General features: G+C 46.6%; 1 protein-coding gene across 2 annotated transcripts; it reads left to right on the forward strand.

The window, feature by feature from the left end:
• The first annotated feature begins 629 nt into the window (after positions 1–629).
• On the forward strand, positions 630–91,757 carry LOC138583272 (zinc finger protein 282-like). Of its 2 annotated transcripts, none has more exons than XM_069655365.1 (7): positions 630–1,141; positions 4,740–4,866; positions 33,985–34,095; positions 36,649–36,744; positions 41,345–41,455; positions 47,729–47,827; positions 88,918–91,757. In XM_069655365.1, the coding sequence occupies exons 1-7, from the start codon at positions 1,118–1,120 to the stop codon at positions 89,691–89,693; spliced, it is 1,344 nt and encodes a 447-aa protein (XP_069511466.1). In that variant the 5' UTR covers positions 630–1,117; the 3' UTR covers positions 89,694–91,757. The 2 variants fall into 2 exon arrangements, with proteins under 2 accessions (XP_069511466.1, XP_069511467.1); XM_069655366.1 differs by having other exon boundaries at positions 983–1,141; positions 4,746–4,866; positions 88,918–89,844.
• Positions 91,758–144,179: the final 52,422 nt, after the last annotated feature.

A 144,179-nucleotide genomic window follows, 5' to 3' on the forward strand; every position in this document is an offset into this window, starting at 1 on the left:
GATATGATATGGCAGTTATGGCACGCATATACACAGGTGTTTCAACAGCGAACATTCTTTGGTTTGTTCTTCTTCCCATCCACCCACCCTTCTTGCTTGTTTTTCTTTCAGCTACAAGTTGAGGTTCTGATCAGGAATGTGGCTGACAGTTACAAGATGTGGAGTGTGTGATACAAGGGCTTCGCTGGATCGTTTATCATCTGATCTGTGCAATGGACGTCTGGTTCAAGACAGCTACAGAGAGAGAGAGGAGTTGGGTTTAGAGTAATGGACTTATATATGGAAGGGTCCCTGCTCATTGGTCTCCTGCAAGGCATGACCTGTTCCTCCATGATGGATTGGGGAGTCCCCTTACATTGACCTCTATTTAGTTCTGTTTTTTTTTTACAACTTTTTTTGTTTGTAAAAGTTTTTCTTTGCTGCTGTGGTTTCAGAGTGAATATTGTAATGCATAATACTCGCCTCCTTGTCTTTAATAGAATCTAAACCCCCATCTCATGCTAGTGTGGGGGATTAGCCAGTGTAGTGCCTTGACAGCACTTTCAAGAGTTTGTCCTACTTTTGTGTTAGTTGCAGTGTCGCCCTACCCTCAATGCGCCCATCTAGCGATGTGTGTGCAACAAACAAGCATCAGTCGAGAAAGGAAAAAAGTCCCCGACACAAGCAGCTCCCTCTCTCTCTATGAAGAGACATTAGCGGCTGAGATCCCAGGGATACAAAGGGACCTATAAGCAGCTAGGAATGGAAAGATGTCCAGCATACAAACACGACTCCCTACGCTCCCCACGTGTAGCGTGAGGAGAAATGCGAAGTTAATCCCTCGCATGCGCGCAGTGCAGCAGCACACGCCCTTTGGCACCAGTCGGCGCCATTGGGGCGAGTAGCATCTCGCCTGCGCGCAGGCTTTGTTTTGCCTGAGCATGTCTGGGGGTGTCTCGGGTTCGGAGCGCGCGCATTTGCTACGTATGTGGTTGCAGCGCGAGGGAGGAAGCTGCTCGTCCGTCCGGGGGATCCTCGCAGTCACCTTCACAATACTTACTGAGCAAAACCTGTATTTCCTACAGCACCGCCCTAAGAGATCATTTGGGACGTATCCCTTCAAGGTCGGCGAAGAGAAATGTCCCAGAAGGATTTGGATGAGGTGAGTCGTGCAAAGGAAATGCTTTGGGGGTGTATGTGCACACTTCGCACAGCAGGCTTTACGCGGAATATGCACCGCCTAACATCAGTCTATTATGTAAGAGAGGCGGGAGAGTTGGGCCATAAGAGAAACCTTTATTTCGGCGACAGTTGGCTTGAGTTAATATGAACTCCAGCAGTGCTCTGCCCAACCCGGCACACCACCGGTTTATTAGTCCACCTGTGTCGTGTTTATCTAAACTGCATACTATTTTATTTATTTATGCTGTCAATTGTATAGCGCACCAAAAGTCATCATAGGGTCCATACCTGTGCTTTTTTATGGGGAACATTTCTACCTTTATTTTCTGATGGGAGATACTATCTCTTCCTTGTAGGAGCATTCCCATATTTACTGAAGGGGAATCCGCTCGGGTGGCTTCATATGTAGTATTTTTGTTTGTGTGGTGAGGTCTACACATTTTCCTCATAATTGCCTATATTTGTGTTCTCTTTGTCTGCTTGGGTGTCTGTGCGTTGCCTGTCAATGCACTGGTGTTTGTGTTTGTTCACATGCACTATGCACAGTTTGTATTTTATTTATTTGAAGAGCAGGGTTGTCCATTTAGAACAGAGACGGCTTAACATGGCAGAGGCATTCCCACCAAGGGTGCCTGTACACTAACACAAATGGAAAGTGGTGAGACAGTTTATGAGGGTGTAAAAAAGTGAGAAATGTACCAGGGACAAAACAAAACAAACATAATTGTCAAGACTTGAGGTCCACGTAGATGGATATACCTCCGTCCCTAAATACCAGTCAGGGAGATCTAAAATCACTTGCTGACCGGTTATTGGGGCCACAGGTGGCAGGAACAAGAACACCGGTCTCCAGGTGGCTGCAAGGGAAAACATGCAGGTTAGGCAAACCCCTGAATACAAACCCTCCGCATGGGAACAGAATAAGTGAACTGACACCTACCAGTCGTGAGGCCTGGAGAGGGATACAAGGGAGAAGATGGAACAAGAGTGCTGCGTGTCCCCCCCCAATGTTTTCCGGTGTGGTTGAGGGGAAGGAATGGATCCCAGTGTATTCTCCCCAGTAGAGAAAGTGATATGGCTTGTTCCCTCCAGCTGGGCAAAGTGGTAGATGTAGGTCCACTGGTGACGCTCCAAGTGTTAGTCAACCGTTACTGGGTAGCCACAGTGGGTCAGAGACAGTGTGAGACAGTCCCAACCAGTTGACAAGGTCTTGATGTGGTTTTCAACGTAAATCAAAGAAGAAACAGTCCATGAACAAGAGTCTGTGACCAGTACCTGAGCTAGCAAAATAAAACAAAAAGTTGAGGCCAAGGAAAAAGCAGAGGCAGTCCGTAAAGTCAAAAGGCCGTGGTCAGAGCGGTTCAGGTAGTCAATCAAAAGGACGCCGAAACAAAGGGACAAATCAGAAAACAATCCGTGAAATAGGCATAGGTTGAATCCAGGAAAAACGAACATATCCGAACTTGCAAAGCTGCCTGCCTGTAACAACACAGCTGAGAAGCACCGTTCTTTTCCCTCAGCGTTCCTTTAAGCGGTCATGGGCGCGATCACGTGAGCAGGTTCACTGCGCCTCACAGGAACACGTGATCGGGACCGCCACGTAATCTGCGTGGTTCATGGGGTTATGCTACCATTCCATCTCCATGGCAACTACCAGCGCAGCGGCAGCCATCGCCGCCATGAGCCCCTTGTTCCGTTTGATGCAGTGTTTTTTCTCATGGATGGCGCCTCACGGCGGCATGCCGATTGCGCATTCTGCTGCTGCCGGGTGGGACCACCCTGGAGCCTGGGCGTGCGTGTGCCTCGAGATGGTGAAGGCATGTCGTGTGAGTGCTTTAGGGATGTTGGCATGACAATAATCTATTTAAAAAATTGTATTACTTTTGTTTGTTCGAATCCGAAATGACAGAGGGCGAAGAAACCAAAGTTATTTGTTCGCAAACTTTCGGTTTTCCTTCCCCCGGCCATTTCGGATAACGCTCTTCCCTTCCCACCCCTATACTTAACCTGCGGCAGCACACTGCCCTGTGTGCCGCAAACTCTCGATGTCCCTGTGACGCCTGTTCCCTTTCACTTCTGGGATCGGGAAGTGGCGCCGCAGGTGCCTTTCCTTATTAAAAAAAACAAATCTTTAAAGCTGTCGGGTACGAGGGCCACCCCTGCAACCTTTGCTGATATTGTAGTGAATAAAGGTGCGGGGGACACCCCACAATCTCGCTCTCCTTGTTCACTATATTGCAGTTCGAATGGAAGATTTGATCGTAATGTTCATATACGATCAAATCTCCCATTCAAACATTTTGTTTCGGTCAAATTGGATAAACCGAAAAAAACAGGACTCTTACAAAGCTAACATTAATCTAAGGTGCAAGTGCTTTGCACTAATGAGAAGTATTATTTAAATATACAAAGTTACATTATTATGCGTCACTGGAGGCGGTGGTGGGGTTAGGTAGGGAGGATGGGGGTAGAGGGCAGGAAGTTTAAGCCACTCTTTGAAGAGATCCATATCGACACTTGGTTGGCTTTCATTGTTATGGGCAGCGGATTCCAGTGGAGTGGGGCGTGTAGGTAGGAGTGGAAGCGAGAGGGGCACAAGAGGTTGGGGTGTATGGGACAGTGTGGTTGAGTTCACATAACAATCGTAGAGAACAAGCTGGTGAATAAACTGAGATACAATCAGACGGGAACTGAGGAGCAAGACAATTGATAGCTTTGTAGACAAGGAGAAGGGACTTGAAATGAGAGCGATTGTACATGGAGAGCCAATGAGAATGTTGCCAGTCGGTAGAAGGGGGGGGGGGATTTAGGTAGGTTGTCGAGAGTGTCGGTAGCAAGAAAGAGTAGATGGGAAGGCCATGGAGTAGGCTTGGTAGTCAAGACTGTTATCAGCTTTCTCAAAACTTGTTTAACCCTAAGAATACCTACAGAACGAGAGTTGTTAGTTTCACCAATTCTCGCCAGATGGACAGATCCCATGGCAGTTATATTGCCAGCATATGCATATCTTTATAAATTGCTTATCAATGCACACACGAAAGAAGAAAGCAGATAGATTGTACGGACCAGCAATCTTCGACTCTCCAGATGTTTTGAATGACAACTCTCATCAGCTGTAGACAGCTTACTACATGGTGAGGGCTCATGGGAGATGTAGGGAAGAATATCTGGAGAGTTGCAGATTGCAGACCCGCTAAATTAGAGTGTAATAACGGAAATAATTATCTGTTTTAAATATCTATATTAACAGTCAGTTACTGAAATAAATAGGCCTGGGCACCAAATGAAAGTGGCCCACATTCGTAAATCACTAGAGTAACAAATTGCAGTACCTAACATAGCAGTGTATTGTTGAAACCATTTAAACTAAACGGTGCACTTTAAAAGCAGGGCCAGTAACATTGGCTAGAACTACCAGCTGCACCAATTCATGAAGTTATCCAGAAGGCCCACAGAAACTGGCACGCTGTCTTGTTTGGAATTGTCCTATTGCCCTAGGGGCCAATCTTAGCACGTAGCCAGATTACATTTCATTGAGTGGAGCTGCTTAGTAATTGGTGTACCATTTTCTATTTAAGACACAGGTTACGTTCATCGATGCTTCTGCCTATTTCTCAGAAGAGGAGTGGAAACTTTTACAAGAATGGCAAAAGGAACTTTACAGGAATGTGATGAAGGAAATTCACCATGCTCTGATGTCACTAGGTAAAGGCATGCAGTCTATCATTAACCACGTTGTTTTTATAGCCTGGGATGTCTTGTTTGTCGATTCATGATTTTGTTTCAGACTGGGTTTTTATTTGTTTGTGTTACATTTATTATAGTGAACCATACCACATGAAGTCTAGTTAGTTCTCTGTACCTGTACTAACATACATTGATTGCTTGACTAACAATACTTAAGAATAAGCTCTGGCCCCTCTTAAACTTCAGCCGGACCACCTGAAAATCCAGAAGCAGCTCAAGATCTTTTTCTCTTTCTCACTCTTTATTTTTTTTCTCACCCCCCCACCCCCCGCTGCACTGACTGGTTGCCTAGCTACCCTCAGAATTTCACTGGGTACTAGGCTAAGGTGACCAGACATTCTGTTTTTTCCGGGGAAATTGCCCGGGGTCTCTGGATTTTTTTACATTTTAAAATCCCTGTCTGGGATTTGAAAGGTGGGTGGCTACAGTCCTGCTTTTTGACGGAACCCGATTAAGATATCGGGCCCGGTGCAACTCTTCCTGCGCGAGATTGAAAACTTTCCTTTTCAACTAACGCTCTCTACAGACATAACTCTCTGAATAGTATTTGCCCCGCTTCTGACTCTCTTTCTCACGTTGGTCAGCTGTCCAGTCTTTTTTGTTGCTGTTTGCTGTGTTTGTGTGCCCGATGCCTGCGGGCTTTGTCGCTCTACAAATAAATAAGAGTACATATATTTTTCTCCGTGAAGGCTTTTGAAAACGTACTTCCATATGCATCAGTGTTGTTCTTTGTTCTTTCTACCCCACCACCCTTACTCGCTCTTTCACTAAGCCCTTTGCTGTCTTGACCTGTTCTTTATCCTGCCACTCCAGTCCTCTGCGTACCTTCTTGTTTCTCTTTCCCTGTGTGCTGTATTCAGTTGTCCACAATATCCCAGTTATCACTTTGGGAGATTTCAACTCTAAAATTCCACGACACCATTCAATGATGTCGGATGGAGAAAATGAGTTGACAATGAATTCTCCCTCTCAAATTAGGCAAACACATATAATGGTACGGGAATAAAATGCTATGAATGTCTCTCCCAATATGGTCTATCATGTTGAATGGTCGTTGTACAGTGACAACCCAGGAGAAAACACTAGGAGAAAACACTAGGGTTGCCCTTAATGGTGCTTTGACTGAAAACTACTGTTTTGTGCAGGGTGCGTTTTACCATTTATTTCTGAGCCCGCGGGTTCACCACAGAGAAGAGAGTGATCACTTCAGTTTGATCATCTCTTATGCCACGACTGCTAAAAAAAGGAACATGACCTGGGTGGAAACATCAACTTAAACCACAAAGGTAATCGTATGTGGAGAGCTAATAGAATTTGACAGCACCAACTACCCTTTTAACACACTGGGTACTAACGTTACCCTGGATGACATTTCTGACCCATCTTGCTCCGGTGAGGGCTTCTTAGCGAAATATGAGGAACTTGTACATAATGTCATTAGACAGACAGTCCTCTATTTTTCTACTCGACCCTGTAATTTCTCCAAACCCAGTGATGGCCATTCTTATCCCAATAGTTATGATCCATTTATTAGAGATAATAAGGGAGACATGATGGTGAATGTACATCGGGTGTCTAAAGAGTATGCTCACGTGACTGCCTTAGCTCTACATTGCAAATATATTAAAAGTGAAGATCGCCTTTGACTGCGAGGTCACAGGCGCAGGCTGAAACGGGCCTGTTGGGCTGGATTCTTGCAGGTTTGCAGGAATAATGATGCACGTGGCTCCTGGCAATTAGTCAGTGGAAAGAATCGCAACGCCACAATGGTTGTGAGGGCTTCAAGGAATCTTGGGAATCTTATATTCAGATTAGTATTGGTAAGAAGCCCTTGCTCCCACTATACAATAACAGAGACCCTAATAAACATAATATAGATGTCATCATGTTTTGAATTAGCCACTCTAGGGACTGTAGAGCTCTGGGATTGGGTGGGACATGCAATGCCGTAATGACATTGAACCCCCTCCTTTGGGCTAAGATTCTTCATCATCTCTTCCTTGCTATTAGAAAAACGGAATGTATTCCTATTTCATGGACACGTAGCACAGTCGCGCCTGTTTATAAAAGAGGTCCTGGAGCTGATCCAAAAAGTCATAGCATTTTAGCAATGATTAATGGCCCGGGAATTATTTTACCTAGCGTGCACCTTGACAAATTGGACGAATGGGCATCTTTGAATAAGATTCTGCCGTTCAATCAAACTGGGTTTAGGAAGTCATTTTCAACACTGAACAATATTATTTTGCTAATTAGTATTGTAGTCTGTGCCTGGCATTTGCATAATCAAGCGATGTTTGCTGCATACATTGATTTTAGTGCTGCATTTGACTCAGTTAATAGAGAAAAACTCTGGCATACATTAAGGGTATCATTCCCTAATGGTTTGCTGAATGCAATTTCTTCACCACATCAAAAACCTAGGGTGCAGGTCCGTCTTGATCTGAAGGGCTTATTGACGTATTAATTGTCAACTTATTGCGGGTTAAAACAGGGATGTATCCCTTCTCTGCTCCTTTTTAATCTACGTATGGCAGACTTAACTCTCCATCTAGCAACCCCACTATCATTACCACCTAAATTTGGCAATCAGCGGATTCCTTGGTTACGTTATGCTGAGTTTTCTAAATTTAACACCTAGAAGCCTGCAAGTTCAACTTAATCAACTAGCCGATTAAATTAAAATAGATTTAACCATAAACATCCTCAAGATTAACACCATGATACTTCTACCTGGGAAGAAGCACAGGCCTTAGCTGTGTCTGGCACTCGAATGGAGAAAGGACTCAATGCATATCCCAATTTAGGTGTGACTATTGACCACTGTCAGAATCCAAGTTAGAACTCAACTTGTACCTGTAGTGTAGTGTAGCCGTTGAGGTCTTTTTACCAATATAATCCTCTGAACACACAAGGTAAATTACAGAGGGATCAATTAGTCAAAAGATGCGAACACCACACGAAGACCAGGCACTACAGAGGGGAAAAAAAGGAAATGATCACTTGTCAAGGCCAGGAAATAAGTCAAGACAACAACAGTGGAACAAGAAGGTAACACTAACCAGGAGATGCTGTCTTTATACTAGATAGATCTTCTATAACTTGACAATTAGACCAAGATGCAATCTATAATACATAGGAAACCACATAAACCAAGGATAATTGAGGAATCATTAGACTGGAATAGCCAGGAACAATACTCACCAGTTCTTGAGTTGGAGGAATTTCTAACTTCACCAGACACCCAGTGTATCCTAACCCGACGGCACAAGGACATCTAGATGGAAAATGGCAGTCTCTAGTCCAAGACTATCCCGCCGGCACGGGGACGCTTAACGACCTCAGAGCTGGTGTGGACAGTCTCAAGTTCAGAGTCTTGGATAGTACACTGGGTGTAGCGAACTCCCCAACAAAGAGTTCTGTAATGTTCCCAATCCAAACGCTGAAGGGTAAGGCAAGAAGGCACAATGTTCCTGGAGGTAATCTGGTTTGGTGCACGGGTAAGCAGTCTGCGTTGAATCGGCAGGCAAGAGGAGTACGGAGAGCAAGCTGGTTCGATACACAGGTAAGCAGTCTGAGTTGAAATCGGTAGACAAGAATAACCTAAGGACAGTCCGGGTCAACGGGCAAATACAAGGCAGCTTTGTTCTTTGTAGCGTTTCTATCTGGTTTCACTAATGATGGAACCGTTAACATAGAAGGGGTCCTGACATCACTGGTTGAAGTGGTTCTGCCAACTAACTAAAGTCGAAATAACTGGCGCCATTAAAAAAAATTCTCCAGTCGGCACGCCGGGTACTTCTTTTCTTCCCTCTTGGCGATTTACAAGATGAAAATCATCTCTAAAATATAATATGGTATTGAAGCATGGGGTGGCACGCTCTATAAAGAACTGAGTAAATTGAATGGCATTGTATAAAATAAATCCTGAACCTGCCTACTCGAATCCCAGTTGAATCTATTTACTGTGAATTGGACCTTTGTTCAATCTCGACTGTTGAATTCGACAGTTGTCCTTTTACTGGACATTGGGAAATTCAGGTAATAATATTCTCTTAAAGGGATTGTCAGATGAGGAGGCTACTATGATGAATAGCTGTTCTCACCAGGGGAAGGGTGCTTAGCCAATCAGGTAGCTGGAACAGTGGGCGAGAATACACATTCTCTGCCCGCTGCTTCCAGCCACCGGAGGCCCTTCCCTACATGATCATTTTATTTTTATGTGGGGGTGGGGGGACAACAGGGAGCCTCTCCATGTTGCCTCCGCACCACCTTCCTCGCCACTTACCTGCTGGAGGTACCGAAGCACCTCTTCTCTCACTGGCCTCCATAGAAATGGCAGCATGCCTCTTTTTTATATTTTATATTTTTTTTCTCTCTGGAGTTTGGCTGTGAAAGCAACGCCACTCTACAGAGGGCAAAAAGGATTTGCACCCTGGATAAACCCTGGGGTGCGAATGGCTTTCACCCCTGCTGTGGGGTAGCAGACATGGCCTTTAATGACCTACAGCCCTCTCTGAGGCCCTCGCTTTGCTTGGGCCTACGTAGGCTTGGGCTGGCGGGCCGTTAAAAGCCATGTCCGCCCCCTACAGTGGGGTGAAAGCCATATTCTAAAACTACCATCTGTGGTAAGAACTTGGAAGAAGACAGGAACTGGTGCTCCCGACTGAATCTCAACCCTCTAGTTACCACGATATCCAAATTCAAAAGATTACTGAAAAAGCCACAGGTTGATATGGATAAAGAGCAAAATTGAGTAAATCTTGCAGCTAAATATATTAGCTGAGACTACATCATTGGCGTAGCTTCTCCACAGCCCGTGATATTTATACCAAAGAATTTCCGTGTCTATGCCGATATATTTCTTTCTACATTTAAAATGGTGGACATTTTAGATATTATTGGTACTAGATCATTTATTGAAAAAAGGATCGTAACTGCAGAGTGTGCATAACTGCATCTCTTGAAAGGGAACTAGACATTTAATTTGGTCTTGTGTATCTTTAACTTCATTTAGGGCTGAACCCCTTGGGGCTACTGGAGACAGGGATTATTGATACTTTACTGAAGATGGATTATGGAGCCCTTATATGTTGGGAAATTATATTTCACTGATTTTTCATTTTACTAGAAACTGCTTAAAATTAAATGTATATTGGATCGACTGTATGATTGAAAGGAATTCTTCCTCGGGTGTTGTGCATAACTATGTATAGAATTGTTCGACTCTTTTTGGAACCCTTCTTCTTTTACATTTTCCTCTATCTCAGTTTTTATACCATACTATTGATTGTATAAAAGCATGTATATTAAGCCTATGTTTTGCCTGAATAATACTTAATGATGAATAAAAAGTATTCAGCCGTGCACTCTCTTCTAACACCCCCCCCCCCCCCAGTGCAGTCGCTCACCTATGCAATCTGCCTCTCATCCTCTACGCTCTCTCTCGCAAGGCGTATTGTCTCTTTCTCTATTCAATTCAGTAATGCGCTATGGGCATGATACACGTGGCATCTCGATTTTCTGAACATTTTCCAGGCTTCCAGATCTGCTGCTGCATTTGGGTTTTCTCCTAGCAGGATTTTGAATCTATCTCTCCCTGATGACCCGTCTGCTGCTTGCTGTAGTGTAGTTCTCGTGCCTCAGCAGTCACCCTGAGCTGCCAAGCATCTCCCAGCTCAAGGATTAGAATTCTCATTGCTGGGTACGCTTGCTTCTCCCTATGTGCTTTGCCTTACGCTTGCGTGTTCACTCTCCCATGTACACACTCTACTTACCATGTGTACTCACTCCTACGCATTCTTGCCATCTTTTTCTCTTCCCTACCCTACTGTGCCCAATCTTCCCAAATGAGCTTCCTCTCTTGTCGCATGGTCTCTCTTTCAGGACATGCTTTCTCACTTCCCCCTTTTATCTATATTTGCCAGTGAATGCTCTTTGTTTTCCATAAGCTACGAATTCTCCACCCAATGTTCTCGCTTCTCTATGTACGCATTCTTCTTTCCTCCTCCCCCTGTGATCTCATTCTCTCCACTTGTGTAATCTCTCAACAACTCATTCATACTCTCATCCACTGACCTATCCTAAAATTCTCATTCATGCACCCATTCTCAAACTCCTTTATCCATCCATTCAATCTCCTCATGCTTATTCGGTTATCCATATGTTCATCTCTATTCGCAAACTTGTATTTGTCTGTCCATGCACCCTTTTGCTGTCATATGCCCTTACACTTTAATTCATCTTCATATTCTTTCATTCCTCCCCCAGCACTCTTCATTCTTCCCCGACTCATTCGTCAATCTACACACTTATCCTTTCACTGATCCTGCACGGTTGTCCAGAAATCCTCAGTCCTTCATCCACCTCCCTTCCACCCTCTTTTCCCTCTCTACCTGCCTTCAGCTTTACATAGCCCCCATCTGGGTAAATGTGTCTATGTACAGGAACACAGAAAATGTTTTCATCATTCAAAAGCACAAACCATTTGCTTTTTCACTGCTTGTTAGCCATTTACGGTGCATGCTCAGTCATGGGTTTCCTGGTTTAAGGACCTACTCATATTTAGATCAAACTACCCGCTAAGATGAGATATTAGAAAGCAAGAAACGGCTGTACCGTAAAGCATGAATCTAGTGCTGGATCTGTTAGCTGTGCCCTTACTTGAAAGAGATACATTCGCTCAGTTGAAGACACAAAAACTGCCTACTTTAGATCTGTTTCTAGATTTACGTTGCATTTTTTACTCCTGTAATAGATTGGAAAGGGAACTATTATTAGTCTCCCTGTTTACGTGCAAGAGGAACTGGGCCCTGGCAATCCCCTGCCCAAAGAACGGGAGACCCATCGATAGGACAAAGTTCAATTTCTTTATTAACAATTCAAATGACAGGGATCGCAACATGAACAACCCAAAATTCTACAAGTGCTCTCACTCTTCAGGCACCTGTCTTCTAGTTTTGTCGACTTCTGATGTCCCAAAACGAAGTTACATCCCAAAAACATAACACGAGATGGGATTGGGTTTCTGTGTATGATCATTAGGTAAGCCATATCTGTGGCTCCTACAGAGACCACATTTGTCATGCATACAAAGTTGCAGGTTAGTGTAAAGGTGATTGGCAAGTGCAACGTAGTGTATGCTTAGCGTGGAAGTTGGTTAGGAATTGGATAGAAAGGGTCTTCTCAGCCTTGGAGCTTTGGACAGTTATCAGGCAAAGTGCAACTGTTCAAGGTAGTGTGAATGACCCTGAAGGTGCTGCATGTTCCCAATAAGTTATGTCCGATCTCCTAGGCCATGAGACAGAACATTCGGCTTTGTACCTGTATCATCCTTTGTATCAGTCATCCTTTGGAACGGTCATCTCAGTCTGGCTCGAATGAATAGGTTCTGTCTTGTAGGTTCAGATCACTTGTATAGGGACCACGAAATTGAGTTTCCCTGCTTCTAATTATGAGGACTTTCAACTTGTGTTCACTGCAGGTGTACTATCTCTTCTGTTGACTTGAAACCTTCCTTCTCAGTGTCTTTGGCAAGGCTGTGCACGGTGTACGTGCTGGAAGCCTTTTCTGCATGCCTCAGCAGAATCAGCCTGTCGGCCGTTTCCCTGTATTCTGAAGTTCATCCTGCTTTTCCCATTCACTCCTTTGTACATATGGCTTCCATCTTTATTCACATGGTGTCCATGTTATTTGTGGTTAAGAGTCAGCAAGCAGTTCATATGTATTCTTATGCGTCTTGCCGTTTCCTCGTAGCAAAAGGTATACCTGTGTCAGTCGTCTAACTATGTGAGTCATTAGCATTTGCTTTGTGTCTATCAGCAATAAACTAAATGTCTGCGTAACTTCATGCAGGGATGTCTATATGCTTCATGTCTAACGTATCTATTTCATGATGTCATCAGCGTTCTGCGAGATTGTGGTCAGTCGACTTGTTCAATTGATGAGAGCTGTGTATCTTCAATACTGTCATCAAGGAATGGTCTTAATGGTTGTCTGAGTGAGTAGCGCTTCTCACATATGCGATACATCAGTCATGGGGAGGAAGGGCCCAGAAGCGATCTGCTCCATTACTCCCTTTCTGGGCAAACGCCTGGAAAAGCTGGCCATCTCTCAGCTTAACTTTCATTCCGATTCTATTGGCTGTCTCCATGACCACCAGACTGGCTTCAGAGCTGCCAGAAGCACGTAACTGCTCTCCTGAACGTCTGTGACGATCTCCTTTCCAACCTTGACTCTAACATTCCCTCTGTCGTCGTCCTACTAAATCTCTCTTCTGCCTTTGACACAGTCAACCATACCATCCTGCTCAACCGTCTCCGTGATGACCTGGGTATCACTGATCAGGTTCTGGCCAGGCTGACCTGTTTCCTCTATGATCGACCCTCACAGGTCATACTTGGGTCCTTCCTATCTATCTCCCTCTCTACCTGCGGTGTCCCCCAGGGCTCTAACCTCTCGCCCTGGCTTTTCAACCAATACCTGGCAACACCCACTGCATTGCCATTTTTGCTCAAATTTCCAGTGCTACACTGACGACACTCAACTTATTTTCAGGCTGCCCTCGACCACCTCCTCTCCCTCTCTCATCTCTTATTGCCTTACATTCAAGATTGGTGTTCCGCCAATGATCTTTGTCTGAATGCCAGCAAGACGGAGATCTTCCTCATCGGCACACCTTCTCCATCCTTTCCCCTCACTCTCTGGCCGGCCTCCCTTGGTCCTCCTCCTACCCCCACATGCGAAGCTAAGAACCCTGGGGTCATCTTTGATTCCACACCTTCCTTCTCCGCCCACCTCTGATATCTCTAAAAAGTCAAACTGCCTACTGTACCTCCTCAGAGGTACTCTTCCTTTCCTCTCCTTCCCCCAGAAATTCACTGTCTCCCAAGCTCTGGTTCTCTCTAGGTTGGGCTATTGTAACAGCCTCTTTCTAAATCTACCTGCCTCTACTCTCCGCCCTCTGCAACTAATCCAGAACAGGACTGCAAGACTTGTCCTTGGCCTCAAGCCCTGGGATCGTATCGCTCCAGCTCTGAAATCTCTCCATTGGCTCCCAGTGGATGCAAGGATTAAATTCAAAACTCTCTGCATTATCCAAAAAGCTTTCTGGGGCCCGAGTCCAAAATATCCCTCCGCAAATATATCCCCTCTTGAGCTCTCCGCTCCTCCATCTCTAACTCCCTCAGGGTCAGTCGTTTTACAAAGAAACGAGCTGGAGGTAGATATCTATCTTAGACCGGGTCTCCCTCTGGAACAGCCTCCCTGCCACTCTAAAACTTGAGGAGAACCATCTCCGGTTCCGGAAGCACCTCAATACCTTCCTCTTTGCTTCTGCCTTCGCTCCCCCTCTGCCCTGCTGCCCCTTTTTCTTCCTGCACTTTTCAGACCTACTCTGTCTGCTGCCTTAAACTCAGCACTTTCCACTTGTTGGCTGCACTACCACTTTTGTTGCTTTTATTATTTATTCTGTTCTCCTTTGCTCCGCACTTTCCACTTCTCCCCCCTTCCATGCACATTTCCCCTCCCCCTCTCCCATGCACTTGTGCGTTCCCAATGTCACTGGGCCTAGTAAAATCGTTTTGTTTTGTTCTCCCGTGTTCCCCGTCCCTTGCCTTGTCACGCTATGAAACACTTGTGTACGAGCGCTATAGAAATAAAATATCGATTCAATGATCAATTCATCTCTCGGGCTGAGAGGGTGATGGGTCTAACGAGGGCCACATTTGGGTCTCCCTCTTCACTCCATAGGCCTAATGTCATGCAACACATTTTTCTTTGCTTATGCATTCTCCACCTTTGATGGTGTTTATTTCTGTGGCCTCTTCGTGCTAGGCTCTGGTCATTGTTACGTTTGCAATCTTCGTAAGAGCAAACGCCAGATGTTTTGGGCCCTTCTGTTCAGTTGCTCTGTTATTTCTTTAAAATATTTCTTCTTCCATTCATTTAAGGAGGTTATTTACTTAGCTCTATAATCCGGATAACAGTAGTAGGAGAGACACATGTGAATTAATTAGAGTTCTCTCCCCTGCATATAAGAGTACTTGTATTTTTCACTGTTTGAACATGTCTTATAGCTAGGAGTGGTACAGTACAATTCATGCACAGAAAGTAATGTTTACAAAATGTACTTGAGGCAAGGTCTGCAAGCAAGTGTTGAGTTGATTGTTTTGGGGGATGCATAGGACCCCTTCCCTATGATGAGGGGAAATGCCATCCTTAATTTGCTTTTTTCTTTACATTCAGAAAAATGACACTCAATTTAGATACTGTTTTCTTGATATATGTTTTCCGAAGAGGACATTTATTTTCTGTCCAGTGATCTGTTTACAGGTTTAATTTACATGATGCTTACATACAAAAACAAGTTCTCACTACAAGTAGTATTACTAGGAGCCAACAACATTGTATTCGCGCACACATCTGTTTACCTAGACTTTTTATCTGGGAGCCACAGAGTAGCAGACTAGCGCATCCTGAAGAGGAACTGGATATATTATGTGGAGTACAGCGGCACGGTAAAAACGCTGGTAATGCCATTACCGCCACATTACCGCACTGCCATACTATAAGTTTGGTGGTAAGGTAGAGGATAAACTTCCAGCAAGCTGCAGGTCGATCCTCCACCCTACCAATAAAAATCGACAAAATTAACGCCTATAGTAATTCCTCCGAAATCCCTGTGTCCTATGGAGTCCAAAATGGTTACTTACACTGGCCTACCTTCACTTGTAATCCTGCTGTAAATCTGCCGGACCATGTGGTGGTAATGCTAATTGCGTTTGGTGGTATTTCGGCAGTTTTACCACCAAAGTCGCAATGAGGCCCAATGTCTTAACCATATTACTTACTGATACCATGGCATGTGCTTAACATTGAAAGCATTCCTTGGCTCCACTCTTTTAAAAAGTAATTTGCATGTTGACTTTAGTGATATTTATCCGTGTTTTAATATCTTGTTGGCACATCTTTGCATAGCAACAAACAATTGGATTATCTCCAGCATTTTGACAGAACTCACTTTGCAGTGCATCTTCAGTTCAGGCATTTTTAAAAATAAACAAATGTGTTTCTCTTTTGGTAAGCCTCGATAGAAATCTTTTTGTGATCCAGTTTAAATTGTTCTTCACATTTAGCAGGTAATGAAATGATTCAAGTTTTAAAATACAATTATGAATATATATTGACATGAGCTTGGCCGGCCCCAAAATGCCCCCACCACTAGACACTGATAATTCACTCTTGTCGAGTATGAAGTTATACGCTGTGTGTGACGAATCAGTATTCATATAAGAGTGCCTTTTATGGGAGACTATTAGCTTGCAACTTGACATTTTTCTTCCTGACCTTGAAAGAAAACAGGAGTTTCAACAAATGATTCTTTTCAAAACATATTCTTGCCCACTACCAATAATGAGGGCATGGTCTTGGATTTCATTATGTAATAGGCTTACAGTTCTTCAGAATAATTTTACTCAAGGGTCATTTGTATGTTGTGTAACCATAACCTCTAAGTTTCTCATATATCTTTGCATATCTTGATTGGACCTGGCCAAGTTCCAGTCCCCGGTAGTCTTCAGGTGTGCTTGAGAAATGTTCAATTAAACGGGCTTGGAAGCTGAAGACTGTGTACTCTTAAAAAATAACAAGATGAGTATTTTACTGGCTTACAGTTCTTGATTACACAGCTTCACTGCGCAAGTAGCTTGACCCTCCCTTAAACCAAGTACCAGGTCCAACCCGGGTCCTTCCATTAGGCCAACATCAGGTTCCAAGGTAATAGATTCCTCTTCTTAAGAAACCCTCTGCCTACCCGTCCTGCCCGGCTAACTATCGCCCAATCTCCATCACTCCTTTCCTGGGCAAACTCCTGGAAAATCTGGCCATCTCCTAGCTCAACTTGCATACTGAATCTGTTGGTTGTCTTCATGATCATCAGTCTGGCTTCAGAGCTGCCATGAGTACGGAAGGCAGACCTGCTCTCCAACCATGATTTCAACACCCACTGTGTCCTCAACTTGCTTGATCTCTCCTTTTCATTTGACACAGTGAATCATGCCATCCTACCCAACCGTGTCCGTGATAACCTGGGTATCACTGGTCAGGCCCTGGCATCGCTGGCTTCTTTCCTCTGATCGACCCTCCCAGGTCCAACCCGGGTCCTTCCTCTCGTCTATTTCTATCTCTACCTGTGGTGTTCCCGAGGGGTTTAACCTCTCTCCCTGGCTGTTCAACCAATACCTGGCACTTCTTGCCCACCACTTTGCCACTCTCTGCCCCAACTTCCAGTGCTATGCGGATGACACTCAGCTCATTTTCAGGCTACCTTCAGCCACCTCTTCTCCTTCACTCATCTCCGACTGTTTGTCTGCTATCCAGGAGTGGTGTGCCGCCAATGATCTCTGCCTTTATGCTAGTAAAACTGAGATTCTCCTCATCGGTACACCCACTCCCTCCTTTCCTGCCACTCTCTGGCTGGCCTCTCTTGCCCCTCTTCCTGCTCCTACCTGCAAGGCTAAAAACCTCTGGGTCATCTTCGACTTCACACACTCCTCCTCTCCTCACATCTCTGACATCTCTAAGAAGTCACACTACCAGCTGTAGCTCCTCTGAGGTATTCTTCCTTTCCTCTCCTTCCCCCAGAAGCTCACTGTATCTAGAGCTCTGGTTCGCTCTCGGCTGGACTATTGCAACAGCCTCTTTCTAAATCTGCCTGCTTCTACTCTCTGCAACTCATCCAGAACAGGACTGCAAGGCTTGTCCTTGGCTTCAAGCCCAGGGATCGTATCTCTCCAGGACTGAAATCTCTGTACTGGCTCCCAGTGGCTGCAAGGATTAAGTTCAAAACCTCCTGCATCGTCCACAAGGCCTTCTGGGGCCTGGGGCCTCAATACCTTCAACTCTTTCTTCCTAAATATCTTCCTTCTCGGGCTCTTCGCTCATCTGCCTCCAACTTCCTCTGGGTCAGTCACTTCTCCAAGCAACAAGTTGGTGGTAGATCTCTCTCTTTGGCTGGGGCCTCCCTCTGGAACAGCCTCCCTGCCTCCCTGAAACTTGAGGAGAACCATCTCCGACCATCTCCGGTTCTGGAAGCACCTTAAAACCTTCCTCTTTGCTTCTGCTTTCTCTCCCCCTCTCCCCTGCTGAATTCCTGGCTGATACTGAAACTGCAGTGGTTACCTGGGCACCCCTCTGATCTCGGGACCAGGCCCTGCCAGTTGCACGCCTGCACTGCCTCCCAGGCAACCCCTGCACCTGGGGACTGTTTTCTGTATCCCTACAGTCCCCCTACCAGCACTTATGTCTGCACTTATCTTGCACTTGCCACCAGCTGGCCGTTTCTATTTATCTTATTTATTCTATTATCCCATGTACTGCACTTCCCCCCCCTCCCCGCACTTTTCCCTTTCCCCCTTCTCATGCATTTGCGCGATCTGAATGACACTTGCCCTAGTAAGATCGTTGTCTGTCTTCCCTCTGTTCCCCCTCCCTTGTCTCATCGCGCCTTGAAACACTTGTGTATAGGCGCGTTATAAATGCCATATCATATCATATATCATATGGTCTCTATATGAATCTCAACGTGCTAGTGGTCATGCGAGCGCATGGTGAACACTTCACACCCCGGTATCTCTTCACCCACTTTGTCATTTAGGCAGCCACCTCAGGTTCAGGTTGCACAGGGCGTGCTTGTTCACCTGGGTTTTTACTCTACTGATCAGGTTTAATGCCCAGTAGCATCTTTGTGATCATGGGTGTCCGTGGTCTGACGGTTTGGCACTCCCATTACCGGTAGGACGCTGGCAATTCTAATGAATGTATGGGCTCCAGGGCCTAGTGTGAGTTGGCTCTACCTCCTGAAATATCAAGTAACCCGCCTGGTAGGCACCCCTTAACAGTAGGACCTTGTGTCAAAAGCTGTTGAGAAGAAGAGTGTGGCTGGCCTTATGGCCGAGGCTGAGCCTTTATACCTAGTAATAGGGAGACATTCCCTGACAGATCTGCTTAGTCTTACAAACCCTTAAGTACGATGGGCGAGTATGTTCGTCCTGAATTCCCATTGGGTATCATTGGGGGCTTCACCAATTCCTGCAGTTTCCCCTCCATGTGTTCCTTTTCTATCTTCTCATTCATGTGTGTGTCCATTGTTTACTTTGCTATAGGAGAGTCAACAAGAGATTTTTGTCTCCCTCTTCAAATGACTGGTCTATTTCTAATGGAGTTGAATATCTGTATAAACACACAAACATCTTCTTTAACATAGTTATATTCAATGTCTGTGCAGCTCACTGAGGAACAGTACCCACGAGGTAAACATTGCACCTTCCTTTTGTTTATGATTGGTCATCTCAGAAACGCCACTCCGTCCAGTGTCAGTCACCTGTCGATGGGCACTTGTGGCCATGTGATCGGTTGACTGTCTCAGATCCATTTTCCCTCTACCCTGTGTGAATGCCGGATTGGCTTACCGCCTGTATTTACATCACCCAGTGTTGTCTTAGCTGCTTCAGTCTGCCTGTGACATGAAGCTTGAGCTCCAGCTCCCTCCTCCCCCGCCCCCAGAGTGTTGGTGATGTGGGGGGACTTCCCGGCTGAATGTGTTTACCTAGGATATTTTCCCCCATCTTTTGCTAATTATATAAAGATCCCTTGGACTGACGGTACACACAATAATCTCTACCCTTGCCCTTCCCAGCAAGGTCTTCTTTTATGCTTTGACTGTGGTTTTGAGTACCTGTGTTTGTTTCCCCTGCCCCCTTGCTTTACTCTTGAAGGTGGTAGGTGCGCCTCCTTATCTGGCACTGAATTAGCACCTTTAAGACATTCCCCCCTTTTGATCGATCTTTCGATCGAAATTTCCTTCCTATTCATTTGTTAACCCTTTTCCATGCGCACCTACACCCATGTGACCCTGCTCATGTCCCCTTCTTATTAATACCCGTCTTAAGTATTTTCCAAATACCAGTACTTTTATCCCATTAGATGAGCATTCGCCCTACAAGGCCTTGTAGTTGTCCAAGTCCTGTGGGGGTGCTGTAAAGATTAACTCCACATAATCCTTACCTTCATGTACACTGGGAGGTTTCTCACCTTATACTTTACCAAGCTCATTTATATTCATTGACATTATGTAGTGTGCTTTATGCTGGTTGCACCAGCCAATGAGCACCGGCCAATGCAGATGGCAACGAGGATCACGACGAGTAATGGAACAGTTATCTTGAATGCTGCTGCCAGCCATTCCGATACCCACGCAAATAATGCATCCAGCCAGGTGCTTGATGCAACATCTTGTCTCTTTTATCATTCTTTCATGTATTGTTTGATGCTCCTTGTCAGTCTCGGTGAGTGTTCCATTGGCTGCATCATTGGCGGGTATTTCCGTACAACATGTGCTTCCTATCTTGTGGCACATGCCACCTTCCATAGCAGTCATTAGGTCCAGAACTTCTCCAAGAGTTTGCATAAGAAGGGGGTAGTGGAGATAGGGTGGAAGTTAGCTGGGCAGTAAGCAGACCATCCACCTTATGGCGATTTTGCGATTTGCAAAAAAATCGCAAAATTTGCCATTTCCCGCAATTGCCGCTATAAATCATTAAATGAGCGCGAAAAAGACACGTTAGCTTAGTCTGTCTTTTTTCGCACTCATTTAATGATTTAGAGCGAACACAGCTGACTGCTGATTGTAGCAGCTTGAGGGTTAACACCTCCGGCTCTGCGTTGCAGGCCCAGGATTGGGGGAGGGTCACGCAGGCCTGGGAGCTGCACAGCATTTGGCTGTGACCCCAGGCACCTCCAAGGCTCTTTGAGTGCCCGCCCTGCCGAGCTGACAGAGTTGGTGAAGCGTAGCCAGGTAAGCACTGGCCTGTCCGCTCATCTGCCCCCAACTCAGAGCACCCAAAGAGGCCACTGGACTCTTTTCATTACTGGCGCTCGACAGGAAAGTAAATTACTTTCCTGTCGAGTGCCGGAAAAGAAAGCATAAACTTAATGCTTTCTGCCACTCGTCTACAATTGGTATCATGCAGCCCAGCCTCAAGGCTGGGCTGCATGATACCAATTGAAGACTCTCGTAGCTGTATTAATTTCAAATTGCTTTACAATTATTGTAAAGCAATTTGAAATCAAGGCTGGGCTGCATGATACAAACGCTCGTAGCTGTATTTGTTTCAAATTGCTTTACAATTATTGTAAAGCAGTTTGAAACGAATACAGCTACGAGAGTTTTCAATTGGTATCATGCAGCCCAGCCTTCATTCAAGGCTGGGCTGCATGATACAAACGCTCGTAGCTGTATTTGTTTCAAATTGCTTTACAATTATTATAAAGCAGTTTGAAACGAATACAGCTACGAGAGTCTTCAATTGGTATCATGGGCTGCATGATACCAATTGTAAAGCAATTTGAAAACAAATACAGCTATGAGCGTTTGTATCATGCAGCCCAGCCTTGAGTCAAGGCTGGGCTGCATGATTCCAATTGAAGACTCTCGTAGCTGTATTCATTTCAAATTGCTTTACAATAATTGTAAAGCAATTTGAAACAAATACAGCTACGAGCGTTTGTATCATGCAGCCCAGCCTTCAATCAAGGCTGGGCTGTATGACACCAATTACGCACAAAATTGGGTGTTTAAATTTATGAAAGGCAAATGCCATTCGTCCTGTGCAATTTTGGTGGTTATGCAAAGCCAATTTAATGATATATGCTTATTTCACCTTGATATGCTAGTTTCTGATGACATCACATGCCATTGCATTTGTTGATGAGTCCCCCCACTTTAATTTGTAGGACTTGACCCCTGGTAGTGTTGTGATGTCATTTCTGTTTGTGGGTGTGTTAAGTCACCATGTGTGGGTGGCATAATCAAGGAATGATGACCACCCGAGAGAGTTCATTGTTTGGCTAGGTATTATGGGCTTGCAGTTACTGCCACTGCATTGCCCCTGTGTCTTGGGCCTCACGGATTCCTTCCATGGAGAAGTGTAGAGTTGTTCCCCCTCTCTCCTGGGGTCATAGGACAAGCGAAAAGCAAACCTATGGGCTTCAACCAGGGTTACACTTTTGAATTCAAGCCTATCTGTTTATTTGCTTTCCACTTGTCTGCTGGAAGTAGTGGCGCAGCACCATTTCCATGGAGCTGATCAGGCAATATCCCCCCTCCCCCACCACAATCCAAAATGTTAGGCTGTGGTGACTCGACCTGGCTGTCCTACAGAGCGTGGCCAGACAGAACACAACATTTTGTTCCTCACTAACAAAAGCCTTGCAATTACTTGGTTTTAGGCTAAAAAAAGATGTTAAATGATATATTTTTCAACATTAGAAAATGCCGCAAAAAACGCAGTTGTGTGCCGCAATTTTTTTCTTTTTTGTGCCGCAAAATTTTCCATTTCATGCCGCAATTTTATGGAGGGTCTGAGTAAGGGTGCTCAGATGGCTTTTTTTTAGGATGGGGTGCACAAGGGAGTGTTTTTGAGGGCTCATGGGAAGGAGGAAGTGGCAAGAGTGGTTACATAACTTACCCAAGGAGGCAGCGAGAGAGGCAATGTTGTCCTTGATAGTTCTAGAGAAGCATGGATTCACCTGTTTGAAGGGGATTCTCTTGCCTCGCCCCTGTTACAGTGTAAATTCAGAAGTCATCTTTGTAGTAAGTCCTCAAGTTACTTTATTGGGTCACACGTTTACAGGTTACATCAGGAAGAACAGGTACAGGAGCTGGTAGCGGGATACTAAGTATTACAGGGAGAGCCCATTGGCTCCCACCACCCACGCTTCATGTCTTACTCTCTCTCTCTCTAACTCTCTCTGGGCGGAACCATGCACAAGGCATAACATTACAGGCTGCTGCATCAGCATGTGATGTGCATTTCATGACATCACAGCCAGACAGGATGAATCTACACAGATGAGCCAGGAGGTGAGGAAGCAGGATATAACAGACCTCCTTCCGTTAGACAAGCAACCAGGCAGAGTCTGCAAACACCAAGTCTTTGTAGTTGCTTTCTCTCCCGCGCGGCAGCATCTGTAGCCCCTATTGCCTTACGTCTCCTTCGCTACGATTTAGCACCAACCTCCTTGGGCTTCCTAGCTGCTGGCTCCTTTCAGCAGCTCCTCCTCATTGTTTGTCTTTTTTTAAAACTTAAATCACAACCTCCTTCTCGTGTTGTTCTGTCCTCTGCTATTCGTCTTTTCACCTCTGCCAAGCTTCAGCCACCTCCATAGGCTAAGTAATTGTAAGACAAGATATTAAAGATTTTTGGAACTTGGTGGGAAAGGACACAAACGACAAGCAAAGATCCAAGATGACAAATACTGGCATCAAAAAATTGGCTGGGTTTATAAGCAACATTTATGCCTATAAGGAGTTTGAGGAAAATAAAAATCTAGATAAATATGCACCAGGATAAAGGATATGTTCAGGAAAAAGAAACCAGCTTGGGTGAGGAAGGGTTCGGGCAAGGGTAAGATTTTGGGGTCTGCAAAGGATAACACAGGCAATGCAGGATACAGTGATGACACAAAAGGGCCAGTGCTGGAACAAGAGCAGACTGGTCCCTGCAAACTCTCTATAGGAAGTTATGGGGTGGAGAGATGTTATATGGGTGTCAGGTTAGTCCATCCCCCATGCATCCAGTTGCCAGGACAATCCTGGAATCACCCCCACTGTTCCTCCCTGCCTGGAGATTCCACCGTCTACATTTGGAGAGCATTCAATTGTGAGAAAGGAACAGACAGCTTCTTGGTGCCTCTATGAATAATGTCACATGTTTTGCTGTACAGAATAATTCTCTTTGAGGACCTGAAGAGTGTCTCCTGCATCTTTACTTGTATGCACTACATCATTGTAGTGGTATGACACAACAATCATGCAATGGTAAAAGTCACCACGGTTAAGTAAAACGCAGCAAGACAAATATTTACAGTAAGCAACAAAGGTTTGAAAACTCAAACATCTGGAAAGCCTTTTCCATTAGATGGTGAGAACCTTTAATATGCCAGTGTTAGGGAGAATTCTCTGTAAAGGCTAATTTCCCAAACCTAGTGAGTCCCCCAGCAGCTTTGCTGGATTTTTGGAGTTTAATTTTATCTCCTGCTAAGAGTGAGACTCTTTTTCTCCCACTCCTAGGCATGATTTGAGAATGTCCTTTGACTTTGTAATGTGTTTTATGGGCTATGGGGTCTTTTACTCCATAGGGCTTCATGTGTTTTTGGTATGTGTGTTACACAGCACCCTCAGTGCAGTAACACAGGGGTGTCATAGTGACCCCCAAACATAGACTCCATACCCTGGGACTGACTACTGTCTCCCAGGGCATGTAAAGTCACCATTGACTTTACTAGTCTTAAATTATGAACAGAACCAGTACAAACCATCATATTGTGGAAGTACTGGTAGGGGTAATTCGATTGCCCATGGGTCTGTTTTTGAAGGGGGCACTGTCCAGTTCCCCCCCATGTCGAGTTTCTGGCTGGTGGCAGTGGTTACCACGCAAAATATTCCACCGGAATATTTCCTATGGGATTTTCCCATTAAACGCACCACTTTTTTGGTGCAATGTTAAAGATACCGCCGGGTTATTTATTTAATATTTATTCCCTGCTTGTGTCTTTTTGCCAGGACTCGGTTTTAAAATGGCGTTTGTGTTCGCCTCTGTAACTCCAACCCAAGTCGAGCCCTTTGTTCCACATTTGGCGGGCTTCTGCACAGAAATAGGAATAGGCACCCTGGACTGAGTTGCCTCGGCAACTCAAGTCGCACTATTGTGTGATTTGGCCCAGTGGTGAGCCGCCCGGCTCACCACTTAGCATGTTTGAGTGACAGCTAGGACTAATGAATGGGGGTTTTCTGCATAAAAGCAGGGCTTTGGGGACTGGAACTTCAGAAGTCACCACAGGACCTAAAGAATCCGAAGCGGGAGAAGCTAAGCCGACCTGCAACGATGACACCCCCGGTGGAGCCCTGCTGAACCGACTCACCACTTCCCAATGACAGAGAAGATCTTCTTCCAGGAGAGTCTTCTTCCTTTGAGCTGGTGGGGTTAACCAGTTCACCCTTTTTTCGCCTTCCTGGGTCGTCTTGTGGTCGAATCGCCCGTGCCAAGCACCCCGGCGGCCGGATAGCCACGCTTCACCACTACCGCGAATAAAAGGGTAGTACCTTTTTAACTAGGAAACTCCGCGGCTGGTTTCTTCCCTGGCAGTGCAACGACCTCCAGCTTTCCGCCACGTCGAGATCTTCTCTTCCCCTGGACGAAGCACCGACTTGCAACCGCTGCCATGAACAACTGCCCCCGCTGGAGCTTTCTCACCGTTTCAGGTACTGTGTCCCGCCTGGTCTCCCTTGAAACAGACTGTTCAAGGTGTCCCGTAAATCCTTGACACTCTATCCTGGGGTGACCTCGGACCTGTTAACTAACATTTCTGAACTGATCTAACTCCTTTTTGAACTATCTGCAAAGACTTTTAAAGTGTACTTCAACTGTGTGATCTTGGGCACATTCCGCCTTGCTGTCCAAGAGTGGGACTGGCCTATGAACTTTTTGCTCTACAGTAGACCCTGCCTTTCTTGACTTGCTGTGGTTCTTTAAAAGTATTGGTATTGTGTGTTTTCCTATTTCTGCCTTTTCTCTCCCTTTTAAAATAATTATTGGAGTGCCGTCTTGGTTAAGCGCTCACCTCTGTGTTGATAATAAGTGATGTTCTTTTCCTAAGACTTGTCGAATAATTAATCAGGGAGGTGTATATACTTCTAGTGACTGTGTTTGAACTTGCTTGACATGTTAGTGCTAGTGTATTTTTACAAGTGTGTTTTTAAATAAATAATTATATACTTTTATACCAAAGCTCTGGTCAGTGTTTGCTTGTGCTACTGTATTTTTAGCCCCATTGTGTATACTCTATATATTGCCTAACTCTTCTTGAGGGAAGTCTGACTGCTCAGCCACAGCTACCAGGTAAATCTGGGTGGTACAGACTGCTACCAATTGGGTTTACTGCTAACACCTGTAGTCTTAAACTTTTTGCAGTGGTCCCTAAGGGAACTGCACAGGTTTCTGCTTAACAGCCAGTGTAGAAAAGTCACTGCAACGCATGTCAATGGGACCAAGGCTCACTGATATGTTATGATAGTTTATTTATAGAGGTTTCTAAACTCTGACCCGGAGATCGAACCTGTGGTGCCCCATCTCATTTTGCTTCCAAGGCGAGCATGTTGCCCCTGGGCTATCCTCCCGAGACTGATAGCTGTGTTCTTTGTGGAGAAGGTCTCACCTTTGTTCTTGTCGGATCTGAAAGATGGCAGCTCCTTAGATCCTAAAAGGGGGCCCCTCACATGAAGATCACAATGGACAAATGTCCATCCAGCAATGCCAGAAAAAAGAAAGATGAATCCCAGGGTCCAGGAGCCAGTCCTTCTGAAGGTGTGTTATACAGCTCTTCCAGAGAGGTAAGGTTCTCCAGTGACACCCCCAAAGGTTTCAGAGATGTTGCCTCCATGCAGAGAGGACCAGCAGATCACTGGCAAGACATATTAGTTTTCCTTGTCGCCACTGAAGTATAGGCGGACGCTTGATACGTTGCTACAATATGCTTTATTTAGTATTTAAATGAATATACAATAAGATTGGGAAAACTAGGTAAGTGGGGACATGAACAGTGCCATTTCTCTCCTTGTCAGTCCACTCTCTCCAACTGCCGTGCTCGCCCCTCACGTTCCATCTCAGAAATCTCCTCCAGCATTCCTTTTGCTACTTAATGCCACAATACTACAAGGAGACACCCATTACCTCAAATCAACGGGAAGGCCAGCCTTCACCTTCTAAAAGCAAGAGAGAGACTAAGGAGAAATCCAGGGTCACTGGTAAGAAGAAAGGTCTGAAACCAAAGCTGTTCAAAAAAACAAGGACATCCTAGAGGACAGTCCCAGGTCACAACTGCGACCCCTTCCCCAGCTGATGCTGAGTGGGAGGACCAACACAATTTAGAGGAAACCGCTGCTGGTGACACAGAGCTGGGAGACATTTTTCCCTGCATTGTATATCTGGATCAAAGAGACCATCCTGAGCTGCAGACTTTACTTGCAGCAGGTGGACCCTCTAGGGCAGACTTCAGCAGAGGACAAAGAGAATGTCCCTCTCTAGAAGGTCTGTGACAAAAGACAGCTTCCCAGCTGGAAGGGTAAGAGCCAGGGAAGCATAGGCTCTAGTGGGAGGATGAACTCCTCTACAGTGAACCTACTGATTCGACTACAGGAGACTGTTAGTACCTCAAGAGGTGAGGCCAGTTCCTACAGTTGGCACATGAGATCCCTCTGGCTGGCCACTTGAGATTCAAGTCAAGAGGACCAAAGAGAGGCTATCTCTGTACTTCTACTGGCCCAAGATGGGTGCAGGTGTAGATAAGTTCTGTAGGAGCTGCCAGACTTGCCAAACCTCTGGCAAGAGTGGGTCTAAGAATGTGGTACCTTTAGTGCCCTTCCCAGTGGTGGGAGTTTCTTTTGATTTATATTGGTTGTGGTAGACCATGCTACCAGATATCCTGAGGCCATACCCATGAGAACTGTTACTGCTCAGGCAGTGGCTAAGGCCCTCCTTGGTATTGTTACTAGGGTGGGATTTCCTAAGGAAGTTATCTATGACAGGGGATCAAACTATATGTTCTTCTACATGCAAACTATGTCGAAGAACTGTGGAGTGACTTACAAGTTCTCACCAGCCTACCATCCCCAAATGAATGGGCTGGTAGAGAGGCTTAACCGGACAATGAAGAGAATAATAGGTGCCTTCGAAGGACCCCTTAGAAGAAAGTGGGACCTTCTACTGCCATGCCTTCTCTTTGATTATAGAGAAGTCCCTCAAGCTGGGGTAGGATTTAGCCCATTTGAGCTTCTCTGTGGTCATCCAGTCAGGGGCCCTTTGGCCCTGATTAAGGAATGGTTGGAGAGTGCTCTTTCGCTACAGCCAGTGAGAGTCACTGACTGTGCTAGGCCTCAGGAGGAGGATGACACTGATGATGACAGAAGCATCAGCAAACCCGAAAGCTGGTCAGGCTCTGGTCAAGCATTGGCACGACCAGAAGGCCAACATGGTGGAGTTGACTCCAGGCCAGTTAGTATTGGTTATGGTTCCTACAAGGCAGAGGGCCTTACAGGACAAATGGATTGGACCCTTCAAGGTTGTAGGCAAACCTGGAGAGGTAAACTCTTTAGTGGACATGGGCAACTCCAAGGAGGCCCATATGGTCTATCACCCTAACCGTCTGATGGCATATGTTGCCGGACCAGAGGTAGGAGCTTTGCATTTAGCGTCTGACCAAGAGGAGGAGGAGGAGGAGAGTGAACCTCTCCCTGATCTCCTCAGGGGACAACCTTCAGCTGAGACAATTGAAGGAGTTAAACTCTCTTCAGATTTGACTGTGCAGCAACAGGAGGAGTGCAAAGCTCTGTTAAATCAGTTTGCCTCCCTGTTTTCTCCAACACCACGCTTGACCCCTTGGGGCCAGCATAATAGTCTCACTGGTGACAGTCTCCCTGTTAAAAGCAGGGGCTACAGGATGTCGGATCATGTCAGATCTCATATAAAGGAGGAAGTCAAGAATATGCTTGACCTCAGTGCTATTGAGCCATCTACCGGTCCATCGGCTGGTCCAGTAGTACTAGTTCCAAACCAGGAACCAAATAGTTGAGATTCTGCATAGACTATAGGGCTCAGAATGCAGTCACAACGACTGATGCCCACCCTTTACCAAGGACAGATGAATCTCGGACAGGAATTGAGGGAGGGTCCCGAATCTCCCCTGTCATTTGTCTCTCGGTGAGCCTGCGCGAAACCAGTCCTAAATGGATGGGTGGCTGACCGGGAAGGACAGCCATAATGCTGCGTGATTGACACCCTAGGGTTGTGAAAGAATGAGAACAAGCTTAAAAGGTGAGGTTCTTGGGACTAGAGGGATAATCGACCACTGTAAGAAAAATCCGAAGAAGAAATCGTGAAGAGAAGCCTGCTGCAACCTCCTGAACCTCGGCGCCGGTGCTCCTGTGTCCCAATTCCCGTGTCCCCATTCCCATAGAGTCCCATAGTACTCTATGGGAATGGGGATTAACGAAAATTGCTGACGCCTGACTTGCTGGCCACTGGGGTTGTAATCCCCTGGTGTTACCGGGAAGTCAGGCACCGGTAATTCATTCCGAGTCCGGCGACAACCAGCGGAGGAGTGTGTTTAAAAAGGACCCTAGCCACACAAAATGGTTTCACCAGCCAAGTCACATAACTGACAAGGAGGATTCATCCAATCTGTCCACTAGGACACTATGGGGCACACACTTTTTGTGTTCCTCTGCATTAAAAATCTTAAGGACTAAAGGCAGAGCAGAAACGCATAGGGACAGATAGGATTTAGATTTAGCCTGGATGAAAGGGAAAAAAATAAGTCCTAAACAAAAGGATCCAGCAAACCGTCCATGGGGCATGCCATCTAGTGAAAAACGGACTTTCCACCCAACACTAGTTAAGCTTTGTTTTAAAGAACCATCCAAATTAGGGATTCATGGTTGTGCTGTCCCTTTGTAATTCTCTTCTATAGCAGGCAAGGTACCTAGATCATGGGATGGAGATTGTTGTCCTCATATATATATATATATATATATATATGATGTAGCATTCTAGACGCAAGCTAATTTCGACTTATCGGCCTCAGGAATTTACCAAATGATTATTAGTATCTAGTGGCCAAATGAATTGAATTGTATTCCAATTTACAAAACGGGATTTTTACCAGGTTTGAGAACAGACAACCAGATATTCATATTAGAATACGTTACTAGTATGCAGCTTGAAGTCCACAAGTATAAAACTTCATGCATGCTTTGTAGATTCTATTTCCACTTTCGATCAAGTTGACCATAACAATTTGGGTCTTTTTTCTAAGGCATCCTGTGTTCCCTATTTATATACTTAATCTACTTTGTTACATTATAAAAAACAAGGGAGAAGATTGTGTTGGTAAACTCAGGGGATTAATAAAGAAAGTTAACTAAAATGGCTGACACAGGACTGTGTTCTCACTACAGCACTAAGTTATCTGTATTTAGTTAACCCCCCCCCCCCCTTTGTTTTCTTCCAAAATCGCAAATTTTCCTCTAAAATCGATAATATCCCCATACCTTGTTGAGTGCATGTAGATTAAATGGGACATAATCGATCAAATCTTAATAGGTCTTTAGAAATGCTGTGGCAGCCTTTTGCACAGAGAACAAAGTTATGATTATTACTGAGAAAACAACATGCTTTTATACTGAGACATTCTTTTAAACTGGTAGAATCTGCCATTATAAATACATAGGTCTGTACGTTTTGTCTAATTTGGATTGGTCTTCCTATTACCCATTCACACTCTTGGAAAAAGCCTTATCCTGTTTAATAGGGGAAAAGGGTTAATGCCTTTTCCCCTATGTGTAGCTTGTTGGAGCAGAATACTGTTTTTAGGGGTTCTGCTGGTCCGTTAACTTTATAGCTAAATGGACTTGTCTTGAGTGCCCCTTCCAATGCAACAATTTGTTTGTGTGCATGGTCTTATGGTAGTCATGGGATTATGGTATGACACCTATGGGAGGGATCCTTTTTAAGCACCACGTTTTGGCCCTCCGGTGATCGTATCACTACATTGATTTTAGAGATCAGGCTGGTGGCAGCTATAATTTAGTTTTGACTTCACAAGGAGTGCAGCCGATTTTACTGTATTAGTAGCCCAATGTAAATGTTTGGTATCCATTAGGGTATTAAAGTAATTTGTAAGTCCTGCTATCTGCTATTTTATTTTTGGGCCATTCCTTTGCTTAGGGAAACCATGAGGCAGGCCTGAAATGGCATTTGCACAAACATGGACTCACTCTGAACCCGGCCATAAACCCTCAGTAGTGGTGTGGACTGGTCACATGTCCTAGATGGACCAAAATACATACTTTGTGTGTGGGGTGTATGGCTGGTGGCTTTTAGGACCAACCTGATTTGCTGGCCGTTGAAACCCTTGTTTGAGTGTCCTTGTGTGTGAATGGAGTGCACGCTTTAGCCAGCCCACAAGTGAATGAGTACAAAAATGGTAGACCCTGGCCTTTCTTCATTTTTAGTGGTTTTCTTCTAGAAGTCTGCAGGTTTACTTACCCACTGAAAGATTTTTGCCATAAAGACGCTGCTGCAATTTTAGGTCCAGGTTTGGCCATACTGGTTGTGCTCTGTGCCCTTACTCTTAGCTCCTTTCCGTTCTTGGCAGCTGGACATCCTCCCTGGGCTGTCTTTCATCCTGCCTTGGCCCTCCTCACTGGATGTGCTGGCTAACCCATGCTGCGATTGTCTTTTGGCAGTTTACTGCTGTCTTCCAGAATGATTCACCTGGCCATGTGCCTCAGGGTGGTAAGCTACTGCCACCCAGTAGGGATGCTGGACTGCCCCTTTTGGGGTGGGACCATGCCTGATTTGCATATGGTCTATTCCCTTTTGTAATGGCTTGGCAGGCAAAGAATGATGTTCTGGAGGGTTGCTCAGGGGGTTGCTCAGAGCAATGCCAGAGGTTTTGATTAATTCCAAACCTTCCTGCTATCACCATATTTGTTTTGGCAATATTGGGCCATAGACCGGGTATCCCAAAGGAAAATGGAATATGTAACCTTTGTGGAACGGGAGGTATTGAAACCGGCCACTCCATTGCGAGATATTGTCTGAGCTAAGAGCATTTATTTAAACCGTTTTGGTCGCTGTCTTTCTTTTATAGACATGGATGGGTTTTGCATATGCTACCTGTCAGGCAACCGGACGTCTTTGATTATAGCATTAAAGGAATAGTGTGCTCTAAAATATTATTGGCTAAAAAGATGGCCCATAATAAAAAAATATACATACAAAATATTTTTAAACAAAGTCTCTATGTAAAGTTTGGAGCAAATGAAGCTTAAACTCAAAAATGTGAAGCACTAGGAGGCATCCATTTTATGAAATGGATGAGCCTCCTCTACTTGGCCTTGCGGCACTAATGAAGCAAAAGCCAGTCAGCTGTAATAAATAAAAGCTACCACTCGGTGGCTTTTGCTTCATTGGTGCCAGAGACTAGAGAATGCAGGCAGGAAAGCTGCATCTAGGTAAGTGCTTATTTCTTTTTTTAAATAAGCACTAGCTGCGGTTTTCTTTCTAAGTTTTCCATGCTGGAGGAACCCGGAAAACTTAGAAAGAAAAGCGCAGCTTTTAAAACGTATTTATGTTTGCGGTGGCTTAAGCTTGGAGTCCCCTGGGCTCCAAGCTGAAGCTACCGCAAAACGCTGCGGTTTTCTTTCTAAGTTTCTTGCGCTCCTCCGAGCCGGAGGAGCCCGAGAAACTTTGAAAGAAAAACCGCAGCGTTTTTAAATACAACTGCGTTGTATTTCTCCCTGCTGTGGCTTTCACTTTGAGTCTCGGGAGCCCAGGAGACTCCAAGCAAAAGCCGCCGCAGTGAGAAATACAATGTTATTGTATTTGTAAACGCAGCAGTATTTACAAATACAACAACATTTTTATTCTGACTGCGGTGGATTTTGATTGGAGTCTCCTGGGCTACGCCGGGTTGGGGAAGCCCAGGAGACTCCACGCGAAAGCCGACGCAGTCAGAAATAAAACATTCTTGTATTTATGATTTCCGTGGCTTTTCAACCACGGCAATCACAAATACAAGGTTGTATTTGTAATTGCAGAGCCTTTGCTTTTTGCCTTCATTTTACGTTTTCTGTGCTTCCCTGGGATTGGGGAGCTGCAGTGTTTCTCCTGCTGTGGCTTTCACTTTGAGTCTCGGGAGTCCAGGAGACTGAAAGTGAAAGCCGCTGCAGGCAGAAACACAACGCGGGTGTGTTTCGAAATGCTGCAGTGTTTCTCACTACGGCGGCTTTCGCGTGGAGTCTTCTGGGCTCCCCCAACCCTGAGGGAGCCCAGGAGACTCCAAGCGAAAGCCGCCGCAGTGAAAAATACGTCATTGTATTTGTAAATGCTGCAGTATTTACAAATACAACAACGTTGTTATTCTGACTGCGGCGGCTTTCCATTGGAGTCTCCTGGGCTACCCCGAGTTGGCGAAGCCCAAGAGACTCCACACGAAAGCCGCCGCAGTCAGAAATACAACGTTCTTTTATTTATGATTTCCGTGGTTTTTCAACCACGGCAATCACAAATACAACAAGTTTGTATTTGGAATTGCCACGCCTTTGCATTTTGCCTTCATTTTATGTTTTCTGTGCTTCCCTCGGCTTGGGGAGCACCAAAAACATAAAATGAAAGTGAAGGCAGCCTCGTCAGCTCATGTTTCTGCTCTGGCTGCAGTAAGCAAAAGCTCCCATTAGGTGGCTTTTGCTGCTTTAGTGCCACCAGGGCAGACCTTAACATGAGCTGAGCAGGCTGCCTGAAATGGCAAAATGGATGCTCCCATATAAACTATTTGAGCCTCATTTGCTCAAAAGTTTACATAGGAACTTTTCATTACAATTATGTTTCGTGCATGTTTTGGATTATTGCCCATCTTTTAAGGCAAGAATATCTTTGAGCGCACTATTCCTTTAATTACATTTTGGTTTATTATTGATGAGAAATTGTCCAAAACAAAGGAGCTATCAGTAGGAATACTGTGGACACATGATTATGAAATTAACTGGTTTAATAATTAATTTTATTGAATGTTGTATTAGGTATGATATAATGTGTATGTTGAATTGATATGTTTGAAAGTTGGTTTTTAAAGTTTAATTTTAAACTGTTATCACACTTTAAAATTAAAAACATTAAATTAATATGGGATACATGTTTTGCTTTTATGATGTTATGATGTTACATTATATTTGTGTTGGGGAACTGCAATTATCAATTCTGTCTTTTTAAATGGTAATTCCTCATGCACTGGCCTTGACCTTTGCCGGATCTCTGAATTGGCCATTGTGAGTTATATTCTAAAGTTTAGCCCCAAGAAATTCACTTTGTGTCATTTCTAGCGCTTAACCCTATCAGCAGTGGTAAACATTCGCTATATCAGACCTGCTAAGTATTGGGATTTGTTTACTTTTATTCACAGGTCCTCTTATAGCCAATACTGTCTGTTCTATAAGAGCTAAAGAAAAAGAAGAGATCTGCTTGCCTGACAGCCCGTTCTCTGAGAAAAAGCACAGAATGAATCATTCCTCACGTGAGTAAGAAATGAATGAAAGGTTATTCAAGTAGGCATAACTCCTGGTGGTACACAGTACTTGGGGGTGGGGATCGGGGAGAGGAGCCCTCCTGTCTGGCGCATGCTACTCTTCCATGAAAAGGGATCCATTCATAGAAGAAAGAGGGACACAATCAACTGAGAAAGAATGTCCTTAACCCCCATGCATAGTGAAGAGTTCCAGAAGGGGAAGAAGTGATATTTATTGGGATAAAGCATGAGGGCAAATCAATCTGGCACATATTGTGACCAAGGCAGGTAGGGATAGATTAAGATGCCCGTGGGACAACGGCAGCATAATGGTGATAACAAGAGGCTTTAAGTGGGAGAGTAAAGGGGAGAATGCTCAAGTGTGAGATAGGGAAGAGTACATACTTACGTGAGAGGAAAACAAATAGAGAAAAATGTAGACATCAACCAAAGAGTGGATATACCAATTGGCACAGAAATAGGTTGAGATCACATGTTATGTTATGTTAAAGGTACTTATATAGCGGACCGTCACCAATGGAATTGGTCCCCAGGTGCTCTGGTGGATCTGTAAACAAGGAGGGCGGCGGGTAGGGTTAGTCGGGAGGAGGGGAGTGGGAGAGGTGGTGCGCTGTTGGCGGCTTCAGCTCGGTATACACCGGGTGCTGGGCTTTGGTGCAAGTATCGGATCGGGTGAGGCCTCGTGTGCTGTGGGTGCTGTCTATGTGTTGATGTGGTGTGGTAAAGTGCGTGCGGATTGCTGGGAGAGAAATGGTTGTGTGTGTTTTGTGTGTGTTAAGTATGGAGAAAATTGAGGGTTGGGTTAGTGGGGTCTGTATCCCAGTTCAGCTACTTCTGGTTCAGTTCCGCAAGTGGGTGCTTATTATGTTTCTCCTCTCTGGGTTGGGTTAGTGGTAAGGGCTTCTTTTTCCCTAGCTGTTTGCTGTGATTATGTCTGTTGGGAATGGCTATAGTTTAGGGTCGGGGTCCTATCGACGGGTTGTCCTGATGTTACTGTCTTTGTATTGCTAAGTATTACATCTTTGGGCCTAGTACTGCTGCTGTCTCTCGGTTAGTTGTTATGTATGTCCCGGGATTTTCCTTAAGGTTTTTCTGTAGATTTCTTGGTGTCGGTCAGAGTCTGTCTCTTCGTTCAATGATGTTTTAGTTGTGAGTGTGCCCTTGTGGGTGGTCTTGAAGAAATGAGTCAATCAGGAAAAATAGTAAAATGCATTTGGATGGCAGAATAACAAGCAAGATATTTGAGAAAAAGACACCCTTAGAAAGTGAATTAGACACTCATTAGTGGGGAAAACATTAACCAAGTGAGCAGTTTCTGAGCTAGGGAGGGGGTGAGGAAGAGGGATACATATTTTCCATTAAGCTGAATTTGTGTTCTGCTTTCAACATACAAATGATACTCTTGCATAGGTTAATGCCACTAGAAAAAGCAGGATAGAGGATTATGCTGGAGGGCTTCTGGGAAGGTAGGGACCAAGAGGAAAATGGAGCAAAATAAAACAATATGGAAGGAATGGTGATAAGAAAGAAATAAACATTACAGTTACCTTAGTGACAGACGGCCTCATTACGAGTTTGGTGGTATCTCGGCGGTAATACCATTGAGATACCACCAAATGGTATTACTGCTACCACCACTTTCTTTGGTCGTATTACCTGTGGTGGTATTACCACTGGCAGTATTACCCCAGATGACAAGTGGTGGTAAGTGGTTTTAGTCCTCATTAATTGGGTTTTTGGCGGTATTACCACTGGTGGTAATACTGTCGATTTACCGGTATTTGGGCAGTAAGGCAGAGGAATTTACTCCAGCATTCTATTTGTGGTGTTTCCTCTTCCTTACCTCCATACCTGTAGTTTGCGGTGTGGTAATGCAGTGGTAACCCAACTGTTACCACTGCATTACAACTGTTTTTTAACACCCCCCGCCCCCACCCGCCTGATCTCGTAATGAGGCCCATTGTTTGATCGAAACCAAGAATATTACAGTGCAGGAGAGTTTGATGGGTAAAGACATGCGGGTAAGAGACTAAGATGAGCATTAATTATAATGGGACACTAATTTAACTACCACCACACACACACACACACACGCCCTCCTCCTCCCATATGCATGGATGTTGCATGTCCAAAGTGCTTCACTTGAAGAGGATTGATATGGATTGAAGTGGTAGGTTAGGAATATTTCTTATAAGCACATGGAAATTGTAATTGACTTCCTCTCAGCAAATCAGATTGTTTGGAATGCAGTCAATAACTACTAGTATTGACTGCATTCTGCACATTCAGTCTTCAGAAGTAGACGAGGCAACAACTTCAATTTCCAGTCAAGATTTTATTTCAACAATGCACTTCCTGTCTGGGAGAGACTTTTTTGTTGCCGTAACATACTATTTACCACATGAAAGAGAAAGATAACGCATTGGAACATGCTTTCACTTTCATATAGAGAATCATTTTACCTTTATGTATGCTCATACTAAACCTGGTCCAGTTCTACCAGTGGCCGTTTAAATCTCAGATTCTTTCTTTGTAAAACAGGTGAAGGTTTGCTTCGGATAAATAACGAGGTGCCCCTGCATCTGAAGAATGCCCAAGGCTCTGAAGAAATTGGAACCACTGACTGTGAAAGCTCAGGTCAGCATCAAGAGATTGCCTATACACGGTGCTGTATCTCAAAACTATTTTCAAACTACCTGTTTACTTACACAGAAATAACCAACCCAGCGTTTGCTGTACAAGACATTATTTACACCAATAGTAACTCAAAATCTTTAAAACTGTATGTTACAGGAGAGGCAACCCTGTCTCATAAAGACAAGCTTTCATGATCATGCCGCTGCTACCATCATACCACATCTGTAGTGGTTAAATGTGTGCCTTGTGCTGACTCTGCCCGGCATCCAAATAGCAGATTATAAAAGTTTTAGATGTTTCAGAAAGCATAGAGAATGTGCTGTGCCAGAGGTTAAGATTCATTCAAAACCTGGCAGCTATCACCTCTTTTGTTTTGCCTTGTTACCCCTAGTGGAATGGGTATGCCCAGACATGGGCACGTAAGTACCTGCGGACCTATAGACCCAAGCTGCTCCTCACTGATGAGGCCCAACAAGGCTGAAACATGCCTGGGGATGCATGTGGTCTCATGCAGAATGGATGTGACCAACAAGTTCCTGCTGGACTACCCCTTTTTGGGTGGGACAAAGTCTGATTTGCATATGGCCTTTCCCCTTTTGTAATGGCTTGGCAGGTGAAGAACAATGGCCTGGAGGGTGGCCCAGAGCAACGCCAGAGGTTAAGATTAATTCAAAACCTTCCAGTTATCACCTCTTTTGTTTTTCTAAGTCAGAAACAGAAGTCGGACACTCAGAAGATATGATTCCATTTCTTTTAATGAAAATTGTAAGTAGAAGGCCTAACTTTCCATATTACTAAAGGAAGTATCCGACCTATCTAAAGAAACTAAAATGATTGTCCGAAGGTGTGAATACCTACGATTTGTCACATACCCCTCCCTGTAAACTGGTGGCTTCCCCATCTTTATCGAGAGGAAATCGACTGAGAAAGTCCATGTTTCTCGGTTCTTTCTCGTTCTTATGGTCTGGAGATCGGGTCTCTCCCCAGTTCCAGACGGGAGTATCCGATAGGTCTACTGAAGGATCCCAAGATTTAAACCGAGTACTGGGCCTTTGTGTCCTGAAACAAAGGAGGATTTAATAGTTGGCAAAGGTAGGGAAGTCCGTCCCAATAATTACCTCCTCAGGGAGACCAGGTATGATGTCAGTCTTGATGGTTGTGGATTGATCCCTGTCTCTCAATAATGGAGGGGTCTCTACATGCACCATATTCTCAGAATATTTTAACCGCTTGGTTGTTCTAGATATTTTCTGGGTATATGAGGTCGGCTCAGACCGCAGTTTGTCGGCTGCTTGAGTGCCTGAGGGATTTAGCCCATACTCCTTTTATTTGTGCCTTCTCATGAGTCTGAAAATATTGAGAGGTACAATAATATATTGCCATCCTGTCAGGGTCATCTTCTGTCTCCTTGCCCTCCTCGTCCCATGGCCCTGTTGCTAACCAGCCTATCTCCATCGGTTCTTCAGGGGCATTGTTAGGGCAGAACCAGGCGCTATGTCCCTTTACTCCACAGGAAAAGCATAGGGGGGGAGTGAGGTGGGGCGGTCTTTATTGATACTATTTTGTCTCTAGGAGTTATGCAGGTTTTGGTTATTGCCAGAGAAGGGTTCCATCTAGAGATTGGCTCCTTACCTAGATATTCTCGAGAAGAAATTTCCTCGATTCTTTGTCCTTTCTCTGTCAGTACGAATTTGGGATGTTTTTCCTGGGTGTTTTAAATATTTGGCCCCCGCCGAGTGGGCTTCGGCAACCTGAATGGCATGCTCGAGTGGGGATTGAGGATGATGTAATATACCCCTTTGTAGAGGTAGGGGAAGGGCACTAATAATTTGTTCCAAAGCCAGGGTCTGCAAAACCACTGGTATGCTTTTCTTAACTAACTACTGGGCTAGAATACTTTGTACCCGGCCAAGGGACTTTCATTAGGTAACATATGGATGTCGATGTCCTGAAATGTTAATCTGTAAAAAGCATCAGTTTGTCCCACCTGTTCTAACAAGGCTCTTTTTATTTCAGGAAAAGGAGTAGTCCCATAAGGATTCACATTTTGATATGAGGCTTGTAAGTCTCCTTTTAGTTAGGGGGCCCAATAACAAACCTTGAAACCCTAGTCCCAGTTAACCCCTTAACTGCTGAGCTTTTATCAAGTCTATGCAAAAAGGATATGCGGGCTCGTCCTTAGCACTTAGGTGTTAAACTGGGTGGCTATCCATTTGAAGTTTTAAAAAATTCCTTCAAATCCTCTCCTCCTTCATAAGGTTGGAGTACCCCATGGGATACTATCCAGTGAGAGGGACTGGTTTGTATTTGGTCAAGCCCTTCTTGGAGTCGCTGATCCACTTCGATCTGATGTTCTACTAGATGTTCCAGGATGGAGAGTGTGTGCTTTTCGACATCTACGCTAACTGATGAGGAGGCAGTCTCGAATAGATGCTTCCTGCTTCTTACCTCTTATCCGAAATATGAGATATAACTCCCTTTTCCTCCTAGTCTGACTTGTCAGGAAGTTTGGAGTTAAGGGCCGTGGATGGTACGGTGTTGACACGTAACGTGTGGAGTTTTATTCCTAACAAAGGTTTTATGCCTGATAACCCTATTGTTGGGAGTCTATCGACAGGTGTTGCCATATACATTTTGGAATCCTGTGGTTTCACTCTTATATAAAGATAATTCTAATTCCAACCAACCAGAAGAGGCCCCAAAACCACATAAGGGTAGATCCCATGGGAAACCTGGAAGGTCTAGTGAATCCCTCTGGTTTGACACAAGAGGAAGTCAGCAGAAACCCCCATTCCAGAGAGCATTTGGTAAATGCTATGTCTGTGGGTCTGTAGACCACTTGAAAGGAGATCCCATATGCCAGGGTAAACCTGCTGGGGTCAGCACTGCCTCCTTAGCCTTCATCCCTGAGGAAGAAGTACAAATGGCTAGTGTTCACTTTCACCTATTGGCTGAAGAACCCTTGGGAGAAAACAGTTTAAAAAGGCGAGTCTCTTGGCTTGGAAGGCAGAGTCGACCACTGGAACCAAAGAACCGAAGACAAGCTGGAAGAGGACGGCTTCTGCAACTCCTGGACCGGTGAAGCCCTGCTGCAGGTCCAAATTGCCAAGTTCATCTCGACAGAAAATCACCTTCAAGGACGACTTCTTCCTTTCAGTTGGTGGGACCAATCAACTCGTAAGCCACCTGGATACCATTCTAGGAGCTGGTTAGGATTAACCAGGGGGAAGGACACCAGCTTGTGTGCTTGACGACAGCTACTCGAACCAAAGATCTTCCATTTTTCTAGCTTGTTTGACCAGTCCCCGTGCAGTGCTGGAGTCCCCCCGACGTCCTCCCTCTTGTCCCCACGACGGAGGCTCACGAACAGCGAGATCTGCAAGAACTGCCAGGCACCAACGTCTTCAGCTGTATCTTTTCTTCATATTAAGATACTGTGCCAACCCGATTGAGAAATTACCTCTTGCTGTGAAAGTTTGTGAAACTTTCCCAACTTGCAGGCCTAATCAGCTTGTGACCCAAACTATTATTCTTTTTCATACAAACTACTTCTGAGAACTGTGGCAAAGACTTTACTGTTTACAAGAACTGCTCTTTCCTATCCAAGACACTAGCCCATTGACTTTGGCCTAGGCCTATTGAACTGAATTGAGTCCTTAAGTGAACTGAAACTATTTGCACTGCCTAAGAAAGTATTTGTGGTCTATTTTATTAACTTTTTCCTTTTTCCTCCCTTTCAAAGTAACCTATTTCAGGGGAGCCTAATTTACTCAAACTTATTGGGTTGGTATTGAAGTGTATTTGTGTATGATATTAAGTTGCCTCCTTCTAGTGAATGTTTTCTAAATGACTGTGTAATAACTTAATAAGTGTTTTAACAAGAAACCTGGAGTGTAAGTGTCTACTTGAACCAGTGTGATTGTAAGACCCCCGTGTAGCATCCTTTTACTGCTCACATTCCCTCTTGAGATAAGCCTGGCTGCTCAGCTCGCTACTAAAAACTGTTTAGTACAGACTTATACCAAAGTTTGGTTTTGCTCACACCTGTAGTCCTAATTGTATGTGGTGGTCCGAGAGGGTACTGCATGCAATTCTGCCTAACAGCAGAAAATGGACTTTCAGCATATTTGGCCTTTTTTTGGAAGATTGTAATGGGGGAAACTGCCATTTGAACATTAGCTAGTTGGAGCAGTGAGGTAAGTCACAATTTATTATAATTGTTTTTTTATGGTGCCCATAATAACGAAGAGGTTTCTAAGCGCAAACCCGAGATTCGAACCTGTGTTGCTCTGCGTCGTCTTGCTTCCAAGACTAGCGCGTTGCCACTGAACTATACTACCCGTGTCTTCATTAATGGTGGTATTGTGATTTGCATTTGGGATCAAAAGCTATACAGTTAGCAACAGCTGCATGACAGCGATGGAAGCAGGGTATGCTGATGGAGTTAAAAATCCCCTAGATTAGAAATGCTCATACCAGCACGAGATGCCTTGAGGATCCTAAAGCAGAATTAGAGGAAATAACATGATAGGAACAATATGCTCAGTTTACATTATTTTTTTAATTATATTTTCTGAAACGTATTTACCTTGTTCCTTAGGCTTTCCATTTCTTGATGGCGGCATATGTCTGAGTAAAGAAGAGCCTGTCTCAATTTTCATTGATCATCTTGGTAAAGAAATCCGAGAAAGTGGTACTGATCCTATCTCTGGTAAGTTATTAGTAATAAGGATTCCTACATTTTCTAATAGTACTCCGTGCGTTGCTCCATTTCAGCATGCTAAAGAATGTTCTGACAATTTGAGTTTGTTTTGGACAGTGAATTGCCATAAACTAGGTTTTACTGTGTTATCTTTTAACCTAAATACTTATTCGATCTAATAGTGCATATATGTGTGCTTTATTAAACATGTTTATTTTTCAGTTTAACAGTGTGGTTATTCTTTGGGCATATTTTGCATTTAGCCTAATTGTGTAAGGCAGCCATGTCTTGTTTTTAGTTTTGCCCACTAATGCTAGTCAGCTATTTCTTGCATTTAGCCTCATTGTGCAAGGTAGCCTTACCTTGCCTCGCTCACACCGCTCCTTCACAACTTGCCTGAAGGCACAGGCTCACTCCACACACCTTGCACTCACAGATAACACAAACACTATTGCCCATCACCTCTGCCATAAGAATTAAGCTACTTTTAACGAAAGAAATTCGAACTGTAGCTTCCCACATAACTCTTGATCTCCTTTAACACAATCCCCCTCTTTAGTCCATAGTATACCTCTGCTCCGCCCATACACATTCCATTAGACATGGGTGACTAGCAGGGCTGGGCCACCCTCGCATATCTTTAATGGCTGAATGTTAGGACACTTTTTCTGAAGTCCAACTAAGGGCTTAGTAAAACCATACAACTGAGGCAGTACACAACTCCACTCTTATTATAAGGCTGTACCACCTGAGTATATGGTAGCGGAGACAGAGCAGCCAGGCTTATCTTAGGGAGGGAGAGAGGGCTGTAGGAAGTTACTAAGAGCCTGCAGCATAAAAACAGTTCAAAAAGAAACACTAACACCCAGAAGTATCTTAAAAAATAAAGGTTTATTATAAATACAAATAGGCCATGGTAAACGTGGTGGGTAAGTATGTTGTCCCAGAGTCATCAACACAATATAAAAACATAACACAATGCTTAAGGTACACAGACCAAAGCATAGACCTTGATCAGAATAACAAACAGTACTTCTAGGCAAGTCAAACCTAATCATACACATTTAGAATAGAACACAACTATTCAGGCGGAGTAAAACCACTAGTTATTTTTAGACACTGTCGGTTATGCAGTGACACTCTGTAAAGAAATCACATAGTAAACATACATTTTCTGAATATGAAATACAAATTCATGTAACAGTATAAGCCTACAACTAGATTTAGGATAACCCAAAGTATAAAAGGTGAGTAAAACCTAATATTGTAATACATTATTACAGTTGCTTTTCAGATCAGTAGAACATAGATTAAGGTAAGCAGTAACTCTAACTTATTTTAGGATGGCAGACCAAGGTTAGTAAAACCCACAATACACTTATCAAGAATTCTACACAGCTATTCAAGATAAGTAAAATCCAATCCAGGCTTATTCTAAACAGGCTATACAGCAGGTCAGGGGACGCAATATACAGTTGGTAAACCTATACACTTATATTCTGAAAGAAATGGGCACAGCCAACATCATTACTTTTGGGAAGTGGGGGAACCAATTCACAGGTGAATAAAATAACCTTATATATACTTTTAAGAATGGGAATGGCAAAACACATTCAGAGGCTAGTAAGAACTTGTAACTGCTCATATTTCAGAGGGACAGTTACCAAACCAACTCTAGTATAAGTAAATTGTAAACACTTGTTATACTTTTCTTATCCAGTTCTTCCCTGGTCTATTGACTGAGTTCTCTCAGAGGACGAAGATGGACCCTAGTGGTCTAGGTGCCAGCCGTAGGCAGGTTGAGATAAGGTTTAGTTGCAGGAAAAGTCAGAGTTCACGAGGAAGTCTTTTCAAAACAAGTAAGTAGTTAACTTTAGAGTTAGTTAGGATCCAGGGACTTCAGAGAAGAGAAGACACCCTAGAGGGAGTCCAGCATTACATCTGGGCGAACTGGATTAGAGGACTCCCAATTATGAATCACCCACAAACCTTCACATCAATCACAAAAGGCGTAAGGTAAGTAATACCCAAGCCAGTACAGTACCTCAGCGCAGAAGAAGAGTTTGCGGCAAGACGTCGTCAGGATCTGCAGCCAACAAGCCGGTCAATTAATTAATTGCCATGAAGACTGAAGACAGGACACTGGAAGGGAGTTTGCAGCAGTGATCTATAGGGAGGACTCCAGACAAGAGTTTCTTTGCAGCTGGATGCAGTTCTGTGGTTTTGGTGCTCTTTTCAGGAGCCAGGAGAAGACTGAATATCACTGGTCGGATTCTCATCGCTAATCTGGACCAGCACTCTGCTGAGGGGGACCTCAAGGATTCAAATGAAGGCTCTGGAGGTCCAGAGGATGCCACCAAAGGTTTAGCGCAATTCAGAATTTGGAACACTGTGCACCATGTAATGGCTAGAGGTCTCGGGGTATTGGGCTATTGCAGCCCAGCAAGCTTGCAGCACACCGTCGGATGGCTCAACGTTCAGGTTTTCTTGAGAATAGTGGATCTCACCAGCCTGTGGGTAGGGATCGTCGTGTACGGGACCCCCACGTTGATTCGAAGAAAACGTTACACAGGGTCACTTGAAATCGCTACAGTTGTCGTTTCTTCATCTTCCTCTTCGGTTTCAGCTCCAGTGGTCGCTTTTCTGCAGCTTCCAGGTTGCGAGTAGTTATCAGGAACTACAGCACAACCTTTGCATTCTCTACCTGAATTTCACAACAAGGGGCTGTCTGGTTATCCAATCAGGACAGCCAGCACCCCACTGGGAGTTGGTTCCTTTCAGGCAAGGTGGAAGACAAAGGGCTTCACAGTTTTGGACTCCTCCCTCGCTTCCTTCCTTCTCAGACACTCTGGAGTCTGGGGTGGGGGAATCCAAAGGATTCCCGCCAAATACAAAACTTCCACTGTAGTCTTCCCCTCCCCATCCCCCCACATATAAGGTGGGGTGTGCTGGCTCACTTATGCAAAATATAAAGGGGATGCAAATTCATCTTTACTACTTGGGAACAGTAGTTCACCCAAGCACATGGAAGAGAAATTAATAGGGAAGCCCAAAGGGGCAACCCAGCCTAAACTCAAAAAGCTGTAGGAAACAATAACTTCAACCATGCACTTTGGAGAGAGATACAAAGGTCACCCATAAAAAGAGTAAAAGACTAGGTGAGAGGGGAAACGGATTCCCTTTTACCTAGGGACAAGGTAAACTAGTTACCTAGTCCAAGCAAAAAAGTTCTGGAGTTGACATAGGTAAGGAAAATGTATCATAAATATGAAAATCTTAACTAACTATGAAATGCACACATGCATAGTAACACCTCTTAAATCCTCCCAAATTATTTGACTGCGGTCCCTCCGAGGGCGGTCAACCAAAAGCGTGTTGGGACCATAATTATAGTGAAGGGCTCTATAGCAAATGATGAATTAATGATTTTGGGAGCTTACTGTACTTCCTTTCCATCGTTACTGCTTTCCTTGTGTTAAGCCTGACTGATCTGCTACATATACCAGTATAGAGAATGGGGTCTTTCCTTTTAGTTGAAAAACATTTTCAACCTTTAGCAGGTTAGATAATTTAATATCCCTCAAGAGCGGTCTGTGGAAAAATCTCCCTAACAGGGGGGCAAGCTTACTAGTAATTTTCGATGAGGCAGGATTTGAGTAAGGTATATTTTAAGATCGAATAAAACTGTACTATGGACTTGACTTATTCCTGTCAATCACCAGAATTACTCTGAATTCTCATCCAACGCATGAGACAAAATTAACTGGGGAACATAGATGAAGACCTACTCACAGCCACGCACCTCTTCTCCTACACAAAGGAACACGCAAGTGCTTGGTAGAGAGGAGGAACATTGACATGTCCTTCCAGAGGCAAACACTCCAACCACAATAAGAGGAAAATATAACCAAAGCCCCATTTATAGAAGACCCATAACAACCTGAAGAACTATGATGGAAATGATAGATGAATAATGTGAACCCTCTGAAAACCTAAGAAATGCAAAGACTGTCAGTGGCACCACACATACAACATCTTTACCAGGCGACAGGGGACTTCACAGACACAAGAGAATGCAAGACACCACCACGCTTGCCCAGAAGTATGCAGCTAGGAGTGAGTGGACCCAAACACTCAGGTTGCCACATCTACTGAAAGATCTGTAGCATGGTTGCAATCATACCACAAAAGGTGTCATTAACGTTCAGAGTTGAATGCTTAACTAGGTTGTGACAACCAGACAAAATTAGGCTGACAAATGGTTAAATAGGTTGCCACACTACAACAGCTACACCAGACAGGGTTGTGAAATAAACCTGTCAGTAGGTCAGCAGAATCACCACACCGGAGTAGGGCTGGAGCAAGGTAAGCTTAACAAATTCGCCACACCATATCATATATACACTATAGATGGTTGATATGTGAAACAATACACTATGGTTGCCACATGACCCACTTGCTAACAAAACAGGATTGGTATGTGGAACAATTTGCAATAGTTTGCTATGTAACTCACCCGCCCTACAGACCGTAATTCTGTATGGGACATTCCACTCAAGGATGCTAATTGAAAAATAAATTTCAGTCTGTGGGTTTGGCGTGAGAACGCCAGAACCCAAGAAGCATTGATAACTCCCTCCAACACTCATTGGATCCCAAATACGCCAGTAAGACCATTAGATTGATTCACATGTGGAAGATGTTGAGGGATGCATGAATACACCAGTACACAACTACATGCAGGAGGCGCTATGGAACATTTATACTGACTGTGATTCTGCACACACATTCCAATTCGAATGCAATTGTTCAGTACATGCTTAATGCCAAAGGCTTAAAACAGGTTGCGAGTAAAGTGAGAGTTCATACAGTCAATTCTGTGGAATGGTATCCCCTGCACCCAAATAGCAAATAATGAGCATTAGCTGCAACAGCAGGTCGTGGTGTGCGCCTGAATTGCATAATTAAAATGCTGTTCCTAAAATTATGTAACCTGGGGTCATGTGTAAATCTTGTCTGCCTTTGAATGTTCTCTGGTCCTGCTCCTGGTCTCTTGAGAAATGTGTGCCTTACAATGCGCAAACATCCAATCCTTGATGATGATTGCACCATGTAGTCTTTCTTCTGTGCTAATGACTGCACCTCTACTTTCCAGTGCCAGCTGTACTAGGAACGTCTGCAAATCTGTTCCTGCCACACAATATATATGCTACTCATTACATAGCAGTGCCCACAATGTAATGATTGTTCTTGGCATTTGTGTTGCCCCTTTGCTTGCAAGGGTGCACGCACCAGGGTTGAGAAATACTTGAGCTCAAATAATGTCTTCCTTTGTGTTCACAAATGTAGTTTGCATTCAACTGATGTGTGGCTTGAGTTTTGCGAGAAGCTGTTGGCGCATGCATTCCACGAAAGCCTTTGAAGTGATGCTAAGAATTTCTAGCTAGCCCCCCACATTGCTGCTTTCCAAGCACACACCATTACTTAATGTCTCATGCCCTGTTGAACTCGCAACCTATTCCAAAGCAGGAACATGCCTTTTTCTCCTGCATTTTACCATTATATTACACATGCTCTCGATATCCATAGTACAGTGTAGAAATAACGTTCCCCTCTAGATGACTAGGAACCACTGTGCTAACGAAATTACACCACCCAGTGGGTGGGGGATCCAAAAGGAACCAAATGTTCCCTTTAAGGCCACCAACAACGGATATGATTTACCAAGACAGGAAGGACTGGCAGAAAAGAAACAAGATTCCAGTGGTACGCCTAAACCACAAGACTGTGCCATCATTAGGAGAGATGGATGCATTTACTTGGGTGTTAACTGGTGGTGTATGGCTCAGACAAGCTGTCACTCACACAGTGCACACTTGCATTCTTTTCGTTTCTCACCCCCAAGGTCAAGAAAATAAACGTAGCTTTATTATTAGCTTTGCAGGTTTCAATTACAGGTAAGTTAGAGGCTACACAAGGGAAATATCCGCGGGCAAACTGACTATTCAGCAGCTAAGCTATGAGATTCAAAGAACACTGACACAGGCTGCACACTTGACAGCATTCCTAGTGGTATCACACCACAATGATATTCTCTGCACCTCACAAGCACATCCACACTTAAAATCCAGCACATGTTGTAATCCCCTTCTAAGTTATTGTGAACGGGGATTTCACCTGCTTTTGTTTTTCTCCTTCAAATTCTCCCAGTTCAAAGAAATCCCATTGTGCAATATAGATATGCAAATATTGTAATAAGATATATTATTCTTTTGTAAACAGAACATGATGGAGGTTTATTTCGCGTAAAAGAGGAGGAAGAAGTGTACAGCATGGATCATCAGGACAGTTTAAGTATAGGAAGTTTCAGCAGAACCATAGGTATGTAGATACTACTTCCCTGCTTTGGTCCAGTTTTATGAAGCAAACCGTGCCTCGGCACTGGAAACATCCCAAGGGAATTCGTATTGCTTTCTGACTTTATATTCCACAGCACTAATCATGGTGAGGATTTCTTTTTGCATGTTGTATCTTTGTTTAATCTTCACATAGTGCTTAGTGACAGCAATGAGCACAATTTTAAAATCATTAGAACCATGTTTTTAAATTAATTTATATTATATTATATTTAGAATACATTTAGTGTGTACATATAGAAAGTATGTTCCATATGTTATAAGAAAAAGATATCTAGCCCTTGTAAATCTTGAGATAATTTTAAGGTTTTGATGTCATCTGTAATGTTCTGTATGAGGTTGTGAACATTACATGGGAAATCTTATGTTGTGTAGCTTAAATTCCATGTGTCCGGGGTTTGGGCTTTTACCGTACATCGAACAGAAGGATTTATTCAGTGGATTTCATGAGTTCTGAAATGATCTACTTTGAAAAATCATAATTCTATATCACCTAGAAACAACTGTTTGCTGCACATTATGTTTGATGTATGTTAGTAGTGCAGCAAACATTGCCTTTAACTCTTTGATTAGGGTATTGGTCTCGCGCTTTCCCAACTGGTTGCAAATTCCCTGAGGTACCACAAACAGACTCAGAATTATATCTCTTAGAAAATATGTGGTGAAAGGGAAGGTTTGGCTCTGCATGCCTCATCCCTTTTCATGATGGCCTGATGCTATTATTAGGACATGTCCAGCCCCATCTCCTTGTTTCTGTTTTTTACACAAACAGGAAGGCTTATGTAAGCTTTTCTGATTAATATCTTCTACGTCATTCCTGCAAGTTGCTCCCATGGCAGTGTAATAATTTTTCTTTTAAGTTAAGTTGGCCTGAAAGGGGCCCCTAGGGGTCCCTTACGTCTATGGAAACAAGGCGAGTCACCACACACGATAGATACGTCAGACACAAGGTTGTATTCCCAAAGCTAGGGTTTATTGCAAAGCAAATAGTCTCAGTTGGCCAACTCAGTCTCACGCTCCGCGACTTTTATCTCTAGACCTCGAGGGACGCAAGAGAGTGAATTACGTACATCAGTTACATGTATACAAAATGCATATCATACAATCAGCGATGACATGTTTAACACCCCCCTTTATTGGGTTTCTTTGAACTCTGTGTGATGATGGACACTTTCGACAATTATGACACCTTCAAATATCTAGTAACAATATGCAATTTGCAAGTGCGGAGGCATCTTTCAGTTGTTGAACAGAACACAGTGCTTCTGTTCTTGGAAGCGAGCTACATACGGGGGAAGAGTTGATTCCAGACCTTGCTATCTATGAGGTGCTATTCGTGTCCTGGGAGCCGACACGCTCTAACAGGGCTCACTAAAGGGGGGCCGTAAAATGAGCATAATTCAAGCCTTTAGCTGCTTTATTCTAAACATATTCTACCATATAACGAGACTAGCTGGCAGCTGTGAAATGATTAAATGCCCTGAAGCTCTGCTTCAAGGCTACATTCGGGAGGGAGCCGGGTATTCTTTCCTGGCGCTGCCTATGTTGTGTTTCAACAAACTCTTGTTATGCTCGCGGCCCTGCGGCCTTGTCCTTTCACGTGCAGACAATTTTTTACAGTCGAGCAATGTAAGCAGAAAATGTACTGCGAAGCAATAAGAACAGAAAGCAATGAGCAATGGAAAGAAAACAAAATGGCGAACCTTGTCACATCAAAATGGCCGTATATTGGCAAACTCTGAAACCTATATGTCTGTCATATCGTGCATGAGACAGTTGGCCCACGGGCACCAAAATACGTTTGCCGTCACATATGAGAGGTATCCATTTTTCTAGACTGACAGGCCTTCGACCTAGTAAGCTGCCTCCCTTCATGCATGCCATTTACAACCAAGTTTAAGAAATGCAGCAGTCCCTTCTTCCTGGCTAACCTACACCTGAGTGACATGCCTTTGAAACTTAGTCAGTCAGTTCCTGAAGGTTTGGCATGTGATAGCTCAACTACAGCAAGTGTCTGATACCACAGGCTACTTTTTACTTTGTCAAGGGTCGGAATCTGTCACACAGGTTACGGATGGTTTGGTACCGGGTGAGGTTTCGAGAGCAGCTGCGCCTTCCTGTGCTGCTCTGAAGGTAACCTTGTCCATTCCAAGGCCTTCAGCTGGAAGAATCATCCTGAGCACACAAGCAAGCAAATCCTCCTGGTGTAAAACCTCCCGGCCTACCGACTGGAGGTCCTCTGGTACTGGACAATCCGTTTGCCCCTATTAAGGTTGCAAAGGTACCACAGAGCGATGTCCATTCCCCTTCATCTACCAAACAGGTTCCAAGCATCCTGGGGTCATTAAAATTACTCTTGGTACAACCTCCTCTAAACCTCTTTTGGAGGAGCAAGCACTTAGGTAGAGTTGTTCACTGCCCAGTATCCTGCGCCAGTCGGTACCAGTCATTTCTTATACACCTTCCAAGGAGTTAAAATTGAGACAATTATCTCAGCTAGCTGAACCAAGCAAAGAGCAAGTGAGGGAGACTTTGCCATCTTCAGTATCATATATGCTCTACCAAGGAGGAACCCACCCAGGCACCGATTGCTGTAACCTTATTAGAATTTGAGGCCACTGAAGCGTTAAATGACTTTATTCTGCCTCTGGTTCAGAGTTTCAATAGTCCATTCATGTTTCTGCTTCTCACAAGTTTTCCCAGATCATCAAGATGCAACATTTTTGGATCCTTAACCGAATTCACCATCCTCTCTGCACATAAACAATACACCACCACTACACCAATGTGCATGCCTGATCAGTGATACCCAGGTTGATACCCAGGTTGTCACTGAGACGATTGAGCAGGATGGTATGATTGACTTTGTCGAAAGCAGAGGAGAGATCAAGTAGGATGAGGACAGAGGGAAAGTTAGAGTCAAGGTTGGAGAGCAGGTCTTCGCGGATGTTCAGGAGAGCAGTTTCCGTGCTTCTGGCAGCTCTGAAACCACATTGGTGGTCATGGAGAGAGCCAAGAGAGTCGGAATGAAGATTGAGCTGTGAGATAGCTAGCTTTTCCAGAAGCTTCCCCAAAAAGGGCGTAATGGAAATTTTGCGATAGTTAGCTGGACAGGAGGGATCAGCTGTATGTTTCTTGAGGAGAGGATGCACAAGGGAGTGTTTGAGAGGGGAGGGGGAACATCCAGAGGAAAAGGAATGGTTACAGGAAGGGCCAGAGCTAGGGTATCGATGTGGTCCATAATAGTTTTAGACGAACAGGGATGAACCTGTTTTGATGAGGCTTTCATAGATCGGACTTGTCTAGCAACCTCATCCGGGGAGAAGCAAGGAAAGGAGGAGAAGGAAAGGGGGGGGGTCTGAGGGAGGGTCAGCTGGCTGGGAAGGAGAGGGGAGAGGAGGGGTGGATGAGAGGGAGGACAAGATGCCCTGAATTTTGGATTTGAAGTGAGAGGCAAGGGAGTTGCAAAGAGCCTGGGAGGCAAGAGGAGGAGTCGAGACTGCAACAGGGTTGGCCAGCTCCTTGCAGTTTTTAAAGAGTTTGGCTGCCGCAGAGATGCAGGCTTGAATGTGGCCTCTCTTCTTAGAGCGGACAGCGAGACAGTATTGGCTTTGGAACAGGCTGTAGGCCAGTTTGTCAGAGGATGAGCAGGAAGCCCTCCATTTCCTCTCATCCGCCCAACACTTACGTTTAAGTGTAGCAAAGTCAGAGTCATACCAGGAATTACACTTGGCTTTGTATTTCGAGTGGATCCACATGACAGGGGCAAGAGCATAAAGCGTAGCAGAAATAGAGGAATAGAGCAGGGAAAGAGCTGTGTCAGGGTGTGAGTCAGTCTGAGGTGGAGGAGGGGGGGGTGAAGGTGGCAGCGAAGGCCTCGATTGACACACGCTTCAAGGGACGGATGTCCAAGAAGGTGGGTGGCAATCTTGGGGTAGGCTTGTCTTGGGGGCAGGGGAGATGGAAAGATGAGGAGAGGAGACAGTGATCACTACAGAAGAGAGGAGTGGTGAGAGGAGTATAGAGGGGGTGGCCGATGGAGATCAAGACATCCAGTGTGTGACCAGCAGAATAGTAGAGTAGGGCCAGAGGGGAGGATAGAGGGGGAGAGTGAATCGCAGAGGTCACGAAAGAGCGAGGATGAGGAGCAGGGAACATCAAGATGAATGTTGAGGTCACCAAGGAGGATGAGTTGAGTGGTTGAGGTCAGGAGGGAGGAGGAGAGGTCTGCCCACTAGTAGTAACCTCTACCCCAATCTGTTCCAGGCGGGACATCAAAATACCATGATCTATAGTATTGAACGTTGCGCAGAGATCGAGGAGGATCAGCACCCTGACCTCTGCGAAACTGGAGAAGAGCTAGGTCATCCAGGAGAGAAACCATAACAGATTCTGTCCCCCTTAAGGGGCGGACATCTGACTGCAACGGGTACAGACAATTATTAGTCTCCAGAAAATGTGAAAAAGCAGGTGTAATCACAGCCTCTCTCAACTTCATCCCAACTGGGAGTAAAGATATAGGGCAATAATGTTAAACCACGCTAGGGTTGAGGTTAGGTTTTTTTCAGAAGTGGAGAGACCAAAGCATGCTCCAACTGAGCAGGAATTTCACCCGAGGAGAAAGAGTGTTGTAAGGCTGCCGAGAACAGAGTAGTAGCCTTAGGAGGAAGTGCTTTCAAGAGCTGTAGGGTTATTAGGTCAGAGGACGATGCTGATGATTTGAAGGCCTTTGCTGTGATTGTGTCATCAATCAACTCTAGTTGAAAAAAAGCTGCAGGGTCAGGGGCCTGACTTCCATCCAGTGACTAGACCGTAGCGTCGGTTCCCGGTTAGTTAGGTTTTTTCCCCAATAGCCCGTCGAATCCCATCGATCTTCTCTGAGAAAAAGACACCAATTGCATCCCACTGGGTTTGAGGACTTAGTGAGCAGTTGGTAGTTACTTTACAAGGTTGTCCAAGGCTGAAAGAGTGGCACTGCAGCCTAAGCGCAACTCCTGGAAGCAAAAGACATAAGAAGCTAGGGAAGGGAGCTGGGTACTTGTTAAAAGAAAATCTGTAGAGCTGAAACTGTTTGTGTCAAGAAGAAACAGTCTGGAAGTTAAAGACAGATTTTCTGGTAGCTTGCCATACAAGAGAGAAGAGTGCCTTGCCCACCTGTAGAGTTCGAAGAGTCTTGTGGAAGTTGCCTAAAATTATAAGCAGCAGTGGTTGTCAATACCTTTTTCAGAACTGTATAAGTTGAATATAAAATGAAGGGCGCTACCTCTAAATCGGGTTTACACGCCGAAGCGCCTGTCATGGCCACAGGGTGAGAACCACAAGCTCCACTACATAAAGGGTCCACTTGGCGCCAGGCTCATGAGAAAGTGTGCTCTGCACACTTTTATTCTGGTGCACGTGCTATTTTCTCCCCTGCAGGGCCTCCACGTGCCTCCAGGTGGGGCGTGGCCATACGAGTGCATTGGGCTGCACGTGCAGCATCTTCTGGGAGTGACAGGGTGGGGCCACAAGTCAGAACAAATGGGCGTCTGCTTATAGCAGCGTAACGCTCACCGCCGCCTGAAGTGCATCTTACCTGATTCCAGCAATAACCATCGCCTGAAGCGCATCTTACCTGATTCCAGCAGTAATCATCGCCTGAAGCGCATCTTACCTGATTCCAGCAGTAACCATCGCCTGAAGCGACCTGATTCCAGCAGTAACCATCGCCTGAAGCGCATTTTACCTGATTCCAGCAGTAACCATCGCCTGAAGCGCATCTTACCTGATTCCAGCAGAAACCGCAGTCTGAGCGCATCCTTACCTGATTCCAGCAGCAACCGCAGTCGGAGCGCATCCTTACCTGATCCCGACTTCCAGCCTCAACACTTACTCAGGAGTCCATCTTCGGCCAGCATCATCGCGGATTCAACCGCCGACAGATCTTCGGATAACAGCATCCCGGTCTGAATTCGCCAGGCCATCCCTGCAAGAGAAAAGGACAAACAAGGTTAGAAAAACTATAAAGACATTACCCTAAGGTTGTGCTCAAACCAATCCTCGCCCTTGACCTAAGAACCAAACTTACAACCTATTGGGACATCGTGACCTCACTTTTTCTCCATTGGGGCTCGCTTCTTGCACAGCAATTCCGCTGGGCCTCATATCACCTATTGGGAAGAAGGAAAGACATTACAAGAGATACGGACTATAATCGAGGGAAAGGCCATTACAAAAGAACACGGACAATATCATTATTGAAGGATACTTACCTTTGAAGTGGTTCAGCCACAGCCGGTCTGGGCTGCCACGCACATGGACCAGTGAAGAAACTCGGTCTATCTAAAAGCGCCCCTGCAGTGAGAAGCTGTCATGCATGCTCGTAGAACAGCTAGACCGTTCTTTTCCAAATGGCGGCACGTTCGACACGTTGCCGGGAAAACGACGTTTGCACTTTTCACGTCGCTAACTCACGTGTATTCTGCTTCGTCACGTGAACTACGGCGTTACGTATTTAAGCAGCGTGGAAACTTCACTCGCTGCTTCTGATCGAATCATTTGGCGTTGTGTAGCTGAACCTCCGGTCTGCATCCTTGCAGGTTACTACAGCTACCTTTTTGGCCTTCTATAGCGTGTTTTCCGCCACACGCTGATTCCTGGAGCTGTTTGGTTGCGTGTAAATCCACACGTTGTCTTCAAACGCGGCTGGCCTGGGCTGCATGAATCCTGTTCGCGTGTAATTCCGCACGCGCATGCTATCTTCAAACGCGGCTGGCCTGGGCTGCGTGAATCCTGTTCGCGTGTAAATCCACACGCGCACGCTATCTTCAAGTGCTGCTGGCCTGGACTGCGTGAATCCTGCTCGCGTGTAAATCCACACGCGCACGCTATCTTCAAGTACGGCTGGCCTGGACTGCGTGAATCCTGTTCGCGTGTAAATCCACACGCGCACGCTATCTTCAAGTACGGCTGGCCTGGACTGCGTGAATCCTGCTCGCGTGTAAATCCACACGCGTATGCTATCTTCAAGCGCTGCTGGCCTGGACTGCGTGAATCCTGCTCGCGTGTAAATCCACACGCGCACACTATCTTCAAGCGTTGCTGGCCTGGACTGCGTGAATCCTGCTCGCGTGTAAATCCACACGCATAGGTTGTCTTCAAGCGCTGCTGGCCTGGACTGCCTGAATCCTAATCGCGTGTAAATCCACACGCACACGCTCTTTTCTTCGCGGCTGTCCAGAACCGCTATTTCCAACTCCTGCACCTGTGTTATTAACAGGGGGATTGATTCATTTCTATACTTTACACTACGTGGGAAGGAAACCTTTCAAGGATAATTGGAAGGTGACAGTGAACAGTACTTTGGACGCTATCCTGTGGTGCATCAACCCGGTATCTAGCGTGAGCCTCGTTCCGTTCGGGATAAGTCTCCCTTACTAATCTTCCCTTCCTTGTCGTTTGTTCTACCTTGGATTCCGCAAGAGACTCTGCTGGATTCATCTGCCCTAGACTCAAGGTCAGTGTGTGCATTCATGACATTTCCTATTCCATCATACCCAGGTTGGGGCAGTTATTCATGATACTTTATTTTGTTCTAGGCTGACTTCTTATACCTTACCCACGCCCTTTCAGTGATCCATCGCTCTGCCTGTTTTACCAGTCAGAGAGTTGTATCATTTGGAAGGTCTTAACTTGACTTCACAACTATCAAAACGCGTGAACAGGGATCCGGAAGACCCTACCACCTGTATCCTTTTAAGTACCGTATCCTTTTCAGTTAATACTTTGGTGCTTTCTGACAGAATCAGAAGCCATGGAGGGTACGGATCCTTTAGCTGTTTTGACTCAGTTGATCAGCGATTTGAGAAATGAAATGGTTACGGCACAGGACATGTTACGGCACCGTATGGACGTTATGCAAGACGCCATGCACGGTAGTCCTCAGGGAGCACAGGTTCCAATGGCCACTGCATCTGGATCTGGGACTATGACACCCCCACAGGAAACTATTAATGTGGATATGCCCACTCAGTTTCCCTTGGCCCCTCCGGAACGGTTCACTGGTGATCCCAAAACCTATAGAACCTTCGTTAATCAGTGCCGACTCCATTTTCTTTGCCGTCCTACATCTTTTCCTGACCTAACCACAAAAGCAGCATTCGTGCTTTCCCATTTAGGGGGCACAGCTGCTGCTTGGGCTAACCCTTTGTTGGAAACAAATAGCCCTTTGTTGTACGACTGTGACGATCTCTTGGCTGCTATGAGTAAAGTCTTTGACATGCGTTATGCTACTCAAGCCATGGATCTGGAGTTACTTAATCTACAACAAGGCAATCAACCTCTTTTGCCTTACATTGCCCGGTTCAATCAACTAACGGCCGAAACTCAATGGCCTGACGGCAAGAAAACGGCTGTTTTCTACAAGGGTCTTTCAGAAGAACTGAAAGATGCCTTATCTACAGTTCCGGTGGTTCCTACGGGATTCACAGAGTTGCTCGATTTGGTTTTACAAATCGATGCCCGAAGGAATGCTCGGAAAGGAGAGAAAAAGCCCTTCATGCAAGCCTCGGGGCGTTCAGAGACACCAGCAGTCCTCTCGAACGACCCCGAACCCATGCAGATTGGCGTCGTGAGAGACCGATTGTCCAATGCAGAACGAGAGAACCGAAGAAAGAACCATTTATGTATGTATTGCGGTTCATCCGAGCATTTATTGGCGGCATGTCCTAAAAAACCCATCAAGCGTTCGGGAAACGCCAAAACTCGACAATAGCAGGAGTCCCTATGTCGAGTGTTTCATCGGACTCCAGTACCATTCCTAAACACGCACCCGTAATTGTTGAGGTTACGTTACGTTGTGGGGAACGAGAATTGGTTTCCAAGGCCATGGTTGATTCCGGAGCCACCAACAATTACATAGACATCACATATGCCAAGAACTGTTCCATACCCCTTGTAAACAAAAACAAACCTGAAACGGTTAATACCGTGGACGGATCTGTTTTGACTTCGGGTATGGTAACCCAGGAGACGGTATCTGTTCAGATGACATTATCGAATAATCATTCGGAAGAAATCATCTTCGATGTCATAGCTGCTCCGCAGCACGAGATCATACTTGGTCTTGCATGGTTAACCCTTCATAATCCCGCCGTTGACTGGGTTTCGGAATTGCTCCAGTATCCTTCGATTCATTGCAATGAACATTGCTTTACCAGTCAGGAGGTGTCAAACAAGCAACACATATTGGCCTCTATGGTGGGAGCTTCGACTATCAGCGTGGTACATCAAAGCGACGCTACCATACCATGCGAATACGCTGAGTATGCTGATGTCTTTGACAAGGGCCAGGCAGAACAATTGCCTCCCCATCGACAGTACGACTGTCCTATTGAACTGATTCCTGGTGCCAAAATCCCTACAGGTCGTTTATATTCACTGACCCCAAAAGAAGACGTTGTGTTGAAAGAATACATTGACAAAGCTTTAGCGATGGGTTTCATACGGCCATCACAATCACCTGCTGCGTCTCCTCTATTCTTTGTTCCGAAGAAAGAGGGAGATCTAAGGCCTTTTATTGATTACAGGGCACTTAACGACATTACCATAAAAAACCAATATCCTTTACCACTGATAAACGTTCTATTGGATCAATTAGGTACCTCCAGTTACTTCACCAAATTGGACTTGCGAGGAGCATACAATTTAGTTCGCATTCGTGAAGGCGACGAATGGAAGACCGCTTTCAAGACACGGTATGGTCTTTACGAGTATTTGGTGATGCCTTTTGGTCTGTGCAACGCTGCCGTCACTTTTCAATTCTTCATGAATGATATATTCAGGGACATAATGGACCAGTTTGTGGTGATTTATCTGGATGACATTCTGATCTATTCATCAACTTTTTCGGAACACGTCAAACATGTTTCTACAGTCCTACAAAGACTCAGGGAGAACCTTCTTTATGTGAAAGCCGAGAAATGCGTCTTTCATTCACAGGAAGTGGAATTCCTGGGCTATGACATTACCAATCTAGGTGCTCGAATGAGCCGTTCCAAGGTGAAGGCCATATTGAATTGGCCGATTCCGCACAATGTCCAGTCATTACAGTCTTTCTTAGGCTTTGCGAATTTTTATCGCAAATGTATTCATTCCTTCTCCAAAACAGTAGCTCCTTTGACGGCCTTAACTAGTTCTAAAGTTCCTTTCTGTTGGAACCCAAATGCCCAAGCATTTGAGGCATTTACCACTGCACCCGTGCTTCAACATCCAGATCGCCAGTTTATCGTTGAAGCGGATGCATCCAGTGTCGCTACTGGAGCGGTACTCTCACAAGTTTGCACAGAAACCAAGGAGGAGCACCCAGTGGCTTTCTTCTCTCGCAAACTTACCCCATATGAACGGAACTACACCGTCACTGAGCGGGAACTGCTGGCTATCAAGGATGCCTTCCGAGAATGGCGTCACCATCTTCTTGGGGCCAAACATCAGGTGTTAGTGTACTCTGACCATAGAAATCTTCAAGCATTCAAATCCATGAAATGCCTTACGGCCCGACAGGCCAGATGGCATGTCTTTTTTGCCCCATACGATTTCCAGGTCACATATCGTCCTGCCCGAGAACACGTTAAGTCGGACGCATTGTCCCGTATGAGTGAAGAGGCGAAGGAAGAAGCACAAGTACAGAATCAGTTGTTGGCAGATCATGTAATATGTAGTTCTGTTCAACCATCCTTAAAAACCGAAGTACAAGAGTGGGTGAAAAATCATCCACAAGTTATCCAGGATATGAATCTGGACGTACATAACGGTTTACCATTCACACAAGGAGTGCTCTACCTACCGACGTCTTCAACGCGGAATAAAGCCCTCAAGTGGAATCATGATTCCTTGCTCGCAGCCCATCCTGGACGGAAGAAGACACTAGAACTACTCAAAAGATGGTGCTGGTGGCCGTCCATGTCAAAAGATGTCATAGATCATGTATCTACTTGTTCTGTATGCATCCAATGTAAAAACACTCCTGGTAAACCAGTGGGTTTACTCCAGTCCCTACCTGTCCCTAACAAACCATGGGACATGATATCTATGGACTTTGTGGTAGAACTCCCACCAAACCAGGAGTTCGATACCATATGGGTTGTAGTGGATTATTTCACTAAATTGGCTCTTTTTGTTCCCTGTATTGGTTTACCAACCGCTGCTGTTCTGGCTGACCTATTCATCCAACATATATTTCGTTTCTTTGGTCTACCGTCAGTAATCATTACAGACAGGGGCTCACAGTTTGCGTCACGCTTTTGGAGAGCACTAACCTCTGCATTACTGATTGATGATCGGATGTCCAGTGCTTATCACCCTCAAACTGATGGACAGACCGAAAGAGTCAACTGCACTATGGAACAATATCTGCGGTGTCTGTGTCTGCAGTACCAATCGGATTGGCTCACGGTCCTGCCGGCAGCTGAATTCGCCTATAACAACTCCTATCATAGTGCCATAGGCACTTCACCGTTCTATGCACTTTATGGACAGCACCCTCGATCAATACCTTTGGATTCCAGCTTGTCTTTGGATACTCCTGCCGCAGGCCGTACCTTTCGTGATCTGAAGAAATTACAGAGGAAAGTGAAGCAGCAATTGGAGCAGGCTAAAAGACGTGACAAGTTCTATGCCGATGCTCATAGAATACCCGCACCCGTCTATAAGGCTGGTATGAAAGTATGGCTGTCCTCTAAGCACTTGAGAATTCCTGGCAAAAAGAAATTATTGCCTAAATACATTGGTCCGTATATAGTGCTCCAAGTAATTAATCCGGCTGCTGTCCGTCTGGCTTTGCCACAACGATGGCGAGTGCATCCCGTATTCCACGTGTCACTCATTAAGCCATGTTCTGAAGCTACCAGATTGCCTGTACGGCCTGTTGCTATTTCTGTGCGGGGTTCGTATGAATACGAGGTACAGGACATACTGGATATGAGACTACGTTCTGGTAGGCCGTTTTATCTGGTGGACTGGAAGGGCTATGGTCCCGAAGATAGATCCTGGGAACCTCTTTCTAATATTCATGCTCCTGCTTTATTGAAGCGTTTTCACACGAGAAGGGGAGAGGGTTGCCCCTTTGGGGGATGGCACTGTCATGCATGCTGGACGTGGTCCTACCTCCTATGCTCGTAGAACAGCTAGACCGTTCTTTTCCAAATGGCGGTTGTTCGACACGTTGCCGGGAAAACGACGTTTGCACTTTTCACGTCGCTAACTCACGTGTATTCTGCTTCGTCACGTGAACTACGGCGTTACGTTATTTAAGCAGCGTGGAAACTTCACTCGCTGCTTCTGATCGAATCATTTGGCGTTGTGTAGCTGAACCTCCGGTCTGCATCCTTGCAGGTTACTACAGCTACCTTTTTGGCCTTCTATAGCGTGTTTTCCGCCACACGCTGATTCCTGGAGCTGTTTGGTTGCGTGTAAATCCACACGTTGTCTTCAAACGCGGCCGGCCTGGGCTGCGTGAATCCTGTTCGCGTGTAATTCCACACGCGCACGCTATCTTCAAACGCGGCTGGCCTGGGCTGCGTGAATCCTGTTCGCGTGTAATTCCGCACGCGCACGCTATCTTCAAACGCGGCTGGCCTGGGCTGCGTGAATCCTGTTCGCGTGTAATTCCACACGCGCACGCTATCTTCAAACGCGGCTGGCCTGGGCTGCGTGAATCCTGTTCGCGTGTAATTCCACACGCGCACGCTATCTTCAAACGCGGCTGGCCTGGGCTGCGTGAATCCTGTTCGCGTGTAATTCCGCACGCGCACGCTATCTTCAAACGCGGCTGGCCTGGGCTGCGTGAATCCTGTTCGCGTGTAAATCCACACGCGCACGCTATCTTCAAACGCGGCTGGCCTGGGCTGCGTGAATCCTGTTCGCGTGTAATTCCACACGCGCACGCTATCTTCAAACGCGGCTGGCCTGGGCTGCGTGAATCCTGTTCGCGTGTAATTCCGCACGCGCACGCTATCTTCAAACGCGGCTGGCCTGGGCTGCGTGAATCCTGTTTGCGTGTAATTCCACACGCGCACGCTATCTTCAAACGCGGCTGGCCTGGGCTGCGTGAATCCTGTTCGCGTGTAAATCCACACGCGCACGCTATCTTCAAGCGCTGGTGGCCTGGACTGCGTGAATCCTCGCGTGTAAATCCACACGCGCACGCTATCTTCAAGTACGGCTGGCCTGGACTGCGTGAATCCTGTTCGCGTGTAAATCCACACGCGCACGCTATCTTCAAGTACGGCTGGCCTGGACTGCGTGAATCCTGCTCGCGTGTAAATCCACACGCGTATGCTATCTTCAAGCGCTGCTGGCCTGGACTGCGTGAATCCTGCTCGCGTGTAAATCCACACGCATAGGTTGTCTTCAAGCGCTGCTGGCCTGGACTGCCTGAATCCTAATCGCGTGTAAATCCACACGCACACGCTCTTTTCTTCGCGGCTGTCCAGAACCGCGTGTACTTTGTTTATACTTTAAAAGGAGTGCTATTTCCAACTCCTGCACCTGTGTTATTAACAGGGGGATTGATTCATTTCTATACTTTACACTACGTGGGAAGGAAACTTTTCAAGGATAATTGGAAGGTGACAGTGAACAGTACTTTGGACGCTATCCTGTGGTGCATCAACCCGGTATCTAGCGTGAGCCTCGTTCCGTTCGGGATAAGTCTCCCTTACTAATCTTCCCTTCCTTGTCGTTTGTTCTACCTTGGATTCCGCAAGAGACTCTGCTGGATTCATCTGCCCTAGACTCAAGGTCAGTGTGTGCATTCATGACATTTCCTATTCCATCATACCCAGGTTGGGGCAGTTATTCATGATACTTTATTTTGTTCTAGGCTGACTTCTTATACCTTACCCACGCCCTTTCCAGTGATCCATCGCTCTGCCTGTTTTACCAGTCAGAGAGTTGTATCATTTGGAAGGTCTTAACTTGACTTCACAACTATCAAAACGCGTGAACAGGGATCCGGAAGACCCTACCACCTGTATCCTTTTAAGTACCGTATCCTTTTCAGTTAATACTTTGGTGCTTTCTGACAGAAGCAGGACGGAGAGCTTGCCATCATAATTAAACAGGTGAGACTATATGGGTAGGCACATGCTCACCACATTGTGGGAAGAAGGGTTTGAGGGAGACCACAGCCATATCACAGCATTCTCACTGCCTCTCGTATTCTCGCAGGGGCAGTACCAACAACCAGCGCAGTCCACAACACGGGAGCAGGGGAAGAAGCCTGACCAAGGGGAGTCGGTTCCAGGTAGTGCTACAACCGTGCCCCAATGTCCCCGCAGAGACCAGGTAAGCGTAACAGCATGGACCATCTAGAAAGGTTTATCTTGTGTTCAGAGTATCCTTCCCCTAAGAGATCTAGTGAAGACCCTCTTTTGGTTTCAGCTTCACGTTTCCAGGAAAATTCTTGACTCAACCTTCGGCTTCTGTCCACCATGAAGATGTGGTCCAGATGCACACTTACCAAGACATCTATGACGAGGAAGAAGACCCTTCCTTCCTGCAAGACTACCCTGATGACCAGGTGGATGTTATGGGCAACTGGGAGGAGACCCTGCAAGTAGAGAAGGAGCTATGGACGCGCCCTACGCAAGATCAGGACACTGATGTCCTATGCCTTTATTCCCCTCCAACCATTCCTGCCCGCCAGGCCTTGCCTGTAGATGATCAAATGGCTTTCAATTCCATCTTAAGGAAGGCAGCAGAGCACTTTCAGATCACTACCCAGGAGGCAAGATTTTGTTGAGGACATTCTCAAAGAGAAACCCCCCTCAAGCCAAGCCATTCCTCTCCTGAACTCTGTTAAAAGAAGGTTGGCCCCCTCCCAGGTCACGCCTGCTCAGACCCGGGCAGTGAATCCAAGAGTGGAGAAACTATTTTGGCCATCCCTTATGGACCCTCAATATATTAAAGGCCACGCCACCCCCGACTCCTTGGTAGTCACTACCACCTGGAAACGGGCAGGGGTACCCCCTGCTACGGGGGAGGCATCTCCGGATAAGGAATCTAAAAGGTTGTACACATTAGGTAAACATGTCACCTCGGCAGCTGCATACACCACACGCATAGCGAATAACACTACGCTGCTTGCCAGTTATGCAGACGCACAATGGAACCTTGTACAAGAAGGCCTCCAGGAGGTTCCTGAACCCGCTAGGTCCAGACTACTCACCATCGTGGCCGAGGGCAGGCAGATAAATCGGAATATAATTAAAAACACTCTGGACACGGCTGAGACGGCAGGCAGGTCCCTGGCCCAGGGCACACTACTCAAGCAGCACGCTTGGCTCTGCAACTCGGGGTTCAAGCCTTAAACACAGGCCGCTCTAATTAACAAACCCATGGAAGAGACCAGTCTCTTCAGTAAAGTGGTCGACGATGCTCGGGAGACGGCCAAGAAAGACCAATCCTGTGCAGGTCAAAACAACTACAATACAGGAAACTGGAACTCTGGACAAGCATCCCAAAGCCCCGCCAACTACCCACCTAGGGGTCAACGACGCGGCAAAGGCAGAGGCCCCAACCCCAGAGGAGCCGTAGCCTCTGGTTAGAAATTACCAACGGATCCAGGTCCCCTCCCATGTCACCTCGGTCGGGGGGAGCTTAACATCTTTCCTCGCGGTATGGGAGGGGATAACTTCAGACCAGTGGGTCATAAAGACGGTTGCCCATGGGTACTGCGTGGAATTCGCCCGACCACCACAGTTCAGACCGCTACGTTAACTACGCCTCTCTCCGGACCATCTGCAGATCCTGAATCAAGAGGTGGAAGCACTTCTGGGAAAGGACGCCATAGAGGCGTCCCTATTCTTCAGGTAAACAAGGGTATTTATTCAGTGCACTTCCTTGTACCCAAAAAGGACCTCACCATCCGCCCTGTTCTAGAACTGCGCTCAGCAAACAAATTTATAAAACCTCAAAAGTTTTGTATGGTAACGCTACAGGAAGTGATCCCACTGTTGAAACGGGGGGACCACATGGCATCATTGGACATGAAAGATGCATACATTCATATTTCAATGTTGCCAGCGCACAGGAAATATCTAAGGTTCATGATAGAGGACAGGCATTACCAATTGAAGGTGCTCCCCTTCAGCATTGCCTTGGCGCCAGGGAGTTTACAAAGGTCCAGGCAGTAGTGGCAGCACACCTACGCTGACTATCCGTCCCAGTTTACCCTTACCGCGACGACTGGCTCGTAACAGGGGACTATTACGACACATGCTTTTTGAACACCCAGAAGACCGTAGACCACCTGTTCAGTTTGGGATTCTCTATCAACGATAAGAAGTCCAGTCTAGTCCCCAGTCAAGTAAACCAATTTCTGGGGGATCTAATCCGGACGAAAGACGGCTTTGTCTTCCCCTCCAACGAGAGGGTTCAGAACCTGCTTTTTCAGATCCCTCAATATGTAGCCAGTCGGCAGGTGACGGTACGCCAGGCCATGCTGCTGCTAGGTATGATGGCGTCATGCATATACTTGGTTCAACCACGCGTGCCTGCGCATGAGTCCCATGCAAGAGTGGCTCAAAAGCCAGTGGTGTCAGGCCAGTGGACACTTGGAAGATCTGGTAGTTGTCTTGCCAGCCTTCGTTCTCTCTCTGCAGTGGTGGTTGAGGGAAAACCTCTTGAAGGGGAAGTCCTCCACCACCCCCGAAGTGGAAGCCACTCTCGTGACAGACGCATCCCTCACGGGGTGGGGGGCTCACCTGCTTCAGCAGACAGCGCATGGAGTGTGGTCCCCACAATTAGCATCCAACCATATAAATCTGCTAGAACTATTAGCAGTGTTCAAGGCACTAAAAGCCTTTCAAACTCAACTACAAGGGAAGATAGTTCTGGTTCTGACGGACAGCAACACAGCCATGTATTACCTAAACAAGGAAGGGGGCCCACACTCTCCAGGGCTATCCAAGCTGTCACAAAACATTGGGATGTGGGCTCTCAAACACAAGATGTTTCTGTTGTCCCAACACGTTCCAGGGGAACTAAATCTTTTGGCAGACGTGCTCAGCAGAGATTTCCCTCTGCCCGTAGAATATGAATTGCGTCTGCACAAAGACATCGTCTCCAACGTCTTTGCAGAATGGGGCTTCCCAGAGATCGACCTGTTCGCAACTCAGGAGAACTACGCTTCCAAGTACCACTAGAACCGCTCCAAGGGGAATTGACTCTTGATAACATGGTCAGGGAAATGTGTCTACGCTTTTCCCCCCCGACTCCCCTCCTCAACAGAGATGCACCATGAACCAGTCACCATGATATTGGTGGCCCACCAACCCTGGTTCGCTCATCTAATGGAAATGCCCCTCTCCCCACCAGTAAAACTACCCTGCCTGTACAACATGTTGTCTCAGGACTGGTGGCAGACCCTACACCCATGCCCACAAACTCTGAATTTAGCAGCCTGGCTCCTGAGGTCATAGAGTTTGGACACCTTCAGCTCTCTCAGAGATGCATGGACATACTCGGGGAAGCTAGGAAACCTAACACCCGCTATTGCCATTCCAGTAAATAGAAACGCTTTGTCATCTAGTGCAATACCAAGGGTGTCATTCCCATTGATTGCTCAACCACACACATTGTGCTGTACCTAACCCATTTGTTAGACGCAAGACTGGTGTTCAATTCCCTAAAGGTTCATTTTGCTGCACTCTCCGCCTACACCACGTCACAACAGAAAGTGTCATGGTGGAAAATACCGGTTATTAATGGAAGGGGTTAAGAGAATCCATCCCCCCATTTCTCACCCAGCTCCTGGATGGGATCTAAATGTGGTTTTAACCAGACTCATGGAATCTCCTTTTGAGTCAATGCATAAAGCAAGTCTAAAAGACCTTACTTACAAGACGGCCTTCTTAGTGGTTATCACTTCTATTAGAAGGGTTAGCGAACTACAGGCCCTTTCTGTTCTAGACCCTTTTGTTACAGTCCACAGGGATAAGGTAGTTCTGCACACTCATCCCAGATTTGCGCCTAAATTAATCTCAAAGTTCCATGTGAACCAATCGATCAAACTACCCACTTTCTTCCAGAATCCCACTAGCATGGCCGAAAGAAGCCTACACACGCTAGATATGCGCAGGGCAGTCATGTTCTACCTGGAAAGAACAAAACCTGAGGAAAACGAACCAATTTTTCGTTTCAGTGGCAGCTGGCAGAGAAGGGGATCCTGTCTCTAAATCAGCTATCTCAAGGTGGATTGTCAAATGCATCACACAGTGTTGCACTCTTGCTAAGAGAGAACTGCCCTTCAAGCCTAGAGCACACTCTACTCGGTGCACCGGGCCTTCCATAGCATTCATTGCAACTGTACCCCTAGATTCCATTTGCAAAGCGGCAACCTGGAGTTCTGTACACTCCTTTACAAAACACTATTGCCTAGACACTCATTCTAGATCTGACTCTCAGGTGGGACAAGCAGTATTAAGACATCTTTTCTCTACTGTTCCTTCCCATAACCCACCTCCAACTCCGGGTTTGCTCGGTAGTCTATGCACAGCATGTGATTCTAAGCAGATTAACAAGCATCAGAAGACATGCATTACTCACCGTAATACCATTTCCGATGATTGTATCCGCTTAGATTCACATGCGCCCTCCCTGCCTCCCCGCTCTGGGTGGAAGGAACATGGACGTCGTACTACTTTCTCTCTTCATGTACTCACTCACAATAGCCTTGGGCTCCCTCATGGCAGAAAAAATACAGAGGGACCTCGGCGCGGGTGGTATTTTGGGTACACTACACGTTACGATATGGATAGTGTTACAGTGACGCCTAAGCCAACGTTCTCTTTCGGTCCCCGAAAGACAAGATGCAATACTCTGCGGTTACCACTGGATGTCGGACCATATGTACAACATGTTAATCTAAGCAGATACAATCAACAGAAATGCTATTATGGTGAGTAATGCATGTCCTTCTTTGGAACTTTTCAAGAATTGATTTAAGACTTGTATTTCCTTGGAAGAAATTGACTTTAGGACATTCCTGGGGGAGCAAGATCTGCCCAGGACAAGTAGAAGTCATACGAGCCATTGGTTGGTTGGTAACCTTTTATTTATGTTGTTTTGAATGTTTCTGTTAGTGTGAGCTAGTAGAGTAGGTTTAGTTGAGGTTTATTTTCTAATTATGTTTAAAATAAAATGCCAAACCTTGAGAAAACTAGACACAGGTGTGAGTCTTACATTACTGACCCCCACAAAGCCCTCTCCAAAGAGGACTGGTTTGTGTCAGCATGTGTCAAACGCAGTAATTTCCTCTGATTGGTTGTGGTTGGTGGACACTTTCAGTTCATTTCATTGGCATTTTTCCTGAATTCGACGACTCAGTCTTCAGAACGGTCTTGGCCATGGTGGTAGATCAACTGAGAGCATTCAGGTGTTTCTGTATTACTCAAGGTCAGCAATAAGAGACCGTTTCTCAACATCTCAGGAAGACCCCTGTGTTTCTTCACTCTTTGGAATGGTCTATGAAATTCCCTAGAATCTTAATTTGTCCTTTTTCATAAGTGTTCCTGCATTTATTATTATGCTATTTAATGATCAGTGATCATATTGGAAGCTCCATCGCACCTGCCATGAGCGCTGAAAGCATCCATAGTCTTCATCATGATCTGCTTTGGTGGCCTTCCATGCCCAGTCTAATCAGTGGAGAACCGATTTGTTATCCATGACAAAAGCTGATGTTGGTGACAGAGCCCTCCTGTTATGAAAGATTTTCTTTTTGCATCTGTCCCTCCATAGATTCCTATGGGACCCCCATTCTCTTTGCTTGTTCTCAACCCTGTCCTGACTCTTCAGAGATCAGTAAAGCCTTCTGCTTTACTTCTCTTGCCAGTTATGCTCATTCTTATGGGGAAACTGTTCGGGCAGTTTTTCTAAGGTCCACTTATGGTAGGACATTATAAAACTATACCCTTGGTGGGGGGGGGGGCGCTGTTGCGCACGGACGGAAATGGCAGCCTCCGTGTGAGCTCCGGCAGTGTCCAGGGCCGAAAAGCCTAAATAATCCATTTATTCACTCCGGTTTGGCGCGATTCTTACACAGAACGTGTAACTATACCTCTGGACAGCCCACGTGCAATTCGGACCCGAACGATGAAGTGAGAGCCGAGTTGTGGACCCGGAGTAGCCCGAGGCGGCGAGAGACGTGCCCGCCGCGGAGGGGAGGGAGGAGCCCAGCGCCGGAACAACTCGAGCAGTGGCAGTAACGGTCGGGCCCACCCAGGAAAAGGAGAATCTCGGGAGCCCTGATCCTCGCTGAGCGCCTGCGGACCCTATCCACCAGCACCACAGCAGCGACACATGTGAAGGAAGGAATCACCCTCCCCGGCCCATCGGCCCACGGCGGCGGAGGTAAGCCGGGCCCGGGCCTGGACCGGAACCTGGGGCGGGACGTCGCGCCCTCCGCTAGGCTCTCGGACGGCTCTGCAGCCGCAGGGGAGGGCGGGCGGCCACCCCCCCACAAACATATTCCGCTCCACCATATACAACAGAACGTTGGAACTCGCGAAAGGGGGCTGACAGGAGCCGAGCGGGCCCTTCTTGCCTCGCTTAATCCACCATTGATTGGAGGGAATACTGGAAGATCGGTTCCTGGCCTCAGAAATATAGTGCAACTACGAAGCAATTGGCGAAGACATCTATAGGAAGGGTACTCGCTCCAGATCCGGAACGATGCCCAAAAACTTTGGCCATAAAAGGAGCAGAGGGACTATTGATAAGTTTACGACCACAATGCAGCATGGTTTTGCAGCGGTGACAGACGAGCTGGATGGTATCACGGCTAGTGTTGCGAGTATAAAAACCCAACTCGACAAAACAACAGCTCGCATGACAGATGCCGAAACAAGAATATCAGGCGCAGAGGACGCTGTGGAGACCCTGAAGACCACGATGGCCATCGAGCTAGGGACCGTGAAATCCAAGTGAAGATTTGGAAGCAAGATCCTGAAGAGATAATGTCCGTATTATTGGTGTTCCGGAGGGGGCTATTAAAGGATCAATGGAAAAAGCGGTGGAGGACCTTCTGCGCACACTACTGGGGGAGCCGGGATGGTCGCCTGTGTTTATAGTGGAAAGAGCACACAGGTCTCTAGCTCCAAAGCCGAAACTCGGGGCATACCCCAGCCCCATTATAGCGTGCATACTAAACTACAGAGATGGAGACCTGATCCTAAAAACAGCTAGGGAGATACAAGAACTGAACTGGGAATCCAACACTATACGCATCTTTTCGGAATTCACCTTGGTGGTTCAACAGGTAAGAAAGCTGGCATGGATTCACATGCTCATGAATATTCCCCGTCAGGCTGGGAATCCTCGGTAAAGAAAAAACCAGTATCAGTTTCGTTTCTGATCTGTCTTTCGTAGTAGTAACCAATCACTGGTCTCTGCGTCATACTGACCACAGCCAATGACTGTCCTCTACCTAAGCACCGCCTCTGGCAGCCATCTTCAGATTTTTACCGCACGTTCATGTGTTGGGATCCTCGTGCTATTGCTCTCGAGCGTTAGTGCTATTTTTTCACGTTTTTTTGCTCAAAAACTTCGTTTTTTCGGTCAAAAGAGCCTTAAGGGTGAAGATTTCGTCGAGCTACGCTTTGGAGGACTCCAGAAGCTTCTGCGGCCCGGACATGGCCCAGGAGAAGGGAAGCTCGACGCTCGGAAAGCTGTTCAGGGTCTGCCCTGGATGCCAGCTGCAGAACGTCTTTAAGGAGGACGAACACTCCTTTTGTCTCTACTGCTTACATGAGGACAAGACGTACGTGGAGAAGGACTGTGCGTTTTGCGGCAATATGTCGGAGCGGACCATGAAGGACCGCCATCAACGTCTCGCCAACTGGCTGGAAGGGAAGAGCCCGTCAGGCGAGAAGAAGAGGAAGAAATCCGAGCGGTCTTCTAAGACCTTTGAGGACGCCCCGGCGACGGGGGTCCAACACAAGGCCAAGCACCGCGAGTCCGCTGGCACCGGGAGCGCCGAACGGTCGGGCTCTACGGGCGCCAGGCAGGGCGCACCCTCCCCGGCACCTTCAAACACGAGCTAACGCTCTGGGTCGGGTAAGAGGAAGGGCGAGCACCTGGCAAAGCTCCTGGAGAGGCCCCGGTCGAGCTCGAAGCCCCCATCGGAGGGGGAGCGAGGCAGTGTCCCCCCCCCTCAAGGATAAGGCGGTGAGCGCACCTAAGGTGGTGAAGGCCTTAATCCATCCGGCCAAGCCCTCTATCGATACTGTTGCGGCGACCCTGGCTCAGCCTGTGGAGGCTACACCAGTGGTGGCGACCTCGGGGCTCAGAGTCTCCCTGCCACCTCGGAGGGAGTCCTCTTTTGTGCCCATCGATAGGACCCCCGTGAAATCCCCGGCGGGGAAGAAAAAGGGGGGGCAGGGCGTCGTCGTAGATTCGGCTTCAACCTCGGAGGAAGAGCTGATCGAGGTCTTAAGCCACGGCCTTGGCGTGGAAGAAGACCGGCCCGTCGGGATTCCCCTCTGCCAGCGCCGCAGGACAACTCGGCGGCCATTTTGTTGGCTATACAGTCCTTATGCTCAGAGATAAGGACGAGACTACTGTTGCCGACGGAGGAACCTCTCCCGTCGGGGGATCCTGAACCGGGGCCTTCTGGCGTTCCCCCGCCCAAGAAAAGAAGGATTCACCCTCCACCTCCTTTTCAGCCGTCGAGCACCGTCCAGCCCTCCTCCCCGTCCACCCGAGGGGATGATACGGGGACTGACACGGCAGCGACGGGTACGGACGACGAGGTATATGACGAGGATCTACCGTCGTCACCTCCCACCAGGGCTTCTCCTCCGAGCTTTTCCAACTCTGCCCTGAGGAGAAGAAAAAGGAAGGATTCCTTTATCAACGGCGCGAGACCAAGAGGAAGACGGTCCTCGCGGTGCATCTACTGGACGACATTTGGGATGAGGGCCTCGCCCTCCTCAAGAACCCTTCCACTACGCCAGCTAGAAGAGACCGGTACGAGAAGAAGCACCGGGTCCCGGACGCGGCCCCCCTGTGCCTCAGGGCGCAGCCTACCCCGGACTCCGTCGTTTCCGCGGCGGCCAGGAAGAAAGCGGGGGGGGTGCGGCCTCCACATCGACTTCCCCACCGGACGGCGAGGGAAAGAAATTGGACACTATGGGAGGCAGGGTCATCTCGTCTGCAGCAACGACGATTAAGGCGGCCAACGCCTTGGCTATCGTGGCCTGCTACGACAGGGAGCTATGGTACAAACTGGCTCCCCTGCTGGACTTCCTACCGGACGACAAGAGGGCGGATGCCCTGGAGATCCTACAGGAAGGCGAGGTGGCGTCGGACCACGCCATCACTATTGCGACGGACATCGCCGACACTGGATTTCGCCAGTTGGGCAACGGCGTGTGCCTTAGGCGGCGTGGATGGCTCAAGGCTACGGACTTCCGTCAAGACGTGCAGACCAGAGTCCTGGACATGCCGTTCGATGGGAACAACCTGTTTGGGAAAACAGTGGACGCCTCCCTTCAGGCCATTAAAGCGGACACTGAGACGGCCCGGGCCCTTGGGGTTCTGCAGCAACGACGGACGCCCTTTCGGAGCAGCGGAGGCAAGGGCGCCTCCAAAGGTTCCGGCGGCGGTTTCTCCACCTACCATCAAGCGGCCCGCTCGTCGTCTCAGGAGGCCTACAGAGGACGAGGCAAGTCTGGCGGACCCCGCCGTCATCGCCAAGGAGGTCAAGGCGGCAAAGCCTCGTTGAAACAGGATTGAACCGACCGTGGGGTCGGGCCCCCACCGATGCACCCCGGTGGGAGGCCGGCTGACGAGTTTCGTCAGCGTGTGGGAGTCCATCTCCACCGACCGTTGGGTGCTGGACGCCTTAGCCCGGGGCCACGCGCACGAGTTTCAAAGAAGGTGCCCGCGCATCCCCCCGTGGCCAGGAAAGAGCTTCACGTCCCTCAGCTTCTCCTGGAGGTAAGGGCGATGCTCAGGAAGGGCGCCATCGAACTCGTCCCAAAGAGGCTTCGGGGCTCCGGAGTTTACTCGAGATACTTCCTCGTGAAGAAGAAGACGGGAGGATGGCGCCCCATCCTAGACCTGCGACGTCTGAACAAATTCATCAAGGCGCAGAAGTTCCGGATGGTCACCCTCCAGCACGTCCTGGGTCAGCTGGAGGAAGGAGACTTCCTGTCGTCGTTGGATTTGGAGGATGCCTACTTCCATATTCCCATCCTAAAGGGGCACCGAAAATTCCTCAGGTTTGTGGTCCAAGGGCGTCACTACCAGTTCAAAGCCCTCCCCTTCGGACTACGGTCGGCACCCAGGGTATTCACCAAGTGCCTTGCACCGGTGGCGGCGCAGCTGCGCCGCGAGGGGATCCACGTCTACCCCTACCTGGACGACTGGCTCATCCGAGCCAAGACGAGGGAGCTCGCCGTGGAGCACACGGCAAGGACCGTCCAACTTCTCACGGACCTGGGATTCTCCGTGAACTACGCCAAGTCCAACCTGGTACCCGCGCAAAACGCACTGTTTCTGGGAGCGAAGCTCGACACAGTGTCCCTTCTGGCCTCCCCGTCGGAGGAAAGGACAAGGTCCATCCTGGCCAAGGTACAGCGGATGTCAGCTTCCGACGCGGCCAAGGTGAGGTCCATCAAGTCCCTCCTCGGAATGATGTCTTCTTGCATCTACCTCATTCCCATGTGCAGGCTCCGGATGCGCCCGTTGCAGGAGTTCCGGGACGCGCGCTGGATCCAAACGACGGGTGGCTTCGAGGAGAGGATCACACTCGACGAGAGTTTCCGCCGAGCGGTCCGGTGGTGGGGCACCCACGCGCATCTGACGGCGGGCATGGACTTCCGGACCCCAGACCACCAGGAGACAGTGACCACGGATGCCTCCCTGGAAGGGTGGGGAGCGCACACCGAAAATCTGCACGCGAGAGGCCTTTGGCTCCCGACGGAGAAGTCCCTCCATATCAACGTCCTGGAGCTCCGTGCAGTGTTCTGGGCCCTTAGGTCCTTCCTTCCGTCCCTCAAGGGCAAGGTGGTGAGGATCTTCACCGACAACACCACCACCATGTTTTACATCAGGAAACAGGGCGGAACCAGGTCCCCAGCACTGTCCAAGGAGGCGCAGGACCTGTGGCATTGGGCCGTCGCCCAAAGGATGTTTCTGGTGCCGTTTCATCTGGCAGGGATAAAAAACACCATCGCCGACTCACTCAGCAGGGAGCTGCGCTCGTGCCACGAGTGGGAACTACGGCAGGATCTAGTGGATCGCCTCTTCCGACGGTGGGGCACACCCCAGATCGACCTGTTCGCGACGAACTCCAAGTGCCGGAGATTCGCCAGCAGGTTTCCCCAGGCGAGGAGCATGGGCGATGCTTTCTCATTCCCCTGGGAGGGCCTGTTCCTCTACGCGTTCCCTCCTTTGCCACTGCTAATCCGGCTCGTCAACCAGCTCAAGAGGTCACGGTGCAGGATGATCCTCGTCGCACCTGCGTGGCCGAGGCAGATATGGTTCCCGGACCTTCTGGACTTGTCAACGTCCCCGCCAATCAAGCTGCCGGTGGACGCGGATCTACTCTCCAGGGAAGGAGGCGCCATCCTCCACCACGATCCGAAATCGCTGAACTTGCAGGCCTGGCTCCTGCAGCGCTAGAGTTTGGAGGATACGACATACTGGCCGACTGCAGAGAGGTTCTTGCAAAGGCCAAGGCGTCCTCGACTCTTAAATGCTACGGACACAAATGGAAGAGCTTCTCTGTCTGGTGCCACGCACAGAAGATTAACCCTCTACGGATTACGGCTCCCCAGGTACTGCCGTACCTGCTGACGCTGGCCAAAGCTGGGCTGGCACACGCGTCCATCAAGATTCATCTTGCTGCGATCTCCCGATACACCAGAACCACGGGGCGGATGTCCTTGTGGTCTCATCGTCTGGTGAAAGAGTTCATGAAGGGACTGTTCAGATCGTTCCCGCCGGTGAAGGCTCCGGCCCCGGCGTGGGAGCTCAACGTGGTGCTGACCAAGCTCATGGGACCTCCGTTCGAGCCTCTGCACTCGGCCCCGTTGAAGTTTCTGTCGTGGAAAACAGCGTTTCTTGTGGCCATCACCTCCGCACGACGGGTGGGAGAGATCCAGGCCCTTTCCTGCAAGGCCCCGTACTTGACTTTTCACGACACGAGGGTAGTGCTCAGGACACACCCCTCCTTCATGCCCAAGGTACCGTCGGACTTCCATCTCAACGAACCCTTGGTGTTGCCTGTGTTCTTCCCGTCGCCTTCGTCGCCGGCTGAGAGGACTTTGCACTCGCTGGATGTGGCTAGAGCGCTGAAGTTCTACGTGGACCGCACAAAGTGTTTTCGGAAGACGTCACAACTCTTTGTGAACTTTGGACCTGTCAATCAGGGGAAGGCTCTCTCGAAGGCTTCCATTTCCAGATGGCTCTCCGGCTGTATCATGTACTGTCATCGGTTGGCAAACCGACCGCTACCTGGCCGTCCGAGAGCCCATTCCACCAGAGCGATCGCAGCTACCACAGCGTTCCTTTCTCGTGTGCCCCTGCTGGACATATGCAGGGCTGCTACGTGGAGGTCGACGCACACCTTCACGAAATTCTACTGTGTCGATCGGGATTCCAGGGAGGAGTCCAGGGTCGGCCAAGCAGTGCTGCGCAACCTGTTCGCCTGAGGTGAGCCTGGTGAGGAGGTAAGATGCTTAATGTTGAGTTTGATGTAATGCTTAATGTTGAGCCTTTGCCACCTCCCGTGGTTGTGCATGTGTGTACTGCTATGTATTCTTTATTCATGAGCATGTGAATCCATGCCAGACCCCATGCTGGAGAAGGAACAAGTTACTTACCTGTAACTGTTGTTCTCCAGCATGGGTCTGGCATGGATTCACATGCGAACCCTCCCGCCTTCCCCTCTGCGGCTCTTCACTTGGTCATACTGCCACTTCACGTGCTTCCAAATCTGAAGATGGCTGCCAGAGGCGGTGCTTAGGTAGAGGGCAGTCATTGGCTGTGGTCAGTATGACGCAGAGACCAGTGATTGGTTACTACTACGAAAGACAGATCAGAAACGAAACTGATACTGGTTTTTTCTTTACCGAGGATTCCCAGCCTGACGACGGGGAATATTCATGAGCATGTGAATCCATGCCAGACCCATGCTGGAGAACAACAGTTACAGGTAAGTAACTTGTTCCTTCTCAGGAATCAAGAAAATGCTATGCGAACGACAAGTACAATATGCAATGCTCTACCCCTCAAGGCTCAAAATTCAACATCAAAATAAATCATACTTCTCCAGCATTGGATCTTTCATGGATTCACATGCTTAGAATATTCCCCGTCGTCAGGCTGGGAATCCCCGGTACATTATATATAGACCCTTTCCCGTAGGAAAACTTTTTCGACGCTTATGCGTCCTATCCACCTTGTTTTGTATCATGCGTGCCCGCACCGTCAGGACGTCATGGTATAAATACAGGACCCGCCCCCGCGCTCCCTCAGATTTCAACCGTCTTTTAAAGTAGTGGGATCCTCGTGATTACTGCTAGTGGAAACTAGGTTGTTTTTTTCTGTTTCGCTTCGGCGACGTTCAAATTCTGGAGAATATGTCTGGAAAAGCGTTATTTCGCCCTTGTGCGACATGTGGCCTCAAAAATGTTTATGAAGGAGATGCCCACATGGATTGTATCTACTGTCTCCACCCGCACCACACGGCGGATACATGTGAGATATGCCAGGGTTTCTCCCAAAAAACCCTTAAGGACCGTAAAAGAAGGCTGGTCGACTGGCTTAATGACGGGGCGGGTGCCTACCCGGCTTCGGAAGTTGGCTCCACGGCCTCCAGGAGCAAGTCGGAACCTCCATCGAAAAAGGTACGGCCAGCAGAAAACCGCGATGAGGACAAGCATAAGGGGAAGCATGCTGGGTCCTCCTCATCACATAAAAAGCCCTCCTCCTCCTCCTCATCTAAGACGGAGAGGCGAGCGCTGTCAAAATCCTCCTCAGGGGACCGTCCCAGGTCTTCCGTGAGTCGAGATGTTTCAGCCGGGAAGTCGGCGTCGAAATCGGCGACGAAGTCTAAGGGCTCGACGACGACAACTTGCTCGTCGACCTCGGTGTCATTGACGATGCCTATTACCGTTCAGGCAGCAGCGGTTGGGATTCCTTCGTCGACGGAGACTCAGTCTATGGCTTGGCTGCCAGAGGTCTATGACCCGATCCCCCCTGAGGTCTTACTGCAGCCAGACACGGCCTGCTTGGTGGAAGGAGAAGGTGGCACGGTTCTGCAGCCATCGGATTTAGGCTTACGGCCTTCCACGTCGGCGACGACGACGAGTGCGAGTGGGGGTATGGTACCTATATCATCAACGTTATTGAACCCCCAGGCAGTTTTGTCTCTGGATGTGCTTAATACTCTTCAGAAGCTCCTGCAGCGGCTGGATACGCAGATCCCTCAACCTGGGACTTCGTCGTCACCTTTTTCTGTACCTCCTGTCGACGAGCAAACTTGTGCGGCTCACTCGACGACTAAAAACCCATCGACTCCTCAGGCAGTAAAAGATCGTCCTCGAGCGCAGGAGGAGGGTGAGTTGTCGGAGTCCGATTCTATACTGGGTGACTCAGGGTCAGACATCTCCCTGTCGCCTTCGAGGGACCCAACATGGAATTCGGATGTAGAGGTAGAGTCTACGAGGAGCCAGTCACAGCCATCTCCTCCGGATGATGTGGGAGCCTTCCATGCAATGATGGGAAAAGCTTGTTCTGAGTTCGGCTTGATTCCTGAGGAGCAGAAGAAAGACTGTTTCCTTTTTGACCATATGGGTCAAAGGAGGAAATCTGTATTTGCCATCCCAATTCTGGACCACGTGTGGCAGGAAGGTCTCAAGACGATGCGCCATCCGTTCTCGGAGCCAGCTATAAAGGGGCGGATTGAGAAAAAGTTTAAAGCTCCGGAGTCCACTCCAAAATGTCTAACATCACAACCTCTGTCTGACTCGGTGGTGTCGGCGGCAGCGGCTAGGAAGGCCAGGGTACAGCAAAAATGTTCAACTCCACCAGAAAGCGAGGCTAGGAGGCAAGACGCCTTTGGAAAAAAAGGTGCTCTCGGTCGGTGCGACGACGGTAAGAGCAGCCAATTCCTTAGCGATCGTGTCACGATACGATAGAGAAATGTGGCACAAACTAGCCCCTATCCTAGAACACCTGCCAGACGAACACCGGAAAGCAGCCATGTTACTGTTGCGGGAGGGCGAAGAGGCCTCGAACCACGCAATTAATATTGCCGTTGACCTAGCAGAGTCTGGATTCAAACAAATCAACCATGGTGTAGTACTTCGTCGACAAGCGTGGCTAAAATGTACTACTTTCCGTCCTGAAGTCCAGTACAAAGTCCTTGACATGCCATGTGAAGGGGAACACCTGTTTGGCGAAAAGGTTGACGAAGCGTTGAAGGGGATGAAGGAAGACACGGATACTGCTAGGTCCCTCGGCACCCTCCAAACGGGTAGAAACTTTCGCTCTTTTCGCCCCTTTAGGGGTGCTTCTGGAAACTCCTGCTTTGGAGCCTCGAGGGACCGTGGATTTAACAGGCCCTCGTACTCTTCACAAGGGTTCAGACGAGCGTCCCAATCGGCACGTAGAAGCAGAGACTATCAAGCTTCCAGGCGGCGAGGCTCGGGTCCCTCGTCGACGAAGAACAAGCAAACCAGCAACCAATGACGGCCTTCGGAACGTCCTGGGGGGACGAGTCTCATCACTTCGACCAATGGAAATGCATCACCACAGATCGATGGGTTCTAGACACGATTCGCATGGGTCATGCGCTACAATTCAAAGACAAGCCTCCACGTCTTCCGCCTGTATTTTCGACCCAGCCCCACCTCCGAATCCTACGACAAGAGGCGGAGTTTATGTTGCGAAAAGGAGCGGTAGAGAGAGTTCCTGTGGCACAGGAAGGACACAGAGTTTATTCCCGGTTCTATCGTTGTCAAGAAGCCAAATGGAAAATGGAGGCCCATTCTCGACCTGAGGGTACTCAACAAATGGCTAAAGAGCCTAAAGTTCAAAATGCTAAAGCTCCAGGAGGTTATCAGGTCGGTGCAACCCATGGATTATCTGTCGTCACTAGACCTTCAAGACGCCTATTTTCACATCCCAATACGCCCACGACACAGGAGATATTTAAGGTTCGTCGTCGGGCGAAAGCATTTTCAGTTCAAGGTCCTCCCGTTCGGTCTCAAGTCCTCCCCCAGGACGTTCACCAAGTGCTTGGCCCCCATAGCATCCCATTTAAGGAAGGGCGGTCACCACGTCTATCCCTATCTAGACGACTGGCTGGTCAGAGGCTCGTCCATGGAACAAACACGAAAAAGTCTGGGGTCCACGATGTCCCTCTTACAGGAACTGGGCTTCGCGATAAACTTCAGCAAGTCCTCCGTAGAGCCTTCGAGGACCTTGGTCTTTCTAGGAGCGGAGTTTCATACGCACACAAGTCTGGTAAGACCATCCAGCGAAAGAATACAGAAGCTACAAAGCAAGGCGTCGGAATGGAGATGTGGTACCAGGGTGTCGGTGCGCAAATACATGTCTCTGCTAGGGACCATGTCATCCTGCATTCCGTTGATAAACAACTGCCGTCTGTTTATGAGGCCTTACCAGGAATTTCTAGCGGACCGTTGGGCGCAGAGCCAAGGTCGCTGGTCCGACAGACTGATCATCGACGAACAACTGGTACAAGCACTCTGTTGGTGGAGAGTTTCTACTCATCTAACGAAAGGAATGCCTCTGGTGGAACCGGAGTTCCAGAAGACGGTGGTGACAGATGCATCTCTGAGCGGATGGGGAGCTCATCTGGATACGTTACAGGTACAAGGCTAGTGGTCGTTGCAGGAGTCCTCTCTGCATATCAACCTGCTAGAACTGAGAGCCGTGAGATGGGCTCTGAAATCTTTTCTTCCTCAACTGAGGGACTCGGTGGTGCGCGTCATGACGGACAACACCACTACGATGTTCTACTTGAGGAAACAAGGAGGGACACGTTCCAGGTCCCTATCGACGGAGGCACAGAAAATCTGGCATTGGGCCCTACAACACAACATGCAAATCTTGGCGTTCCACCTACCAGGCGTGAGAAATGTGGAAGCCGATGCCCTCAGCAGAGAAATGAACGAAGTTCACGAATGGGTGCTGAACGACCAACAACTACAGCAAGTATTCAAGAAATGGGGACATCGTTCCATAGATTTGTTCGCGACGAAGAACAACAGGAAATGCCATCAGTACGCAAGCAGATGGCCTCAGCAGGGCTCACTGGGGGATGCGTTCTCCTTCCCATGGTCGAACAAATTCCTGTACGCATTCCCTCTATTTCCCCTTGTACGGAGGACGTTGCAATGGATCCACAGGTACCCATGTCGAGTAATTCTGGTGGCCCCGTACTGGGCCAGACAAGTGTGGTTTTCAGACCGGCTACACTTAGCTGTGGCGGAACCGATGAGATTCCAGAAGACCCCCGACCTTCTGTCTCGACAGGAGGGTGTAATTTGGCATCACGACCCAGACAGCCTCAAGTTGACGGCCTGGCTCCTGACTTCGCCGAATTCGGTCGGCTAACGATTCCGGAGGACTGTCGGCGCATCCTACAAGCGGCAAGAGCGCCTTCTACAAACGCCTCATACACGTACAAATGGAGAAGTTTCTGTCAGTGGTGTGAGGATCAACCAGGGTTGGCCCCGCAATCGATTAAGCCGGAACAGCTCCTGCCATACTTGCTGTTCTTAGCTCAAAAGGGCCTATCGGTATCGTCAATAAAAGTACACCTGGCCGCCATTTCCAGGTTTACTCGTCGACGGCATTCGACACCATTGTTCAGCGACCGCCTGATTAAGCACTTCCTTAAAGGCCTCTTTCGGAGTTTCCCTCCAGAGAAGAAATTTCCACCGGAGTGGAGCCTCAATCTGGTCTTAACGTCTCTTATGAAGCCTCCTTTTGAGCCAATGTCATCATCGTCTCTAAAGTTTTTGTCGTGGAAATTGGCCTTCCTGGTGGCCATCACTTCAGCCCGACGTATTTCAGAAGTTCAGGCTCTAATGGTAGACCCACCATACTTACGATTTTTCAAGAACAAGGTAGCCCTTGCCACTAACCCACAGTTCATACCGAAAGCTCCTTCGGTGTTCCATAAACACGCCTCTATCGTGTTGCCTACGTTCTTTCCGGAGCCATGCTCGGTAGCGGAGCGCACGTTACACACATTGGATGTAAAAAGGGCTCTCAAGTTTTATCTTCATCGTACGCAACCATTCAGAGAAACAAGACAACTGTTCGTGGCCTATGGTTTGGGTTCTAGAGGAAAAGCCATTTCTAAGCAAGGACTGTCAAGATGGGTGTCATCTACCATTTCGTACTGCCATTCCAGGGCAGGGAAGCCTCTTCTACGACGGCCAAGAGCTCATTCAACTAGAGCAGCGGCATCGTCGACGGCACTGTGGGCCGGAGTCCCTCTGGGGGACATCTGCATGGCGGCTACCTGGGCGGCTACACACACCTTTACCCGCCATTACTGCCTGTCGCAGCAACATGCCGAAGATACCAGGATGGGACAGGCGGTGCTCCGACACCTATTCCAATAAGGTAAGCCCCGACTGAGGGGTTGCATCCTGTGGAATTTGTGACTGTATGTGGTTCGTTTTCCTATGTTAACGATTACTAATGTATACATGATCATAGGGAACGGGCTTTGCGAAGAAAGTATATGGGTTTGCATGCACGCCTCCTCTCTTGGGGGTGTACTGCTATGTAATCTATTCTAAGCATGTGAATCCATGAAAGATCCAATGCTGGAGAAGGGAATAGTTTCTTACCTGTAACTCCATTTCTCCAGCATTGGTATCTTTCATGGATTCACATGCGCCCACCTGCCTCCCCCTGAACATGCAAACCGGTTCCCCCACTACTTTGGGGGCCGAAATCTGAGGGAGCGCGGGGGGCGGGTCCTGTATTTATACCATGACGTCCTGACGGTGCGGGCACGCATGATACAAAACAAGGTGGATAGGACGCATAAGCGTCGAAAAAGTTTTCCTACGGGAAAGGGTCTATATATAATGTACCGGGGATTCCCAGCCTGACGACGGGGAATATTCTAAGCATGTGAATCCATGAAAGATACCAATGCTGGAGAAATGGAGTTACAGGTAAGAAACTATTCCCTTCTTCACATTCCCGGAAGAAGCCGCAAGCTTCATAGAGACACATATCCCCCCAAGTAATGGACAAACCTGAAAGACGAGCTATCGAAACGTCCATAGGGCAAGACAGCCACCGCGGCGTACAAGAAGTCGGAAGGAATGGCAAAGACATAGGCTTCCTTGGGAGCCCCACATTGCAGAGGATGTAACCCAGGGCTCAAAACACATGGAAAACGTTCATCCAAAGTCGTCAGATAAATGAGAGCAACAAGCCTGAACTGGAGGTAACACCCGTACACGATAATGGCTTAGGCACTGGAGACGCCGCAGCCCCCCCCTGTAGCAGGTGCTCATGTTATTGTTGGGAGGGGTGGGGGGGGAACTCAGAGGCACAGTTGAAGTATGGGGGACTGTGAGGGTGGGGGGCGGGTCTGATAAGGGGAAGTTGGGTTTTTGTTATGAGAAGAAGGTTGGTAACACAAAAAGCACACCGGCTCTAGGCACAGGAAAACCTAAGCATAAAGCAGAGCTACATTGGTGTAAAGACACATACAAGCTCCCCATAGACAATGGCTAAACCGGACAAGGATGGTATTAATGTGCTGAGCTGGAATGTAAGGGGGCTAGGCTCCAAGATCAAGAAAAGGAAGATCATGGCCTATCTTAATAGACAGGCCGCTAAAATAATCTTCCTCCAGGAGACCCACACAGGACCCAGACAAGGCGAATAGCTGATACCAAATTGGGGGACTCATCAATATTTCACAACTTACTCTAGCAGAGCGAGAGGGGCTGCAATACTAATACATAAAGCGCTGCCGTTCGTCTGTATCAAGGCCGAATGTGACCCAGATGGGAGGTTCGTATTGCTGCATGGTAAGCTTTATGACAGCGAAATAGTATTCCTCAATATCTATGGGCCAAATAGCGACCACCCAGACTTCTACTCCTCAGTATTTGAAAAACTAGCGAGATACCCTACGGCCCGGGTGCTCTGCGGGGGAGACATCAATATAATTCTGGATGTCCAATTAGATCGCTCATCAACACAAAATAGAACACTAACCAGGGCAGCACAGACAATACTTACACACATGGCAGATCTACAGTTAAAGGACGTCTGGAGAACACTAAACCCCAGCAGGAAAGAATACACGTACTACTCCACCGTCCACGACACACACTCCAGAATTGACCTATGGCTGATAGACACAGACAGCATGGCATGGGTTACAGATACACATATACATCCTAGGACCTACTCAGATCATTCACCTATACAATTGACATTACAAATCCCGGACAAGATCAGGGACCGACCACCTTGGAGATTCAAACCGGCGGCCTTAAGGGATCTAGTATACAAAGACTCTATGGCGCAATACATACAGGAATATTTCGAGATCAATGAACACTCGGTATCAAGTCAGGCTACACTATGGCAGGCATTTAAAGTATGCTTAAGAGGTCAGTCGATATCCATAGAGGGGGAAATTCTCAAAGACATTCGGGCTAGACTGGCTAGGTTGGAAGCACAACTAACATCACTGCAGACCCAACATGCTCTGACCTCTTCCCCTCATCTGGGTACGGAAATAAAGACTAAGCTAGATGAGTTTCGAGAAGCAGCGGACCAAGAGATCAGATACTTTGACAGTCCCACAGCAGCGCGTAGATATGGAGAAGGGGAACGCCCAGGGAATTTATTAGCCAGAATGGTGCGCGGAGAGAGAGGCCCCACGAACATACATTGTATTCAATTAGCAGATGGCACGATGTCCACAGATCAGGAGAAACTGAAAGAAACATTCTACACGTTCTATAAAGAATTATACTCTTTCCCCCCCTTTCTCCCCCCCCCCCCCCCGTTTTCTGTCACAGAGGCTGAGATAGAACAATACCTCTCTCAGATACCGACAACGCTTATAGCGGATGTGACTAGGGAATCATTAGAGGAACCCATAACAGTGGCTGAAATAGGTGCAGCAATAAAAGCTCTCCCCAATGGGAAAGCCCCGGGCTCTGATGGGCTGGGAGCTGAGTTCTACAAATAATTCATTCAGCTACTAGCTCCCAGGCTGCATGCTGTAAGGATGGAAGCACTAGATAAGGGTGAACTCCCAGAATCTACTAGAGAAGCAATAATCACACTTTTACTTAAATCGGGGAAACCTCCTGGAGAATGTGGATCGTACTGCCCACTGTCCTTAATAAACACTGACGCCAAAATCCTACCATAAATACTAGCGACCAGACTCGCCCCATTGATCCCATACATGGTTCATGAGGACCAGGCCGGTTTTATACTGGGTAGATCCACAGCAACAAATATAAGATGTCACCAAATAATAGCCACGATACCCCCTGCCACCCAGGGAATAGCCGTCTCCCTTGACATGAGGAAGGCCTTTGACACAGTCTCCTGGCCCTTTCTCTTTGGAGTGCTACGGAACTATGGGTTCGGTCCAAAATTCATAAAATGGATCTGGATACTATACACAAGACCCCACACGAGGATTAGAATCAATGGATCCCTCACAGACATACTGGAATTGTTGGGTGGCACCAGACAGGGTTGCCCACTCTCCCCATTACTCTTTGCGCTGGTGATAGAACCTCTAGCGGACATACTTGAGTCACGTTACAGTACGTTTGGGCTAATGCTGGAGGGCAAGCTCCATATTATAACGCTATATGCGGTCGACATTCTACTATATCTCAAGAACCCGGATCGCACACTTGGCAGGGTGCTGGCAGAGGTGGGAAGGTTCGGTGAATACTCAGGGCTGCGCCTGAACCCCAATAAGTCAGAGATATTCCTGCTCACAGAAAACACCTCACAACCCCAAAACCTACATGGGTTTTTATGGAACCCGGTACATATTGTTTATTTAGGAGCTCATATAGCCAGAACTCCCCAACTGTCCCGTGCTCTGATTACACGACACTCGCTGATGCACTGTGTGCCAAGATGAAACGCTGGAGTGTGTTACTCATATCACTGGCCGGGAGGATAGCCTTGATAAAAATGGTAATATTGCCGAAACTGTTCTACCTTTTTAGCACGTTGCCAGTATGGCTAGGCTGCGCCCTGTTCTCTAGAATTAACAGCGCCTGCATAACATTTGTATGGGGAGGGCATCCCAGACTGAGTTGGAGGGTACTAACAGACACACACTCCAGAGGCAGACTGATGGCAACAGATATAGAACTATACTACCTAGCACCGCAGGCGCACCATGCGGCTGGGTGGGCCACATGCTTTCTCAACCGCGCCCCACCCCCCACACTGAGGGAGCGCGAGGCGATACTGGCTCTGCATGGGATAACAAAGCCCACCTCTAAACAGTACAACACGACAAACCCATCCAGGGTTACTATCATGGCATGGTCCAGGATTGTTGACATATACGGAGCCAGTAAGCGATATCATCAGAGTATGCCAATATGGGGGGACCCATACACGCCCTTCGCTATCGAGAGTGAAATGGTAATGCACTGGTGTGCTAGAGGTGTCACCCAGTGGGGACGGTTGTTCCCAGATCATAGCTTTCTCCAATGGGAGGACATAAAAGTTGTAATAGGAAACGCAAATACACGTAAGCAACAATACCATAGGGTGGCAGCCGTCGCACAACATATGTACCCAACATTTCCGAAGGAACCTGAGATAAATATGGCACTAAGTTATATATTCACGGGAGGGACCCAGAAAATAGCTGCCTCCACTCTATACAAAACCATACTGCAAACACGCCCAGCGGTGACTCACACAGCTAAGGGCAAGTGGGAACAGGACCTGTGGCAGTCGATAGAAGACCAGGAATGGTCCCGGATCTGTGCAATGACCAAATGGATATCTTGTAATTCACGATTCAAACTGATTCATTAAAAAATAGTCCACAGGACACATTACACACCATCCAAACTTAAGCAAATATATCCCACCTCAGCTGGTACCTGTCCGAGATGTAACTCTGAGAACGCAAACATATTTCACATGCTATGGGACTGTGCTAAATTGAGACAATACTGGGCAGGGGTTTGTGGAGCACTGGATAAAATGGCAGACCAACCGGTGAAATGGACACCACAGATCTGCATGTTGGGGGCAGAGGGGAAAATGAACCCGACGTGGCGGAAACTATTGAATCTAAGCCTTCTAATAGCAAAAAGGGTCATTTTAATGAGGTGCAAGAATGCGCAACCACCCACATTAGAAGACTGGAACAGAGATATGGGGTGGGTCAACGATACTGAAGAACTTTACATAGACTCAGTTATGGCCCCCTCTAGACCCAGAAACGTATGGTCCCGATACAAACAATATCTGGCGGAACTGGCAGACCTCAATAACCAGAACACTGAAGAGAATTGACCTGTATATATATTAATGCTTGATTAATCGAATGGTATAATTGTAAGTGCATAACCTGTGTGCAAATATAAATAAAGTTGTTAAAAAAAAAACTAATAAAAAAAAAACTATACCCTTGGTATACAAAGCCGCAACTTCTAGTATAAGTCTGTACTACTCCAGGTTTTGGTAATATGGCAGAGCAGGCATTCATATCTTAGGAGGGAGTTGTGAGTTGCTGGTAAGTACAAAGAAATTAGTAAAAACATAGGCCCAAACAAACACGTATGCACTTGTAGTTATACAAACATAGGTATTTATTTTATATACACAAGGCAAAGATAAATCTTCAGAAATATTAGTACTATTTTAAAGCTAATAAACACTATAGAAAACCAATGAAATACTTCAGGTGAGTAAACCACAATGTAAAGACGTATTGACGAATGAAATTCACAGGTAAGTAAAAGCCACTGTTATAGTAACTCAACATATTATACTGTAGGAATACAAATGATTAGAAATGCCAACAATAGCAGGTTAGTAGTTTCCAAAAGGCTTGAGCAGTCCATCTCTATCTAGTTAGGAGTTCTTCAAAGTCAGAGTGGAGGTGAAGCAGGTGAGGCACAGCTGTGGAAAAGGCAAAGATCCAAATGATTCTTCAATATAAGTATCAAGCTTTTGTTGCTCAAAAAGAGTTCAGGGACCTCGGGAAAGGCTCCCTGTATGCACACAAGGTTTAGGCCTGGGAGAACACCCAAATGCCGAAATCAGCACTCCGCCAACAAAAGATCGACAGTAAGACTCTAGGTAAGTACTACCCAGAACCCCACAATACCTTAGGAGTGATGAAGAAGTTGCAGCTGAACGCCTTAACGATGCAGCAGCGGTGGACCCGGTCTCTTTCCCTTGGTCGTGATGATGAAAGCTAGGACCCTGGAAGGGATTTCGCAACAGTAGTCGAGAGAGGTGGTCTTCCAGCAAAGGATTATTTGTGCTCCAATGCAGTCCTGTGGGATTGGTGCCTTTTCACAGACTTCGTCTGAACGGTTCACCTCGCTTACTTGGTCCTGCACTGTGGTGAGGAGAATTTGAGGAGGGGGATGTTGCATCGGGATGTCCGGAAGGAGTCCACCAAAGTTTCAGGAGAGTTTGTTCACAGCAAGACAAACTCATGCTCGATATCCCAGGCTATGTGATTTGCAACCCAGGAAGGTCACATCTTGTTGTGGGATGGCTTGAATTGAAGGTCGTTTTGGGACTGATTATGCCCACCAGTCCAAGAGAGGAAGTCGTCCTCTTCGGAGCTTCCCAGTCGATTTGAAAACTGGATCAGGACAGCAGCGGTACTTCAGCCGACTTCTCCGGTTGCTGAAAGGGGCTGCAGGCGTCTCTGGGCGTCTTCCTCTTTGGTTCTCCTGTTCCAGTGGTTGACTTGCCTTTTGCTTCAGGATCCTTGCCTTTTATCTAGGAACCCCACCAATCAACAGTCATGCAACATTCACATTTTGGGGGTGGCTGTCCTTTAAGGACAGCCAGGCTCTCGGTTGGAACTGGTTTCAGGCAGGAATCCCAGGAGATAAAGAACAGCAGAGTTTCTGACTCCTTCCCTGCTTCCTGTCCTCGCAGACACGCTGGAGCCTCAGCAGGCTTCACAAAGGATTCTTGTCGAAGACAAAGGTCAAACCAGGACCTTCCCCACCCTGGACAACAGAAGGACCAAGAAAGGACAAGCACACATGAAATGGCATAAAAAGAAAGGGGCCACCATTTTGGGTCTGTGCATTACGCGGTTGTAAACAGAGCAAGCGTAGGAAAAATACACAAATGTCAGTATAACAAGTCCACTGCCACCAGCCATTCATGTATGCTTGTCTCTGTAACAAAAATTTAATAGGAGTGGTGAGAATGGGGATACTATGTAACCCCTCAGCACTGTACAGAAGGTGGTGTGTGCTGATCTCACAAAAGAAAAGGCAAGAAGGATAAAAATGATCCCTCTATCCTTGGTAACAGTAGTTCTCGCAAGAAAAAAAAATAAAAGAATATTAAAAAAGAAAAGACCAAAGAGCTCCCAGCATCACTGCACAAAAGGTGCTGTGTGCTGCAAAAGTGAATCACAGATGCCTTACAAAATATGGAGGAAAGCATGACTCCATAAAATAAAGTAAAAACAAAATGGTCAGAGCCAAAGATTGAATGAGGGGAACAGAACAGACAAAAACATCGTAGAGTCCGAGACTATATTTATAGTATCTTTATAGATTCTTGTCTTTTTACAATTGCACACACAACCTTACAGTGAAGTGCAATTAGAACACTTTGTATCCTTATACATTTTTTTGTAATGGTATTTTGGTTGATTTGACAATGCAGGTGACAGCTCTGTTGATTTTTACAGTTTTTGTAACATTTCTCTTGTGCACTTATTTATTTACAATGCTGCGTCACAAGATTTTTTCCTGTTCTTTGGTCATATTGTTCTTTGGCCTTCTTCGTGCTTTCTCAGGGCAGGAAATGCGCAATATGGAAACCCCTTTCCCAGGGAAAATGGCTGCTCGATTAAGTGGGCTTTGTGTGTGTACACCAGAGGAGAGGGCTGGGACTGTCTGGTCCCAGTCCACATCCTCTGGTGCCTGAAATTCTGTTGCTGGATGGATGTGATAACCAGTGATCAATGGAGGGCTCGTGCAACTGTACATCTGATCATCGTTGCAACCAAGACTTCTTGCACAGAAATGCTGTATCAGTAGCTTCAATCCTCTTCCACTCTCTTTGACGTACTTACTTTCAGAATGAATTTAGCAGAGAACGTATACCACTCATATAATCAATATCATTTTCAAGCCCCACTAGAATAGCTGGAAACAAGAAATGTTAGTGAACCTATTCTGAATATTGGACTCGGGGAAACAAGAATGGCCAATGAGTAAGATCACCTGATTGGAACATATATAAATGAATTTGCATCTACTTTCCCCTGTATCATGCACTTTTCGTGGCAGTTCTGCTGTTCTCTTAGCTTTTGTGAAGTGTGAGAACTTTGAGCTTGGGTAAACATTTCAGGTTGCAAGTTCTCTAAATGTACACTGTGCACAATTTCTAGCCTGCCAAGAGTCCACTATCAAAAGCCAATGGCTAGTGGTGAGTGCAGATTTTGAGACCTGTGTGAGACACAAGCATGTGCAGTTCCAAATGCATACCAGCTGCGTCTGAATCTGCACTAGTGTTGGCCATGGAGCTGCACCGTCGCTTCATTGGGACTATTTTAAATGTCAAAATCCAATCTCCATGCAGAGCTATTCAAAGAAAGTCAGGAATATTCTGGAGGAATTACTAAAAGTAAGTAATTTGCTTGGTACTATCGTTATTTTTTAAATCATTATCATCATTATTTATCCCTAATAATTTTTAAATAAATATTCTGTCTTTTTATCAAAGTGTGCCTGACTGCAAAGCCAACACTGTATCTTTTCATTTTTTCAGGTAATGAATCTAAGAAAAGACGAAAGAAAGCTAGCGAGTCTATGAAATTTTCAGAGAAATATCCACTGTGTAGAGCTTTTTCAGTAAAATCCAACACCAAGGTACTTAAGGGTTTGTCTAAGGACCACAGTTCCACAAGCCAGGCGTTATTAGATTATTATCAGGAACTTGAAGGCGGGAAGGCCTCTCATTGTGATACTGATTTAAGCAGTCCTTCACATTTCAACTTGCACCAGGGAAGCCCGGCTGCAAGTAGATCAGATGCTTTTTATGAATGTGAGAATACTCCTGGGAGTGCAGAGTTTCCTAAAGATTTAAATATGGAGGAAAACTCAGAAATGTACATGCTTACCGGTTGGAACAGCAGCTACAGTCTGGTGGGAGAACACACGAAGCCTGCAAGATCTGATTCAAGAGCGAGGCCATATGCATGCACCGAATGTGAGAAAAGCTTCTTTGAGAAAAGTCATCTTATAACACACCACAGAACTCATTCTGGTGAAAAACCATACACATGTACTTTCTGTCATAAGAGTTTCAATCGAAAAGATAATCTAACTGGGCATGTCAGAATACATACTGGAGAGAGGCCGTATACATGTAGTAAATGTGACAAGAACTTCAGACGGAAAAGTGACCTTAATCTGCATCAAAAGAAACATGATAGATGCAAGGCAGCAAAAACAGCCATCTTAGAAACTGGGCCAGAAGAGAATGAAACGCTGCTGAAGACTCCTGAAACGGCAGCATTCACACATTCAGCAGGATTTACGTAATGAATGATTATGAGATGTATTAATGCCAGAGAAGTTACTAATAATAGCACAGGACATTTTGTTTTATGCGCTTGCAGAGAACCCATGGAAATCTGCCCAACATGAACTCTGCCATAGCGGTTTAACGACAGGATCACAGCTTATTTGTGTATTTGAGGGGCTAAGGTCAGCTTGATTGTGAAAGGACAGAGGTAGTCACCTTGAACCATTGGAAAAAACCTGTGTGCAAGGTTTCCTCCTGGGATCAAGAAGCACACCAAGAGCATATGTCTTTATTAGGCAATTGGTTAGAAGATTGGGCAAATCAAATAAAAAAGTGATCTTCCCAAATAAAGATCAGGATGGATCTCTCTGCAGTGGTTTTGGATGTCTTCCTGCTCAGAAACCTCCCCTTGCCCAAGGTGTAACCTCTGCAGGATTGCAGGTGACCAGGCTTTCCTGGCCTCCAAAGCAAGTGTCCTAGTTTGTACAGTGCAAAAGCCTTACCTTAACCCTTTCTGGCTTTATGGGCTTTAGGGTGACCTTTCTTTGTCAGACATGGGTGCAGGCTTTCCGGGGTTCCATACCCCACAACCCACACTGTTACTAAGCCTTAGAGCAGGTTGGTCAGTGGATATAGCTGGCATCGAGAACCTGAGATGGGCCCCCGCAATCTGGTAGGGTCTGAGCTGCTTTCTTCTGGTTCCTCTTTCCCTGCATCTCTTGTCTTACAAATATGCTCCTTCCACCATCTGGTCCTGACTAGGGACAGCCGGGCCATCTGCCTACTCTTTATTAAATAGGCATTGGTCATCTCTCATTTCTCCTCTGCCGTTTCCCCACCATCTAATGTTCCTACCTACCCCCTCCTGTCTCATATGCTCCATTTCGACTACCACCTTTTCTGACACCTTCTCCTTGTGGTGTTCTTTCTTTCACCTATGCCTTATGGATTACTTTCCCTTACATTACCTCATGTGTGTCACGTCCACCGCTAATATTGCTACCTTCTCCTTCACACTGGTTTCCATGACCTCCTTGCCTGTTTCACTCTCCTTTCCTGAGGTTGTTCCTTCCTGCTGTCACCGTTGTTCTCCTGATGTTGTTACTCCCGCTTATATCCCCATAACTCTCACCACCAACTCCTGCTCATTGTCACCCTTTTCTCTTTGGCTACCACCCCCTCCTGTTACTCTCATCCTCTGATGTCAATTCCCCCTTAACCATCTTAGATCTCACCACCACCTCCCGGCATCCACTGCTGACGCCTCTCCACTATCCTCCATCTTCCACTGCTCTCCCGTCGTAAACCCTTTGATGAGCCTCCTGCTTCTACAAACCACAATCCCTGACTGAGGTTGGGCGTTATATAGTTTTCTCCCTCCCCTGAGGGTCTGCACCTGTGATCTGTGATTTGGTTAAGGCTGTGATTGCCTATCCTCCTTGAGTGCACCAAAGGCTATTTTGAGCTGAACCAGCTGGGCCAATCGAACTCTTGGCATGCCTGCCATCTCAGGTGTTAGTCTTTATGTCATGACCCTCTGAGGTGTTGTCTGTGGTGTGCGGAACTATTTCACATTTCTAGCATCTGGTTTAAAGGTTTGGGACACACTGGGTAAGCTTTTGTGGAACTCTTTGGCTAAGGGTGGAATCTGTCCCTCCGAGTCACCACCTTGTCAATCCACAGAAAAAGGCAGTATACTTCTGCAAAAAAAAAATGTTATTCAATGATAAACACGAACTCCAACCCAGAAAGAAAATGTATTCTTCTAGGTAATACATTCATGATCACTTAGATAACCCTTGTCCCTGAATTATATTTGGTACCGTGTAAAACAGAAGAAGGCACCTGCTGTGTAATGATTTTTGTATCGCTCAAGTTGCTGAAATCTTCCAAAATGTGTATTTTCAGAGTTCAAATGGTTGGAGTATTGCATAAAACACTTAATGTTTCCCTTATAGTTGATTAGTAGAGAAACCGATACCGATCTTTAATAATTCGTTTCCTCATCAAACCAAATAGTGTCTCTAAGTTCTATTGCTGTACACATTTTCACAAATCATCAAATAAAAGCATTTTCCAGATTCAGTTGAGTATTTTTTGCATTTCAAGAAGTTGCAAGTGATAAAAGGTAATAGATATATGTGGGGTTTTCCCCCCCAACATTGTGTCACTGATGTTCGGTGTATCATTTTCATAGAACCTTGAGTAAATTTGGGGAGAAGTAGGATTTTCTGGCCTACATACAGTGACTTTGTTTGGGGTTGTTGGAATTGGAACCATAAACAGCTATTACTAGCACTTTCTGTATCTCTGAAAAACCTTTCCTTTTAAATACATACACAATTTGTATTGGTAAAAAGTAATTTTAAAATGTTTGTGAATTTTTAATTGTTGTATTCATGATTAACATCAGGGCATACATAGTTATACATGCAAAAGCTAAACTTCTAGTAACTCATGGAGAACATTTTTGTGATGCTCTTTGGACCTATGTAGGCTATGTTCAAGCATGTGTGTAAATGTTATGACAAACTGAACACATTCTGAACCTGGTCTCAAATCATAAAAGCACAGAGTGTTCAGTAGAATAGAAATATCGGACATTCTAACATATGAACAAATGCAAGATTAAAAAACAGTACCTTCTGCAATGAACAATATATTTGCTAAAATAGGAGTATTGAGAAGCAAATGTGTACAAAGAGATAAAGGTAATGCAAACTTGTTATAATGGCCATGGAGAAGGTTATCTCAATACACCCTGACTCAAGACGCATTTTATTTCTGGTTATGCCATGTCTTTGGATAAAGACAACGTGGAAGCACTGTTCCCAGGAGAGGGCCAAATAGTACAGCTGTATTTATTCTCCATGACGTTTAAACACAAAAGACATACAGAAATGAAACAAAAAAACAACCTCAACTTCTTAGAAATGTAGAATCAAAATACGAATGAATGGACGTGTAGCAGTAAGAGGCCAAGAAAAAGTCTTATCTTCCTGAAGAACAAACAGTGTCAAGAAGACTGAAGAAAAATTATGACTTGCAGCCACATGGAGGGGATTCTCCTCCCAGCAGCACTGGTTTAGCACGACAAAAAAAGGAGTACAAATGTGGCACCTTTAAAGTGCCGTTAAACTCCACTGCTCACTTTTTTTCTTTAAAAAAATGCATTCCTTACACTGCAGCACCACTTTTCTAGTTTAATGAAAGTTTAAGAAAACTTTCTTACATTACAAAAGTGTCCGTCTATTAAGGAATGCTCGCAATGCCACTAGTGTACATGTTTCTCCCACAATGGGCCTCATTACGTGTGGCGGTCCGGGAAACAAGGGTGCCGGGATGCTTACTGGCACCCTTGTTTCCGGACCGCCACACTACGAGTTTGCCTGCAGGGGCCGTTGCGCCAGGCAGGTCTGACCATGCCGGGTGCAACAGCCCCTGCAGGCAGACTTGTCACGGAAGCACGGGCACCGTCAGTGCTGGTGCTTCCGAGTCCACATTCCCATGGAGTCCTATGGGACTCCACAGGAATGGGGACTTATAAAATCTGCTGCCTGACTTCCCGCTCCACTGGGACCTGTAATGTCCCGGTTCCACCGGTAAGTCAGGCAGCGGATTCAGTGTTACTGCCAACCTCGTAATGAGGCCCAATGTGTGATTTGAGCAGCTTTAGCTGCTGGAAAACACATCTCCCCTCCAATATTTCCACCCACCTCAGAATGATGAAACTTAAGCAGGTGCAAAGTGGAAACTGGATGTGAGAGCATCGTATTTCCACACACTTTCTATCACAAGCTCAGAATCGGGCCCTTAATCTGTTACAACCTTCAGAGTTCTGCAAGACATGGGCCCTCATTCCGAGTTCGGTGGTAAGCCGCCAGTGCCACCAGCGGGTTGCCAGCGACCCGGAAACACTGAATCCGCCACCGGACTTCCCGGTGCCACTGGGACATTACAAGTCCCAGTGGCTTTGGAAGACAGGCGGCTGGTTTGGTAACCCCCATTCATGTGGAGTCCCATAGGACTCCATGGGAGTGGGGAGAAGGAAGCGCTCGGACCGTTGACAGAGCAATGATGAACCTGTTAGTGTTAGGGAGAATTTTCAGTTTAGTGCTAAACACCTTAGAGACCCCCAGCTCTTTTGCTGAACTTTGGGACGTTGTACTTTTAATTGTATGTGTTTCTTGTGGCTATGGAGTCTGACAAACTCCATAGGCATCATCTTTTTACATTGTGACACACAGCACCTTCAGTGCACTGGCACAGTCTCTTAGTTTTCCCAAATGTTTAAATACCTTCTTTTGGTGAAACTACTTTTTCCAAGAGCAGTGAAGTGAAATTGACTTTACTTGCATTTTGTAACTTTCTAGACCAGCACACACTATCTTACCATAGGGTGCGGGATGGGTTACTTAGTATCCCCTTTGTCTAGTTTTTCATGTAACATTTTTGTTACCCTTTCTACAATTAATGGCTGGTGGCAGTGGTTTACTTTTTACTACCATTGGTAGTTTTTATCATGGGCTGCGTTCGCAGCTGCAGTAAAGCACCCATGGGTGCCCATTTTGTCAAAATGGCTCTGGTCTTTTTTTGCCATTTCTTGTTGGAAAGGTCCTTTTTGAGATTTACTCTGCGCGCCAAACCAGGTTTGGTCCCTTTGTTCGTTTTGTCTTTGGCTGGATTAACGAGTGAAGCCCGCCTCTACCTCCAGTATGACTGGCAGGGGCAGGAAGTGACAGGGGTAGCCGAAACTCCCTGTGCTTAATCCCCTTGGTTACAGGAATGCACCCAAAGGTGATTGGCCAGCTGGCTGTCCGGAAAGGACAGCCACCCTGCTGTGTGATTGACTGATAGGCTGGAATGAATGGGAGAAACCTGCATAAAAGGCAAGGCTTTTTGACTTGGGAGTGAGTCGACCACTGGACGAAGGAATCCGAAGAAGAACTTGGAAGAGACACCTGCTGCAACTCCTGGACCGTTGGTTTGCCCAGTGAAGCCCTGCTGCTGTGCTGAAGCTCCGAATTCGCCTCGACTAGAGAAGCCCTGCAAGGACGACTTCTCCCCTTGAGTTGGTGGGACCAATAAAATCCAAAGTAAGCCCATCTGGACATCCTCTCAGAGCTGGCTGTACTTCTGCTGCTGCTGCTGGAACCGAACTGACAGGGAGAGGAACACCAGATTGTGTGTGTTGCTTTTAAATCGGACCTGAGCGCCAGGAAGATCCTCCAGACTTCCCTGAAGCAGGACTGACCAAGCCTGAGCCACCTCAACAGAGTACTGGACCCCAGATGCGAGGAAAGTCCAGAGTGGTATCCGTGAACCGCTGTGTTGCTATCTGCTGTCAGACGCGAGGAGCTGAAACACAGAAGAACCGCCGAATCGAGGTTTGCCCATTGCCGCCGCTGACCTTCCCATTGCAGAGCAAGGGTCCCCAGACGTCCTCCCTCTTGTCCCCACGACTGAGGCTCAGGAACAACAGGATCTGCAGAGCTGCAGAGGAACAGAAGCCACCTGGAACCATTTCTTCTAACCAGAGGTACTGTAAAGTCTGAGAACGTACCTCTTGTTGCGTAGCCTTGCTTGCTCTCAGTTGAGACCTGTCTTGGTTACCTTGCAGAGTTGCTAAAGCTTTGCCCCTCACAAGCCACCCAGCTTGTGGCCCATCAAGTGTTCTATCGCCTACAAACTCTTCTCAAAACATTGTGCAAGACTTTTTACCTACCTGCAAAGAAGATCTTCAGCTCCTCTAGACATTGTGCAATTAACATTGGCTGTCCTGGCTCCCTGAAAGACTCTTCTTTACCTCTGACTTTGTGCTCTGGCCTTTCCCTCAGGAAAGGGTTAATTCTACTCTGCATTGGAAGGTTTCAAAAGTACTTACCTGTTTGTGAATTATTTGTTAACCTTTTTTTTATTCCTCTATTCTATCTTTTACACTAAACTCAGTATTGCTCTAAATCTACCAGTGATAAATCAATGTCTACAGTGTCCTAGCTATTTAAGTCAACTGGGGGTGTAGGACGTGTTTGTGTGCCATCCCCAATGTATATCATCTGATTTAGATAAACTAAGAGTGTGTTTTGAAGTGTATTATACGTTTTATATATATTGCTCCCTTCTGAAGATGGCTTATACAACTGCCTGTGAAATAAATTAGTAATTGTTTTATTTTTGCATAATCCGTGTAATATCACTAATTATTCCTCCTCTCCTGCTAGTTTTCAATTCTAAAAGCTTCAAATGTTTTAAGAACCCCAAAACAGCTAATGAAACAGAGGTGGAGTACCCATCTAACAAGTGCTTACATACATTCTTGTAATCTGCGTACTCAGGGTTGCTGAACAATTTGCAAAAGTATAAAGTGTGTTGTGCTACTAGCGATGGACAGCATATCATACCATGCTTTAATGTTTCCTCCGAAGACAGATCGTCACAGTATCTAAAAAAGGCTTGATCTGGGGGTATCATCTTTCTCCTTAATCGAATAGCTCGGCTCTGTAAAATATCCATTCTGAATCGCATAACATCTCATCTGGACAAAGCGTCAGGAAAAATACACAAATGGGGGGCCAATTGGCCTTTGTTTTTACATTAAAATTCGAGGTGGGAAAGAGCGGGATGAGCATGAAGAGAGTCCAAAGTTAACATCCAATCGTATTTATAGAGTATATTTAACATGAGTAGGATTCTCAACAAGATCACCTGCTCTTTAGCCAACCTCTGCAATTATAGCAATGCACTTCTCTACAAAAGTACTAATAGATTGCTCTCTTTGCGAGTGTACAACAGTGGTGAGTTCAACATTTAAAGAACGCACAATAGGATGCCAAATTTTAAGGAACAACATAATGCCATTTTGCCCATATCAAAATGGTATTTTAGACTTTGCGTTTAACTAATTACCACAATTGGAGTTTGGACATCTGCAACACGTATGTGAGGCTTTGGCTGTTTCTGGAGTCAATTTCCCGTGCAGTGTCTACTGAAAGTGTGTGCTTGCTGAAACGTGTTACTCGTGCATCTCGCTGGGAATATCCTGTTCTAAAGCAGAGTTATCACATTCACGAGCAACTGCACTTCAACAGCTGCAGAGTCATCTGAAAGCCCCGCATAGATGAGTGTTGTGGGAAAGCCCCTGGGTCTGGGGATACGGTCTTGTTCCAGACCATTTCCTGCACTGTCCATCCACTGGAGAGAGATGAGCGAATTACAAGGTGAGACACCCCAGAAGTCTGATCCAACAGGACCCAGGACCTGCTGGTTCAGATAAAAACACATACCAAGAAGAAACAAAAACATCTGACCTTGATCTTTGCATGAAGGGTGAATCACAACACAGCCAGCCAACGCAAAAACAACGCCAGACATGTCCTGGAGTAATTTAATGTAAAGTGTTGGTATATAGTGCCCTTCTGTGAATAATCTTGGGCTCACTGCGCATGACTCTAAGAAAAGAAGGCGCAGGGTGTGTTTGTCAGGTAGCGGCACGGCTGATGCAGAAACATCTGGCGTTGATGGGTACAGGTCGGAAGTACCTGTTGCCTGTTTGCCAATATGAAAATCTCTGTTTGCAGTTTGTATGGACTGGGCAGGTTAGCCGTATGGGCAACCCCACGATTGTCGAGTGAAAAAAGGGAGAGCATTGTTGTTGATAAGATCGATAGGGCCTGAATCTGTTCAGCGCCCTAGACCCGATTGGTCGTCTGAAGGAGTGTGGGTAGTGAAAGGGTACAATATTTTAGTAGCGAGGAGTTAGTTGTGGGATGAATGGATGGGGAAAGGGAGTTAGGCTGCTTCCTGGCGTTTGAGTGTATATTTAACAGAGATTCAAGTGCAGACCAGTGTCACACAGCAGAGCATCCATTAATCAGATTGGTTTCCCACAGATGGTAGAGCGAAGAATTATGCAATTGCTCATCGCAAAACAGCCCAACTTTCTTTTGCACAGTTTTTAGTCTGTTGCTACTATCTTTCATTTCTTTCAAAGTGATTGGTTGAAAAGCCAAGTCTTGAGCCATTTCCTGAAAGTCAGGTGGTTCTCCTCATGCAGAAAAGTTTGGGTAGGGTGTTCCACTGTTTTGTGGCCAGAACTGAAAAAGAGGAACCTCCTTACCGTTTCTGTTGAAGTTGGAGTCTAGTTGGTGGACCTAAGTGTTCTGGACGGTGTGTAGTGTTGAGACTTACTTCTGAAGGAGGAAGGGCCCCTCCCATGGTATGAATGATGGGAAATGCACAAGGTTTTGAAATTAACCCTTTTTTGACTGGGTAGCTAGTAGAGAATATGCAATGTCCGCATGATATGTCAGCCGGTAAAATGGCTCTGCGGGTTGAGCACTAGTTGCTGTGATCTGTGTTTGATCTGCAGGTCACAGGTTAAAATCCCGGCAAGGTTGACTCAGTCTTTCATCCTTCAGAGGTCAATAAAATGAATACAAATTTTGAATGGGTCATATTTTAATGTATGTAAATATGTCCAATGTAAAGCGCTTTGGATAAAAGTGCTTTATAAATATTAAATTATTATTACATTTCTTCATTCTAAGAAGTAGACTTGCTGCAGCATTTTGAGGTTTCCTCACTAGGTAATCTGGGAGTTCGATATAGTGGCTGTTTACATAGTCTAGTTTGGATAGTATTAGAGAAATGATGGCCATGCTCCTGTTAAGTAAGGTAAAATGCAATGTAGCATGCACATCTGGGATGACTGACGTGTGGATCAAAAGTGAGGTTGTTCATTGTCATTTCAAGATTCCTTACTGTAGTTGATGGGTTCGGTCTAGGGCCCATCTCATTGGGCCAAGGGTTTTTTGATGTCTGGATAGTTTGGTGACAGGTGTATATTATTTATGCATCAAATGCATAACTGTAGCAGGAGATAGCATATCTATGATGCGGTCTAGTAGGGGTGTCATGTAGAAGTGAGATCATGTGGCACTCTGCAGGTATGTGGGCGATGTCAAGAAATATAGAGCCCAAAATAGGGATTTCTGTTCTACTCGTTGATCCAGAATAGAGCTATGTCTTTAATGCTAGTTTCTTCCAGTCTTTTTAGGAGAATCCAGTGACTAATGGTATCAGAAGCGTCTGAGATGTCTAGCAGGATGAGGGCACAGTCGGATTTTTCAGCTACATTTTTTTTAAGTGTATCCCAGATGGAGAACAAAGACGATTCAGTACTCTTTAAATGTATACATCTGTGCTGTGCCTGGTTCAGCAGGTGTTTTTTTTCAATGAAATCCCAGAGGTGGCCATATATAATTTTTTTCATTTCATCCAAATTATTAGAAAAAATGTGTTTGAATTGTACATTTGGCCAGTACCATTAGTTTGAAGCTGAAAATACTGAACATGAGGAGTGGGGTTGTCCCCTGCTCCCCATGTTTGGTATTTTCGGCTTTAGCGATTGTGGGGGTATCCCCCGCTTCCTCAACATTGGAAGTGGGGGACCCAAAAACAAAACAAGAAAAATGAAAATGGAATCATGCAGCATCAGATTCGTCCCGCGTTAGAGGGACGGAATTGATGCCGCAGGGTACAGGAGAAGCGGCGGATGATGGAGTAAAGATAAGTAATGGGGTTTGTGGGTCTACATGTGGTGTGGGGGGCATGTTTTCTTTTTTCCCCGAGGTAGAAACTTATTTGCCGCAAAATCGAGTATGGTCAATTCCACCACACTTGTTTTTACCTCGGTAAAACAGCCCCAATCCGATAACTGGCTGGGTTACATGGGTGAGAGAGCTGATGTATGCTGATTTCACCTCAGCTGGGACTCTTTCGGTGTTGAGGAGAGCTAGAGAGATGGGTGTTAAGTCTGGAGATGTCATGATGGATTTGTGAAGATTGATTGTAAAGATTGAGGGCACACAGTTCCTCCTGAGTTTGGGATGGGTTGCATGAGTCAATGGTAGCTTGCAGGTCCTCTGCATACAGAAGGCGGTAAGACGATAGAGAGGAGGTAGTGGGAGGTGGTGGTTCTCGTTGGTGATGTGTGATTAGGAGCCTCCTTTATTGTCAAGGTGATCCTGGATGTTGAGGACCTGTTGGATGAAGTGGGCAGCAATCTGGTCAAAGAGCTCTTGTGTGCGGTTTGTGTTGCAGGCTGTCAGGTTTTTCAATTAACTGATGATCTTCTAGATTTCTCTTTTGCTATGATATGCCAAATTAATGCTTTTGGAGTAGTGTGGTTTCTTTGTTTTGACTACTTCATCTCTGTAAAGGCGTAACTGTTGATGGTATGTGAATTTGTAAGTGTGTAGATTGTTTTGCCTCGTGATTTTCTCCAGTTTTCCATTTTCCTTTTTTAAGAGGTTTTGTCTGGGGTGAACCATTTACCTCGTTCCTTTTTTGCGAGTTTTTGAAAGGTTTCTTAGGGGCAGTACAGTCCAATGCGGAACTAATCCAATCCTGAATGTTTTGCAAAGAGTATAGTTGTTGGTCCATCTACGGGGACAGTAGATCTTGTTGCTTCTAGTCATTTTAGCTGGGAGTTGATGTGCATTTCTTTCCACTGTCTGGTAATGGTCGAGGGTTCTTTTGAAGGTTCTCCGAGAATGGGTGTCTCAGTGAATATTGTGAACGGGATAGATAAGTAATCCCACAGTCTTCAATGTTAAGGCTTTCAGATTCAAAGAGGCTTAGCAGGCTCTTCTTGGGGTCTGGTACATCCATCAGTTCCTGCTGCGTGGTTTTGGTGGATGCTGCAAAGGGTCTAGTGATGAATGGAGTAACAGGTATTGTTTCTTGAGGTTCCAGTTTAATGGTTGTTGAATGGCTGTCGGGGTAGATGTAGGCAAGTGTAATAGGTTGTTAATGAGTCCTGTCTCTCGGAGCTAGGTTTGGTGATAGTAATGTGGATCAGTCAGGTGCTGCAGGAGGTATCTAGAGATAAAAACTGTCAATGGTCTCTTGAGATGAGGTAGTGGGAACACTTTAGATTCTTGGGACGACTGATCAGAAGGGGTAGTGAGGACTGCATTCTCTCCTTATTCTTTCTTCCTTTCTGATTCTGCTATCTTTGTGATTTCTACGCATCTTGTTACAGAGTTTTCACCCTGTAGTTGTTGAGGGTCAGAGCGAGGGAGTGATGTGGTAGCAAAAGATGGACGAGGTGGTCTTTACCTTTTCTTTTTCTCTGGGTCTGTATTTGTGGTTGGTTTGTGTGACGATTTCCTAATCCCTCTATGATCTTGGTTAGCTGGAAGACTATGTTACTGTTCCAAGAGTACTATAGACTAATTAGCTTGTAGACTATAGAGATGAGACGATTTATCAGAAGTCAGTTGATGTTAAGGACATCTTCAGTGCAGCAATGTATGTGGCTCCAGCATTTATGAGGAATTGTTCGTTTCTTATATTCTACAGGTAAGATAGGACTTGTTATGATAGATTGGGTAAGAGGGTTAATTGATGTGTTGATTTAGCTTGATACTGGTGGTTCAGGCAAATATGGGGAGTCCAACCAGTTATGCGTTGGGGGTCTTAGATGAATACCATGAGCTATGCAGTGATTGAGGAGACACCACTAAGAATGAAGGTCTATAGGTGACTGGAATATAAAGGTGGTATGTTTTTGGTAGGTAGGCTCCACTTCAAAGTAAACTAGTTATGTACTATGACATATAGGCAGCTGTAATAAGTCTGCAGTTATTGTGGATACACCCACCGATTCACTCTCCCTAAAAGTTAGGGATGCAGGCACACAATGGAGCTAAGAAGTAGTTAAGCAGGTGCAAAGTGGGTTAATCTATCATGCAGATCTGATGAGCAAAGCACTATAACACATGCTTGTAATATGTTCAGCATGCTGGGAAGTACAAAGAATCAAATCTGGCTGTGCATTAGGTTTTCAGTTATCGATATTAAATTAAACAGCTTTTATTGATGCATGTATACATGCTATAGCTATGTAGGAGGCACCACAGTGAGTCAACTATGTAGTTATGGTTGAATATAAGCAGGCGATCGAGTCAATCTGTCGATGTGCTTGGTATGCAGGTAAAACAGTGAGTTAGTTCAAGTAGTAGTAGTCATTTGTGTAGGGCTGTTATCCCATTAATAGGGCCTCAACATGCTTGTGGTGGGAACGCCCTCGTAGGACAGAAATCCACGGTGTTAGAAACTGTGTGATGGTTACAATGTGCATTTGGCCATGTTAAGTCGTTAGGTGGACTGGCCGGTTTCCGTTAAGCTACCCATGAGGTCAGGCACGTGGATGGGTGCTGAGTGCAGAGGATTATGTGCTATAGATATATTAGATGTTAGCTATTCAGGTTGTAATATAACGAGCCATAAAAGTGTGGGACCCACGGAATGACTCAGTCTACCCCTGTGTTCTGTGTATGGGCACAGAAACAGAGTCTACATGACTATGTGCTTTGTATACAGCTGCATACAGGCTGAGTCCCAGTTTGCCCAGTTACTCTGTGTCTGTGATACCGTGAGGAGCTGCAGCGACTTGTGAGTCCTCTCTCTGCCTTCATTATTGGATTTGCATAAAGACTTCTTTGCAACGGGAAAAGCTGAGTCCCGGCTGAGTCCCAGTTTGCCCGAGTGCGTCCGAGGGCCGGGGGGCCGGCAACTTTATCTTTAAGGGTCGGTGGCTGCAATGCAGAAGGCCCCTTCGTTGGGGGGGCCTCGACACGTAATAAGACATTGCTACAGCGTTGGATGCTTAATCCATGGACTCCCCTGCCAAACAACGCAGCTGTCGGCCAGAAGTCACAACGTAAGCCCGCTGCATGCTCGAAGGAGGTTCCTCCGGCGCTTCCGGAAGCTTCGGCAGCGCCTGTCCAATTGGTTCAAACAATTGCACAGGTACATCATCACGATGCTTCTCTGGTTGAAAGCTGTGCGGTTAATGCCACTGATACAGCGGCGTCTGTAGGCATTAGTCTGGATCACAGTGGGCTCAGCACGACAATTCACAAGCCCTTTCCAAAACCACTTACCATGCTTTCTCTTGCGGACCTTGTGCCGATGCCTGCAACTCCCGTTGCTGATGTTGCCGTCAGCAGAGCATGAGTTATCGAAGGTGGTTCCAGCCACGCACTCTCATCCTTTTAAAATGTTTTTGCCATTTGATTTGACGGATGCAGAAATAATAAGTGCGATCTCAGCTACACAGGTAAAGTTAAATGTAAATGAGAGCCCGTTGGTTCGATCGCACACTTCAACTGCGCAAATTAAGGCTACTGGACGAGCTTCCTTTCCGCTGCAGAAGATCGCTGATTCAATGGGAAGCCTTGCTTCAACTGACTTTGACTCTAGTGCTGTGAGCACTGGAGTCTCCAGTGTTTCTAGTGAGCAACAGGAAAGTGGAAAGGCCTCGACGGAGCAATCTTGCGTTTCTCCAGGCAGTTCGGTGTCATGCCTAATAAATAAAGAAGGTGTCAGTCACTTGAGCAAAGCCCCCGAAGTGCAAAAAACGGCCGACGTGGATTTGAAACCAACGACTTCTAGCGATTCTTGTGCTATTTCTACGCGGCCTACTATTGATAGGCTTGTTCGTTCTACCGCTCAAAATAAGAAAGCTCAAGACATTTCTTTGTTGCAGCTTTCGACTAGTGACTGTCTGAATAGCAGTGCCTTTCAGTTACGACCGTCGCAGAAAAAGCAGGCACTTCTGTCTCCCAACATGTCAGCGCCGCCATCCCCAAAATCTCGACTGGAACTTCCTGGAGCTCAGGACCTAGGGTCAGCTCATCATTCTCAACGCATGGTGAACTTATCTGAAGTCAACAGCTATATAAAAAGGCACCACGCTATTGATGCACTGCTAAAAAAGAATGCAACAACAGCAGCGCCAGCTACTCCAGTAAAAAGCACAACTTCTGTGAATGATTCCCTATTTATTCCAACTCCATGTAAAGACTCTCTGAAAACGCCAACTTCAAAAATAAACCTGTCTGCGGGTGCAGCCATTCAACTGCATAATAATGTTCTTGCTGCATCATCACAGGCGATGATTCCGTTTGTAAAGCTTTATGAGACTCTAAACGAGACTATAAGAGACCAAGGTGCTCTTATTTTGAATCTTTCGACGAAATTGGATCAAATAGATTCTTTTACCAAGCTCATCCAACTCGATATTCAAGACGGTAAAGATTTAAGTTCATTTTGGCAATCTCGTCTTAATGATCCTGCAACAGGAGCGATTTACAGCTAAAATGTCTGTTAGAGGTGCTGTCCGAATTAGTACCTCTGTTAAAGTCAGGTCATAGTTCTGACCTGCCTAAATCTGATGCACAGTGCTTCGCTCCATCGGCAAATTCTGAGCAGGGGTCCCGGTCTACGATGCAAACTAGTGAACATCTGGACGCAACGACATGCCAAACGGTTTGTGCATTACAACATTCGAAGAGCTGTCACAGCGCTCATCCATCGACTGGTCAGTGATGCTAATTCATCTGACTGCGTCCTCTTACATGTTTCCTCTGATATTAGATCGCCAACAGGGGCTGCAGAGGTGCCTTTAGCTGATGCTTCTCAGGCGAACAAAGTAACAACACAAGTCTTTTCACAGGATGGTGCGCCGTCTACATTTGGCATCTTTGGAGGCACGGCAAAATCTTTTGCTCTGAATGATACTGCCAAGTCGAAGGAGAAAGTGAAGCCCATTAAAGCGACTTCCACAGCCAAGAAAGCAAAATTAGCATATCATGCTGCAACAAAAAGCTTTATAAGAAACTTGTCGACTCCACCAAGGCCAGGTCTGTTCAAGCGACCTACGAATGGAGCAAAGGTGCCTCCTTCACTACAGCATACTGCACCGTCTCTATCATTGAACCATGGTGTTAAGCGTAGACGACTAAACTCGAGTGACAGCACTTTAGCCATCACGGTGGCCGCAGACGTACAAGATTTGTGTGACATTTCTATTTATTCCCATCGTAGTGATGAGGACTTAACGCAACATTCTATAGAAGAACAGCCACTGGATATAAACCTGCCTATGAGAACTGATAATACTAGACTAAGCTGCCCGCCCTGAGAGTGGCAAGTAATGCAATGTCGCCGTGCTTCTACTATGAAAAAGGAAGTTCTGTCCTCAAAGGCAACTATTTCGAAATTGAACCCAAAATTTACAACTAACCAACGTAACAAGCAACGCTGCTCTCCACTGAGGCCACAGGACCAGCTGCAGCACCGTACAAAGGATGGCAGGTGTAAATTGAGACTGCAAAACATACTTAAGGATGATAATGATTTGAATCTCAACCGTGCAAATGTTCTGCGGTTGTTTAAGCACATTCCACCACTTCGACTGATTGAATCAGATGATATTAAAATTGTCGAATATGTGACAGAAAGTGCCTCAGATGCTGTGCTCCTACATTTTGACGCCGCTGGTGTACGTAACACTCTTCTTAAGGCAGCTGAAGATTTTCTGTTATTCGGCTTTGATATCTCAGTTGAACCAGATGTGGAGAGGAGAAGCTCAAATCCTGCGCAGGCGATTCATGGCTCAACATCGAAAAAACAAACAGTTGTGAAATCTGTTCGCCATAGTATGACTTCTGAAATACGCCAAGGTGACTCGTCGGTCTGAGAAACAACTGGTACATCAGAGACAACAGAAGCAGGAATAGCCATGATTGGGATCGCAGGAAGCAAGCTTCTCGATCCTATCATGGAACATTCGTGGCTTTCAACATTTGTTTCAGGACTTCGATATTCCATTGGATGATGTGTTTGTAATTTGTCTCCAGGAAACTTGGTTAATTGATGCTCCAATGAGAGATGGCTTCAATATATTGGTCAATCCTGCAATCCAAAATACTCAGGGCCGACCTTCGGCAGTACTCTTGACAAAGGTTCGGATTTCACGAGAGTGGTCTACACCCATTTGTTTTAATCCTAATCCCTATGTTCAAGGTTTAATTATGCAAGCATGTTCAGACAATCCAAATACAGTTGCAACTCTGTTGATCATAAATTGTTACTGGAATCCGGCCAAAATAAAAATTATAGAGTTTACCACTGCGATCAGCTGTCTAATGGAAGAGGCAGCCATGCAATACAAGAATTTGAGCATCATATGCTGCGGTGACCTAAATGGCTCGTGGTTTAAATACGATCTCCACATTCAAGCTTATAGCCAGATTCCATATGAAGAGTTAGGTGAGAAAGAACAACGTTGGTCAGATATTATGGAGTAGTTTGACTGCGTTTTGTTGAACGGCAATGTGCGTGGCGATATTCCAGCTGAGGCCACATGGCATCGTGAATCCACGCACAGCATTATTGACTATTTCTGGGTGTCTAGTAACCTGGGGTTAAGGATTCTCACACTGCAATCATTGAAAACGACTAAGAGCGATCATTCGTTGTTGAAACTCAAATGTCTTTTGGCGGTGTCGGATACTTTGTCCCCATACCCAGCAGCAGTTGAAGTAAACATGAGCGGAAATCGCTTAAGACTGAGCGCAAATGAGATCCGTGTTCTAACGGCTAATCTAAGTGATTTGACAGACGTTGTGTACTATACCCCGCTTCTACAGAATAATATCATTTCGATCAAAGATAGCGCTCAGCAACATAAGCTGCATATTCACCCTTTTAGTAAATTGCTTGATGTTAAAAAGAAAGAACTAAGAAAAGATGTCCGTAAAATAAAAATGCAAAAAAATGTACCACCTAAGATAATCCTGGAGAAAGTGAAGGCCAGACGGGCGATCTATAGAAATTGGTTGAAATCTCATAAAGTGATTGTAGAACAGGATTCTGCCGAGTTTATGATGAAACTGATGATTACAAAGAATACACGCGACATCTGGCGAATATTAAATAGGGGCCACTTTAACGGCTCCAATTCTACGCAGAACACAATTTCTGGGGTTACTTGGTGTAAACACTTTAGGTCAGTGTTCAATAGCCAGCTGAAGGTTCCCAAAAGTAAATCAGCAGTTAGATTGGGTCCCTGGGATGTCCAGATGTCGCTGTCAGACATCATTGACGCTATTAAGTCACTGAAAAATTCTCGCGCTGCTGGTCCGGACATGATAAGTAATGTGAGACTAAAAAAAAATCCACAGATCTGGGTACCTTTTATTGAGTGTTTGTTCCATAAAATCGCAAAATCTAAGTGTTTGCCTAAATTGTGGTTAACAGCAATCGTAATTCCAATCCATAAGAAGGGCCGTTGGGATGCACCTGAAAACTATCGTCCCTTTGCCCTATTGGACTCTATTGGAAAACTCTTTGGTTCTAATTTGAGATGTAAATTGGTGAGTTGGGCTAGAAAGGTGGGAATCCTTGATATCCGGCAAACTGGGTTCTCAAAAGGTACAGGTGTGGAAGTCAACCTTTCAATTTTGACAGCTTTGAAATATCATGCATTACAGAGTAAGACCAAATTGCATTTAGCCTTTATAGACATGAGGCAAGCATTTGATGGAGTTAACCGTCAGATGCTATGGGCCAAATTAATGAAATGGAAATGTCCTATGGCCCTTCTTAACCCAATAATGGCGTTACATACGGATACCTCTTTTAGAGTACGCCTTAACAAACAAGGCATATTATCTGACAGCATTCCAACGACAGGCGGTGTTAAGCAAGGCTGCCCATTGGCTGCTGATTTGTTCAAACTATTTTTGGCAGATCTCCCATTATTCTTGGAGCAAGCTCATTGTTTTCCTCCACGTCTAAACGCAACTCCAGTTCGGTATATTGCCTATGCTGACGATCTCGTTCTGATCGATAGAACACAAATCGGCCTTCAACGTTTGCTAAGTTGCCTCTATGACTATATAGTCGTAAATGAACTGCCCATTAACACAGACAAAACTAAAATTGTGTCGATTGGTTCGCTATCGAGTAGAAGAGATTGTGCATTTAAATGGGCGATAGGCGGTCAGCAGTTAATGTCTGTCAATTCGATTCGCTATCTAGGCATCAAATTTAACAGCTCAATCGGAGAAGTCCAATGGCTAATTGCGTTGAAACTGAAAGCAGTAAGACTGGCACTGCAAGCAGCCAAGATCAATAAAAACTTTGGCAAATTTTCCTTATCCCCGGTGATAACGTTCTACCGTCAAAAGGTAGTTCCTATTTTAACGTTGGTGCTGAAGCGGGATGGAATATCAGTGAACAAAATTGGAATATTGTAGAGGGTCTTTTTTGGAAACGGGTTCTCAACCTCCCGAACTGTATTCCAATTATAGCAATACGTCACGAACTATCGTTAAATTCACTTTTTTCAAATGTGGTCTGGAAGTCCATCTCGCTTTGGCGCAAGATGAGAGAAGTGGGTGGAGCGCCAGCGTATAGAACATATACTGCCTCTGATGATTCGAAAATCAGTAATCTGTTGGCCCAATGGAGCTCAAGAGTGCAAGAGTGGATTGTAGCAGCTGATATTAATAATTTCGACCTGTTTTCACTCCCAAAAGTGGCAAAAAGAAAATTTGAAACTTGGGCTTGGATTATTAATGTTGAAAGATACTCAAATCTCGCTCTTTCTAATAAGTTGGGTATTGTTAAAAAAAAATTAAATTCTCAGCCACTTTACCTGCTTCAATGCTATACTCGTCATTATCGGGAACAATTTATTTGTTTCCGTTTAAATACGTTGAATACGAAAAATTCTTTTTCAAAGAATGCAGCCTGCTATAAACAACAATCTGTGTCGATTCTGTGAGGAATCAGTTGAATCTTTGAAACAGCTGATTTTAAGTTGTCCAGCAATTGTTGATCTTCGTTCTATTCATCTAGGCAAATATGCCCCGTCGAATGGTGATATGATCACCTGGTGATGTCTGATATCTTCAGGAAAAAACATCAAACATGTTTGTGCGATTGTAAATTTTATGAACGCTCTCCTGAGATGTCCTCCTTAATCAGAAGGGGTGCTAGGCTGATGCTCGAAAATGGTAAAGTGATTAATGAACTGTCTAAGTGCTTAATTGTTAAGTTGATTGTTTAATTGATTTTGGCTGTTTGCTTGTCTATTAAGTGTACTGTATGATATGATGATGCTTAGAAGATTTTTGTTGAAAGCATAGTAAGACACAATGATGATGTTGATAATAATGATATGTATTTGATGTGTAGATGATTTGAAACAAAAGTTCTCTTTTTTTCTTTCCATCTTTACGATGGAGGGGGAAAGGGGAAAACTGTAGTTTTTCAATAAAAAAAAAAAAAAAAGAAATTCAGCTATGTTATAGGTATGCAGTGAGCAGTATGGTGAGAAGGGCAGTTGTTGTGAGGACTGACTCAGTGAATAAAAGATTGTGTTGAGACTACCAGGGGGAGCAGGCACAATGGGGGCCTGAAAGACTAGCTCCACTGAGTGGCAGCAATCTTTTTGAGGTTCCTCACAGCCCGTGTGACAGCTTGCTGGGTTGCCCTGTGACTCCGGTAACGATTAGGAGACGATGACCGCTGGCACTCAAGCAGACAACACAAAGGAAGTTGAAACATGCGGATGTGCTCGATCACGCCCTCTCCCTCCCTCCCCTTTTCCGAAAAGAGAGAGCAGAGCGGTGGGAAGCTGAAGCCGTGAAACACAGAGGTGGACGAGTGGAAGTTGCAATGCTGGTGTCCCGTGTACAAGGCTGAGAGACTGAGGAGATTCCCCATCTGAAACCATACAACAGGTGACTGGGGCCAGTGCCATATACTGGACAGAGGCCACGTGGCACTGAGGCCGGTGAAGGAAGCAGCACCACTGAACCTACCTGTAGAGCTCCCGCAGCAGTGAAAGTTCACTGGTCGGAGCCATACCACAGACAGCTCCCAGTAAGTCAGAAGGAGCGGATCGCTCCAAGTTGCAAGATCGAGGAATGCCCTGGAAGAGTAGACCTCCGGTTAGAATTGTATGTGATTCGGAGTATGTGGAGCTGTAAAAGGAGCAGAGTCATTCAGGTAATGGTGGCGTTGGTGCAGGAGATCTCGTATAGCCTGGAAACAAGGGCGGACCACTAATGAGAGGATCAGAACTCTGGGCCATGCACCAGTTGCACCATGCTCGCTAATATAACAGTGCTAGAGTGGAGCAGCACACAACGCAAATCATCAGTAATGTTGTAGTAGGGACTGTGATGAATTCTTAGATGTCCATTCTTCCAAAGGGGGGGGGCATCTCATGCGGTCGCAGCTGTGCGGGCAAAGTCCAATAATCCCCCACGGAGTGGTGCTCCATGGTAGGATCACTTGGGTAGGGAAACCCATTTTAGAATTTGGTATGCATGGTATAGATCAACCCCTTTCCAGCCTCCCTTACCCTCTTACCCTATGCTGTGTAATCCAGTCTCACAGACTCCTATTTATTTCTGCCAGGCAGACAATTATCCATCAATGCCTTACACTTACATAAAAAGGAGTAGGGACTACCTATGTGAAACCACCCTAGAAACTGGGACAAGGAAGAACATCAAGAGCCCAGGGAATCAGGACTGTGTCAAGACCCAGACGAAGAAGAGGCACAGCGTGCCAAAGAACCAACTGGAGCAGGTCAATGTGGACAATTTATTGCAATGTACGGTACATAAGAGAGGATGGACTCACCTTACAGTCAAGCCCTCCCTGGAGAAACCATGTCTTTGGAAGTAGCTGGAGAAGAAGAATATACCTGGATGCTGCGAGAAGGTAAAGTGAATCTAGATGCAGTCCGGTGCTGAAAGAGCATGAGAGGAAAGCAGGAGAAGGAACTCCTGGCGCTTTGGAAGACCGAGGAATGTGGAAAGCAGAAAGCCAACCGCTTGGAGAGATGCTGCCCCTGCGAAGCCGCTGCAGCCAGAAGGAAGACGAACCACGATGGTGAAACCACACCGATGACAGCCAGTGTCCAAAAAGCCCTGGAACTGTCACACACCAGCAACAAGGGTACGCAGCTGGCAGGGAAGGCGCAGAGGGCTTAAGCTAGTGGGACACAGCTTGGCAAACACAGGGAAGCTCCACATACAGGGTCTGGGACACCAGGGCATGAACGCTATCAGATCACGGAAGCATCAGGAGTGGTCATTGTTGTAACAGTGGCAGGAGGGTATACCAGGACTACAAGGAGAAACAAAATATGTGAGTCTGGGACCCACACCTATAAAACAAAACCAAGGCATCAAGAGGGCATATCATAGTGACCATACCTGGCAGGAGAGGATACCAGGTAGATCACGCAGAGAAGCTGAATCTGCAAGTCTGGGACATGCACTATTGAAATCCTTTCTAAACACCAGCAATATTTTACGCAATACCTGGAAAGCACTCGGTAATTCCATGGACATATAATGCAAAGAGACAGGAGAAGTCAAATACCTATTCTTCGATCCAGTCCTTGGAGAGAAGAAGAAACCCGGGGGAGAGTGTTAGTTTGCGTTCCTAGTGTTCGGTTCGGAAAGAGGTTTTTGACACAATGGAATTGTTTCTTTGGACATCCTGACAGACCTCTTAGACTATTCTTTTGAGATGAGGCAGGGAAACCCTTCTTAGTATTGGAGATTGGAAGGTATTCCCCAACCCTGTCTTTAATTAAGGTTTATAGCAATAAACATACTACCATTGTGTCGATCCCTTACTTCTCCACCCCTACAGGATGGCAACACAAGGATCAGGAGGCAGGAACCTGTTTTACCCAGACCAAGCTAAAAGACATGCAGGGGAAATCCCTGGAGGTATGAAATCGTACATATCCTTGGAGATACCAATGGTCCAAATTGTTCCACCCTGCTGGTTCGGGATTTAAACCAGTGGTGCAATAACAACCTGGATTCAAATGCCTTAGATTTAGAGACAGCCCATAACAACATTGAATACTATATCCATAGCAATGACCCCACCTTTGACAAGCGAAACATTTTTGACTGGGTGGCCTGGCCTCAAGAAATCTTCAGGTACAGATAGTACCATCCCCTGTATATAGTCTGATCACTATGCCATAACATTTCAGATCCACCTTCCTCTCCCTTCTCCCAAACACAAAAACCCTTTAAAAGATTTCCGAGTTGCAACTTTAACAAAATATGTGTAACTGATCTGCAGGGATGCATGTACCAGACAATGGGCATCATTACAAGTTCGGCGGTAACCTTGCCGGTAAAATCGGCAGGCTGCGCCCAACTTGCTAATTTTTCTGGCGCCTGGCAATGGGGGATTACAGAGCTATTACAACCCTGGCGGACCCTGTATTTCCCCATTGCCAGGCGCCGGAATGCATTACTCCCCATTCCCATTTGAGCCCCATAGGGCTCAATGGTAATGGGGAGGTCGGATGCACCGGCGCCATTCGCTTACGGGTGCCGGTCTGCCTGCCAGTTCAGACCTGGCGGGCTGACAGGCACCCGCTAGCACAACTGTCACTAGCGGACCGGCAAACTTGTAATGAGGCCCAATGTCCTTAAATCGCAGACTCGCCCACCACCCTAGTCGACACCCTGAAATCCTCTTTAGTAACCATGCTGAACAGAGTGGTTCCCTCACGGACCAACTTAGTCAGGGTAAATACATCTCACAAGAAATGGTTCACTCAGGAACACACTTCCCTGAAATGTGGAAGCTAGGAGGCTTAAATGCCCTTTGGAAGCAAACAAAGATAATTGGAAAAAATCAGAAAAGATCTATAGAGCTACTCTACTTGAGGCTAAGGGAGACTTCTTCAACAAACAGATCGAGGAGGTGAATAGCAACTCGCATTTTTTTTTTCTCATGATCTTCAGAATGAGGGTAAAACCGAAAGTTCAATCACCAGCTAGTTTGCCCACCACCCAAGAATGTGCCAGGATATAAATGGTCTTTGAGGCTGAAATACTAAAAGCTCACTCTAATATACAAAAGAATCTTAAGGATTCTAAATCGACCACAGCGAAATTTTTTGGTTTTTGCCCATTACCATCCCTCTATCTGTACATAAAATATCATCTTGCCTAAACTGATCCTCGACCATGAAGAAAGCTTCGCCCCATTTTTAGTTAGATGAACTCATCTTTCCATCAAATTTGGTCACTGACTCCATTAAAAGAGCCATTATAACGCCCTTAGCCAAAAAACCAGCCATGGACCCGAATGACTGCAACAACTTGAGACCCAACACGAATTGTGATTTCTTGCTGAACATTTTGGACAAAACAGCTACTTTACAACACCATAGATTTTTGGAAGCCTCTAATATATTGCACCCCAGACAATCTGACTTCAGACCCGGCTACAGTATGGAAACAGCCTTGATCGATTTGCAAACCCATCTGTTGAATATCACGAGAAAGGCAATACCAGCCTACTCCTCTTGCTGGACTTGCCAACAGTGTTCGATCTTTTAGACCATCAACGCCTCCTTCAAGCCTTGAGCAACATAGGTCTGTTTAGCACCCAAACCATCACCTGGGTGCAATCCTTCTTGGCTAATAGGACCTCTAGAATTTGACGGGGAGGTGCCTCCTCCCCCTCAGCTGCTATAGCCTACAGGGTTCCTCAGGGGGCTTGCATGTCCCTGCTTGTATGCTAAACCCTTATGCAGCCTCCTCGAGGAGTCTGGAACCTTCTTTACCAATTACGCTGATGATACTCAACTGGTTCTTGAACTCCTTGGTGACTATGATAAGGACATGACCAATCTCAAACAGGTGTACTCCCTGGTGGAAACTTGGATGTACCATAATTGTATGTGCTCGAACAGGAACAAGACCGAGCTGTTGATCTTTGGTTCCCGCCACGTTGGTGCATAGATGCCTGTATGGCACAATACCCACATACTTAAAAAAACTGATATGCATTTATGAACCTACAAGAACACTGCAATCATCGACATAATCACTGATCAGGAAACCAGATTTGAAACGGGCCAACGGCCTGGGAGATCATTCCCCATCACTTCGGCTACGCTGTGGAAACCGCTATGGCTAAGACAATAAAATGACTGCAAAAAATTCCAGAAGCAACTAAAAACTCGACTATTTAAATAGGTCACTCTAGAATTTCTAGAAAATGAACTGATAAGAGATATTTTCTTTTCCAGTGGCTTTGGTCCTATTTTCCCTTTGTCATCTCCTATGTTCATGTCACGGCGCCCTGATGCCTGTGGGCTCCGGCGCCCCACAAATAAATAAATAAATGATAGGTGGCATACTCTAGTGAGCCACTCGCCGAAGCAACCACCACCAAATTTGTGGAAGGAGTGAAACCTGGGAACTCTTTAGAGGGAGCAATGCCATCCCTGCCATAGGGAGTTGCCCCAAAAATTGGCAAGAGACTGGGGATATCTATCCAGGGCCAAACCGTGAAGGCACAACAATGGTGAAGTGAGCAGCCGTGCAAAGGCTCGTTTTTTTAAATGTAATTCGTTCTGTACAGCGTCTCGACATCGTATTGCTGGTCGAGCACTGTGTGGTTCGGGACCTGTGATTGAATCAAGGTTACAACAGTTGCTGAATACTATCTTGAGCGTGCCCTTTTGTTTTGGGGTGATACAACACGCAGACTGTTGTATGTGGGTTTAACTACTGGATTTTTGAAGTTGGTCTGCCAGCCCTATTGTTGCATACGAATAAAGACTCTATGTCGTGGAGATAGACTTTATGGAATATGTGTGGTATTATGACCTGTGGACATCGAACCAAGAATTACAATTGTAATACGGCTTAAGATATTCATATCTTTGGACTGGTCGATACAGATATTGGAGTACCTTTTTGAAATTGAAAGTCAAAGAATTAGAATCAGAAGTGGCAAAGAATCATTCTGTGTTAAGCACAAGATACATGATTGCCCCTGAGGAATGTCCAGTCATCCAATACATCTAGGACAGAAACTTATATAAATCGGGCTATTATGGGATTCATGTTAATTGATAACAATTTTTCTTGTTATGTTTCCCTCCTGTGTTAATAATTGTGTATGGGTTTTTAAGTGAAACATTTGTATGCGTTTTGTATTGTGTATTGTAACATGTGCATATGCTTTTATGTGTTTTAGAATGAAGTTATGATATTGTTGCTTTAAATATAATTGATTAAAACCTGATATGAAAGATAGTTGTAGACATGCACCCTATAATTCAAATTCAAAGGATGTTGTGTCAAGGTATCTACTTTATTTCTGCTGGTATATGTGATATTTGTGTTATTTGATGTATACCTTTTTCCTTTTTTGAGATTTATTAGTGCAAAGGGAGACACCTAGTAGGTTGGCTGCCTGGGAGCCTGAAGGAGGGGAGACGCGACAACTTGCAGTGCCATGCAGGAAATTAAGGCTCTTAGGATGGACCTCTACTCTTCTCTGAGGGAGTTGAAAGGGAGAATTGACAGAATCGAGATACGGGCTGAATCCCTGGAGAACAAACACTCATTTGTGGATGTGCTGGAAACTAGCCTACTGGTTACACTTAGAGAGCTGGAAAAGAGAGACGAATAAACATCCTTGAAACTAGAGAACAGGAGCAGCAAATCAACGTTCATCTTTTGGAGAGTCCCTCAACCGGAATGGGAGTCGGCCAAAGATCTAGATCTAGTGAAGTTTGCATGACAAGCACTGCTTGGTGAGAAGCAGAACATTGACATAAGAATGCACCGAGGGGGAGATCCACAAGGCTGCCCAGGATCAGTTATAGTGAAGTGCCACTATCACTCTGACAAGCTGGACATATAGGTGAAGGCCAGAGAAAAGGGCAAAGTCACTATCGATTGTTTCGATGTTCAGATATTTCAAGACCTTTCCTTTGCTACTCAGGAGCAGAGAAGGCAGTGCAGGCTGCTCACAGCCTGGCTCATAGAAAAAGATCATAAAAACCGAAGGGGATACTTTTCCCTCCTTTAAGGTTGGAGGCATATCCTATATGATTTTGGATGTGGAGGAGCCACCCAGGCACTGAAAGACCTCCAGGGTAGCTACACCACCAAGACACAACTGGACAAGGCAAAGAAAGAGACATTTCTCAAAGCCTTTGCGGGGGTGGAGCGAGAAAGAAGATGGCCGGAACCTGAAAATTCAAGAATGTTTCCTCTCTATTACCTAACTCTGGTCTTTTTAAAACAGGGCACTCATTCTTAAATATCCTACCACTCAGGAGGAGTGAATGCAGCGCAGCTGGTACTTCGGCACGTACAACAGTGGTACTTGCCACATCCCTGATACAACAGTTTTTGCCAACAGTTTTTAACCACTGCGTTCTTGAAGATCGATGTTTGACTCATCACCATCTACTCAACCTCTGTGAATGAGTCACCGTTTTTAATGAGAATGCTCTACTAAGAAAGTGTTCTCCACATCAAGCAACAACACTAATGCAGGAATTAAAGGACACAGGGATCACACTATATATATATATATATATATATATATATATATAAAAGCTTACACTCCTCTTGAGTGGTAGGATATTTATGACTGAGTGCCCTGTTTTGAAAAAGACCAGAGTTAGGTTGAAATACTTGTCAACAAAAGGGCACACCTTATAATAAAGGCACTCTTGTACACCTATTTCCAATGTCTCATTGCTACAATACTTGGAGTGATGGGTGTGTGTGGGGAGGCATAGGGCCCATTCAGTGAGAGCTATGAAGAGGGCTGTGAGGCTGGCTGGGCGCAGTGTGGCTGGGAGGGTGCAGGGATGTCTGCCTGTGCTGTGATTGGGAGGTGTACATATGGCCATTATGGTGGTAGGGAGTGTCGGTGTGTGTGGATAGTGAGATTGAGCAACTAGTGCTGCACTAAAGCAGGTCACAAGACGGTCACAATCAACAAAATGCTGTGCCTAAATAGGATATTCAATGAAGAGTAGGCATAGGGTACTGGTGGCAAGGTACACAATGGCAGCAGAGCAGCACAACACAGTACCTAGAGCTGATTTTCTATGCCGCACTGTACAATGTCTAGAATTGATTTTCTATGCAGTACAACACAATGCGTAGATTCTATGCAGCAGAACACAGAGCCTGGATTCGATGTTATGTGCAGTACAACACAATGCCTGGAATCAATTTTCCCTGCAGTACAACACAATGCCTAGATTCTATGCCGCAGAACACAGAGCCTGGATTCGATTTTATGAGCAGTACAACACAATGCCTGGAATCAATGTTCTATGCAGTACAACACAATGCCTAAATTCTATGCAGCAGAGCACAGTGCCTATATTCGATTTTGTGTGCAGTACAACACAATGCCTAGATTCAATGTTTAGTGATGGGGCAGGCATAGGCAGATAGTAGCTGGGTAAAATTCAATACAGCACGAGCACAGTGCCTAGAATAGGACAGGCGGAGTCTGGTGGGGGAAGGATACAGTGGCAAAAGTCGGTATAGCGCTCCAGAGTGGCATGGGAAAGAGGGTGCAGTGCTTAATGTACATGCTAACCAAAGAGCACACCATAAGGTTAAGCATTGATATGCACTACTAGTGAATGCAGAGTTTTTGCATCACTGTACCTTAGGAGGCGACATCCGGGAGCACGTGGCACCTTTGTGTGGAAAGGCAGCGTTTCTGGCAGGTGGCAGGGACCGGCAAGGCACAGGCTTGGCCAGGGGTAGCCTCTCCGACGCGGGCCTTCCAGAAAGTGGGCCGGCTCACACATCGCCTATTGGAGCACTTGTAGAGCAATTCAGCCAATTGGTGGGTAGGCAGCAGAGAGCAGAGGAGGTCTGCAGGCTTAATGGGCTAGGCGGCCATCTTTAAATGGCTACTGCCTCGTGGGGCCCAATGGCGGTGATTCCATATCACGGCTTGTGGGCTCTGATGCAGCGATTCAGGAGGATTAAGTCCAGGAGGGGGTGCGTGGTGCAAATACGGTCCAGTGCCAGTAATTGCAACACAAGTTGCGCGGATGATCAGAAAAATAAATTCTCAGTAGCAGGAGGGTGGTGCAGCCATGAGGCTTACCTCCAAAAGCTTTCTTGGTGTAGGCGCTGCATATTGCGGTTCCGGCAGCTTGGAGAGCTCCTGCTCCTGCTCCTCAAGTGTTGCTGAACCTGCTACATTTTAACTTGGAGGCACAAGCGCCACACTCGTGTACTCAACCAAATCTGTGCAATTGAGATTAAGGTTTGGGCATACCTTACAGTACCTGGAGCAGCAAAGGTCTGTACTTTTTAGAATTTCCATGGTCAGCGCAGAGTGAGCAGATTACCCCCTAATTGTACTTACCTCTCTATTACACAAAGGTTTGTGAACCTATCAGTGGTGGAACAAGGTGGCATATACTGCTGAGAAGACGAGGCTCAGGTGGAGGGGAGAATCATGCCTGTGAAGACCATGGGGGAGGGGATGGATGGGGCTGTGGATCAGAGGATTGGGAACAGGGGAAACGTGTGTCTTTTTAGCTAATCTAGCTGCTGATGCGGCAATGGGGAGAATGCATAAATTCAGATGCATCCGAACATTGGCATCACGCTCCAGCCCTACACGGAGCCCCGCTGCTTGGATCGCCTGATTGGCCAGCGCTGCAACCTAACAGGGAGCTGGAAATACATTGGCAGGTGCAGCCGGCCCCCACACAAGGCCCCATCTAAGGCCCATACCTGTCTGGACTAGTCAGGGCATGGAAGATGCTCCACCACTATATCCTACCTCATCCTCCAATATGAATCAGAGCCTACAATGTTCGACTAACATTGGACCTAAACCTCTTACACCCCAGACCCCACAAGGAAACGGTTGCCACCTGCAACATCCTGCCTCCGGTAAGCACACTGTTGCCCTAGATAGCCACAGCATGTGTTGTGCATACACCCCGCAGTGCCTACACAATCTTCCCCCACTTGCTTCGTACCCCACTCTTCCCAAGAACCACCAACTCACCTCTGCCAATTGAACACACCCATTTACCTCTAGATCTAAACAAACCAGAAAAGTGACCTGCACCACTTCAACTTAACTCGAGCAATCGACATGTAGCCAGCACACCTTGCCCACCTGCCTCTTACCTCCTCCCCCGATGCCGACCCCACCACTCCTCCATACCCACTAGCAATTCTTTACCAGCCCTCATCCCCCCTAATTATGCACTCAACTATCCAATGTTATCAGTCAAAAATTTAGCCCCAAACTAAGCAAAAACCCAATGCTAGATCCCCCCAAACAAGCAATACACCACACCGAAACCCCGAGCCCACCACACCATTGCCACTGCAGAACACCACATGTCAATTGCCTCACTTTATTAGAGCAATCAGCCACTGCACCACTCACCACACCACCACACCAGCAATTCCAACCTCCCCTCCACCTATTATCAGAAACAGGTTCCTTAGCACTCATACCTTCACTGCCTACACCACCCTCCAAGATGCTATCACTGCTCATGTCATCACACATCACACCAGTAATCAACACACACCACCACAAACCTTCACCAAACTCACTAACCCGACATCCCACCCATCACTCAAATGTGCCCTAATTAATGCTAGATCCATCCCAAAACATCACTCCGACATACTCAACATAATTGAGGTGTTATTTATAAAGCGCTTCATAACGAAGAGGTTTCTAAGCACGGACCTTGGCTTCGAACCTGTGTTGCTCTGCGTCGTCTTGCTTCAAAGATGAGCACATTGCCACTGAGCAAAACTAGTGGGAACACGCTTGTTTTGGAAGCGAGACAATGCAGAGCAACACAGGTTCGAATCCCGGGTCCACGCTTAGAAACCTCTTTGTTACTAAGCACGTTATAAATAACCAGTTATATATTACATTTAATCACCACCTACAACCTCGACTTACTTGCCATCACTTACATTACCAGCTTCACATTCTCAAAGGTATTCTTCCCTTTCTCACCTTCCCCCAGAAGCTCACTGTCTCCAGAGCCCTGGTTCTCTCTAGGCTGGACTACTGCAACAGCCTCTTTTTCAATCTGCCTTCCTCTGCTCTCCACCCTCTGCAACTAATCCAAAACAGGACGGCAAGACTTATCCTTGGCCTTAAGTCCATGGACCATATCTCCCCACCCCAGAAATCTCTCCGGTGGCTGCAAGGATCAAGTTCAAGACCCTTTGCATTGTCTACAAGGCTAACTGGGCCCGGGGCCCGAACTACATTCAACACTCTCTTCTTAAATACATTGCTTATCGAACCTTCGCTAAGCTACCTCCAACTCTCTACGGGTCAGACGCTTCTCTAGACAGAGTGGGTGGTAGATCTCTCTCCTCTCCAGGTGCCTCCCTCTGGATTGGCCTCTGCCTCTCTCAAACTTGAGCCAGATAACCTGAAGTTCTGAAAGCAGCTCCAAACGTTCCTCTTCTCCTCTGCTTTCACTCTCTCCCTCCCCTGCTGACCTAACTGATCGACCTGTCTGCTGCACTGACTGGCTGCTTGGCTACCCTCAAAGTCTCACTCGGTGCCAGGCTCTTTCTTGATTAGTCACTCATGCACTGCCTCCGGGGCTACCACGCACATAGGGGCTGTAACTGTAACCTCTACAGTCCCTTTCCTCCTTACACTTACCCAGAGCTGCACTACTCAGAGCATTGCTGCCCTGTTCCCCTTCCCTCTCCACGGCACTTCCCCCATCCACCTTCCCCTTGCACATCTCTATCTCGCACTTGCATGATCTGAATGACACAAGGCCTAATAAGATCATTTGTCTTGTCCTCCATCCCTTTTCCCTCCCTTGTATTGTCGCGGCAAGAATCACTTGTGTACAGGCACGCTATAAATGACGTAGTATATCACGGAAACTTGGCTCAACCCAGCAACCGGTCCCGCCCTATCAATCGCAATCCCCCCAGGCTACTCCATCCTCCGCAATGACAGAAGTAACAAAGGAGGTGGAGTAGCCCTGATCTACAAGGATACTACCGCTATCAGACCTATAAACACAACCCCACCATCAAACTGTGAGCATCTATCCATCAAAATCACACTATCCCCCACTGGCACCATCACACTCCACCTCATCTACCAGGTGCTGCCCAACCTCCTACTACTCCATACATCCACCCTCAAACTAAAATCTAAACCTTTGCTCCGATGTTACCTCAATCTTGGCCTAAATGACTGTCTGTGCAGACATAAATGCAATAGACCTCGCCACAGCCCGCACCCACCTAGACCTCACAAGCAGAATCTCTTTTCCTTTCCACATTCTAGGACAAACCTCAGTTGGGCTTGCCGACCTTAATTGCTGCACCTCCAGCCCAACTATCACTCCTTGCCCCAGGTCAAATCACCATCATCACCTTCACCATCCCGACAAACGAACACCATTCTAGTCCTCCTACACCCCTATCTGAAGGCCTTTTCGTGTTGCACCAAAAATATTAACAAAGACCACCTCCTACCACTGTTCTCAGATCTCAGGAGTACCCCATGACTAGCATCTAACCCAGAGACTCATGTGGATGTCTACAATAACGTAATCCTACAAGCAACAATCACCATAGCTCCCCATAAACTACGCAAAGCCAAATCAACCCACAAAAACACAGAGTTCATCCCCAAGCTCCTTGTCATCTGTGCTAAGAAATGCGCCACTGAAGCAACCAGGAGGAAAAACACATCAGACACCAACAAACAACCTTTCCAAACCTGGCTAAAGATTACAGAAAAGCAGTACATGTAGATAAAGCCACCACATACAATTCCAGAATAGGAAACGCTAATTCTGATTCACATGAACTATTCTCCATCCTCTGGGAACTCGAATCCCATCCTCACTCCCCTTTGACTACTCAAGAGATGACGCGAGGTGCTCCAAAGTACAAGAAGCCCTCAATTGAAAAATCCTAATACTACAAGGAAAGATCCATGCCAAACAGCTCGCCATTCTTTCCAAGCAGACCACTTGCCCTACACCCTTCCCCCATTTAACTTCCAACCCCTAACAGAGCAGGAAGTAACCAACATAATGAAAAGTCTAAAACTTTTGCACTGCAAAGGAGGCGCCTACCCAGCCACAATCATCAAAAACGGCGCTGAAGCACTCGCCCCTATCATCAATGCAATCAATACCGCTTTCTCCTCAAATCGAGTCCCGGCCTGTCTTAAAGAAGCCCCTGCTGCTCAAGAAACCATCACTGGACCCTTCCATTCCAACCAACCACTGCCCTATGACCACTGTTCCATTAATCTTAAAAATCCTAGTCTGAGGCCTACCTCCAGAGCCAACTCTACCTAGAAGAAAACCACATCCTGAGAGTTCACCAATCAGGCATTCGCCCAAGACATGGAATAGAAACTGCCCTGCTCGACCTAAAAAAAGCACTAGATGATATTAGAGACTCCAGCAAACTATCCCTCCTACTCATGCTGGACCTTTCTGTGGCCTTTGATCTCATCGACCACCAAACCCTCTGCCCGCACCTCACAACAACTGCCAACTTCTCCCCAGCTGTCACTCGCTGGGTTGCCTCCTTTCTTGCCGAAAGAACCATTCAAGTCTTCACCGATGATCATGCAGCAGCCCCATCCCTGTAACCTTTGGTGCCCCGCAAGGCTCCTGCACATCGCCCACACTCTACAACATATTCACAAAACCCCTCTTTGGCCTTCTCGATGCCCTTGGCATAACATGCATGAACTATACGGACAACACACAAATCCTCCTTCCACTTTCAGGCAACTACCCACAAGATGCCACAACTATCTACACTATCTACGAAATCATACAAGAGAGGATGGCATCCCACCTCCTTTGCCTAAACAACGACATGACAGAAATCCTCTTTGTCGGCACCCATGCCACACTCTACAAACTGGATCCTGCCTAAAAAGCATTCATCATAGGTGGGAATTCGATCCCCACCCCAGCTACGGTTAAAACTCTGGGAATTTACCTAGATTCCACCCTTGATATGGTACGTAAAGTAAATGCCATTGCCTCCTCTGCCGCCTACACTACCAAACTCTTAAATGCCAGCAGACCCTTCATGTCCATTGGCAATAACCTCACTATATCCAGAGCCATTGTTGGAGCTAAACTTGACTATTGCAACGCTCTCTTAGCAGGCACCTCTGAATGAAATTGTTGCAATCTCCAAACTATCCAAAATAACATCCTCCGCTCTGCCCTTGGGTTCTCCAAATACAACCACATCTCTGTAGCCAGAAGAAATGTGCATTGCCTACCAATTCACAACCGATCAAATTCAAGACCCTATCCATCGCTCACCACTCCGTCGCTAACAGGGCACCAGCCTACCTCTCTCAATGCATTGAAAGATACCACCACTCCTGCCCAACGCAGTCATCGAATGCAAACCTCATCAAAGTGCCCACCTTCAAGCGCACCGGAGCTGGTGGCACCAGTTTCCCTGTGACAGCCGCTAAACTATGGAAGAACCCCCCTAACAATCAGAAATGAACCATCATACTGGGCATTTAGAAAGAACCTATAAACTTTGCTTTTCACCTAATGCCTTCTTCTTCATTAAACCCTCACTTAGTGTCTTCACCTGTCATGTAATCGGAACATAGATGCCTAAGGGCTTAGAGCGCTACTTATAAATGCAAAATAAATAAATAACTGCCCAGGTGAGTTTTGGCTTTGGGATGACATGGCTCAACTGGGTGGCACAATCATACTCAAGCGTCATGGCAAAGGTGGTGGAAAATGGAGTCCAATCAGAGGTAATTCCCCTTGGAAAAGGAAAAAAGGCAGGACTGCCCCCCGCCACTCATCTTTTACGCTCTTGCAATGTAACCACTGGCAGTCAAGCTACGGGTGAATGCCTGAGTACAGGGATTCTACATGCAAAATTCTGATTATAAGCTTGCTCTATTTGCTGATGACATTCTAATGCATGTGAAGGTAACGGCTGAAACCCTGCCATGCATTCTGAATGAGCCTACGGGAAATATTCAGGGCTCAAGATAAACCAATCCAAATCAGTCATCCTTCCCATGGGGGAGTTCTCTAGCCAAGTTAAGTCCTACCCAGATCAGACAGATTTTCATAAGGCAGAAAAGTGTATTAAGTATCAGGGGATTAAATTCAATAAAAATATCAAGGAGGTCTTCTCTGAAAATTATGTACCTTGGAGGAGGATGATCAAGAAGATTTAAGGAGCATGGGGAAGGCGTTCCCTCTAATGCAGTGGTATTCAAACTGTGGGGCGCGCACTTCTGGTGGGCCACAGCCTCATGCCCGGGGGGGGGCACGCAGCCACAGCCTGAAAAGCTGCCGGACAACAGATTAAGCAGCCTGCTCTGCCGGTGAACGCTGCTTTGCAATGTGCGGCTGGCTGCTCTCTGTTGACTTGTAGATGACTGCGATGCATTCGGAATATGCAAACAAAGGAATGCATATTCCAAAAGCAACGTTTGAGATGCTCTGGAGTCACACAACCTGTGCCCCTCATTCTTTGTGTTGACAACCTGTCAAGTGGGGTCATTTATAAGTGATGACTCATTTAACAAGCCGTTGTTTTTATACAGTATGTGCTTAAGATTTCAGCGTTATGAACTGAACATGGGGCATTTTTATTCACCAGGCCAGCACAAGTATCGGTTAGCTGACCAGACAAATGCATTCTTCAAAGAGAATTAAAATGCCAAATCGAAAAAGTTTTAAACTCTTTTTTTTATTTCATGGCTCTTTATTTTCTTTATTTGAAACACAAAAATGTAATTTTTTAAAAAATATATTACTTTTTAGTTACATATGGCACATCCCTGGAAAGGTTAAATGTAATTTTCTTGCTTAAGTATTCTAGTGGCTGATTTGGGACATGGACTAAATGCATCGTCTCATCATCAAAGGTCTTTTAATTGTATGAACAAGCCAGCCACTGGCTAGTGAGCACACCAGATGGCAATTCAATATGTCACTTGGCACCTTGATTAGGAAAGTGGAGTTCATTGTGTGCCACCATGCAGACAGTAGTCCATGGCAAATCAATGCAGTGATGTGTGCAGCAATGATTTGTGCGCTGCACAAGTCACCACCCAGTTGGTTAATGGTGTCTCTGTGGTGCTCCCTTATGTAACAGCACATATACCTGTTTTTGTCTGATGTGCCCAATATCCATACAAGAGCACACTGGACTGTTTTGTGTATGTGACTCTGATGATCATGCCATACTGCGCATACACTAGAAAGTGGGCGTAACACGGGGCGTAACACGGGGCGTAACGCGCGGAATGGGGAACAACTTGCGAAAACAAGGGCGTAACTGGGGATGTACTGCAGGGAAGCAGAGGGAACGCCCATACGCACCCGAACCACACGTATTCATGGAACCGAATAGGGCAAAGCCACGCACAGCGAAAGACACGCACAAGCCGATACACGTCCGCCACACGAAGGCAGGCGGTAGCGTCCCTGCGCATTACAAAAGTGGCAACATACAGCAATTGTGCGAGCGGGGCACGTGTATTTCGGGGGTTCGCATGAACTAACTCACGCGATCGGGCCTGGGGGAGCGGGCTACGTGTATTTCAGGGGTCCGCGTGAACTTTCTCACGCGATCGGGCCTGGGGGAGGCTGCCCCTGGTGACTGGGGGGGTGGGGGTGCTGGGAGACATGGGTGGGGGCCTGGTGGCAGGTGCCCCGCAATGCTGGGGGTGGGGGTGCAAGGGGACATGAGTTGGTGATCATTGGTGCAAGGAGACATGTGCCTTTGCTGGGGGGCATGCCCATGTTGGGTGGGCTGCCTGCGGGACATGACCAGGGATGCAGGGTAGTCCCCTGTGGTGTGGGCTGCCTGCAGGCGCAGTGGAGGGTGTACAGGGAACACCTGGGAGGACCCACACTGGCAAATCACATGTAGGACTCCCCGGCACCCCTGAAATACACGTAGCCCGCTCCCCCAGGCCCGATCGCGTGAGAAACTTCACGCGAACCCCTGAAATACACGTAGCACGCTCCCCCAGGCCCGATCGCGTGAAAAAGTTCACGCGAACCCCTGAAATACACGTAGCCCGCTCCCCCAGGCCCGATCGCGTGAGAAACTTCACGTGAACCCCTGAAATACACGTAGCCCGCTTGCCGTGCTGGTACAGGGTTAGCGCAGCCCTTTGCGCTGGATTGGGGATTTTGATGGCTTTTCCCTGCGCGGAAGGTGTTCTTGGGGGCGTAACTGGCGCTGCTGCAAGGTCGCTGCGCCACTGTGCGCCACGGCTGGTTTTGGTGGCTGGAATCCATGAATACGCTGTGCGCGGAAATGGGTTTTGGCGCACACGGCTGGCGCAGGGATTCGCACGCGCACACTGTGCGCCAGCCGCGTGCGCCACTTGTGCGCTGAATTCTATGAATTACCCCCCATGATTTTAACTAGCTGCAGGCCAGCACAAATAAGAGATGATAATGCTAGCCCGGTTAAATAATGCTGGGGCTTGCTCTTTTTTGCCGAAATAACCCCTGTGGCCTGCTCAATGGTGAGGCAGTAGAGGCTGAGGAACTGTGGGCCCTTTACCAAGCATCAGAAGCTGGTTTTGTTTAAAACGCTTCATCTGCTTAATACTGGTCAGGCTAAAGTTTGAAAGAGGTACAATCCTTTCTGTGTAGCCTTTCTGCTTTTTGCAGGCGTTAAAAACCAACCCGCTAAGGGACCTCGGAGCTAATTACGGCACCGCAAAATTGCGGTGCTGTAATTAGCGCCTTCCCCATTCCCATAGAGCCCTATGGGGCGAAATGGGAATGGGGAAGGGCAATGGCGGAAGGGGGATTTACCGCCCCACCAACCTTGGAATGGGGCGGTAAATCCCCTTTCCGCCAAGGCGGTGCCGGTATTTTACCGGCATGAGCCATGGCGCTAATAGCGCCATGGCTCACCGCCTTCCGTGCAATGAGGCCCTATATGTTGGGTATACATGCACGAACATAGCTAGCTGCACAGATGTAGAGGCGGCTGAATACAGAGCTTCAAACTAGCTATGTAGGATAACCCAATGGGTCTATGTAGCCATGTGTTCCTTATGGAGGCAGTGTGATAAACCAGGAATTAGACGCAGACACAGAGGAGTCATGGTGGTTGTTACAGACTTACAGACGTTTATTCAAATAATAAAATGCCTTGCTGTCCCTGCTCTAGGAGGTATTGCCCTACCTCAAACAAAACAAGTTGTTTTGGTTGAGGTAAGGATAGTTGTTTCTCCGGTTATTTGATTGCATCTTCCGAGTGCGAAATCCGTTGTTCCGCCTCACCCACTCTCGAAGCCAGGTTCCTAAAATCTTGCCGTAGGAAGGACATCTCTGATGAGAGGCCGTCTATCTTCTCCTCCACGGATTACCTGGATTCTCCAATGGCGCTCATAATACTCTGAGAGAGATCTGCGTGTCCCCCATCTGTTGGCCCATTGTGAATTGGTCTATTTTGCTCTGCAACACTGCTTTCTTAGTCTTGTCTTTGACCATTGTATAATTTGAGCTCAGCCCTAAGGGCAGCCTCTCAGTCCCACTATCCACCACTTCAATCCCTTGATGCACTCCAATACTCCCGAGCGCAGAGCCAGAGACCAGGAGCTGTGGGCCCCCCACCAACTCCAATGTCCGTGTGGCCGGCGCCCCTCCTCGTTTTCACTGCTGTCTATCCTTTCAGGCACAGCGAAGTCGAGACATTTATTCCACATTTTCAGTGTCTGTCTTGGAGCCATAGGTGGAATTAACTCCAACAGTAGGTATCACCACTCCAGTACCACCGAGGTGCCAGCGTCTGTCTTCTCACTGGGCACGCTTCCACAGCCACTCCCTTTGACGCGCTGTCTCGGTCCTCGTGGCACCAGGGGTTAAGCAGATCAGGTGTGTCTATGCGTGCGCACTGGTGTTGTATGCGATCCTGCATCCCATGGTAGCTTGTGGGATAAGTGTTAGGCTATCTTCCGAGCCACGCTCACTTGGATGCCCCGCCCACCCACAGATGGCTACAGCCATACAAACAGCGTAAATAAAAGAATATGGAAATACCGCCTGATAGCCCGCCCTCCAACAGCTCTCTTCCTGGGATTGGCCAGTGATGTCTTTGTAGCTCCGCCCCTCATTTGTGGGGGATGCAGAATATCATGGAAAGCAGGGGCGCAAGGTGGGCTCGGGGCTTCTGTGCCCCTGAACTCTTTAGTAGTTCAAAGGAACATGCTTCTTGGCGCATTTTATTTCTTCGAGGCAATTCTACTATATGCTCGGCTCATCAAGCACTAAACGTTTCCCTCCCCGAGTCACAGCCCCAGTGGTACATAAAGACTGCAATGAACTTGAAATCTCCTTTCCTTTGTCATCAGAAACGCAGCCTTTCCAGTCACCCTGCAAATATGCAACAGTTAAAGCGAGCAACACAATACATCACCCATTGAAAATGTGTTTTGACTTCCTTAGTTGAATGTTCTTAAAAAACACACACATAACACCACATCTCCAAACCTAAGGAGTTTTTTTACACTTCTTTTATTGTGTGTCTCAAAGTGCTGAAAATAGTTGGTACATTGATATTTGACCTTTTGCATCTTATATTTTTCCATTCAGAATGTGCAGAAATAAAAGGTACACTGATAGTATTTTGGCCTAACATGCTGCTGCTATAAGTAGTTACATGTTGTCATGATATGATGCAGCTTGTGGGAGGCAGTGTTCGGCAATCTTCGGCCACGCTCACCCACTAGCCTGCCCTCAGAGCTACCAGGTGGGCGTTGTTTCAGGGCCTTCACTCTGTAATGGGAAGCCGAATATCATACTGTATGGTATAATGTACGGCTTCCCATGTTGGGGGGGGGGGGTTCCCACCGTGTGTCGTAGAGAAGGGCACGCAACAGGATGCGACGCAGGTTATGTGAAGCTCCCGGTATACCCCCAATTCAGACATGCCAACATTCGGGAGCCCCTGAGAAAGAGGTTTCACAACATCAAACGGGAAAATGTATTTTTCCCATAGGATTGCATCGGGGTCATCATTATTTTAGGCGGGAGACAGTAAAAAATAGCCTGATTTTTCAATAAAAAATCGGGTCTCTCCAGCCTAAATCGGGAGGGTTGGCATGTATGCCAATTTGTATACTGTGCAAAGTTACATATTGCACACTACAGTGGGAGAGTGATATGGGGGGTGCACTAACACGGCATTCCCCACAGCAGGATCTGGGAACTACCTAGAGTTCGCTCAGTTGTACATTTGCACATAGACTCGTCAGCATGTTATTATTTTAAACAGTATAAAGACTACAGTCAAAATAAGGAAAGTTGTACTGTGACAGCAGATGGGGCGCTTAAACTTTTTTTATGGCATAATTAACCTTTCTATATCTGATTCCAACATCAAAACACGAGCAAGCACTGCAGGAGCCTCTCTTAAGGATAAAGGGGGGGGGTGGGCTGTAGCATCGGGGCTCAGTTAGTCACACAACTCTGTCATAATGCAGGGGGTGCACGGCAGGGTCTCCATTCAGCATGTGCCATTGGGAAGGGCAGTCAACAGTATTTTACGTATTTATTGTTAAACTCCCAGGTCACCCCAGGCTTGGTAAACTGTGCACACGATCACACGCTGCTGCACGTGACTGGTATGGGATGCCCTATGTCATGGATACAACACCATTGGGTTAATATGCTCCAGCCCCCTCCCTGAAATTTTGGGGTGTTCGTATGGGGATGCAATGCAAACTAGTGAGAGTCTGTGTAATTACTTTCCTTTGTCCTCAGCAGTGCTGTTCTTTGGCATGCATTCAGCCATCATGTACTACAATGGGGCCTTTCCAACTTAAAACCCCCCCTTCCCCTTACAGCTACAACTATCAATTCTGTGTCGGCTTCCAAGACGGATCTATGTGATTACTGTGCCCTAATTACTGTGACCCCCTAAATGTTTAGTTCGACCCCATATACATGGGCACTCCCCCTACATGTATTATGGTAATTCACATCCCCTGCCTCCCTGGGGTTAACTCATAATGACACAAATGGTCATCCTGTTTTACGTTTAATCTTGTCCCTACCAATGTATCAGCACCACCTATCTCCTCCCTGGACACCCCCATACCTTTTCATTGTGGGGGTGCATGATATCATGGCCTGCACGCACCTATGGTAATTCACATACCCTTTTTTTCTGGGTTTAACGCACACTGACACATGTGGTCAACCTGTTTTATGTTTACTCTGGTCCCAAATGATGTAGAGGGACCACCTAGTCCCCCCTGGATACCACCATACCCTTTGATTGTGGGGGTGCAAGATATCATGGCCTGAATGCACCTATGGTAATTCGCATCCCCTACCTACCTGGGGTTAACTCACACTAACGCAAGTGGTCATCCAGTTTTATGTTTAATCTGGTCCCAAATAATTTACATGCACCATCTAACACTTCCCTGAACACCCCATACCTTTTGAGTGGGGGATGCAATATATGATGGCCTGAACACACCTATGGTAATTCGCAGCCCCTGCCTCCGTGGGGTTAGCTCATACTAACACAACTGGTCATCCTGTTTTATATTTAATCGGGTCCCAACCTATGTAGAGGGACCATCTAGTCCCTCCCGGGACACCCCCATACTTTTTGATTGTGGGGTGTGCAAAATATTATGGCCTGAATGCACCTATGGTAATTCACATCCCCTGCCTTCCTGTGGTTAATTTACACTGACACAAGTGTTCATCCTGGTTTGTGTTTACTCTGGTCCCAACCAATGTAGATGCACCATCTAACTCCTACCTGGACACCCCCATACCTTTTGATTGTGGGGGATGCAATATATCACGCCCTGAACGCACCTATTGTAATTTGCATCCCCTATTTCTCTTGGGGTAAATCACACTAAAACAAGTGGTCTTCTTGTCTTATATTTACTCTGGTCCCTACCAATGTAGATGCACCATCTAACCCCTCCCCGGACACCCCCATACCTTTTCATTGTGGGGGGGTGCAAGATATCATGGCCTACACACACCTATGGTAATTTGCATCCCCTACATCCGTGGGTTAACTCACACTAGTGCAAGTGGTCATCCTGTTTTATGTTTAATCTGGTCCCAATCAATGTAGATGCACCATCTAACCCCTCCCTGGACACCCCCATACCTTTTTATTGTGGGGGGTGCAAGATATCATGTCCTGAATATACCTATGGTAATTCGCATCCCCTACCTCTCTGGGGCTAACTCACAATAGCACAAATGGTCATTCTGTTTTATGATGAATCTGGTCCCAACCAATGTAGAGGGACCATCTAGCCACTCCCTCGATACCTCCATACCTTTTGATTGTTGGGGCGGTGCAAGATATCATGGTCTGATTGCACCTATAGTAATTTGCATCCCTTGTTTCTCTCAGGGTAATTCATACGAACACAAATGGCCATCCTGTTGTAGATTTACTCTGGTTCCCCTTAAGCAATGTATATGCATCCTCTAGCCCCTTCCTAGATGCTCCAAAACCTTTTGATCAGTGAGGTGCACAGAAGGTGGACCCAAGTGCTGAATAAACTGTTAATGACTTGTGTGCACTCTGTGTGGGAGTGGTAACCAGTGACTCTAGAGGGAGCTGTGATTGTGAGTGTATGTGAGATGGAGTGGTAGTGTGGCGTGCAGGATGTAGAAGAGGGGTAGTTGAAGAGTGTATATGTCGAAGGAGTAGAGAGGGTTAAAGTGGAAATGAGAGGTGAGTGGTAGAGAGAGGGAGTAGTGAATGGTAGAGAGGACAAAGCATAGGCAGGAGTTGTAGAGGGGCATATAAAGGGGTGGAGACTGTCATATGTGAAGGAAGGGAGTGTGAGATAAAAGAGCGAGGAGTGTGACAAAATGGAATGGACAGAGGAGGGAAGAGGTGGAAGGAGATAGGGGAAAGGGAGAGAGGAGGAGGATAGAATGGAAAGTGTGGATAGTAAGAGAAGGTGGGAAGTAGGGAGGTAAGACTTGAGAATGGTAGAAGAGTAAGGAAGTATACGATCATGGAGCAGACTGAAAGAGGGAGAGCGAGAGAGTACGGCTACCCAGTTCTATTTTTATTCAAAATACATTTCAATGTATTGCTTTTCTCCTGCATATTCCTTATCAGATAAATATCTATTCCAGTGTCAGCTGCTTGCAAGCCTTTCAACATGGGGAACTAGTGCACTTCGACTCGGCCGTCGTTCCCTCTTGACTCGATGCGGCAGTCGTCAACTCCAGCTGTGACATCGGTCGCCCTACATATACTGCATCACTATGCCCATGTCCCTCAGTTCCTCCGTTTCTTTTTTCAACCCGCTCAGCACGCTGCTCATCGGTACAACTCGCTTTATCTCATAGAAAGATTCTTTTCAACCTGCAAATTTTCATGTTATTCAACACGGTTTCAACATTATGTCGGCTCCCATGCTGTCAGGCATCAAGTGGTGCAAGGACGGTTGTGCCAAGATGTCCATTACCAACCGACATAGTGTCTGCGTGAGGTGCCTCCGCATCGGTCACGTCAAGGAGGACTGTGGTTCTTGCATTAAGATGAACCCGAAATCACTATGGAAGAGGGCTGTGAAACTTACGCTAGGCTGAGTCCCCATCAAAATATCTGGCCTACTTGACCGGTTGGTCGTCGGAGCTCAAGACGCAGGGGGCTACTTCAGCAAAGGATGTTGGGCACCATAAATAGACCAAAAGGCGATCAAATTTGTGCAGTCATTCCTCATTCTCCTCTTCCCATAAAAAGAAATGGCGTCATCAACGAATGTACGATTCTGGTTCGTCTGACGTACGCATTAAGTCGGTTTCAGGGCCTACATCTAGGACCAAGTGGGAGGTTTTTAAAGAGCAATTGCTCAACATGTTTAAGAAAGCATCTGCAGGTACGGGTGACTCCTCGAAGCAGTACGCTGCAGTGACTCCAGTGGTGCCCAGGCCCAAGGAAACTATGTTGCCACGTGATCCCTTACACTTGGCACCAACTGCTGGTAAGGTGTTGGCGCAGCTATCAGTGACATCTGGTGCTATCTGGTGTGGATCTGTCAGCGTCAATGTCCTACTGATCGTACAAGCCTCAGTGCCGATCTGATTTCTTCGGCACTATGGTGTCAATTTTCGGTGACAATGATGTCCATGAACCATTTGACGTTATCTCACATATTCGGGCAATGGAGGCACAGATATTTTCTCAGATGTGGCTAATTTGATGGCCGTAGCAAAGGGGCATTGTGTTACGCTCACCTGGCTCCCACAGGGGCGTCGGTCGGACCCGGACTGCTGCGGCCTCCACCCACGTGATGCGTAGTGCAGCGATGACTGACTGGATCTGCCCTCCAATTCTTGTTTGCTTGACTCGTAGAAATATGCTCCTACAAGTGGAGAGATGGATTTAGCCACTTGTGGATTCAAGTGATAGCACCCCCACTGTCCTCCCCTCTTATCACCACTGAAGTGCCCTGTCAGCAATCTCACCTTATATTCTTGAAGGATGAGCCCTCCATCCTGCGAAGTACGCAGGGGCGCGTTGAAGACCAGTTACTTCACTGGCCTGAAGATATTGGAAGAGTTGTAGACGAATCCTGACTCATAAAAAGGTCCTGGCGAAGAGCCGTAAGTATATAGATCGTAAAAGTTCAAAATGTCTGGAATTCACTTCTGTCCAAATCCTCTTTTATCTTGCAGCTTTGACCCAATAAGAAGATTGACAACTGAAAGAGCTCCAGTAAAAGTCTGTGTTACGCAACACTGTCCGGTAAATAATGCCCAGGGTTAAACTTGCTGCTTTCTCCTTTTCTCACAGGTGCGGCAAAAGAAGAGGTGGCGTGCTGATGAATAATACCTCCGGCAGTAAAAATAGGTAAGCATATGGTGGCTAAAGAGATTGTCTCTGTCTGTTCTCTCTGCTCACCTTGTTGTTTCTTGTCCCCCCTTAGGTGCCGGAATTCGGCGATGTAAAGATGGAGACAGCGCCGGATCGAAGAGATGCTGCGTGGAATGGCGCGGCACTGCTGTTGTCGAAGCGACGCGTTTAAAACAAAGTCTTTCCTCAGGTTTGAAGATGCGATGAATCCAGGATCAGGTAAGAAATCAGGTAATATTCTTGTTCTAACCTTTGCTTCTTTCCTTCTTTCTAGGTGCTCCAGGTTCGAGGCGGGCATGGCAGAAGGCTGGATGCTGCTGCTGGCACAGTGAACGTTACGCTGCTGGATGCAGAATAACGCAAAGCGTGTGCTGCTCTTCGTGCATGGTTTAAATAGCCTCCAAAGTAGTCCCAGGTAGGTAATCCTCCCCTACCACACCCAAATAACAAAATAGTCCCTAAGGTAAAGTAGTCCCTTCCAGGCCTCACATGGGCTTGGATCTTCTTGCAGCATGGTCTGCATCAGGAAAGTGTGCACTTATGAGCCTGGCGCCTATGGCACCAGGACTGATGTCCTATGTGAGCCTTGCGCCATTGCTGCAAGGACTGAACCCAGACAGCCCCTAGCAGGGGTTGCTGGGTTTTCTCAAGGCAACATGATGCCTGCTCCCGGGGCTGATGGTCGTGGTCTGGATGCCCGGGGGTATGCATCATGACAGCACTCCCCCTCAAGGCCCCTCCTAAAGTCGTTCTTCCCCTTGGTCCTGGTTTGTCTGGGATGTTCCGATGGAATCTCTTCACTAATCGAGGTGCATGAACGAGGTCACTAGGCTCCCATGACCTTTCCTGTGGCCCGTAAACTTTCCAATCGATTAAGTATAAAAGTTTTGATTTAATCACCTTGGAGTCCAGGATGTTTTTCACCTCAAATTCAGGTTCTCCATCTATCAAGATAGGATCTGGTGGTTTGGTTAATCTTGTTCCTGGTTGAACTGGTTTTAAAAGTGAAACATGAAAGACAGGATGAATTTGCATATTGGAGGGTAATTCCAGTTTGACGGCCACCGGATTGATAATGGCCTTAATGGTGTAAGGTCCTAAATATCTAGGATTAAAAGTCTGAGTTCCTTTCAGAGGTATGTGTTTTGTAGCTACCCAAACCTGATCTCCAATTGGGACTGTGGAGTTTCACTTCTATGTACATCAGCATTTTTCTTGTATTTCTCTTTTGCTTGCTTCAAATGTTATGTTGCTTCCTTGAAGGCTTGTGTAATAGTAGAATGCAAATGACTAACTGTGGGCATTTCTAAGTGCTGAGGCGAATCGAGTTCTGAGGTTCGAGGGTGGTGTCCATATATGGTATAAAAGGGGCTTTGTCCGGTTCCTGAATGTACAGAGTTATTGTATGCATATTTGGAAATCCATAAAATATCTTTCCAATTACTTTCGGTCTGCTGAAGCATGCAACGTAGGTACTGTTCAAGGGTCTGGTTGTGTAACGCCCACCTGGTTCCCACGGGAGCGCTGATCTAGTCTGGATTACTGCGGCCTCTTCTAGCCTGATGCGCAGGACTCGGAACACCGATTGGACAGGACCTCCAAATCGTGCTTCCTTGGCCCGTAGGAATATCCTTCTGCAGATGAGAAAGGGGATTAACAGTCTGCAGAATGGTGTGCTAGATCCTCATTTCCCCCCTCCGTTCCTCTCTATTCCTCCAAACCCGGTTTAAATTCACCTAATGGTTTGGAAGGTTGAACTCTCCATCCTGCTTCTGATGCAGGGGAGCGCGTTCGTCCAGTTACTTCACTGGTTTTCAGAATGGCGCTGGCAAAATTCACTTGACTTTCCTGAGCGATGCGCCGTAAGTATGAAAGTTCAAAGTTCAAGTGAGGCCCCCTTTATGCTGTCTTTCCCACCTGTGATCTGTCCATTATTTCAGGTGCAGAATGAAGGCGATGCGTCGAGGGGTTAACCTGCCGAGGTGAGTAGTAATGAGGGCGATCCCTCTAGATGTCCTTATCATTCCTTTGAAATGTCTCTAGTCCTTTCCCCATAGGGGTCGGGGTACGGTACCTGCCAACGGGGCGGCGCCGACCCGAAATGTGGAAGAAAAGCCGGTAAGTATTATGGCTGTTAATCAGGCTTTCCTTCTGTGTGTCCTTCTGCTCACCTTTTGTTTCTTCCTCTCTCCCCTAGGTGCAGAGATGTGGCGTCCGATGCTGACAGCCGCGATGGAGCCGGGAGATGTCTCGAGGACAGGACATGTGAGTGAAGCGTGGCACTGCAGCGAGCAACGCGATGCTTTTAAATTGAAGTCTTCCTTCAGGGATGCTGGCGAGAAGATTCCGGATGCAGGTAAGAAGCTTGAAATAATCCTTGGTTTTCACCTTTCTCTTCTCTTCCTTCCTTGCAGGTCTTCCAGGTTCAAGACAGGCGTGGCTGTAGTCCAGGAGCAGACACGGTGAGCGTTAAGCTGCAGGAAGCAGAACAACGCGAAGCATGAGCTGCTGTCTGGGCGTGGCTTAAATAGCCTCCAAAGAAGTCCCAGGTATGTATCCTTCCCCAAACTAGGTATGTATCCTTCCCTGGCCACGCCCAAGTGAAAAAATAGTCCCTATGAAAAAATAGTCCCTTTCAGGTCTCAGGGAGGCCTGAAGCATGCAGCATGGTCTGCATCAGGTAAGTGCACAAAACACCTCCCTTTATGAGCCTGGCACCTGTGGCGCCAGGACTGAGTCCAAAGAGTCCCTATAAGGGGCCGCTGGGCTTTTACCCGAGGGCATGATGCCTGCCTCCGGGGGGGCTGGGCCTGGCCTGATGCTCCGGGGGTAGGCATCATGACAGGTTGGTCCTCTCCGTCTGACCATCGGTCTGGGGATGGTGACTGGTTGATAACCTTACGTCGATTTGCGCCAATTGGCAACATTTCTTCCAAAAATGTGAAATAAATTGACTACCTCGGTCAGAGACCAATACGGAAGGAAACCCATGTATTCGAACGATGTTTTCGAGGAACTCCTTGGCCAGAATTGAAGCAGAAGGTAATCCCTTCAAAGAAATAAAGTGGGCCATCTTGGAAAAAAGATCAACGATAACTAGAATGGTGTTAAATCCATTACATGGAGGTAGATCTGTAATAAAGTCTAAAGACAAGGTGTGCCATGGTGTAGGTGGAATGTCCAAACGTTGTAAAAGGCCAGCTGGTTTTTTCTTATGACTTTTGTTTTGGGTGCAAATGTCGCAAGAAATCACAAATGACTTTATATCTTTTCGCCAGGTGGGCCACCAGAATTGTCTCTTAATTTTAGCTTCGGTTTTTGCGATACCTGGGTGATCTTCCATCAGGGTATCATGATAATTGGAGATGACAAGTTCCTGTAATTCCTTGTGTGGTAGAAATAGTCGTCCTTGATAGTAGGGTAAATCATTGATGAATGAGTAATCCGATCCTTTCTTTACCCAGTCCTGCAGGGCTGCTGGATCGAAGAGTTGTTGGATTTTTAAATGAATTTCTTCTAGTGTCTGTAAAGTAGTTATGCCAAGAAATCTTTGTTCAGAAATTATAGGCACCGGCTCCAGGTTCGCATATGCTTCTTCCATTCCTACTCGGGATAAGGCATCTGCCTTGCCATTTTTACAGCCTGGTTGATAAGTGATCACAAAATCGAATTCGGCGAAGAACAATATCGAAGTTGGCGCGATGATTGGGCATTGGCTGTTTTTAGATACTGCAAGTTCCGGTGATTAGTGATTACAGTAATGGTATGCCTGGCACCGAGAAGATAGTGTCGACAAGCCTTAAAGGCGGATTTGATGGCTAATAACTCTTTATCAGTAACCGCATAGTTTAACTCAAGTGCCGAGAACTTTCTGGACCAAAATGCCACTGGGTGAAGTTGACCAGTTTCAGGATCCTTCTGGGACAGGACAGCTCCCATGGCTAAACTCGATTCATCAGTTTCCACTATGTATGGAGGCTCTGGGCGTGGATGTCTTAAGACAGGCGCAGACGTGAATTTCGCTTTCAGCTCTTGGAAGGCCTTTTCAGCCTCTTCGGTCCACAAGAAGCGTTTGTTCTTTCGTAAAAAGTGCTGTGATGGGATGTACAACATGTGAGAAGTCCAGAATGAATCTGCGGTAGAAATTGGCAAATCCGAGCATGCTTTGTACCCCTTTAACTGAACTAGGTGATGGCCACTTGAGAATTGCGTCCACCTTTCGTGAGTCAGAATAAAACCAAGGAATTCAACTTCCGTAACATGAAAAACACATTTTTCCAATTTTGCATATAACTTGTGCTGGCGTAGTTTCTCAAGGACTGCACGTACGTGCTTAACATGGTCTGATTCTGAGGAGGAGTACACTAGAATATCGTCTATGTATACGACAACACAGACGTCAATGAGTTCACGAAGGACATCGTTCATAAAATACTGGAAGGCTGCTGGTGCATTGCACAACCCGAAGGGCATCAAATGATACTCGAATAATCCGTACTTGGTGCGAAAGGCCGTCTTCCATTCGTCGCCTTTCTTTACACGTACCAGATGATATGCCCCTCGGAGATCTAACTTAGTGTAGATACAAGCATCCTTCACTTGGTCTAGTAGTTCAGGGATCAGAGGCAATGGGTATCGGTTCTTGACAGTTATCTGGTTCAATGCGCGGTAGTCTATGCACGTTCTGAGGTCACCTTCCTTTTTAGGTATGAAGAACAAAGCTGAAGATGCAGGGGACTTGGATGGGCGAATAAAGCCATTGGCAAGGTACTGGTCTTAGTATTGTCGTAGGTGTAGGTTCTCAGGTTCCGTAAGGGCATAGATCCTGCTACAAGGGGGTTGTGCACCGGGTATGAGATCGATTTGACAATCGTACGATCTGTGAGGAGGTAAGGTGTTTGCCTGTTCCTTTTGGAAGACATCCTGGAATTCTTGGTATTCTGGAGGTAGTTGCATGACTGCTGTGGTTACTGTGGCCAGGCCTGCGTTCTGATTTTTCTTTGGGTAACAGGTTTGTGCACAATCCGGGAAGGTTATTCTCTTCTCTCGCCAATCAATACAAGGATTATGTGTTTCCAACCAAGGTATCCCCAGTATTATTTGGAACTGTGGGGCTTTGATTAAATCAAACACAATAGTCTCTCGATGCCCATCCTGACACAATAGTGTCATCTCTGCGGTGGAGTGAGTTACAGGTCCAGAAGCAATTTCAGTTCCATCGACTGTGGTGATGACATCTGAGGTGGTTTTTCGGCAGATAGGTAGATTAATCCTAGAAGCCAATTCATAGTCCACATAGTTTCCTATGGCCCTGCTATCAATGTATGCCCTTACTTCGTGCATACGCAATGGCTGCCCTGGATCTACGAGGACCATTGGTATGATGAAATCCTTCTTCAAGCTCGGCAAGCGGACCTCTACGCTTGTCGGGCGTGGTCGTTTCCCGAGTCTGACTGCATATGGCTTTTATCAGCAGCTCCTACCACCTTCTTGGGTGGTTTTACAGGGCAATCCAGTAGAAAATGTCCAGAAGTTCCACAATATAGACACAATTGCATTTGCCGTCTCCTTTCTCTTTCCTTCTGGGTTAGGGGTCCTTTAACCCCTCAGATTTGCATGGGTTCTGAAGCATCTGCTCCATTGGGGTTAGCGTGGGTTTTGACCAACAGCCGATTCTAAAACTTGGCTCGATCAGCCTTTCTGTTCTGAAGTCTGTGATCTAACTGGACCACTAAGTCTATATATTCAGCGCAGTCTTGAGGTGGGTTCATGACTTGAGCCAAAACATCTTTGAGTTCTCCTCGAAGCCCACGATGAAATAACGTGATTCGTTTTTCTTCAGGTCATCCGGTTTCCACCACCAATCTATTGAAGGTTGCGATATAGGTTAGCAGATCCTGGTTACCCTGTCATAAGGATAAGAGTTTGTTATCCAGGGCTTGTCCCTGTGAATGTCTGGCGAATAGTCTTTCCATGCTCATTTGAAAACCTTGAAAATCCCGGAGAAGAGGGTCATCCTGGTTGACTAGCGGAATGGACCAATCCGCTGCGCTGCCACTAAGATATGATAATACAAAGGCTACTTTAACTTGGTCGTTTGGAAAGACTCCCGGTCTGCATAAAAAGTGCAAGCGGCATTGGTTCATGAACACGGCGACCCTCTTGGGGTCCCCAGCAAAGCGTTCGGGTGGAGCTAACAGAATATTTCCTGGTAAAATCACTTGCACAGGATTGCTTGATGAAACTGGGGCTAGATTCCCCCCAAGCCCAGGTAGGGGTGTTTGTCCAGCTTGGTTTTGCAGCAGTTGTCTGGCGAGATCATCTGTGCGCTCCTTCGATACAATTAGTTCTCTTCTGAGGACATTAGGCTCTTGGCGAGCGGCGTGCACTTCTGCCCTAAATTCCCCCAATAGTTGGGCCAGTTGGTCGGTTTCTGAAGTTTCCATCACGCCCGGGTGGGGATTTGTAGATAGGCTTTGCGTTTTGTTGCGCTCACCTGGCTCCCACAGGGGCGTTGGTCGGACCCGGACTGATGCGGCCTCCACCCACGTGATGCGTAGTGCAGCGATGACTGACTGGATCTGCCCTCCAATTCTTGTTTGCTTGACTCGTAGAAATATGCTCCCACAAGTGGAGAGATGGATTTAGCCACTTGTGGATTCAAGTGATAGCACCCCCACTGTCCTCCCCTCTTATCACCACTGAAGTGCCCTCTCAGCAATCTCACCTTATATTCTTGAAGGATGAGCCCTCCATCCTGCGAAGTACGCAGGGGCGCGTTGATGACCAGCTACTTCACTGGCCTGAAAATATTAGAAGAGTTGTAGAAGAATCCTGACTCCAAAAGGTCCTGGCGGAGAGCCGTAAGTATATGGTTCGTAAGAGTTCAAAATGTCTTGAATTCACTCCTGTCCAAATCCTCTTTTATCTTGCAGTTTGACCCAATAAGAAGATTGACAACTGAAAGAGCTCCGGTAAAAGTCTGTGTTACCCAACACTGTCAGGTAAATAATGCCCAGGGTTAAACTTGCTGCTTTCTCCTTTTCTCACAGGTTCGGCAAAAGAAGAGGTGGCGTGCTGATGAATAACACCTGCGGCGGTAAAATCAGGTAAGCATATGGCGGCTAAAGAGATTGTCTCAGTCTGTTCTCTCTGCTCACCTTGTTGTTTCTTGTCCCCCCTTAGGTGCTGGAATTCTGCGATGTAAAGATGGAGACAGCACCGGATCGAAGAGATGCTGCGTGGAACGGTGAGTATGGTGCGGCGCTGCTGTTGGAGATGCGACGCGTTTAAAACAAAGTCTTTCCTCAGGTTTGAAGATGCGATGAATCCGGGATCAGGTAAGAAATCAGGTAATATTCTTGTTCTAACCTTTGCTTCTTTCCTTCTTTCTTGGTGCTCCAGGTTCGAGGCGGGCGTGGCAGAAGGCTGGATGCTGCTGCTGGCACGGTGAACGTTACACTGCTGGATGCAGACTAACGCGAAGCATGTGCTGCTCTTCGGGCGTGGTTCAAATAGCCACCAAAGTAGTCCCAGGTAGGTATTCCTCCCCGACCACACCCGAGTAACAAAATAGTCCCTAAGGTAAAGTAGTCCCTTCCAGGCCTCACATGGGCTTGGATCTTCTTGCAGCATGGTCTGCATCAGGAAAGTGTGCACTTATGAGCCTGGCGCCTATGGCGCCAGGGCTGATGTGCCATATGCGAAGCGTGTGCTGCTCTTCGGGCGAGGTTTAAATAGCCACCAAAGTAGTCCCAGGTAGGTATTCCTCCCCGACCACACCCGAGTAACATAATAGTCCCTAAGGTAAAGTAGTCCCTTCCAGGCCTCACATGGGCTTGGATCTTCTTGCAGCATGGTCTGCATCAGGAAAGTGTGTACTTATGAGCCTGGCGCCATTGGCGCCAGGACTGAACCCAGACAGCCCCTAGCAGGGGTTGCTGGGTTTTCTCAAGGCAACATGATGCCTTCTCCCGGGGCTGATGGACGTGGTCTGGATGCCCGGGGGTAAGCATCATGACACTTTGAGATGCAAGTGGCTTTGACACATCCTCTGATGGGTACTCAGGCAGCCCACCCTTATGGTTGTGCAAGTGCAAAGTATCGTTCCACAGTGGACAGAGGAGTGGATGCCCTAGGTTGCAGTGCTCCAACCAGACTTCTGTCAGGATATGCTCTGATTGACATTTTGGATGAGGGAGCCCCTACATGCCTTTCAATATGGCCATTGCGGACCCCACTACCATCTTGTGGCAGGAGTCTTGTACCACAGCACCTGTGAATTATTTCTTCATGAAGAAGTATAAGCTAGCAAGAGGGGACCCAATATACCTCCCCTCTCATCCTAAGTCCAAGGGGATGGTCGTACAAGCAGCCACCATCAATACTAGACAATCCACATCAACTTCATTCTCTTTACGGACAGGGAAGTTTAGAAAATAGATACCTTGGCAAAAAAGTATTTTCGTCGGGCAGTAGGGCCCTAAAGGACGATCAAAGCATTCTGCGTATTTGCGAAATACAGCTATGGGCTTTGGCAAACCATCAGGGAAACTTTCCAGTATATTCTCAAAGGGGATATGCCAGAAGGCTTTTTGAGGATGGTGGACAATGGTAAAGAGCTGGCCCGGCAGTCCTTGCCAACGGGCCTGGATATTGCTTTGAGTTCTCTGCCCATGCTTCTCCGGTTGAGGGACAGATAGGCAAGCATTGGCTCCAATGGTGGGAAATTACCTCTGATGCCTGGGTCCTTCAGCTCGTCCAATGGGTGTACTGTCTGCCTTTTCTAAAGAGCCCTCCGGACAGACTACCTCCACCTCCTCAACAACCGAACAGGTGCTCCAGGAAGAACTGCGAGCCCTGCTTTTAAAAGCTGCTTTGGAAGAGGTACCTCCTGAGCAGAGAGGATTGGGCTGATATTCCCGATATTTGCTGGTAACCAAGAAAGGCGAGGACTCCATCCCATCTTGGACCTCAGGGCTTTGAAAAAGTTCCAGTTGAAGGACAACTTCAAGATGGTGACGTTGAGAGAAATTCTCCACGCTCTCAGGCTTCAGGATTGGCTGGTGTTGTTAGATTGGCAGGATGCCTATTTGCATGTGCCGATCCACCAAAAGCACAGGACATTCCTGAGATTCCTCATAGGGGACACGCACTACACGTTCAAGGTGCTCCCCTTTGGGTTGATCCGGGGTCCATGTGTTCCCATACCTGGACGATTGGTTGATCCGAGGAAGGTCGGCAGAGCAGATTCTGTCCAATCTCGAGGACACTTTCTCACTATTCCACAGGCTGGGTTTCTACCTGAATTTACAGAAGTCCAACACAAAAGCTTCAGTTCATCAGAGCGGTCCTGGACACTGGGGTGGGAAGGGCTACTACCCCGAGGAGAGGGTCACCAGTGTCAGACGAATGGTTTGACTGTTCCAGAGGTGAGCAGAAGTAAAGGACCTACGAGGGGTTTATTTGAGGTAGAACATTTATTTGCACATATAAAAAAGAAAACAAATGTCATCATATCAACAAGCTAATCTTTAAGCCAGAAGCCGGAAGCCTCTAACAGATTTTAAAAGCTGTGCAAACTCACACAAACAGATGACCCATTCCATACATACCACATATTTCATTAAAACCAACCCAAACATTTATTTTCCAAACGAACCAAAGGAGCAGAAAGATAATGCAGCAATAGATATTGTCTGAGACAGATTACAAAGGGAATAAGCAAAAAGCTATATAAATAAAGTGATTGAACAATATTAACTTTTTCCAACAGGACCTAAACAATTTTCTCAGGTCCATAAGTCTACCAGGGTGCAATTTATAAAGCATGATAGTATCTCAGATCCATGGACCCGTTCCAGAGCCTCATGGCCTCCTGCATTTTTCTAGTCTCAGAGGCCAGACTGCTTATGCAGTCTCTGTAGTGGCTTTTACAGGAACAATGTTCCCAGTACTTCAGCACCTTAAAGGACATTCTAAAGATGTCCAGGTCGGTGGCCAACAATCTCTCTTGGTGGTCCAGCAGTGAGAACATGTTAGTGGGGGAACCCTTCTTTCCTCAATGACCCCAGACCAGGGTGGTCACGGATGGATTTCTGAATGGTTGGGGTGCTCACTGCGAGGAGTTGCAGGTGAGTGGCCTTTGGTCCACAATGGAAGCCCACTGCCACATCAACAGGCTGGAAGTGCAAGCAGTCAGATTAGCCCTGAAAGCTTTTGCACATTCTCTCAAAGGGAAGCACATCTTCATCATAACGCACAATACCGTGGCCATGCACTAACGGGGACAAGCAGGGAGCTGTGTGCTGTGAGAACCGTGAAAGCACTCCCACAATTACTCCCTAGGGTTCTCCTGTTCAGGTGGCAAGGAAAGGGCCATCGCTTTTAGATCATGACCCTGGGGATGGACTAGTGGGGGAGGATCACCTGAGCGGAGGATCCTTGGGGATTGGGGAGAGGGTGCCAGAGGGCCGAGACACGGTCTCCCCCATTTCCTGACTTTGGCTTACCCTACCCTTCCTCAGCGTTTGTAGGATCTTGCTGTCCATATTCAAGTTGTTCCCTGAAATGACACAAAGTACTGAGAAGAAGAAGATGCCTCAGAGAGTAATACAAAGTCCTTATAGGAAATACCACTATAATACTGGGGTGAAGAAGAGGGATCCTGATGACTAGATGGCCGAAGGTCAGACATGTCCCAGTAATTGGCCTAGTTGGAATCAGGCAAACCAGGCGAGTGAATCAAACCTGAAACCCTTTAATAGGGGTCAGGTATATAAAAGGTGGAGCATCAGAGAACTTAGAAAAGCTGCAGGAAGGCCAGTCCAACCCGCAAGAAGCCAAAGGAGAATGGAATGCTGCGGCACTGAAGGACTGCATGGTGAAACGCATGGCGGGGGAGCCGTA

This window comes from Ambystoma mexicanum, chromosome 3q (genome assembly GCF_040938575.1).
Source record: "Ambystoma mexicanum isolate Mex_15411 chromosome 3q, UKY_AmexF1_1, whole genome shotgun sequence".
NCBI classification, from domain to species: Eukaryota; Metazoa; Chordata; class Amphibia; order Caudata; family Ambystomatidae; genus Ambystoma; species Ambystoma mexicanum.

Excerpts from the sequence above, each read along its gene's own strand:
- LOC138583272 (XM_069655365.1), top strand. The coding sequence starts at position 1,118 with ATGTCCCAGAAGGATTTGGATGAG. Across the intron at positions 36,745-41,344 it reads CACTGACTGTGAAAGCTCAG|GCTTTCCATTTCTTGATGGC; the intron begins GTCAGCATCAAG and ends CTTGTTCCTTAG. Across the intron at positions 41,456-47,728 it reads TGGTACTGATCCTATCTCTG|AACATGATGGAGGTTTATTT; the intron begins GTAAGTTATTAG and ends TTTTGTAAACAG.